The sequence below is a fragment of the Etheostoma spectabile genome, chromosome 12, assembly GCF_008692095.1.
Source record: "Etheostoma spectabile isolate EspeVRDwgs_2016 chromosome 12, UIUC_Espe_1.0, whole genome shotgun sequence".
In the NCBI taxonomy this organism is placed as follows: Eukaryota; Metazoa; Chordata; class Actinopteri; order Perciformes; family Percidae; genus Etheostoma; species Etheostoma spectabile.
In genome coordinates, this window is record NC_045744.1 from 5802797 (window position 1) to 5927218 (window position 124422).

The 124422-nt window shown below is 41.9% G+C and overlaps 6 protein-coding genes and 1 long non-coding RNA gene across 10 annotated transcripts; 4 read left to right on the forward strand and 3 right to left on the reverse strand.

The window, feature by feature from the left end:
• The first annotated feature begins 8577 nt into the window (after positions 1–8577).
• Positions 8578–23423, forward strand: LOC116698802 (cullin-3-B). The gene is made up of 16 exons (XM_032530995.1): positions 8578–8873; positions 11272–11469; positions 11912–12025; positions 13669–13829; positions 15808–15922; positions 16015–16243; positions 16385–16530; positions 19042–19218; positions 19334–19504; positions 20810–20917; positions 21214–21338; positions 21441–21562; positions 21665–21795; positions 21967–22153; positions 22544–22689; positions 22899–23423. The coding sequence occupies exons 1-16, from the start codon at positions 8814–8816 to the stop codon at positions 23028–23030; spliced, it is 2322 nt and encodes a 773-aa protein (XP_032386886.1). The 5' UTR covers positions 8578–8813; the 3' UTR covers positions 23031–23423.
• A 290-nt stretch (positions 23424–23713) lies between these two features.
• dhrs12lb (dehydrogenase/reductase (SDR family) member 12-like b) lies at positions 23714–27570 on the reverse strand. 2 transcript variants are annotated; one of them, XM_032530984.1, is made up of 10 exons: positions 27313–27570; positions 26074–26207; positions 25913–25995; positions 25712–25807; positions 25525–25606; positions 25392–25453; positions 25150–25254; positions 24881–24971; positions 24310–24447; positions 23716–24192 (listed from the first exon to the last, which is right to left on the reverse strand). In XM_032530984.1, exons 1-10 carry the CDS (start codon positions 27366–27368, stop codon positions 24035–24037), a joined length of 1005 nt encoding a protein of 334 aa, XP_032386875.1. In that variant the 5' UTR covers positions 27369–27570; the 3' UTR covers positions 23716–24034. The 2 variants fall into 2 exon arrangements, with proteins under 2 accessions (XP_032386876.1, XP_032386875.1); XM_032530985.1 differs by lacking the exon at positions 24310–24447 and having other exon boundaries at positions 23714–24192.
• On the forward strand, positions 27568–32398 carry ap1s3b (adaptor related protein complex 1 subunit sigma 3b). Of its 2 annotated transcripts, XM_032530991.1 has the most exons (6): positions 27568–27832; positions 29293–29471; positions 29642–29750; positions 29947–30084; positions 31510–31571; positions 31721–32398. In XM_032530991.1, the coding sequence occupies exons 1-5, from the start codon at positions 27830–27832 to the stop codon at positions 31549–31551; spliced, it is 471 nt and encodes a 156-aa protein (XP_032386882.1). In that variant the 5' UTR covers positions 27568–27829; the 3' UTR covers positions 31552–31571; positions 31721–32398. The 2 variants fall into 2 exon arrangements, with proteins under 2 accessions (XP_032386882.1, XP_032386883.1); XM_032530992.1 differs by lacking the exon at positions 31510–31571.
• Positions 32399–32584: 186 nt separating this feature from the next.
• scg2b (secretogranin II b) lies at positions 32585–35892 on the reverse strand. Its single transcript, XM_032530955.1, has 2 exons — positions 35803–35892; positions 32585–35283 (listed from the first exon to the last, which is right to left on the reverse strand). Exon 2 carries the CDS (start codon positions 35262–35264, stop codon positions 33471–33473), a length of 1794 nt encoding a protein of 597 aa, XP_032386846.1. The 5' UTR covers positions 35265–35283; positions 35803–35892; the 3' UTR covers positions 32585–33470.
• A 5482-nt stretch (positions 35893–41374) lies between these two features.
• LOC116698807 (uncharacterized) lies at positions 41375–74235 on the forward strand. 2 transcript variants are annotated; one of them, XR_004334304.1, is made up of 4 exons: positions 41375–41387; positions 60299–60373; positions 67795–67798; positions 74224–74235. It is a non-coding gene; the product is annotated as an uncharacterized LOC116698807 (long non-coding RNA). The 2 variants fall into 2 exon arrangements; XR_004334303.1 differs by lacking the exon at positions 41375–41387 and having other exon boundaries at positions 60285–60373.
• Positions 51669–63921, reverse strand: acsl3b (acyl-CoA synthetase long chain family member 3b). Its single transcript, XM_032530954.1, has 16 exons — positions 63707–63921; positions 61000–61031; positions 60533–60943; positions 58679–58856; positions 58467–58576; positions 57065–57203; positions 56147–56297; positions 55818–55941; positions 54836–54907; positions 54522–54661; positions 53935–54107; positions 53709–53783; positions 53438–53629; positions 53241–53355; positions 52429–52586; positions 51669–52007 (listed from the first exon to the last, which is right to left on the reverse strand). The coding sequence occupies exons 3-16, from the start codon at positions 60881–60883 to the stop codon at positions 51850–51852; spliced, it is 2136 nt and encodes a 711-aa protein (XP_032386845.1). The 5' UTR covers positions 60884–60943; positions 61000–61031; positions 63707–63921; the 3' UTR covers positions 51669–51849.
• A 3379-nt stretch (positions 74236–77614) lies between the features above and the next one.
• On the forward strand, positions 77615–95850 carry pax3a (paired box 3a). Its single transcript, XM_032530960.1, has 9 exons — positions 77615–78001; positions 78671–78906; positions 79417–79546; positions 79771–79914; positions 88819–89018; positions 89437–89602; positions 89735–89955; positions 93652–93915; positions 94987–95850. The coding sequence occupies exons 1-9, from the start codon at positions 77917–77919 to the stop codon at positions 95002–95004; spliced, it is 1464 nt and encodes a 487-aa protein (XP_032386851.1). The 5' UTR covers positions 77615–77916; the 3' UTR covers positions 95005–95850.
• Positions 95851–124422: the final 28572 nt, after the last annotated feature.

Here is a 124422-nt window from a genome sequence, read left to right on the forward strand (position 1 = left end):
TATTAACCGTGGCAGTCAATGTATTACAAATAAATGGATGAAATGAGGATTACTCATTGAGCCTTTACTCCCTTCCCATCATGGGGTTTTCTACTTGTGATATGACTACATATGTATTATTGAAGACAGTGATTACATAAGCCACGGTATGGAATACACAACAGGATTATCTATGGTGAAGACAATAAGTCCCATCTTCACCTGCCACCTCCTATGGGGGGCAAACAAATACAAGTCTATCGTTTTACCACAAGTGTGCGGATAAACCCCGGTAAAGACCGATTCAAACTGACACAATCCCATTAGTCTTTTCAAGGTCCCTGTCTGAACCACCCTGGATAACGAGGAGATAAAGGCTACGTGGGCTATATCCATTAGTAACTGTTTTTATAAAGAGAACTGTTCATGCCTCGTGTCATGGACAACTAATAATTTAATTAACACCCCCACCAACACAAATTGTATATTACCATTTCTAAAGAAACTTTAGTGTTTTAGTAAGTCTTTGGTCAACCCCTTCACTAATTGTTGAGATGGTTGTTGAGAGACCCGTTTCTTTTGCCTCTTGCATTTCTGACTCCAGCTTTCTCACCTCCATATATAGCGGAGTTCACTGGAAATCTTTGCAGCTCCTTAGAAATTCTTCGGACATAATTTATGTCAACAGTGAGCTCAGTAAAACGTCATCTCCTCCACATGCAATTAGATCACAAATAGAGGCTATTAAGTGACACAGAGAGAAGAGAAGTAGAATAAATGTATACACAAATGAGATATGAGATATTAAGATATTATCAATTACAGATATTGTACACTGCAAATAATTTAATTCACCTGCAACTCTGGTGTAATACACCCTCTGGGGTAAAAGAACAATGCTCATGTTTTATTAATAAAGGGATCTTTTGAAGTGGGGTTGTATGAGGTACTAATCCATAGTCAGTGTATTCCCTACAAATGATGGCTGTGACAGGCCCCCAGTTTGGAGAAGCAGGCAGGAGACGGACACAGAAGCCAAGCAATGTCCTGCTCTAGATGAGGTCAAAACACACTATAGCCATGTAAGAAAATCTGTTTAAGGGTATGCTATATATGGAATATTTTCACCCCTTTACCTTGGCATCAGACGGCCCTTTCCAACAGGGACCTTCATACTGGCCTTTAAGAGATACCTTCCTGAAGTGCTTTTGATGTAAGTGATGGGGGAACCCAATTCACAGTCCCCGTGAAAAATGGTGAGCCTTGAACTCAAACAAAATTGCAGACAGTATCTTATCTCATACAAATCAGTAATAAATTATTGCATTTCCCAGTGTCAAGTAACTATGCCTCATATGTAGGTAAAAGTTAAACCACCAGACATGCACTAGGTCGATGAAAACATTTTTGATACAGCACAATACTCTCCACTTAGTATCTTAGCAACCGTGAACTCACCATGGCACCTATTATAATTCTAAAACTAGCTAAGCTGAGTGCCAGACATAATTATATCTCTGCTCAACCAATCACACAAACTGAGCCATAAATAACAGACTGCTCCACTACACAGCACCAGCCTGTGCCGAAAAGTCAACAAACACTTTCTCCAGCGCGGCTCTTGCTCACAACTGTATTCGTCGTGCTCAGAGGAGGACAAACACACGGGGACGGAGAGAGAGGCCGATAGGTTTACAAGAGAGATAGAGGGAGTAGCGAGGAAAAGAAAAACATATGCAGCCTATGATTACGGAGTCATAATGAAGGCTGTTGGATGGGACTGTGGCTATGAGCTATGTCATTAAAGACAGAGAGGCTGTAAAACCTACAGGTCTCTATTCAAAACACTGGCATGCTGGAAGACATAGCACAGGATAGCATAGGACAAAGGCCTTTCAACCAGCTTCTTCAAAAGGCATTACAACATTTCACAGATATTACACCAATAATCTCAATAGCAGAAGCTTTCTTGTAAGTGGTAAGGGCTCCACTTTCAAACCTTATTACCCTGGGTGTTTCTGCCAGACAGCTACCGCAGTGCTCTGTGAAACAGCTTAGTCCCTGGGGCCTTATATTTAGATTTTACGACCAATCTTGAATTGTGACCTAAGATATTTTCAACGGGGTGATGTAAGTAGTCACCTCGACAGTGCACACGGACACTTCAATTACGTTTAGATCACATCACAAGGCTGGAAGTGGACACTGGTACATTTGTTCCCTTAAGGGATTTTAGAGTTGATCTAACCTCTTAGTGTCACATCATCATTGTTTTTTGTGGTGACAAGTCCCAATGACAAAATGGCTGCATGGACACAAAATGACCAAGCAATTTCTGAAAGATCAGTTAATGTCTCATTCTTTAGCTTTCTGCAAGTCTTCTCAAAACACTCTCAGTTTTTAAGGAATGTGATCTAATCAACAGAGATGCCAATGCCTCAAAAATATCACGTCACATATCACCTGAGTTATGTAAACAGGACAAGACAGAAGTACCAAAACACATCCTTGGCATGTATCACATAATAAAAGCAGATGTGTCCCACATTTCTCCTGCCCTCCTAAGCTATTTGTTTTATCTAGCGCCTCTCATACAGGGAGGGGTTACTTTCTAGACTTCAGTGTGACATAGTGAGTCATAATTATATTCTTGTTTGTGACATATAAGCTTACGTAGGTGCAGTTCTTGACTAGAATTAGGTCACATTGGCTTTTTTGTTTTGTTTTGTTTTGGCTTCTTATTTTATGGCATGAAAAGGGCAAGATTTAGAGCACAGTATTGGCCTTTAAACTGTTAGACTTGGCTTGGATTTTAAGATTTTCCTCATTATGATGTTATTATTATTAAATCGTTATGATGATATGCTCAGGATCTGCAGACAACAATTACAGTTGGTGAACCTAGAGTTAAGTAATTGATTGGTAACATCACCTTATCTGTCACAGTACCCTGATACCCTAAAAATATACTATTTTTGCAAACCTGAAGGACAAATGTATTTCTGTAGAGCTAAGGAGGCTGTGTGAGATGCTACAGGCAACACAGCCTGACCCCTCTCTCAGCTCACAGGACGTTTTCTTCAAGCCTCCCTATTGGGATTCTGGTAGCCTACATTCCCTGCTTCAAGGTCGGCAGCAGTGGCAAATTAAATTACTTGTCCTGTTTTGTGGTGTTGGCGCCGGGTCAAAAGCAACTTGGCTAAAATGATGAGTGCGGGATTCTGAAGGGAGCCACATTTGTCCTGAGCCTCTGGTGTCATGTTTGCGATAAAAAGAGCTGAAATCAAAAGCAGTGTATTAAATTCTGCTTCTGTAATCACTTGCAAAAAAAAAAAGAAAGTCGATTACCTCCACTTTCAATGCACCACTTTATACTGCTGTCCTTTGGGTTTACCCTGCTGCTGGATGATGTCAGGTGTTTCCACATAGAGCGAAGCTTGACTACATGAGGCCCAATTTCTTAAACTCACACTCCAGCACACGCCACCTGCCGGCCATCTTGGGTATGTTATGTGGCAGACAAAAGTAAAAGTCAAAAACATTTTTTTTTATAATTTTTTTTGTAATGCCATTGTTACTGGGGTTGAAAGTTATTACTTTGTGTGTGACCAAACAAGCCAGCACACACACCACACACACCACACACACACACACACACACACACCACACACACACACACATATATATATATATATATATGGATCACAGTTAATTTAACTTCACATAGACACCTTTCACTTAGCAGAGTCTTCATTTCCACAGCCGCAATACATGTCTGCCATGTGGGCTGTCAGCATCTTATGTTAGCTGTCTCTACAGCAGCATGCCTTTTATCTTGCAGTTAATAAGGGGGTTGTTATCAGCAGACAAACAGCTTACACAGCACGCTGTGGAATGGGAGGAACTCAGATTATGTAATGTGATGTCAAACATGACACAAGCAAACAGACAACTTGATATTACGCTACACACGGTCTGTTTGCAATGTCACCAAGTGACGTTATATGACAATTCAATTTGGGGTTCCCACCTCACTAAATATTAGATAAAGGTGTGTTTTATCTTTTCTGTAGGATGACGAAATGTGTATTCAGTAATTAGTACATCATTTGCCCACGATGTGCTCATCTCTACATTAAGAGTAACATGACCTCTGGACACATGCATTGGGATTGTAGCTGTCACACTTCCTGTACCAGAACAGCAGTTCACATGAGACCATTCTTGTAGTCCATATCAGGGAGAATGTTAACCTGATGAAAGGCTATGCAGAGTCTTTTTTAATCTGATATATAAGCAATGCTGTAAGTCATTTTCTATAACGTATTATTGTTACATGAACAATGACTAGGGTGAGAAAAATGCTTCACCTCCTAAGTATTCTAAAGAAGAAGAGAGACAAACATGAAGACTGAGTGGACAAGTGAAGTACTGCAGGCGTGGGTAGCATCATGCAAAATGCGTGGCCATCACCGGATACATACCGGATGCAGCAAAGTGTTTATTGGCATGTCTAGTCAACATATTCCCATAGTCTTGTCAGACTTTTACAACCCCACAGTAGTTGTTGAAGGTCTCTCGGTACTAAGTGTAAGCTGTGATGGTTGTGGTTTTCAGTTTTGTTATTTCCTGTTATATTTTGTCAAGTAATTTTGTGTGTTTAGCTTGCTTTGAGATACCCTGTTAGTTGTTCCCTGTTTCGTTTTCCTATAACCTATTTGTGTATGTTTGCGTGCTTTACTTCCTGCATTATTTTGTAGTCCTGTCTTTCATGTGTCTGTCTAGCTTTGTTTCCTGTTTGAGTCTGATTAGTCCCTAATATGATTTACCTGTTTGCTCCCTCCCTGCTCATTTTTGCCCCTGTATAAAATGTCCTGTGGTCTGTTCAGTCTTTTGTCAGGTCCTTGTCCTAGGTTCACTGTCTCTGCTTGTTCCCTGTTTACTTTTTTTGTATTGGCTCTCATTAAGCTGTTTTGGACTTATCTAAATTTGGTTTTCCAGTCTTGTTTGGTGTCTTGCTCAGCATCTAAACATAAGCCTGGATTTTAGTTTCTGATCAATTCTACACCTTCATCTGCTCCTGGTTGTGTTGTGCATTTGGGTCCAGAACTCTTCCTGCCTCAACACTTAAGTCAGTCATGACAAGATGTACACAAATATTTGGTCATAAGACAGATTCACTCCTGCAAAGTTGAAAACACTGATACTGACCATCAGGAACACCCACTGGTGATATATATAATTACATCCGAAGGTGCATTAAGTTGTCAGCAGTATATAAAACTACAAAGCCTCTTGGTTGAATTCAGACTGATGAGTGTGTGATACTATGCATCTGCCCAAAAGATCTGGCATAAAAAACTATTTGCATTATTATGATCTTTTGCATTTGTCAGTAAATGTACAATACTACCTTAAGAGCACATCGCCTCAGTGAATCAACTTTTTTTTTAAGTTGTTATGTGTCAATGACAAACATCCATAAGGCAATCTAAAGTGGATCTATGATAGGGAAGGTGTAATTATAGAAGTGTGATCAGAGTGTGTTCGGTGAACACTGACATCTATGTTAGTTGTTGTCAGAGTAGAGGTCCTACAGACTTAACAATTTCAACCAGAAGAGGTCAGTAAAACAATGCTTTTTCTGCTTGGTGTTAGGTTACTCTTTAAGCTTGATGCTAGGACTACTAGACACTAGAGAGCAGCAGAGCAGCACCAAACATACACTCCTACTGTCTCTCCTAAACAGTGCACATATGATGCCTGCATATGTTCTTACTATAAAGCCTCATACAGTAAATATTTTTAAGTACATACAAATAAACAAAATCACACAGCAGTTATTTGGTTATTCATTACACTCATTTTTACTGTGTTATGGGTTTAATTGTGTTTATAGTTTTAGATTTGTGTGACTGCAGAAAGCATCAGCCAAAAAAATGAGGATATTAGTGTGGAAACGGAGAGGTCTGTTTTGATATACTTCACATACTAAACCCATTTTGGGGCTTCTTTGTCCATTTTAGCCAAACTGAGGATAAAGGAGAAGCAGCTCACCCTTGACAGACTGTGAGACCAAAGACTATGCCTCTCCCAAGTTCCTATTGTGCCTTTACGTTGACAGAGTAGATGAATATTTAACAGGAGGAAGGAAAGTGGTAGGCATCAGATCACTAGGAAGAAAATAACTCTCTCCCTATTCCGTGAGTAGACTATCAGTGGTCTGATGACAGACTTAATTGCTGCTTTTGATGTGTGTTGGGGCTTCTACCCAAATAGCCAATGTGTAGACTGTGTGTTTGCAGGTCAGATGGGGTCAAGTCGTGTGTTGTATGCAGATACAGGCAGGGTGGAAATGTGTGCAATGGACAGCAAACAAAGGCTTATACAGGTGATCAGCGCCATGCAGACTGAAATCAGAAAGCTGGAGCTGGAGAACATGCGCCTGAGGAGGACAGCTGGAGCTAATCTCCGAAAGAATGCAACAGTTCCCATCATGACACCAGAATGTAGAGGTAGACTTCTTTTTTCTTCTAGACTTTCTTTTTATTAGCACTATGCAAGCTAAGACTGTAACATGTGAGTAGGCTGTGGTAATTATTTAACTTTGTGGCTTTACTGTACTCTAAGGTAGGTTTTGGGTTTAACATTCTGTTAGCCTAATATTCCCAGTTTGCTATAACATTATATCCTTAACCCTTGTGTTGTACTTGGGTCAAATTGACCCGTTTCAAAGTGTATTATATCTGAAATATGGATTTCTTTCAACCAAATTACCCCAAAATAACATGGATGATTCCATACAACATTCTTCAGGTAAAATTAATGATTACTTTTATAGTATTTATTGTGTGTTTTATTGAATCTTATAGCATTTGAATTCCTTTTTTTATTATGGTTTCAAAACAGTATCCGGACTAAACTTTGACATATACACATCTGAGATCCACTCAACATCCTCTGATCTTAACTATTAGTCAAAATAATTCATAATTTCTCCGTTTATAACTAACAACGTATGTTTAATTTAATATAAATAAGGTTTGTTGACCATGAATTCCAAGAATAAGTGTAAACCTATAAAACCAGCTCAGGTATTTTTTTTTTTTTTTTAAAGCACCAAAAGCATGGAAAAAGTGAGAAATAAATCAGAAAAAGGGACAAAAACATCAGAATTTGACCTGGAAGTAATAGTTAACGGGAAGACAACACAAGGGTTATGTGTCTTGCTTTTGTATGGACTCACCTATTTGCTGTAATTAAGGTTTTTCTTTATCTCATTCAGAGAGCGTCGTCATGACAGTGAGAAGATATTCCATCTTCCAGTCCATGGTCAATCATCGGAACTTGCTGTTGGGCAATTCTATAAGTGAGCGGTGGACTGGGAAACAGAAAAGATGAGAGTTAGCATGGTGTTGAACTGTAGGTTACCCGACACAGGCACAGAGAGTGGTGGTGTAACGTAGGTTCTATTAAAAAGTAGCCTACCAGCTCCTGGGCTAGTGGCCTGGTCTAAAACTCTAATTGTTTATTTGTCACCAAATAAAGTTTTGTTCTGCCATCGGTGCGGTTTTTTTTCAATGCAACTTTTAAGTAGAGCAGTTATTTTCTTCTTCGAGTTTTAACGATAGGCTACTCTGTTAATCTTAGTTTTTTAACTAATACAGTTAAAAAACCGAAGTAAAGCACAAAGTGCTGTTTTAAGCTAAATTGATATCAGCCTTAAAATAAATGCTAAACTGTTTATCTTTCTTAAATTTTATAAGTCAAATCATTTTGGAGTGAATTTAAATCAAGTGTCAGCAAACCATGCTACTTCTAACTCAGAACAACCAAAAACAACCAAACGGGAACGTTGGGTGAAGGTACGGCGCAACCGCAGGGGAACGTTACCGTTGGTTGGTTCTCTTAACGTTTAGAGAACGTTATACCCTGAAGGTAATGTTCCCTGAACGTTCGTTTTTGGTTTGGTTCGAACTAACCTTTAGAGAACCAAAAACGAACGTTCCCTAACGTTCTCTAAACGTTCTGTGTTAGTGGGGAACCAGCTCAGTTGGAGGCTGCGCAGTAGCGCTCAGCCATCACAGTAAAAGTGCTTCTAATGTCGGTTCATATCTTTAACCGTCTATGGCTTTAACAGAAGCTTGCATTCTTAATGTTCCACTACTGCCATCGTTTTATTTACCTCCTACAGTTCAATGTTTGAAATGTTCCTCCTGTTCTCAAAGCTGACCGAGGATGTTCTTCGCCTTGTCCACTTTTAGCACCTTTAACCACGTTGTGTACTCCTGCAACTTTTACCCCAAATCGTTTCATCATTCGTCCAACATGTCCTGTATCTCTGATAGGCTGTCCTGCAACTAACAAGCACGTGCTCTACAATATCTGGTACCTCACAATGATAACACAAACCACTTGGACGCTTCCCGGTTAACATATGTACTGTTAATGTTGCTGTGCCGCCAGTTATTTTGTCACTGTACAGTTACATTCATATCAAACGTAACAGCGTTAATGCCAACCGATGTGATATGAGTGAGCAGTCAACCTTAACATCAACCTGTGGAATGCACCTGACAGTATGGATTTTATTCTCGCGAGATTTTGGCGTTGCGCAGTGGAGTACAGCCGTCCGCCATCACTGCATACAAGCTAACATTAGCCAAAATCCACTGAGAAGAGAGCGAGTGACAACAACATAACAGACCGACCTAATTCCTGAAGGGGAGGTCGCTGAGTTTCCCTGCCGCTTTCTTTGCGTAGAAAACAAACTAGCAACTGCCTTTCATGTAGTCTTTAAGTCAACTTAGAAACGAAAGTCGTTCTAACTAATCATGTCCAACCCCAAAGGCAGCACCAAGAAGGACACCAAGATGAGGATACGAGCCTTTCCTGTAAGTATTTTCCGGCTCTGTGAGAACTGAGACGCTGAGTATGGGTCTCGAGTGCCGGGGCTGGGGATGACAGGTCTCAATGCTAGCAACTGCTTGCTAGCTAGCTGATCAACCGAGAAAAACATGTCATTGTCAGGTGAAAATTGCTATTAGCTGGACATATTACCCGAAGAACATTAACTAGCTATGTTATCAGTATCGTTTATTTAGCTAACGTTAGCTAGCTTCTTGGTTTAAAAATGTTATTGTCGTTGACATGAGCTAATGTTAGCATAAGAAAACTTCGTTAGTGACATTTAGCAAATGGTAGCTAACGTTAGCTAGCAAAGTTGCAGGCCTGAAAAGGTTAGCTAACTTAACGCTAGCCAAGTTGCAGTCAGTCAGCAAGTATTACGGTAACGGCAGGCTCTTTTGGCTGTTAAAGATGGCAATTACACATTATCATGTAATCTAGCTTGAGAGCTAACACAACTTCAGCCTAACGTGAGACTAACGTTACAGTAAACATGCCTACGGTAACTTGAGTGAGTAAGCTAACGTTAGTTCATGTTGTTGACGTCAACCTAGCAACCTACTAATACCACTGACCGCTGATCACTGGGCAGAATTACATTCACTCACTCAATTATTCAATGTTATGAGTGCAGTTATCATGTTGTGGGACATGTAATCGTGATTACCTTGCCTATCCCTTGCATATGAGAAACAGGTATCACCCTGAACCTTGTAATCTGACAGGGAACGCTGTTATAGTTTAACAACAGTGAACCAGCGGGGAATCCCTAACCCTTGGAACATCCTCCCATTCCTTGTTGAGGTTGCTACTGTAAAACACAGACCAATGTTTTTTCTTCTGTTAGATATCCAGGATTATGAGTGGGTGTCCTGCAGAATGAGTCAGTGAGCAGAGGAGTGATTGAACACACAGTATCCTTGCTCAAATGTTGAGTTTACAAGCAAGTGCAACACCAGTTTGACCATCACCAGTTAATCCCATTACAGCTCATGTATTTCCAGTAGCTATTGAGACGTACTGATCCTTAGCTTTTCCATTCTCCTAATGGTGTATATCTTTTTTTTCATAGAGGAGTTTACAAATGAAACAGCCCAAGTCCCCCCCTCCACAAAGGGACTTAACCACTCAACAGAACCAGTTCCACAATCGTCTCCCACAGCTTATGTATGTCCAGCCTTTACTTCCGTGGACCCAAAACGTGGACAATTGTCAACACACGTATAAATGCTCAGCACAGCTGACCAGCATGGCATTCCATGTCATAACACTGGCATTTATTAATGTCCATTGTCCCTTACCTAGTACTGAGCATTGCGACTCCCAACAAGTGGTAACAGAATGTGAGCTACACTCTGTAGCTAAAACAGAAGCTAACAACAGGGTAAGAAGGAAGCGACTCACCATGTGCAGAACAACAAAGAATTGGATTTTTTGAAAAAATTTATATACCTATTCTTTACAAACCCTAAAGTACAGTTATTGAACTGAAGATTACATAAATATCACACTTTAAGAGTAGAAGTTAAAGAATGGTGGATATCTTAAATTACATTCACAGAACACGTTATTAATTAATATATGGTAAGATACCTGGAAAGCCACTCCCATCCTACTCCGTCAGTTAGGCAGAAACAACAAAATATTGTGATTTTAAAAATTATAATTTCCTCCTTACTTTTATACTAAAATACTAGAAAGTTAAGTGTAGTTGGAGATGATTGTTTGGAGTTTAACAAAAAAGGTCTAAAGGTCTGACCACGTGAGGGCTAGCAACAGCTTAGCTGTGAGTATGATTGGCTGGATTTTTAAATGAGTTTTAAATGATATGTATATATTTTTATATGTATAGTTTATTTGTTGTGATTATCCAATGGACAGTAGAGTGTACATTGGCTGGCCAACCTGCCTGCCAAGCTTAACTAAACTAAATCCTTGCTCATCCCCAAGCAAAATTCCATAGACTCATTGTCCCCCATCCCCCTTGATGCGTCAAATGTATTATCGGTATGTATTGACGTTTTAATTATATTCAGGCAAAGTTAATTATATTCAGGAAAAGTTAGCCATAATTAAGAGTGTTCCGCTTTGAATGGCAGGTGCTGTCACAGGAAGTGAGCATAGACTGCAGGCTTCATTCAGCCCACCTCACCTCCATCCACACTCCACCTCTTTGCCCATTTTTGGGTTAGCCAACGTCTGTTACTGCTAAGATGGCGTGGACATAGCTTTCAAAAGCTACAATACTATTGGTTATCAACAATGTAGAGCATATACTGGATTAATCCTTGACACTACTTTTGTCATCTACTTATACCATGTACAAATAATGAAGAATAGACATTTTTCATGTAAACACACTTTAATCTTTTTGTCCCACCCTAGATGACAATGGATGAGAAGTATGTGAACAACATTTGGGACCTTCTAAAGAATGCCATCCAGGAGATCCAGAGGAAGAATAACAGTGGGTTAAGCTTTGAGGAGCTGTACAGGAATGCCTACACCATGGTGCTCCACAAGCATGGGGAAAAGCTTTACACAGGCCTGAGGGAGGTCGTCACAGAGCACCTCATCAACAAAGTAAACATTTTCCTTGCTAATGCTGCTCTTTTTATGAAAATCAATTACAGAAAAGAGATGAGGAAGCATTGAAATGTGAGATAATCGGTGACAATTAATTGCTTTTGTCTTTGTTTCAAGTTTCCATTTATTTTTGGGCTACTGTCACTTATAAATTAAAAATTGAAACTTTCAATAGCAAAGAACATACTTGAGCGATGTTTGATTATATTAACAACAACATAAACAAGCATATACACCTGTCTTTTACCAAGTTTAAATGGACTTCATGGACTGTGAATGGACTTTGTATACTAAATTTCTAGACCGCTATCAGGTCCAGATGTTGTAAACTCCCCTCTCCCCTTTAAATTATTTGTGTCCTTTATGACCTGATGTTTATCAGTCTCATCAGAAATAACTTGATGTGACCTCAATTTTGTCAATCTGTTTTTATTTTCAGGTACGGGAAGATGTCTTAAACTCTCTAAATAATAATTTTCTGCAAACACTGAATCAGGCCTGGAATGACCATCAGACTGCCATGGTTATGATCAGAGACATCCTCATGTACATGGTAAGTAGGATGTTGTACTCTATTGTCATACTCATTTTGTATGAATCATTCTGTAGTTGTAGATTAATAACTGGAAAAAGGTCTTTAACATTGCACAATGCTGTGGTGGCGGTTACTTTGCTTTTGTTTCGTCAATGGGACCATAATTATAATGTCTGTCCTATGGGTTATGTTGCCTCTGCAAGGCGATCTTGGTGCTTGTTCCCTGTCATGAGTCATTTGTGCTTTTGAAAAAAAAGCCTTTTGTTTCAAACTGTGACTAACCTACATCCTATTCTGGACTTTGTAAGTTGCTGTTTTGTTGTGGTCCTAACATTGAGCCTCTGTTGCTGTATTTATTTATTATTTATTTGTTGTGTTGGAAAACTGGCAGGACTAGTCGATTCACTTTAGCAGCAAGTCCAAAATGTTTGTGGGTGTGTGTGTGAGTAAGTGAACCCTCGAGATAGGCACAAGTGTAGGCAAAACAATTGCAAAGTAGAGTACAGAGACTACACAGCTCTCCTGGGGTTCTTTTGTTCTGCATTCTCCTTTTTCCTATGCTGTTCTTACCCTGGGCAGTTGGCTTTCTGGTGTTTAACTACAACAGACTCACTACATATATGCAATGAGAGCAGACTGCTGACCTCTAGAGGAGAGCCAGACAGATGTAGCAAGTGTGACTTTGCTGTTCTCACCCAGTGTATTTATCTTTTTGGAAGCCACAGCCTTTCTTTAGGCCCTGGAGACATTATTTATTTGTCTAGGAGATGTAGGGCGATGTAAGTTTTAATACGGAGCATGCATTAACATTTTACCTGTTACCTGCCATATATCATTTTTAATTTATAGCATTTATGTAGAATATAATCTAAGAAATGTTATTTCATTCACTATTCAAATGAAGAAGAAAAAAAGAGGCATCAAAACTAAACCCTATAAGCTCATAAAACATGCTTCTGGAAATTGACAGGACTAAACTTTATTTTTTTTACACAACAGCCATGCAATTCACTTTATGATGCCATAAAATATCCTGGTAGTCTTGTAGAAACCACGTCTAATTCTGCACTGGCTTGTATTTGTCATTCTAGACATTTGTTATGTCAAATCTTTATACTGTGATGCATTGTATATATTTTTATCACTGACATCCCCCTTGAATATTTATGCTTTCTGGAAGGGGCTTACGTTCTTAACTATGTTTTCTAAGAATAATTCAGACACGTACCAGTCATGTCTTCAGGTCCAAGGAACACACTGTTCAGTATGAAAATAGTTTCGCTTCACGACAGTGTGCGGTCTGTTTCTGGTCTGATGTTGTGATGTTGTAATGAACTTATAAAAACTTTGCATCCTGTCAGTAGGATTGTGTGGTGTATAATGAAAGGTTTGCTGGCTTATCCAGCACCAGTTAAAGGTACTTTGCACCACATTGGGTCACAGTGGATGTAGTTTTGTTAACACCGGTCAGCATACAAAATACTTAAAATACATACTTGTGAAGTGGGAGTGGGGGAATACATCTCATTTAAAATGTCTACGCTATAGAGTAGTTACCGTGCTTTTAAATTAATGTAATTGAGTCAGTTTGTGCCATAGTACTTCTTACATACATACAGTAATCAATGTCTTTTTTCACCTCATTCTCTCTCATCTTGCAGGACCGGGTCTATGTTCAACAAAACAATGTGGAGAATGTGTACAACCTTGGCCTCATCATATTCAGAGACCAGGTGGTGCGCTACGGCTGCATTCGAGACCATCTACGACAGACGTTACTGGATATGATTGCTCGTGAGAGGAAGGGAGAGGTTGTAGACAGGTATGCAGGATTAGTACTTCACTGCTTGATTTGTAGGATTACTGTAACTGTAGGCCTCCTCCAGGGTGCCCCATATTTTGGTTTACTTCGAAAATTTGGTGACATGCAGCAAACTAGATATTTGTTCTTATGTATCAACTTCAGGCACAAAAGTATTAACTTTTTGTTGCTGTTCTGTGTTGCAATGCATTTTTATTTTTAATAATTGCTAATATGCAGGGCTTGACATTAAGGCTTGTCCGGGGCACGTGGATTTTTTGTAGGGCAAGTGGGAGAGAAATTTACTTGCCCCTCTGGACAAGTTAAAACTCAACTCATTTAATTTTACGAGCCAAATGCATCACAAACGCTACTACTTTCTTTTGTGAGTTTTAAACTGTATTAAAGACTGTATAAAGTAGGTTTTAAAGCACTCCCAAGCGCTGCAATGCCTTCTCTTCGTCGAGGCCTCTATGTGTACAGGCTTGTGGTGATGCGCAATGTGCTATAGGTGCCAAAAAAATAATCTGTTTGGTTAAAATTATCGCATAAATGTCCTTAGTTTTCATCTTTTGTCAATGTGTTTCATAGAGCAAATAACGTTATATCTTTCCAACTGTGACATTTCCCGTATACGTTTATAGTTTCTGACTGGGAACCCAGAAATTCCGACATTCCATGTAAAATTGAACACAACAAACAGTTCGTGCCCCTCGCCTGGCCTCATGGCGGTACCGAAAATCTGAAGAAAGCGGCAGAGTCCTGTTTGATTAGGACTGTGTCAGATAAAAGCAAGTGCCTTGCAGTGGAAGGTTGTAAAATATATGGACAGTTTATTAAAGGGAAACATCCAACAAATTTGAAAGTAGCCTACATTTGAGAAACAAACACAAGGAGGCTAACCTAGCTTACCTTAACAAGATAAAGGAACATGACAAGCCTCTTTCCCCAAAACAGAAGCTAACCCCGATAACGTTAGTCATGCATGTATGGATTCGTAGGGCCAGCAGCATGACGGAGAAGGCAGCAGGACAGAGCACACTACAGGCGTGCTCTCACCAGCGACCCGGTAGCTGGTTAGGAAATACGCAGGAACACCAAAGTGGGAGGGAACGTGGTTTAATATGTGGATTAATACTGGGATGTTGTACAACTGGGATGAGTTGATTGACTTCAAAGGTCACCACTTTACTCAAACCAAAGTTCAAAACACCTGTTGATGTCTGTCTTCTTTAGTCTGTTTAGGTTTTTCTCCTGGAACATGTCACTTACACATTCTGCACTCACTGCTGCGTCTTGTGTTGACTGTTTACATATCTGTGCTCATCATGATATGTACATTGGTTGTACTGGTGCTATTGTTGAATACATATTTCTAAAATTGTAGGGCGGCTGTGGCTCAGTGGTAGAGCGGTTGCCTGCCAATCGGAAGGTTGGTGGTTTGATCTCCGCCCCTGCAGTCATTGTCGAAGTGTCCTTGGGCAAGACACTGAACACCGAGTTGCCCCCGGTGCCGCGCATCGGAGTGTGAATGTTTATCTGATGAGCAGGTGGCACCTTGTACGGCAGCCCCGGCCACAGTGTATGAATGTGTGTGAATGGTGAATGTTTCCTGTAGATGTAAAAGCGCTTTGAGCAGTTGTTAAGACTGGAAAAGCGCTATATAAATAAAGCACATTTACATTTATGATGTTTTTACTTTTTCTGACCTTTTATAATCGCCCGAATCTGGAGATACTTTTTTCTTTTTGATAGGGAAATCTATTCTTGGGACACGTTTGTTTTTACTGTTCCAACTGAATTGTGTTAATGTTGATAGTGTTTGGATGCTTTCAATGGTTTGTTCAAATTCTGCATTAGCAAAACTCAAAAAAGATTTCTCATTTTATAAATCTCTACCCGCACAAGTGACTTTTGTCCAAAGGACAAGTGCCTCAAAAGGTTAATATCAAGCCCTGATATGAAAGTCTCACCCTGGTGTTTTTGTCATCCATTGCAGGGGTGCCATCAGAAACGCCTGCCAGATGCTGATGATTCTTGGCCTGGATGGCAGGTCTGTATATGAGGAAGACTTTGAGGGTCCTTTCTTAGATATGTCAGCGGAATTCTTCCAAGTAAGTCATTGGTAGGTTCTTGGTGTCTTATGTTTTTGTAGCCACTGAAAATCCTTTTTAATAAAACAAATGCACAATATATGCTCTTTCAGATGGAGAGCCAAAAGTTCCTAGCAGAAAACAGTGCCAGTGTCTACATTAAGAAGGTAGAGGCCAGAATCAATGAAGAGATAGAGCGAGTTATGCATTGCCTGGACAAGACTACAGAGGAGCCCATTGTCAAAGTGGTGGAAAGGGAGCTAATTTCTAAACACATGAAGACTATTGTGGAGATGGAAAACTCTGGCCTGGTTCATATGCTCAAGAACGGCAAGACAGAAGGTAAAAGCAATGCCAAATTCAACGAAAGAATTGCATTTTTATTTCAAAATTAAGAATTGCAAAGTAGTCTTTTTTTTCAGCCTTTCGGCAACAGTCTCTGTTTGTTTCTCATAATTTTCCCCGACCCTGTCTCCCTCTCAGACTTGGCATGCATGTATAAGCTGTTTAGTCGTGTGCCAAATGGCCTGAAAACGATGTGCGAGTGTATGAGCTCTTACTTGAGGGAGCAAGGCAAAGCTCTGGTGTCAGAAGAGGGAGAGGGCAAGAACCCTGTCGACTATATCCAGGTATGCTGGTTGAACAACACAACTTTATACGTTACTTGAATGTGGGTGGTTCCTTTGTATTTCTGTGCAGGTGCGTGGGTGTTCAGTGTGAATGTGTATCTATATGTCAGACACACAGGAACTGGTTAACAGAAACTGATCATCTTGAAGTGCTTAATGTAAAACGTTTAGCATGAGTTCTTAAAACGGCAATAGAAATGATCAGCTATGGCCATAAAACTGCAAATTTAATTTAAAACAAAGAAATAAAAAGAACTATTTAAACAAGAAATCAATTAAAAGACATCAAATCAATCTGTTTGTAAAGACCTACAAAAACAAAACTTAAAATAGTAAAAGTGCTTGTAGTTCTTTCGATGACCACCCTCACAATAGCAACATGCGTGTCAGGATTGCACTTCACTGGAATCGTACCTTGTAGGATTTCATGGGACACATTTGATTGATTGATTAATGGGTTGATGGGAGTGTTTACAATTTATGTCCCAAGGTCAACTGCACTGTGACATCATTAGGGACCGAGCAACGACGACCGTCTATTGAAACTGAAGGAACTAGTATTATATTATTGTTATAAGTATTCAACGCCATAACAATTCTTAACGATTGTGACCATCTTTCACATTTTGTCAGATATTGAATTGCTGTTATCCATGTTTGCCAAAAATACACCTAATATCTTTGATTAAATTGTTTCAGTCTTCACTACATGTAGGGACAAGGACTACACATTAGCCTGTGACTAGAAGTCCCATATACATTGCATCAGTTTCACTTTAGGTGTAACAATGCCTACATCAGGGCCTGAAGTTAACACCCGACCACCCGCCAAATGCAGTAGAATTTTGCAGTTGGCGAGTAACACTGTCTATCAATCTACCTGCCACATTGGCAGACGCGTAACTATCGGTAAGCAGGGTACGCAGTTGCTTACGGTGCCGGACCAATCAGGGGCCCGCATCACTGAAAGATGTTGATTGACAGCCGGGGCCCTCCTATCGCATTTTCATTACTCTTGACAATCCCAGCAGTCCCACGTGCAGCCAAAGCGAGAGTGAGAACAGATCAAATTACTTTTCGTGTTTCTGATATGAAGACGAGACGTGTGTGTGACTCAAACATCTCACCAACTACACGTACAGCGAAAGATCATGCAAAACATTTCAGACCATCCTGCCAACCTGTATACATTTTAACGTAACTTTTTTTCACTATAAAGCCGCTGAAAGTTGCTGCTGTTTCAATCCTGTCGGCTCGCTACAGCGTGCGGGGCTGCTGCTTCGTTCCCCCCGCGACTGACGCACGCGCACACATAAACACACAATCACACGCGGTGGATGCAGGAAAAAGCGCAGATGAGATGTACAGGATGACCTATATTGAGAACAGCTACATTATTGTAGGTGCAATGATAACTTTAAGTCCAATAAGTACTTTATCAAACCGTATGAATGTTTCCCAGCCCAAGATAGGAAATTATGACTTTTATGCTGTATAATCAAGGCACCCCCCCTAACTCATTAGCTGTTAGTGGGTGCAGTAAACATTCCCATGGTTACGTTTAGGTAATGAAGTACTTATCCAAGTCCAACTTGGATGGTTTAGACATTATGGCTAGTAATCAATATCTGGATTCTGAAAATGGGATTTTTACTTCTGGAACCACTCTGTGGAGCTCTGTTGCCCTGCTTGCTGTGACGTGAATGTTACACAGCCAGGCAGTGACGCAGTTCGAAAACGTGCGCAAATTAGAGCTTTTCTTATCATATCCACACAATGTTACAACAATTGAAGGAGTTTTGAAACGTTTTTTTTGGTTTAGCTTTCTTAAAAGTTGTTCCATGTGTGAACTCCCATCACTTGCGAAGGCAGCCATGTTGGCTAGATTTTTCTGGTAATGTCGTGACGTAAATGACCTAAGATGCTGCGTTGCTCTAACACTCGGTTGTCGAGTGAGCTAGAGAATGCATGAAAAAGGGGAGCCCTATACGAAGCACTGAATCAAAATAAAACCGTATTTTTGAATTTCTTCACGGCGGTTATGTTCTAAAGCACAAATAACTGCACCCACACATCCACAGGATTGCCAGATGAATGAGTGACTGCAGAGCTTCATCCTGTATGTTTCTGGTAACTTTTCCTCCGGTATAGGGGCTTAAGGCTCTTTTGTTGATGCCCAAAAAATTCTCACACACTGAAAGATGAGAGAAAATACAGTGCTCTGAAGATACATACACCACCATGCACATCTAGTTGGTCACAAGTGATGATTGAGAGGGATTACTTTTCTACTAGTCTCTGTTGTTTTTTTAGGATGACACTGCATATTATTCCTTAAAGAAAACCTATTAGTTTATTGTTGGGTTTACTTAATAGCCTGTTTTAATTGCTGTACCCATTATGCTTTTGCCCATGATGTACTGCTTGTTACTACAGTGTCATTTAAATTGTGATTAGGAGAGAAATGTGTTTATAGATTATATCACCTCTTTGTAATTGCCTCCTCAACAGGGCCTGCTAGACCTCAAGACACGATTTGATCGTTTCCTCCTCGAGTCTTTCAACAATGATAGACTCTTCAAACAGACCATAGCAGGAGACTTTGAGTATTTCCTCAACCTCAACTCCCGCTCACCAGAGTACCTATCACTCTTTATAGATGACAAGCTCAAGAAGGGTGTCAAAGGGGTATCTTCTAATTTTCTTTCAATGCAAAGCAAATATATTTTATAATATATTTTTATGCTCAGCAAGAATATAATTTATGTGCTTTATTTCTTTTCTCCCTGCCTTGTTTAACCAGTTGACAGAACAGGAGGTGGAGTCGATCCTGGACAAGGCCATGGTGTTGTTTCGTTTCATGCAGGAGAAGGATGTGTTTGAAAGGTACTACAAGCAGCATCTGGGCCGCAGGCTGCTCAGCAACAAGAGTGTTTCAGATGACTCGGAGAAGAACATGATCTCTAAGCTCAAGGTAAAAAAAAAGAAGTAGTGAATGTTTAGACTGTAGATGTTTGTGCGTATCCCTTGTGCTGTTCCCCATTACTTACTGCCATTGCCATTCATCCAGGTGACTCTTCTTGCTTCATGATGAATGTGGCTGAGACAGTTCAACACCAGTACAAAAGCTACAACACAAACCAAAAAGCCACAACACAAATACATAAGCGACAACACAAACACAAAATCTACAACATAAACAAAAAGCCGCAACACAAATACTTAAGCGACAACACAAACACATAAGCAACAACATAAGCGAGTGTGTTGTTGACAAACTGAGCCCGAGGGGGAAAGTTCTTGTATGTTTGAGAAGTAAGTGAAGCATGGTACGCTACGTGATTGTCACAAATAAGCATATATATACTCTACTATATATGAAGCTAGTGCCCAGCGTCTTTTAACATGCGAGTGCTACGTTTAAAGTCTATAGTTTCACAATTAGTGAAGCTGTTTAAATCACACAAATGTTATATCCCACCGTTATGTGCATGTAACTTGTTAACCTTATCTATCTGGTTATTGATCAGCTTCCAGCAGCACATTCCCTCGATACGTTTGGTTTGGAAAGTGTGTGTGTGTGTTTTTTTGCTTGTGTGTGTGGTTATGGTTCCGGTAAACAGATGTTTAAAGTGAATGCTGATTGCGTTACCTTCAATATGCTGCCTATTACAGTGTTAGGGGCTTAATATGTCATACATACACAGTCTATGTTCACGGTTATACACGGTCGGTCAGAATGAAATAAATCCAAATTTTAACCATGACCTTGCATTGTGCTTACTACTGGGAAATAAAATAAGTAAATAAATAAAATTCAGACTGTGGACTGAATATTTACACTGTATTTAAAGCCATTTAAAAGGGTTTGTTCATAGACTGTATATTACCATTTGTCTATGGACTGTTTACCACAGTCTATGGTTTTGTTGCATGTCCTCAGTCTTACACCATTCTACACCAGTCTACCATGTTTCACTTAATTCTCAAACATACAAGAACTTTCCTCCAGCTTGTTGTTTGTCAACAACACGCCCACTTCCGTTGTTGCTTATGTATTTGTGTTGTGGGTTTAGTATTTTTGTTGAACCGTCTCTGCCACCGTGCTGATGGGATAACGTTTCACTGGAATTTGACCTTGTACGATTTCATGTGACAAATCCAATCGATTGATTGCTTAATTGTTATTTCTTCTTCTCTGCTCATGTTGCCCTGTCGTCACCCTGTCTAACTCCTAGTCAGCAGTTTCAACTCACTATTTCGTCTTTCTCCTTTGCAGACAGAATGTGGCTGTCAGTTCACCTCGAAACTGGAAGGGATGTTTAGAGACATGAGCATCTCCAACACTACCATGGACGAGTTCAGGCAACACATACAAACCACGTCGGTAAGGCAGTCACACGGCTTTTCAGAGAAACAAAACGCTGTCTTCCGTCACACAAACGCTCAGCCGTCTCTTCCAAAAGCCTTGCGCACACCACAGCAGCTTTGTTGGATTGACGGCAAAGCTTCAGTCAACTGATTCATAACGTTAGACCCGGGCCGTAGGCCCCACTCTTGGTCCATTTAGACCGATCCATGGGTCCGTGTGTCAATGTAGTTGTATCTGTGATCTCTGCACCCCTAATAAAAATGTATATTAAAAGAAAATGTTATTTAAAAAAAAAAATGCTTCTCTTTCAGGCATCTCTAAGTGGTGTGGACCTCACAGTAAGAGTCCTCACTACTGGTTACTGGCCTACACAGTCGGCAACCCCCAAATGCACCATCCCTCCTTCTCCCAGACACGCCTTTGAAGTCTTTAGAAGGTAATGCTCTTTAATTCGCTCAGATGTTTTACTATACACAGGGAGGCTCAATGTGGCTCTGTGTGGTTTCTAAAGAACATGGTCCTGGCTTTTATTCTACAGGTTTTACCTCGCTAAGCACAGTGGTAGACAGCTCACACTGCAACACCATATGGGCGGGGCAGACCTAAACGCAACTTTCTATGGAACTATTAAAAAGGTAGACTCAGAATGCCATTTGCCTTGTTTATCAGAAACCACATACTTCAAGATACAATGTTGCTGTTTAGTATCATTTTTAAGTTTGGAGTTTCAATTCACCTTACCTTCTACTTACTCTGCAGGAGATGGTTCAGAGGTGGGTGTGGGAGGGGCTCAGGTGACAGGCTCTAACACCCGGAAGCATATACTGCAGGTCTCCACCTTCCAGATGACCATCCTCATGCTCTTCAATAACAGAGAAAAGTGCACTTTCGAGGTTAGGACACAGTGAAGCACCTTTTTAAATTGCTATCGTAATCTCACTCTTCCATTTGATCTTTTTGTCCGTGATAGCTATTTTGATTACTATATGACTTGCATGCATCCTTCTGAGGACAGAATTTGACAATATGTAAAACCTAGTCGCCTATTCTGTCCCCATCTAAAGGAGATTCAACAGGAGACGGATATTCCTGAGCGGGAGTTAGTGCGAGCGTTGCAGTCTTTGGCCTGCGGAAAGCCGACACAGAGAGTTCTCACCAAGGAGCCAAAGTCTAAGGAGATTGAGAGCGGCCATGTGTTTACAGTTAACGATCAGTTTACCTCCAAACTGCACAGAGTCAAAATACAGACAGGTGGGCAAAGGTTTTGTATAATGCATCAAACCCGTCACTACAAAAAGAAGTCTCACCTCACTTCTGGGCCATTTTCTATCAAAAACTGTAGGCTGTATTTTCAATCAGAAGGTTTCATTTCTGGAAATCAGAAACATGATACCATGGCCTTGTTTCTACAGATGATGGGTCATTACTACTGTCGTTATGTTATTTCACTAGCATTCAATAACATCAGTTTCAGTACCTTGTGGACAGCAGTAGATGTGTCTTTAGCTCAGAATATGAACTGGATCCCCAGCATCATGTTGGGACTCCTTCTTTCTGCTGATTACCACTAAAACTGCACCTTGACAAGTTTTCTGCATTTTCTCCTCAAACTCATCTTGTCCCTGTATCCTACTTTCCCAGTTGCTGCTAAACAAGGTGAATCAGACCCTGAAAGGAAGGAGACGCGGCAGAAAGTGGATGATGACCGGAAGCATGAGATTGAGGCAGCCATTGTCCGAATCATGAAGTCGAGGAAGAAGATGCAGCACAATGTCTTGGTGGCGGAGGTAAGGAACTCCACCAGAATACAAATGTTGGTCTTTTAATGGACAGCATTTTGAATCCAGTAATTATCCATCTTCTTCAATTCTTGATCCCAACATTTTCTAAATATTTTTATCGTGACACCATGTCCTGCAGAGAAACGTAATTTAAAATGCTAATTTTATGTTGATAATGTGCCTTCTTCTAACATTTTGCAACTTTGTGTCTTCAGGTAACTCAGCAGCTCCGAGCACGTTTTCTTCCAAGCCCTGTTGTTATTAAAAAGCGTATAGAAGGACTAATAGAAAGAGAATACTTGGCAAGGACGCCAGAAGATCGCAAAGTGTACACCTACGTTGCATAGAAGATGAACTGTGGATGAGAGGAGGAAAGAGACTGGACGGGGGGGAATGGGATTTGTTGTTTTCTTTGGACTGTTGTTACGCATGGACTGGAAGTTTCTTTTAAAGACAAATGCTGGGAACCTGATTCATCCTCCCTTACAAAAACACAGTAAACAAATGGGGCAATACAATGTCAGCACAGGAAAAAAAAAATCCATCAAAACTTGTAGATGATTTTTAAATCGGGCCCAGTCTTCCTATTCCCTGTGAGTTTAAACATGGATGGATCCAGCTTCAAGCTTTTCACTGTTTTACCCTTGTAGAGATCAAACTTGCAAAGAATCCCTTGGGAAAATGTGAATGCACCACATTATTTTTGTTTCAATACTGTATAAAAAAATAATAAAATTATTGAAAACAACAATTGTGGATTGTTACAAAATAAAAATAATGAGTATTGATGCTCTGTAGTATTTCACAGAAATGTTCTGCTACATTTGATTTTTTTACATACATATCCCCATTGTGATTTTTACGTTGCAGTAACTACAAAAACATCAGTTCTGTCTAAAAAATGTAACTAAATTCTCTCTCCCAAAGGACTTAGTGTTATCTGCTGCTCCTATTAAAATTTCTACTTTATAACATGAAGAAAACTTGCAATATTTTGGGTCCTAATTGGCTCATTGTGAGGATTGAGAGATTTGAACAGGAGCAGACATGTGTAATCGCTGCAGACTACGGTGCAAACAGTGATACACTTTTCCTGTCCAGTAGATAACCCAGGAGGTGTATCGTAATAGGCAAGTGGTTACATGTGTTCAGTAACTGCTAATGAGCTATTTAATCCAAATCAGTTACCACATGTTGACATCAGTTTAATCAGGTGACACTGAGCTATGCACTGTCTTGAACATAATGCATAGAATTAGGAAGCACATTAGACAAATTAGTATACGTTTCTTTATTCAGACATTGCTCTTATTTAAGCTAAAGCTTTAATTGGTCACTTACATATGATGTATCAAAATTCAGACAGATTGAGGTCAGGAATGAGCTCTATATCAGCTTGTGACTTAATGGTTCTGGCCAAAGTCTTCAGCTGAGTCATGAAACTCTGAATCTCTTCATCAGAGCTGTGAGTCCAGGCCAGAGGCAGGTGGGCAGGAACTGGCGTACGATCTGCAAAACAGAATCTATCAGAATTCATCTAAGGAGATTGAAGAAGAAAAAAAATATATGAAAGGAACATCTGTGTGTGTTTTGTGGAAGAACCCGTCAACGCTTAGTGCTGTTCACCTTGAAAGAACTGCCCGCCACATGTTCTGGCAGCAGCTCTGGACAAAGCCAACCACACCACCGTGTCGGCTCCTTGCTCTACACTGCGCAGCCGCTCCCCCATCATCTGGTGGAACTGAGGCATTGATGTAGACACAGCTGGAAATGGGTGGAAAAATCAGCGAGGGTTAGTGGTGTGTGTATTTTTAGGCTAATACTATATTACTAACAAAGTGACACTTATTTCTTTTCTATTAAAGTGAATCAAACAAGCAAGGTTTCTACAAAATTGAAGTATGAAAATGAAAGCCAAAATGGGCTCTGTCAATGTTACATTATTTATTACATGTTATAATATTGGATTAGTATTCATGCATTAACATGTACAAAGCAATTTAACATTGTAGCTGATTCCTCAATTTTCTGTATAAAAATGCCCTGTAGCCATTTGCTGTAGACCCCCCCCCCCCATCAAGAGAATTGTTGTTATGCAATTTTATTAAGAAAGGGAAAAAAAAAAAACCTAAAAAGGATTACCAGCAACAAAAATACTTTTCAGGCCCTTCGGGTCATCTGCCTGATTAGTCAGTACCTGGTGTATCTGTCCAGCCTGGATGCATGGCAGAAAAGTGAATGACTGAGTGAGCTTTGGCCCACTGTTGTGTCAGCACTACCTGCTGTCTCTGAGAAGAAACAACACACTGTTACCTCGGCTGTAAATGTATTTTGCCTTACTAATTGATGTGTTTTTTTGTTTTCTGTTCAACCACATTACACAGCCAAATCCAAACTCAGTGAGAAGTAAGCAGAGCTCCTACACAGATATACTGGTCCTGTAACATGGATTACATTGTCTTCTACCTTGTTCTGGGCGTAGACCATGACGGCATCAAAGTGGCCCTTCTCTGACTGCAAGTCATCGACTCTGAGTTTCTGGACCAGCATGCCTCCTGAGGACACAGTGATCTAACAGGCAGGGAGAAAAGAGGCACAGTATGCTTAGACAACGGCCACTAGAGCCTGGACAAAAGGGGCATTATTCTGTCCACATGATGCGGATGAGCTGTGTGTGTGTGTGTGTGTGTGTGTGTGCGCGACCATACCACCCTCGGATCCCGGCTCTTCTGAAGAAGTGGTATGAGACTCTGGGTGAGGATGTATACTCCTAAAGAGACAGTCAAAACACTGTTACACATTCAGCAGCATGGCACTCTAGACATGTGAGTCAAGTCTCACCCATAGTGTTTGTAGCAAAGTTCTTCTCCAAGCCCTCGGCATTAAGCTCTCTCTTGTGCACCATACACCCTGCATTGTTTATCTTTCATAAAAGAAACGGCAAAGAAGTCAGCTCACAACAGAACCCACATCATTAGTTTAAAGGGCCGATTTGTGATGAAGGTTAAAGGGAACAGGCGACACCTACCAACACATTCAAGGCAGGATACTGCTTCTTGAAGGTTTCGGCAAACTCCCAGACTTTGCGTGTCTCTGACATGTCCACAATATGAATGTATATCTCCTGGAATAACCCGATAGGTATCGTCTCACACGCAAATCATGAAATTTGTCACTTCTTTTTACCCCCATTTAGTGTTAGGCATGTTCAAGTTCAAACAACGCTCACCGTATTCCCAGACTCACTGATGATCTCGAGCCTGGCCTTTTCTGCTTTATCTTTGTTCCTACACACCATGTGCACTGTCCCACCTGGAAACAAAACATGGTTTATTTTCTATCAATATCAAATTGCATTGCAGCGAGTATTCCTCCCCTCTACATTTTTACCTTTCTTGGCTATAGCCATGGCTGTTGCTCTACCAATTCCACTGTTGGCACCGGTGATCATAAAAGACCTTCCCACAACGGACACATCCAGGTCTCGGGGCTCAAAGTCTTTAAATGCTGCCTCATATCCTCTCCTAAAAGGGCACAAGGAAGACACACTAATCAATATGTGCAATGTTTTTCTTTCTGTCATCTTTTAATTTTAGCTTCAGTAGAATGGGGTGATGTGAATGTCATCCTCACATCAGCTGTCAGTGGGACTATTGTAACTGTACATAAAGGCCCGTTTGTGTGGCGTGTTCCATACGCTGATCAGACCTTTGGCGTTCTTCTGTTCACCGGTCTTTAAGTTTAAATAAATGACATGAAATACATTTTACAGACAATGAATACTATATTTAGACAGTCAACAGACTAATAATTTAGACTATACACTTTGACTGACTTCCTGAGCATCCCCTGACTCTTTACATCTCCAAAGTAATAAGAGCAGATGTCATAAGTGCTTCACAACAGAAAACACAATAGCAAGTAGAAAACACAACAAAAGACATGAAATTCAGAAAAATTCAGTCTTTATAAAAGGCCAAATGTTAACAGATGGGTCCCCAGGCACAAACAGTCCCTGAAGCTATGTTAAATGGACACTCCGTTGTCAACATTAATTGATCTCTGATGTTGGTTCTACATCATTCTGCACCCTGTTTTAATATTGAAACTATGTTAAAGGCCTTTGAGCTGTTTTGATAAAGTGTCCACAGATTTTGGGTTCAATGGGGGTGACAGAGACTTCTAAAGTTTTTGGAGCAACAGCCTGAACAGCACAGTGTCAACCGACCCAGAGCAGAGGACCGGAGGCCTGCTGCTGATGGAGGCCTACAGTAAGGCAGCAGAAGCTCTCTGTAAGCAGACGCCTGGCTCGGATCTTGATCTGGATTCTAAATTTGCCAGTGTATAAAAAAAAAAATCAAGATTGGAGAAACATGAGACCTTTTGGACATTTTGACCTATCACTTGTAGGCGATGCAGCAGGTTAAAAATAGAATTGCAGTGAAGACGTGATGATCAATAAACGCATTCAGTATAATTTCCAACTCAGCTGGTAGAGGCAGGAGCGATCCAGTCAATTAACATGCTGGAGAATTCAAAATCTTGATCCATAAAAACACCTACAGATTACGGATGGTAGCCTGTAGGTTCAACAGTTCACAGATGTGAGGACTCAGTGTGTTAACTGACCTTGTATATTGGTGGATTCCGTTCAAAAACCAGATGGCATTTCGGTACAGAGACATGTTGTCAAGTGACTAATAATCCCCAGAAGTGCACCAGCCTGACTTGTCAACCACGGTGACAGAGGAGCATCACGAGCAGCAGACAGAGGGGGGGCTTTGCTGCTCTCTGGCGACAACACATGGGAATAATACTAAAACAGCCCGAGTTGTATCAGCTCATTTATCGAAATGCTCTGTCCAAATCATGTGGGAGTTCATCCCAGGCTGTGATGTAACACAAATCTACAATAACCAAATCGGGATGGTTGGGAGGTGTGGAGACGCCTCCAACAGGCACCGCTCCTCCCGGGCGGCAGCGAGGGCGGAGTTAACCAACTTTCACGCCGAGTTGAGTGGACGACGGATAGTTATGTGCTCAGTCGGACCGGTTGACCCTTTGTTAGGGTTAAAGTGATTAATTAATTAATTATTTATTTATTGATAACTTTTCGTTGCCTTGTAACTCTTGGCGCAGCGTCAAAATGGTGAGTGTTTTCTACGCACGACAAGCTGGAAGCTAGCGTCGGGCTGTTCACCTGTTACACCTGTTGTCGCTGATAGGCAGGCTAGCTAAAGCTAGGGACCACCTCTACACCACTTCCTTCTACACCAGGGCCCTCTTTGTTCTTGCTAGGCCGCCGAGCCACAGGAGCTCTATTTGGCTTCTATTTTAGCCTAAAGTTGAATTGTTTGTTGCGCTTGCATTCACGTAAAGCGACAGCCCGGAAGTAGCCCAAGGTGTAGCAACGTCTTCTCAACCGGCCACCCCGCAGTCAAACCGGTTTCGCCGCTGTCAGCCGTTGAGTCCTGCCCCGGTGGCAGGTGTTCCATATTCATTTGCCTATGGGCAGGTAAGGGGATGTAAAGCAAGGAAGGCAAGTTTATTAATACACATTTCAGCAACGAGGCGTTTCAACGTGCTTTACGTAAAACCTTAGATAGCGAGTGACAGAGTCAAAGAAAAGTCTTCTATTTAAAAGACCGGTTTCAGCAGACAGGCAGCCACCTGGAAATACCAGGAGGGCTGGTTGTAGGACTGCTGTTTTCCTAGTAGGCTAATGTTGTAGGCTACAGGATGTGCTTTTATAATCCTGATAACGCCTCTGGTGTTGCTCTTTTTCTGTCCACTTTACAGTGAAAAATTGAATTTTAAATGTTCCTGAAATGGCTACACAGTTGACAACAATATGTCCCATATTTGATGTAGGCTGTCTATTTGGTTTTTTAACAGTTTATTAAATCCATATGTTCTGTTGGGTAGTGTACTCAATTCTAAGCAGCTTTTTCTCCATTGCTGCAGCATAACACATGGCAATTATAATGTTCCCACTTCTTTATTCCTTAGAATGTTGGCGGCTGGAAGATGCTTGTTACATAAATGAGTAGGCTATATAATGATCTGTAATGTAAAGGGGCTGTATTTATATAGCGCTTTTTAGTCTTAACACTACTCAAGCGCTTTTACTCTACAAAAACATTCACCGTCACACACATTCATACACTGTGGCCGAGGCTCCCCGTACAAGTGCCACCTGCTCATCAGATAAACACACCACATTCACACTCCGATGCGCAGCACCGGGGCAACTGGGGTTCAGTGTCTTGCCCAAGGACACTTCGACGGGGGACTGAAGGGCCAGGGATCGAACCACCACCTTCCGATGGCAGCAACCATTTTATTTCCTTTTTACATCAAAAATAAAAGGAAATGTCAAATGTTCTCTTTAATGACCATGACAACATCAAACTACTCGTTTGACCCTTAGTTAGTGTGTTGAAGGTAGTTAATAATATCCTGTGCCAATACTTGGTGCGGACATGTGTGCGTATTTGTACACACACACACACACACACACACACCCACACCCACCCACCACCCCGGCGGTTCTTCAATACACGCATCCCAGTTGCCCTGCTGACCCGTGCTGTGTGTCTGTGTTGCTAGATGCGCTTCCTGCTGCTCTTCAGTCGCCAGGGAAAGCTGCGTCTGCAGAAGTGGTTCACGCCGGTGTCAGAACGTGAGAAGAAGAAGATTATCAGGGACATGACCACAATGGTGTTGGCACGGCAACCACGCTCCTGTAACTTCCTGCACTGGAAAGACCTGAAGATTATTTACAAGAGGTGGGTGCTGCCCCCCCGCATGTCTCTTTTGCTAGTTTAATGACTCTATTTGCTTCTGAAGCAGCAGGACCACTAGTCTCTTTTCCAATCATAGTTACCCCTACCGCATATCATTTATAACTCTAGATTTATAGCTGCTGCATATCGTCACTGTGTCACCTTTTCCTCAGGTATGCAAGCTTGTACTTCTGCTTGGCCATAGAGAACCAGGAGAATGAGCTGATAGCCCTGGAGGTTATCCATCGCTACGTGGAGCTGCTGGACAAATACTTTGGCAATGTATTTCATTGGGTTACGCCCTCTTTTATTCAATATGCAACTCTAGCCTGCAGTGTAACTGAAATGTGATGCTAGCTCAACTCAAAAGCATACGTTGAACTAGGCCGTACAGATCATATCAAACTGCAGTTTCAAAGTGAAAATGTAACCATTGTAAGTACCTTCTGCACTGTTGATAACAATAACCTCCTCTCAGGTGTGTGAGCTGGACATAATCTTTAACTTTGAGAAGGCCTATTTTATCCTGGATGAGTTTATAATGGGAGGCGAAATACAAGAAACCTCCAAACAAATGGTGAATCGCTCCATTGAAGCCTCGGACATGTTACAGGAGGTGAGATGCTCAACACTAGGGGTGGCTTGCTACTGTGGTGTGAGCGTGTTACATCTGTTGCATGGGTCGACATAATTAAAACATTGGGACATGATTTGAATGTAGTTTAGTGTTGATTCATTTTTTTTAATCACCGTTGTGGGCAGTGGTGGAATGTAACTGAGTACTGTGGTTAAGTACAAATTTGAGCTACTTGTACTTTACTTGAGTGTTTTCTGTCTGTGCCACCTACTCAGTTACATTTCAGGGAGAAACATTGTTCTTTTTACTCCGCTACTTTAATAATCTGACGGCTTTAGTTACTTTACACATCAAGATTGTTTTTTTTTTTATAAATGAAACCACCCAACAATACAAGTACACTTAGTTAAGTGACAGAACTGTTTTGATTGTTTCCAGTTTCTAAAATGTGGGGATTTTTTTTGCATTGAGTACTTTAAATGCTTTAAGTGAAGTAGTATTTGTAAGAGTGTTTTTACAGTGTGGCATTAGTACTTTTTACTTAATCAAGGATCTGAATACTACTTCTAACACTGGTTGTGCAGTACTTAGATCATGGTCTAAACTCGCGGCCCGGGGCCAATTGCGGCCCGCGGGATGATATTTTGTGCCCCCTACTTGACATCAAAGTTAAGTGTTAGTGCGGCCCCGCGCGTTCTAAACTTTTTGTCATTGCGCTTGTCACTTATGGGCTACCGTAGTAGTCTCCTGACAGCGGCGTAACGGTTGTCAACTAGCTAAGTACTCGTTTGCGGCAAATGCCTGAGGTTTGACAATGTGATGTCGTTGTTGTGTGAAATTCACCAACCATATCAATCTAGGGGCTTAAAGCAACCGGCAGTTCCGCGCCCTGTTTGGAGGAAAATTTTGTTGTTTTTTTGAATACTTGATGCGGCCCAGCCAAACCCAGACTCTACTTTCAGCGGCCCCCAAGTAAGTTGAGTTTGAGACCCCTGACTTAGATGGATCCAGACGCCTAATATTGGTTCTTTATAACATTAACAAGAATCAGCTTGTGTGTTGTGTGTGTTGTGTGTGGTGTGTGTGTGTGTGTGTAACTGTAACTGTTGAGTCCCTGGTGTGCCTTTCTCTCATAGTTAGAGGCTTGTGAATATTAGCTGTAGCTCCTTTTTTGCATAGTGTTTGTGCTGCTGGTTTTCCTTTTGTGTGTCTGTGTCTGTGTCTCTCTCTCTCTTTCTGTCTCTGCCAGTGTTGTTGTGAGAGAGAGACAGAGTTCCCCGGACCGTAGGTTTAGTGTTTGGCTGATGCTTCCCGCTCTCCCTGTAGGTTCATGGCTCTGTGTGGTACAGTAGTTGTAACGGGGTGTGTTCTGTGCTTCTGAATAGGGCTGACTAACACTTTTTAATCAAGAGTTGGATAATGTGCAGCGTAGCCTCCCATTCATTTTCACCATTATCGCTTCAGGATGACAGCAGTGAGTGGTATGAGGTGGAGCTGTTTGGATGACATGGAATATGGACAGAAAGGTTAGATGTTCTGCTTGTGTTAGTTGGTGTGCTCGGCACTTAACAGGTGACGTGTAGATGTGTGCATGTGAATGTTAATTGTATCTTAATGCATTTTTACAAGGCTGGGAACCTGATTTTTGAACTAAACTTTTTCTCTCTCCCCCCAGACCATGGAGGAGTATATGAGCAAACCTGCATTTTAACCCATGGGGACGAAGGACACAAGGAACAGCGGGGAGGAACCGGATGTACTGTATTTGAGTCAAAGAAGTTTCTGAATATGGATATGGAATTTATTTTTGATTCTATTGAAGCTTTTTCGAAAAAAGAAAAGGGAATGTCTTCTCACCTTCTGCCTGACGTAACTGCCTTTGAGAGTGTGATATTTATCCTTCGCTCAACTGAAGGAGGGGCGGAGGGTTGTTTTCACATTGATTGCCGTCATTGAAATGTAAATGAAGTAGTAATAGGATCTGGGGTGTAAAAAGGGATTTTAGGGGTATGAATTTGTTGAGTTTATATTTAAATCGTGTATATGATTTCTCTAATATATTTGAGAATGATTTTATTCCCAAAAAAAATTAGCCAAAAATGGTGCTAATCTGCAAATCCAGTTAATACAAAAAAAATAAAAATAAGAAAGAAATGTGCTTTCAGTCTTCAACAACCGCTTTCAACAGATTGGAGTGAGAGTGATTTAATAATGAATTTCCTATTGTTTTTAATCTGCATATGCCTAGTTCACATGTGTGGGCCCGTTTGTATTTAAAAGGAACAGTTGCTGTGGGTGTCATGTGTAATTTATGATGTTGGAGCTTATAATTAAAATGTGCCTTTTGATAAACGGACTGTTTTTGAGTAATAATCTTTACCATAATCGAAATTCACTAAACCTTGTGGAATTTTTAGTGTATACTTGGATCAACTAAATTATTATTTTTTTCTCCCAAAAACGATTGGCACCTGCTTCTTCTGATTGCAAAAACGTGGCTTTAGGGTGTGTTTTTAATAAGGCAACACAACTCGGCAAGAAGAAAAATAATACCGCTAATGCTTTATTCATCTGTGATTCATCACACATTATTGAACATGTACAAAATGGTTTAAAAATGAGCATACATAGCACAACCACTGGTAGGCCAACAATACAGAGCTTTGCAGTATGAAAGGGTTGGAAGGCAGGCAACGGTTTGATATTTAGACTTGGAAATAATTATCCATAATAATAACATTAAATCCACTAACCCTGAATATATCACGTGTCACAACAACACTCGTTCTCAGCCTGGCACGCTGCCCTGACCAAGAATCCCTATAATATTCCTTTAGTAGGCTACTCCTTTCACTTCACTGTATGCTTGGGATTTTAAAGGCTCTGTCAGCATGTGTAAAGTACACAGATTTATTCCCATACAATTGAGTAGTTTGACATTGATGAAAAATAAGTGTTTTTTACTGTTACTCGGTTGATTATAAGTGAAAATATAGGCCTGTTCACAAACACCATTAATGTAAACAAACCTTTAACAACATCACACAACTGTAATAACTTGGATTTCATTGTGTTTTGATAGTAGTCCATGTATTAATTGGCAATTTGAGTGACAACACGTTCAAATCAAAAGTGTTTTGAGGATACTTTTTTTTTTTTTCTTCTCATTTATACACGGGTTGCACCTGTTAATCTATGATATCAATATATTCTATAATGTTCTTGCAGCAAGTAGGGACTAGTAGGCTATATTTTCAAAATGTTTTGGACCTGTAAGATTGCTATAGTTCATTTTCGTCAGGGTGATATTAATACCAGTTCATATAATATACATTTTGTAAACTAGATCACGTCCACCAAACTTTTATTTTTGAGACAGTATAAATACTATATTCATAATTCCGTGCGTCTTGCAGGGCAGCAGGCTACATCCCAGCCACTGCTGTTTCAGGGTGCTGCTCCTCTTCATCTACGGTCTGTGGAGCCGAGGTCTTGGCCGTTATCTCCCCTTTTCCCTGCATCTCCGTGGGCTCAACGTTCTCCTCTGTGGCCACCTCGGTTTCCCTCTTGGCCACTGGCCTCTTTTCAGTGTCCGCTTGCCCCAAGTAGTCCTTCATGACCCGCTCGTACAGCTCGTAGGGGAACTGTCCCTTCAGCTGCGACTGGGTGTCCCGCTTGGTGATGGTGTTGGGGTACTCTGTGAGGATTTTGGCCGCCAGGTAAGTCGTCACCTCGTCTTCCACATCGCCATCATCTTCATCGTCATCCGCGCCATCAGCCTGACGTTTCAGAGGCATTTTGTTGAGCTCGGATAAAAAGAGGTTCTCCCTGCGCCCGGAGGGGGGAGAGATTTTAACTGGACTTTGAACTGGATTTGCAACAGGTTTGGACGCGACTGGGATTCTGTCCAAGGGAGGAGAGGTTTTCACGGGTCTCTGCACTACGGGATACTCGTTACTGATCGTCTCCACGCCGATGATGTCTAAAAAGTCCTCTCTGTCCATGTCCTCAGGGACAGGCTTGCTCTTCAGCGGCAGTCTGCGGCTGTAGTACCGTATCTTTGGGGTCTGGCCGTTCGGGTAGCGAGCTGAGGCTTGGGGTTCGCGGTGGAGCTTCCTGAGCTCCTCTGTGAGCAGCATGTCGATGAGGTCCTGTGGAGGGACGTGGAGCTTCAGGGACAGCTGCAGCAACTCCTTCACTGTCCGAGGATCGAGGATGGAAGGGCGGATCAGTCTCTTCCTCTGCTCTCCCGTCTTATCCCTCCTCTGCGTCTGGTCGCTCATCTCCAGGACCTTCAACAGGTAGTAGTCCACCATCTTAGTGTCATCACCAGTCTCCTCCTGGTTCCTGCGTTGCATCTCCTCCCTCTCCGCTTCCTCCTGCTCACCGAGCGCTCTGTCCATCTCTTCGTGGCTCCCGTTGACCATCTCCTCCGTCTCCTCCCTCTCCTCCACGGGAACCCACTCCTCTCCTCCGGCCACATCGTCGTAGGCCTGACTTCTCAGGCTGAACCCGTCCTCGTCGTCGTCGTCCCCGAACACGTCTCTCTTCTGGCCGCCGATTGTGGGCATCCTCCCAAGCTCCTCAAAGATGGAGCGTAAATTGGCAAGGCTCTGGGGCGTGTACTGCTCATCCAGGTCCTCTGTGGCTCGCTTGGAAGCGTCTGTATTCTCCTCGTCCTCAAACATCAGCGGGTATTTCTTGTGGGGTCTGGGGAAATTACCGTAGTCTGCCGGTGCGCTCACGGGGACTTCAGTGTCTTTGGTGCGGTGCCGGTGCGTGCGGCGGTCGTTCCTGGGGGCCGACACGGGGCTGAGCTTCACGTCTTTCCCGGCTCGATCCTGGATAGACTTGAGCAGGGTTTTCATCAGCTGCTCAGCGGTAATGTCTTGCCTCTGCGCGCCGGGGGCAGGCTGACGGTCCCCGGGACTCTGGTCCTGCTGCGAGGCGAGCTGAAGCAGGACCCTGAACTTCTCCACTTCGTCGTAATCCGTAGGCTCAGGTCGGCCCCCGTTCCGCTGCTTCAGGTTCTCAATGTACTCCAGGGCTTTGATCATGTCGGAGCTGGGCGGGTAGGCGGCCGGCTGCCCCTCACCCTCCCCGCCTCGGAGCCTGTAGTGGCGGGGGAGAGACGCAGCCTGCACGGCGCATCCATGGAGGAGGAAGGCGAGCAGTACAACGGCTCCCCCCGCGGGCAACTTGTGGTGGAAATGCAGCATTATAGGCAATTTATTACCTGCAAATCAAGAGAGCATAGCATGTTACTGAAGGAATTAAAAAAAAATACAAAATAAGTCAAATCGACGATCTCTATTTATTCTGGTCAAAAATATACTCAAAAGCAACACGCATAAACGTGCATGAGTTTTTCTTTCTTTATTTATTTTTTTATCCGGGATTTGTATGCCTACCAGGGAGCTGCGCTCAACAAATTGAATGAAACGATGCTGCGCGTGAGGAGAAGGATACACATTCCCATCACTGGATGAGTCATTCCCCGCGTTGTCATGGGCAACCTCAACATCCGATACCCCCAGCACCGCAAAACCTTCATTAAATAAAAACCTTTAATTCCGCGTTATTTCACTTAAGCGACAACGCGTTGTCATAGAGTGTTGAGGATGCTCCTTCTGCACATTCACAACCCCCATTCTAACACAAGGGTCGAGATCTTCGAAAAGCGACCGTGGAAAACAATGTTGGGCAACTGGATATTCACTCAAAAAAAAAAACAACGTAGAAAATAGGTGTCTTACCTTTGGCAATAAAGCTCAGACAGCAGCGAAGGTGTATGGCATCTCCTCAGTAGCGGGGCTGGTCTCTTCTGTTTTCAGCACTTGGACAGCTCCCCTCGTTATAAGAGGCAACACCTGACCACCGCGTCATCACACAACACACGCAATAGCCAGTCCTAAAAAAAAAAAAAAAATCCATATAAATGATTCAGGTTTATGATATGGCATCATGAAAATCTCGCTGCATTAAATGGCTCTCCGCATTGTAGAAGCTATTGTGTTGGAAATATCTTCCGGGAGCAGATGTGTTGACTTGAGGACTGCTGCCCGACGTCTCTCAAAGACCCGTATGTTTCTGTGGACTCTCACTCATGTGAACCGTTCCCCTCGCACGAACACATTTTATTCAAACTTAATTTGAAATGAAAGGGAAAACACGCAAATGCTCATTTCCAACCAATGCAAACAGCAACATTTAGGTCCCAATTTTGCTAATTCCTCTTAAATAGATATTCCATCTTTCACACGCTAACAGAAAAAAACACCAACACTTCATGGTCATCTTGGTGTAAAATAACTTGCCGTTTTACCACCACTATGGCACATGACGAGTTAAACCCTCTAGCGATGACTCACAGGCTAAAACCACCGTGAAGTTGCTGTCGCACTTCAGTAGCCCCCCACACACACACACACACTCTCCCTCTGATTAACACCCTCCTGTCGGCTGGGGGCCAAAGCTCCGGCATTCCGCAGGTCGACGAGGTAAAGGGGCCACGCAGCACGGACGGACGGTGACAGAATTTATGGTGCGATCAGAAGCCTTATCAAAGTAAATTAGGTTAGGTAGTCCTACTCCTCCCATCCTCCAGTTAACATGGCAACGCATTCGTCAAAAACTGGCATCATCATATGTTTAATTTTAAATAACACTTTTGTAGTTCCAATGTGTTTGAAACGTAACAGCTACACGTCACCATAATAAAGGAGACAAAACAAAGGGGAAAAAGCTAAACCTCCCTATGATTCTAAACTTATTCATTTTTTTAAGATAAAGAATACAGCTTCTCTACATAACTTAGCTGGAGCCAATCCACTCGATGCTTTAAAGGTGGTACATATTACTCTTGTTTCATGCTTTTAATGCTAAGGCTCTGTTGGTATCTCCTTACAAGCCGACCAAATGGCCTGTCAAATACATTAGGGGGATTTTATGCTCCAGCAGTACATGTCTCCTTCATAGCCTCTAAAGGGATTCTAATTCGCTCACTGCCCTCTGACACCCCATTCACATAAGTGCTCTTCCATTTCATCCCTGCTTAGACTGCCCCCTGCACCCCACCACCCGGTCCCAATTTCCATTGCACACATAATTGCATCCAATGTGCTCCATATTTGTTCCATGTTGTAATCATTTCACGCCCATTAAAACGAGTGAAAGACAAAAATAAATTGCCAGCTTAATATGTTCACTTCAACCTTGGGGTCAAGGACACGCTGTGTCGTTTAATAGAGACGACGACATTGGAGGTGCTTTTTAGTTTAATATGCCTGCTCGCCACAGCTGAAAAGAGCCTCAGCTGGCTTGTTTAAGTTTCTTTTGTGTGTGTGTGTGTGTGTGTGTGTGTGTGTGTGTGTGTGTGGTGTGTGTGTTTATCTTTGGAGAAACTGATAGAGAGAGAAGGAGGGGCGTGGTGTTTGTAAAATGGGTTGTATAATCCCACAGCATCACTCCGCTACATCACACCACCTCTCCATTCAGAAACAGCCTTCACCCTGAGGGACGCCATCAACTCCAGAGGTCGAGACAGCATTGCGCACTGTAGTATCAATCATTTAAAGGTTACACTCTCTTGCGTGCCCATTAAGAAATAAACAATAGAATATGAAAATTGTGTGCTATCGACTGAACTGAAAATGATCAAAAGCACAGGAGCTAGTTGAAGATGAATTTAATTGTTCAGGTTATTTATGGCCAGGCTACTGACTGATGGAAATGTCACACGTCTTGGAAAGGTTAGGGGGGATATACAGTGTGTCCAGCTCAAATGCTCTTTCATTTTGGGTTGTGTCCATAGGAGCCTACTGCAGGTGTAGAAACCGCAGGCACACACATACTCACTGTATTTGTATTTGTAATGCTTTTTTTTTTTTACTGCTAAAAATAACTTGTCTTATGTTGCCGCGATGTGTGTGAGTAGCGAGTGAGGGATCACTCACCACAATTTGAGGGATATTGGAATTCAAATTTACCTCTGCAAGTCCACGCTATGGATCAGTTAGGAAAAAAGGTCTCGGTGGTTGTATGGCCACGAAAGTCCAAAGACAGGTATGCATCCATCCAGTGGTGGAGGAAGTATTCAGAACCTTTACTTTTGTTAAAGCACCAACAACATATTGTAAAAATACTACACTGCGGAAAAGCCTTCACTTAGATTCCTACTCATGTTAACATACATTAGCTTTATCAGCAGCATGTTACTGATACTGATTCCTCAATGCATGAGTAGGATCGTACTGTTGTACTTGGTTGTGGTAGAGATCATTTTTCTGTTATTGTACAAAGATACAAAGATCTGCAACAATGCAGTGCATTGTATGAATTCACATGTTCTGTATGTAAAATCGTCATCTGAAAGGTATGTGATTCCAAATAAATGTAGTGGAGTGAAAACATTTCCCTTGGGAATTCGGTGGAGTAGCAGGACAAAGAAGCATGAAATGGATATTTACAAGTACTTAAAACTGCACTTGATAAAAACAAATGTACTTAGTTACTTTCCAGCACTGAGTCTACATGAAGTCATGTGGCAAAGTATGTCAGATGAGAGCCTGCAAAACAACAAATTCCTATAAAAATGGTCTCTCTTTGGGTGGCACCTCACCAATTAAGGTTCACATTTTGATTAATAAAATAGAATTAGGCTGATGCTATTAAAATCCATCTTTGTGTGGAATCTTAGCTTATCCAAACTTCTCTCTATCTGTTTTTTTTTTTATCTGTTGTTGTGTAAGGCATATCAGCCCCTTGAGCACTATGAGGATTCAGAGTTATTTTTTTTGTTTTTTTTAAATGAAATCCCAGAAGGTTCTTGCTGGTGGAAGATTCACCGGCTGAATCGGTGATTCCTCACTAAGTGATGTGCTGTCAGTGTGCATCGTTCCAAACAGACCCGCACGGTTCATTACATTAAAAACAAGAGGAATAATTCTAGTGATTGAGACCGCTGTGTCCCTTTACTCTCACCCTTCCCCTCTATTTATTAATGAGGATTACAGCAGGGAAGAGAGGGGAAATCACAGTAATTAGATTGACAGTCCTTAGTGCCACACTCTCTCATTGGTTTTGTTTCCTGCTCACATTAGATGATTTAACTCTCTCCTGTCTCTCTTAATCTTCAATCAAGCTGTCTTGCTCTGACATACTGTGTCGGTTACACAGTGGTAGTGTATACAGGACATTGAGCCAACTAACATTGGGTGCAATTGTTTCAGTGTGTGGTTTGAACATTTTCAATTACATCCAAATTTGCATGTCCGATTACATTTTTTTAACTTTCTTTCCCACACCACCCAACGAACATCTGTATTGTTTTGTCTGCTTGATCATTGTAAATATCTAACACCATATGTACCTTCCTCCTCCTTTTCCTCCTCCTCCTCCACCAGTCTCTAATCCCCACAGCAGGCAATTGGGAAACTGCTGCTGTTTATCCACATGTCAATCAAAGCAGCGGGGAGAGAATGATATCAGCTCAACAACGGCTCGTGTGCGTCACAGTGCCATGAAAGCACACGCCCATGTGTTCACATGCATGTGCTCTCTGAGACCCAACTGCAAAGATAAACACACACACACACTCAAGCAAGCTCATAAAGCTGTATCTTGTGTCTTTTTGATCTTTTGAGTGTTTTCAGATTCTTGCTTTTATGCTCTATCAACTCAAGGACCAATGATTCAACCAGCCAAGATAAAGAAAGAGCTAAAAAACACTCCATCGTTTCAATCCTGAATTTCTTCTTGAATGGTACACAATTCAAACATGATTCTGTCACATAAAGGCGTGTGAAAAGAAAAGAGAGGATGATCATTATCAAAGAGAGAGAAAGGCGTCAGGGCCACATTGTGATTGTTCTTCCCCCGCTCCTTTGTTTGCTTTCCTCCTCCTCACCTCTTCACCCTCGTCACACCATCCTGAGGCGGGGAGAGAACGGCACGCCCGTTGTCATGGCTCACCTTTTCAACCAACGTCTCCATAGTGACGCTGCCTCACTGCCTTTCGTATGAAGCTGCTCTTCCACCATCGTCTCCTCCCACCTGTTGGTCTCCTAATCTCCTCCAATGGTCACTTCCTTTCTTAAGCTAGACATTTTCTTAGTGGCATGCATTCATTACTTTTCTCCTCTGTTGTACCCATCTGGCTCACCCCTTCCCTTCTGCCAATTACTGTGGTTAAAGCATGGTCCGGGAGGCAGGTGGTTTCAGCCAGGGAACAGAGATGGGGGTGATTAGGGCTGCAATATGTTGTTTGAGCCATTAGGACAGAGGGGCAGAAAGAAGGATGAAGAGTGCTGTATTGAGCAACAGGGAGGAGAGAGGAGTGCATCAAAGGAATGAAGGTGGATCTATACAAGCTTAACCTTTTTGAAAAGGGCACATGTCTACGTAATGCTACAGGAATGCAGCAGAAATCCTGCGGGAGAGGGCTAAATATCTCCATTAATGAGACTGAGTTCACCAGCCGAGTCTCTATGTCAGATGAAGAGATTGATACCTCTCTTTTTGTATGGTAAATATGTACAGTAGCTGGAGCCATCAACCGGTTAGCTTAGCTTAGCTTGACTTAAAGAGTGGTAACAAAGGGGAAAGCTAGCTGGGTTCTTTCCAAAATCTGCCTACTGTACCAGGCCTTCTAAAGCTCACTACTGACACATTATATCCCGTTTGTTCGGTCATACAAAAACAAAATGAACAAGCTGTGGTTTTACTGGTTTCTTAGCCGTGGGCAGTAACTATTGTCCATGCAACTTAATAAGCATTTTTTTAAATTTCAAACAGGCACACGAGAACAAACAGGACATCCCAGTAAACAGTGCCTATATAAACTCATCATACCCGTTTGAAACAGTTACTTTTTTTGTCTTACAGCCGGAAATCAAAACCAATTAAAAATTAAAATAAATGTTCCAGCTTCATTTACACATTATGCATAACAACATTCAACTAACATAAAAAGGCAATCATTCTGAAACATAATAAGAAAATAAAACTAGGGTAACAGAGTTAGAAAAGTCATCAGTCCCATGATTTAATACTTGGTAGAGCCTCCAAATTGCTTTAATTACCGCCATCAGTCTGTTTGGATATGTCTCCAGTAGCCTTGTGCACTTAGATTTGGGAATATTTTTCCTCGCAGAATTGTTCAAGTTTAGTCAAATTTTGTGGTGAGCGGTAATTGACTGCTGTCTTCAAGTCCATCCACAGATTTTCAATTGGATTTAGGTCTGAGCTCTGACTTGGCCACTCAAGGACGTTTACCTTCTTATCCTTGAGCCACTGCATAGTTTTTTTTGGTGGTGTGTTTAGGGTCGTTGTTGTGCTGGAAGGTGAACCACCTGCCCTAGTTCAGCTGTCTAGCAGAGGGCCGCAGGTTTTCCTCAAGAATTTCAGTGTACTTGGCAGTCCCCATTTTCCCTTCAGTGGTGACCAATTGCCCAGTCCCTGCTGCAGAGAAACACCCTGTTATGGCCCCTGGCCTTTTAGGTTAGTTTAGGCTGCCAGTGTTTGTGTATTCAAATTTGTCTGTGTGGTTGCCCGGAGAGGATTGGCCTGTGTGATGGCTCCGCCCACTTCCCGGTTCCAGGCCTTGATGTTGATTGGCGCGGCTGCTGGGGATCCTACCAATCAACTTCCTTCAATCAGCCCAGTGAGAGTTCAAAAGTGCTCTTGGATTCATCAGTGTGGCTGAATGAAAGGATCAGTCTGCCATGCAGTCACCTTAGCTAAGCTGTAAAAAGTTGTTTTTGTTAAAAAGTTGTTGTGTTAAAAGCTATTGTTAAAAACTAGTAAGAGTTCCTAGTTAGAGCCTGTTGTGCTTAAAGTCTTTGTTTTTGGTTATATTCTACATGTGTTATAATTTAGCAAGCTAATGGGTGCTGTGCTCTTTTAGTTTTGTTTGGAAAATCTTTGTTTATATAGGCAGCACCCATTAGCTCTCTTTGTGTTTGGTGTTTTGCTATTGTGTTAATTAAAAATCTTTTTTTTTTTCATAACCTCGTCTCCTTTTTTGAATTGGTTCCTCCACCTTCATCCTTTTTCTGTTACGCCCATCATTACAACGGGCCAGGTCGTAACATACCCCCTCAACATAATGTTGCCACCACCGTGCTTCACAGTAGGTATGGTGTGTTTTGGGTGGTGTGCTGTGTTTGGTTTTTGCCAAACATAACGCTTGCAATTCAGTCTAAAAAGTTCAAACTCGGTCTCATCTGAATATAAAACCTTTTTCCACATGGCATTAGAACCTTGCCTATATGTTTCATTGCTAAGTGCAAACGAGCCTCTGTGTGGCCCTTTTTCAGAAGAGGCTTCTTTCTTGCCACCCATACAGGCCAGCTCTGTGTGGAGCTTGTGAGATTGTTGTCACATGCACAGACCGACCAATAAAAGCTTGTGAGTCCTTCAAAGTTGCCAGTGGCCTCTTGGTAGCTTCCCTGATCAATGTCCTCCTGGCTCGGGCATCCAGTTTGGAGGGACGGCCCGATCTAGGCAAAGTGTTGGTGGTGCCATAAGCTCCAGCTAGCTACATATTTAGCGCACACATATGGGTGCTATTGATCTTCTCATCTAACTCCCGGTAAGAAAGAAAATTCCTTTAACTCTTATTTACATCTAGTGTACAGTATAAATACTGTCAACTCTCAATTTTTTATAGATATTCTTTGGACATGTTGTGCCTTTATTAGATTAGACAGTGGTCAGATGACAGGAAATGAAGAGAGAGACAGATTGGGAACAACAAATAATAACAAAAGTGCCCCTCCTTAACCCCTAGGGTGCCGGAGCAATTTGTCATTGAGTTCTACTCTTGAGCTCATTTTTACATACCAACTTCCCTACATTAAAGTCACTATTTCACTCACATCTCGCCTCCACCATCCCAAACCCGATTCTTGGTCTCTCTTGTCGTATTACCAACCGTTCCCCACTTTGTAGCACTACTTTCTGTCTTTCCTAAACTTATCTTCAGTTTCAGCTCCTTTTTTTCACTCTGCATCCCACTAACCTGTCAAAATCTCCATTTTGCTCATTATTTTTACCCTCCACCCCCCTGATTTTTTAACCCTGTACATATCAACGTCTGCGAGTGTTCACCTTGGTGTTCTGACTCATCCCTTTTCAACGAACCGACGGAGTGTGTGTGTGTGTGCGTGCGCATGCGTGCGTGTATCCTTGTGTATATGAGCACACATGCACGGATTATGTTAGTGTCTATGGTGAGGGATGCAGTGTGACGCACTGGCTGACGTCATCAGAGGCAGAGGCAGGATGTGTTTTTTCATCAAGAAATCTTGTCAAAGAAGAGGGCAGAAAAAGAAACTGAATAGACCAGCAGTAATGCACACATTTGCAGCAAAAATTATACAAATTGTCATTATTACATTCATGTGTTTTGAAGCTTCAAAGAGTCATTTTTTTCTTCTCTAATTGGATTTTTTTTTTTTTTGTCTCCTTACTTGGCTGTGCATGTAACAGCTTTATTTGTTACTTGAGATGTACAGTGCCTAGGCAACTGGGAGGGATTTTTATTTTCATTAAAGTCTGCCACCTCTTCTGTCCTCCTCTGCATGACTCTATCTGGCCATTATCTCAATGTGAGGCTGCAGGGAAGTGTGTGTTTTGGCAAATGTGTGAAAATATTAGTCACATAACAGCACAGATTGAGATACTGTATATTCGTTATCATACCAAACCCAATATGTCCAATTCTTATGCACGCCCAAACGTCCCGTTGTCTCTGCCGTGCGGCACGCCACGCAAGGTTGTTTTTTTTTGTAAACGTGAGATTTTTTTTTCAAGAGTGCTATTTCTAATGTGAATGATGTTCTATTTTTGTTTCGCCTCCTTTTCTTCAGTTCACTTCATCTTCTCATGTTTCCATTATGTTCGGTCTCATTCGTCCACCCTTCCACCCCTCCCCTCCTCCACTTTGCCTGTTTTTCAACCTTCTTCTCTGCTTTGTCCCTCCCACCGTCCCTCTCTTTCCTTTCTCCACCTCTCCCCCTTTTCTTCTCTGGTGCTTCATCTCTGCGGTCTCTGTCTCTCCCTCCACCACTCCCTGACGGCGCTGCGATGATGCTGTTCTGGCTGCCTCCCAAACCGCTTGCCCCCTCGCTCCTCCACATCCACAGCACCCTCCCTCCTGATGCTATAAATACCCAGCATCGGTGAGTCATCGCCCAGACATATTGGTTGCCTCTCCCTCTGCCTCTCCACCCCACCTCCTTCCAACCACACACACCTAACACACACACCACCACACACACACACACACACACACACCACACACACACACACACACACACACACACACACACACACACACATCAAACGCTCACACTCTGCTAGAGCTCATTGCCAGACCTGACACGTTTCCCCACCTCCACATTGGCCCTCACATCATGATGACCCAGCTGAGCTGAGATGGGGCGTGTGCCCGGCATGGTGCAGCCAGTGTTACCGAGCACAGCCAAAAGTCAGTTTTGACCAAAAACAAAATCAGCATGAGTGCGCACGATATGGGAAAAGACAGTCAACCACAAAAGTAGACTTCATCACATTTATTTCCAATTGGGTGAAGTGGCACTCCTTAAATGCTCGCCTAAGTAGCTTTAGACTCATTAGAACATTTTTGTTTTTGTATCTGCCTGTTCTGTTGCTAAATTGCTGTTATAAAATACTGAAATACAACACTGCATTAGTACATTAGACAATGTATTTTCCCTTTTACTGTATTTCAACACTACATATTTGGTATCTTTGGGTGCCTTTTAATATGGGTTTCAATTTATATGGAGGTGCTGCGTGTTTGATCAGTGGCTTTATCACACAATATGAGAGTGTAATGACGGCCATGACAATGAGGTTTAATAGGTTTAAGGGGTTAAGGCAAAAACAATACATTAATGCATTTATGGGAGCTACTTTACACACAAAAGTGGCGTGTAGTTTTTTGGTTTTTAAAGAAAGGGCAGCAGAAAGAGGAGGGCAGCTCACCCAAACGTCATATCTCTAATCAAGCCTATCCCTACTGCACCTGAGTGTCATTTTAACAGTCAAGTGTCACATCTCAGTCGCAGTCCTCGCTGTGCCACCATCTTTCAGCCTCCGATGTAATTATTCTCCGTTTTCTCCAGCTACCACCCACCCACCCACTAGTAATGAGGCAGCTCCGATTCCAGCTCTGCTCATCCTTGGGTAAACTCCAATATGGCTTATTGGCTCACAGTGTGTGAGCACCAAGCACAAACACAGATAAAAGTTTTTGCGCACTTCTGAGTCATAAGTAGACAGGAAGAGGGAGCAAGCAGTGAACGAGAGAGAGACCAGGGAGAAATAGGAGACGGTAGGAGACAGAAACAGGCAGGATAAAGTGTCAGAGAGCAAAGACAAGCCAAGACCACACACACACACACACACACACACACACACACACACACACACACACACACACACCACATTAATACAAAATGGAAGATGTCCCTTAGTTTCTGGCTGCTTGGTGCTGTTGTTGTTGTTGTTTTTGTGGTATAGAGAGACACTGTGTGTGTCTGCGTCAGAATCAGTGGGCTAATGAAGGAAGCTTTATGCCTCTGACGCACTCTCCGGTCCCATAGGGTTGGATGGAGGGAATCAAGAGGAGAGGCGGGGTGAGAAGAATCACTCATCTCTCTGTGGTCTTATAGCTGTTTTATTTATAATAAAATGCAAAAGCAGCACAGACAGAAAAAACATGCAGGACTTTAAGTAGCTTACCCATGTTCTCTCAGATAGCTTTGGTCTGTTGTTGTCCAAGATATCATCAGAATTCTCTTGGACAGCAGAGACGGCCTTGCTGGCCCTGATGGCTTTGATTGGAATACAACATTGACAACTATATATTTCTAATATATATTATATATTTATTAATTTCACATGTATTTTACAAAGTCCGTCCCTACAGTTTACTCCCGCAATTGTGTTGTTCCTCTCTCCCTCGGTTGTGCGGCTGCCAGTGCATCTCATAAATTCAAGCTTTTATCCAATCAGATTTCCGCTCTGTGTTGTCTCCGGGTGAAAAAGCTACTCTGAGGCCTTGAGAAATGCGAGTGAATCACTCTGCTGTTTGAACAAATAGGGACTATGTTGTTGATTGTCATATTCTCTAGCCAATCAAATTACGAGTTTGCCCTGTTGGGCGTTTTCTTTTACAGACGGGCCTCGTGGGCATTTTTGGGACCAGTTAACATACGGTGGCCGAGAAGCAAAACTTGCTAGCTAGCTAGCATCACACAACTGTAGCAGTAGGCTAACGTTAGTTCAAACTCCTTTCTAGTTTTAAATGTAAAGTTAATAAAAGGAAGATGGACGGACTTTTTCTTCAGATGATGAGCAGGTTGTGGTAAGTTTGCTGGATGTTTCTGAAATGTAGTAAAATGATTACAGGCTAAGGCTAGTACTAGCTACCACTGCTTGCTTTTGATAGCTGCTGCTGCTGTTGTGTTGTTGTGTGTCCGCTGTGCCCTTGTGTGTGAGCGGTGGCATGTTGGTGGCTTGGTGAATTTGTGTTATTTGTGTTTTTGAATGCTTTGTGGTATTCGTATGACTAAATGTGACCGGTTGTTGTGGTTTTGGTTTTTGTTTCTATGGTAATTAGACACATATTATGTGTTCGTAGGATCATGTGATAGGCTACTGCGTGAAGGTGATGGCTGCAGTCACATTGTACTCATGTAGTACAATGTGACTGCAGGAGTGTATTTAAACTCTCGAGATGTTGAGCCTTCTCTTTGGGTTTTGTGTTTTTTTTTTTTTTTATTGACAAAATGCAGTATACCGAGAATCAGGTAAACAATAATAACACTTGAACAGCAAGTGTACAAACTTAAAGTAACACTAGAGAACTTTCCCAGCTTTGGTCCTCCTACAGGTGGGGAGCAGAATTGTCCCATTATGTGTCAATGGAACCACAGATCTGCTACCAGAGTTGGCAGGCTTGCATAGTGCAGTTATAATAATAATAATAATAATAATAATAATAATAATAATACATTTTATTTAAGGCGCCTTTCTTGGCACTCAAGGACAGCAGAGAGCCGCAAAGCGAATGCAGAAGTGCCGTTCCCCCTGTTACCAGTTGATGAACCACTGAAACGATTTTGGAAAAATTATTTTAAGTTACAAAAAAGTTCTTGAATTTTGCTTTAAAAATAAAAAAAGACATATAAAGCAATACAAGTGAAGAAATTTCAGAATCATTATATAGACAAAAAGGGTATAAGAAGCCGTACATTTACAATTAGGTTTAGTCAAGTAGAAAAGCTCTACAGTTTCCACAACTGTAATACTTTTCTTCAATAGAGATTTAAATTCTGTGAGAAAAGGTACAAAATTATGAGAAAATCTCAGCTTATACAGGATAATGAGACTAATCAGATATGTTGAGCCTTGTGTTAAATAACTTTATTCCACACAATGGTGCCCTAGTGGCATGGGGATTAAAAGGTGGTTTAACCCTTGTGTTGTCTTCCCGTCAACATCTGAAAATCTATGCTTTTTATCAATGTTTTTTTAAAACTTTTTCTAATGTTTTGTCCTTTTTTTCAACCCTTTTGACTCTTTTTTTCAATGTTTTTTGACGTTTTCAACACTACGTAACACTAACTTATTAACTTTAGTTTTACAATTTTTGGGGAATTTGTGGTCAATAAACCTCATTTATAGGAAATTATACCTAATGTTTGAGTAAGAGAAGCAGAAATTAGGAATTATTTTGACTAAAATTAAAGGAATGTATGTTGATGGATAATCACAGACTGGAATATGTCAACTTTTACTCAATACTATTTCAAAACCACTTCAGTTTGTTTTTCAAATGCTATAAACTGAATAAGACGCCCCAAAAAATAATGAAAGTAGAGATTTGGACTTGCCAAAGAGCATTAAGTGGAATCAATTATGTTATTTTGGGTAATTAAAAAGAACATTGATATAGGAAAGTACCCAAGGACAACATGAGGGTTAATTGTACTGTAGGATAGAGAAAGCCCAGGTGTGAAATGTGTATTATAGCTTAAAATACATTGTAATGTGTATAACAAGCCCCGGGCAGTTTTTATTTGGCATTGTGAGCTTTGTAAGCTCTGCACTATGTAACTTATATAGAACATATACAACATTTTCAAATTCATTTGTACCCATTATTTCATCAAAACTTACATTGCCTCAAACCTTAAAACTGTGAAGGAAATTATGACAAGTCGAATGAATCAAAGAACAATAGCTGATTACAGCTGAGACAATTAGTCCACTAATCCACTAGTTAACTACCCCAACGTTGTCATACACAGATTCTAGTCAAATTCCCGACCTTGAATGTTGTGGGTGGAACAAAATTTGTCTGGCATCCAGGTTACTAGTTAACAGAACAGGTGGAGGCTGGGGGTGTGGCCAACTGCCACTTTGCTTGTGTGAAAACCCTGATGTCTCTCTCTCTCATGAGAGGGCCAATTTCTCTGGATGGGCAAATCAGAGAAAGGGGTGGTAATATTGCCCCTTATGACCTCAAAAGGGGCAAGATTCTAAATCAGCCCATCTGAGTTTCATTTTCTCAAAGGCAGAGCAGGATACCCAGGGCTCGGTTTACACCTATCACCATGTCTAGCCACTGGGGGACCAAAAGGCAGGCTGGGGGAACTCATAATGGGGGTAGTGCACTGTAGGCCCCTGTGGCGCAACATCAACAGAAGTCTTATTAAACCCTAGTATGTGTACTTCTACCTTAGTATTGAATGTGAATACTTATGACACCTCTGAGAATAATAGTTATTTGCCCTATTGCTGATATCAAAACACTGGTGTATGACCAGGGCCTAATATATCCATAAATAATTATTCATTATGAAAAGCAGACACTGCTTAAATGCTGGACTCTGACTTATTCAGACGCATTTGGGGGCAGGACAGCAGGTGTACATGGCGCAGGAAGCCAAGCCTCTTCTTTTTAATAAATCAAGTGATTTACACGTCTGAAGCCTTGAAAGAAAGAAAAAAAATCCTTTGTTTACTAGCTCTGATTGACCACATTGACTCAAACACACACATTCAAAGTCACACTGGCCTTTGTTGCCATAGAAACTCTGGTTCCAGGATGATTCTAATCAAGCTGTTGATCGTGATCACACGGTGTTCCTCACAGATGGCGGGCGTCCAGGTGTTGAAAACACACGGACGCATTTACACACACACAAGCAGTAATTACAACACAGTTTCTTTATTTCATTACATCATTTTCAAGGCCAAATCACAAATAAATAAGGAAGGAGACACTTGCAATAGCTTGGCCACTTAACCACACAAATCAAGGAGTAGACCCCAAAATGTGGTTATTAACAAAGACTATTAAATAGGTTAACAGGAGAATTTACACCTGTACAATAATTGTATTATTAATGAATTTGAATCATTGATTCAAGTTCATGTCTTGTTAGTTCAAACTGACGTCGCAGGACACGGCATTCTGTGCTATCAGCAAAATGTGGGGATCGTTCACATTCTTAAGACCCCCTGAAGACAGCTCATGTGTGTCAGAAGGCAACTAGCTGCCTCTAGCTAGGCAGAGGAAAAGCAGCAAAGAGAACTGGTATAAAAAGAAACGGAAGGAACGGCTTCCCACCTCATCATGATAGTACTGTCAAATACTTGTAGGTACTAAAATAAGCCTTCTGTGTGGAGCTAGTATACATCTGATAAGAGAAGAAGTAAGAGTACCTGATTATGCCTTTTTATTAATGCTAAATGATTTCAGTACAAGCTAAGCAAAATTTGAGGGCAGCTGTGGGAAGACAGACTGACTGAAGCAAGGGTGTCACTCATACTGATGCCATTCATAGGAAATATCTCCAAACTAAAAACCTAAAGCAATTAATGCATGTTATATATATATATTTTTTTAACAAATATCAGTTGACAGAATCAAAGACCCTTTTTATATACATTGCACATACAGTGGCATACACATAAACCAATTTGAAGATACAGAAATGTTACCTGCACTCTATGAGGTTGGCGAGTTTATGTTGTATACTCTCAATTAAATAAGGAGTGCATCATAAGGAATTTCTTTAGTTGTTCGACTGGAGCGCAGTCCTCTCACTTCTCTTTCAAATATATATTCAAGTGCTTTGGTACTGTTGCACACTTTTTATCATGCAAATTTTACAATGCAAAATATTCAATTTTCACTTTACAGTCTTATTTAAAAGCACAGTACGTTCAAAACATCTAGACTTCCCTGTCAGTGTCTCTCTACCATCCTCTTCTTTATTCCTATGCTTGTGTTCCTACAGGTTTTCCAATATGAGTAACAGTCCTTAACATTCAAACACTATGGAGGGGCTGCTGTAGGCGCGCTCTTTCTTTTCTTTCTTTCCTCCAAAATTTAGTTTAAAATGTGTGTATAGATATTGCACATTCATTTTGTATCATATTCATAAGTAAAAAAGAAAAACAATAACTAGACCTATGGCGAAAAAAGGATAACATGTATAGTTGCACCAAAATGTAACTGGGAGAGCAACCAATCAAAGGCTAACTAATGTAACTATTTTTTTATTTTACAATGGGCTAAGTTCCCTTGGAGACATCCATACGGTGCATTGGTCATGACTTGAGGAATACGTGGCAGATGTGGCCAGGGCTACAGTATATCAATGAACCAACAAAACAACCAATAAGACACAGGCTGGGAGGCATCCAGGGGCCGCTAACATATGAAAACAATGAGGCTGCGGAGGCTAAGAGTAGGAATGGGAAAAAAAAAGGTCCCAAATGGACAGCTTTCACAGGGTAGGGAAATACAAAAAAAAACCAACACTTGTAAACAAAGCTTGTTAAAGTACATTTAGCGTAAACAAATTGGCAATAAAAAAACAGGAGGATAAAGAAAAAATGAATGAAAAATGAAATAACTGTGGGTAAAAGTAAAAACATCTTGATGCTCAATCTCTCATTGCTTTGCAAAACAGATTACGCACGCACACAAAACACTCATAACATTGAGACAATAGAGATCCCCGCATAGATTCCAACCTGAAAGCCCAGCAGGGTTCCCTCCTATCAGGCTCAGGCTACCCAAATCTTCCTGCCAGGTATCTGCACTACAAGTCCACGACTATGCTGAGCTGGTGGAAGGCTCCAGAGAGCGAGAGAAGGAGAAGCAACACAGACGAAACGTTGACATTGATCCAGATATACATATAGCCTGACATTTTGATTCACTATGAGTCACGCGGGCGTCCGACTTTGTGTGCGGCCTCGGTTGCCACAGCAACACAACGGGCTAAATCCATCAAAGGGCCAGATGAGTGTGTCGCACTGTGCACGTCCAGCTGGTTCACTTATCTGCGAGGGACCGTCTGGTCTTGTCAGAGAGCACGGATTCAAGAGTTTTGTCGCCTTGTTTTGATCAAAGCTGGACGCAGGGAAGCCAAGGAGGAGGTTGCATGAGATGGGGTGTGTGTGTGTGTGTGTGTGTGTGTGTGTGTGTGTGTGTGTGGTGTGTGTGTGTGTGTGTGTGTGTGTGTGTGTGTGTGTGTGTGTGTGTGTGTGTTGTGGTGTGTGTGTGTGTGTGTGTGTGTGTGTGTGTGTGTGTGTGTGTGTGTGTGTGTGGTGTGTGTGTGTGTGTTTTTGTTTTATTTGTATCTAAAGTAGAACTCCTCTCCCAAGTGTTCCCGGTAGTGGCTTCTGAGCTCCTTGTGTATGTGCGCAAGTATATATGTGTAGGTGTTGTTTGGAGTGTGTTTGTATGGGTTATTTTCCTCCATACATTCTCTCAATGTCTTCCTGGTAGTGTGTTTTGAGCTCCTTGCGTTTCAGTTTGAATGCGTCAGTGACCAACCCGGTCTCTGGTGTCCAGGGCTCAGCGCTCAGACGGATCTTCTTAGGGATCTCAAATCGCTCCATTTTCGCTGGTTGGGGAGAGAGCGAAAATCACGGGTCAGATTGTGACAAATCCAGTGTTATGGTGCAAGTCTGAACTGTCAAGTTATGACAGAGATAGGCCAGCAAGAATGATTATATAATTGTCTAATCACTGTAATTACTTGCTACGTTTATAACTGTTGATAGTAATTGTGAATTTTATATACATTTAAGCAATAAATACAATTTCTTTTAAAAAATTTGACTGAAAGAGACAATTGTATTTTTAATGGCAATTATTTCTGAGACAATTAATTGTCCAGTGAAATTTGGAATAGTTACAGCTCCAGACATAGAGTACCACCACTTTGGTTTGGCTGAGAAGGCTTTTATCAGACATTTTGTCTGAGGGCGTATGCAGAATGAATAAAATTGCCTAAAATGATAAAAAGGCTTTTTTTTTCCTACCTGAGAGCGCAGCCTCAGTAATGATGCGTAGGGCCTCTTTCTCGATCTGCGAGTTGTTGCACATCTCCTCCCATGTGCCCCTCACATGCAACTGCTCCGCCAGCGCCATTAGCTGCTTTTGGTTAGGCACCACAAAGCTGATCACATATGACTGGTCGCTGAAAAATGAGTACAAAAGAGTCCGCAAATTTAGTTGTTTCACCGTAAGGGAGAGAGTAAAAGAAAAAATAGAGGCAGGAAAATATTTAAAAAAACAGACACTAGCTGAAATGTTGCTTTGCTTGGTGAGCTTGCATTTAAAAAAAGAAACTTGAGGGGCTTCCTGAGCCATGTTCTAAGGCAGGGGTCTTCAACAGGGGGTCCGTGACCCCTAGGGGGTCCGCGGAGGTACTGCATGGGGGTCGCGAAAGTTTTGGTTGATTAGACTTTTATATTCCCCCCCCCCCTGCAATTTTTTCCACTAATTGAAATGTCTTTAAATACACATTAACATGAATTCAACACACTGTAGTAAACAGATAAATGGAGGCAGAAGATGTCTTTCAGTCATCAATGCACACATGGCACTATAGGACCAGTTTGATATAACACAATTTTATACAATATATATAATTAGGGGGTCCCCGCTCATCTCGCCATCAGTTTGGGGGTCCTTGGCCTGGAAAACGTTGAAGACCCCTGTTCTAAGGCTCAGTCCTGCAGCGTAGAGGCCCAGGTTTGTCTATCTTATCAATAAAGGCCAAAAAGCCAAAAAATAATCTTAACCAAAAAAGGTCTGGAAGAAACAGATTAAGAGGTGCGTGCCATTTTACCTGTTAGCATAGGCACAGATGTTGTCTACGAGAGGGCAGTTCTTCAAAACAGCCTCCACTTTTCCTAGAGAGACGTACTCGCCTGCTTGCAATTTCACCAGGTCCTTTTTCCGATCTGTTGGAGGAGAACACGCGTCACAATCCGAATAGGTAACACGTGTTCAGCACACACGTGCACCAGTTTGTGGATCTCTTACCGATGATCTTAAGGCATCCGTCAGTGTGGACCTCTCCGATGTCTCCGGTACAGAACCATCTCTGGCCGTGCTCGTCCACAAAAAAGTCCTCACAGTTCCTGCCCTCATTTCTGTAGTAACCCATTGTTACATTGGGGCCACCAATTAAAATCTCCCCCCGTGGGTTGGGCTTGTCTGTGCTGTAGTAAGAACCTGAAGGAGCACAGACCGGATTAGAGTATCAATGCGTTTGCTGGCTTTGATAAAGTTGGGTGTTTGCCATTTGACTCACCCTCCTCCCAGTCTTTCAGCGTGATCTCTGAACAAACCAATGGAGCACCAACGCGTCCTGTGCTGTAGTCCCACACTGAAGAAAGAGGAAAAAAAAAAAAAGACTCCTGTTAAATGGAGGTAAAAACCACAAACCAAGTTAGTTCATATTTTTAATTTGCCTGTCTCACAATTTCCCAAAGGGTGGCAAAAACTACAGCTGTTTCACATGAAATGCCCTCTCTTACTCTCACTGATGGTGCCAGCTCCACAGGTCTCCGTCAGGCCGTAGCCCTGCCCCACAGGGCAGCACAGGCAGATGTTCATGAAGCGCTGCGTGGCAGCGGAGAGAGGCGCACCGCCAGACAGCAGCACCCGTATGTTCCCTCCCAAGAGCGCACGCACTCGTTTGAACACCAGCCTGTGGGGGAGGAGGCGGAACGAAAACAACAACAACCCACAGTATGGAGATGATGAGTGACTCCAACAAAAAACTATTTGGGAAGGATTGTTTTTCAATTCATTTCCCTTACGGCATTAGTAAAGTTTGTTAAAACCAAAACAAATACAAAATAAAACACTGACTGAAAGAGCCATTCAACCTTTTCCAAAGTTAATATATTGCGTAGGATCCACTGAAGAATGCCCTGTGTAAACACCATCTCCTAATCAATATTATGCAATGATTCATGCCTTTTGTAGAGACTCCATGTTAACAAGAATTCCCACAAGGCTATGATTAGCAATGTAGTAATGGAGGTTGATGTTTGCTCGTGTATCACAGGAGAAGCAGATGTCTCAGCTCCTGTATTCGGGAATATAAAAGGTGTTTTACCTGTCACAGAGAGGCGTGCTGTAGCCTTTGGAGATCTGCTCCATCTTGTAGTTGTAAGCCAGCACAAACAACGTCTTTTGGAGTTTGCTCATTTTATCCACTTTGGTCATCACATTCTTGTAGATTCGGTCCATGATCTCCTACACACACCAGGCGAGGCAACTCTCAGTAACACTTTAGACATTTTCAGTCTACACTCTGTGGCTGTTACTTGTTATTAACTTTATTTGAAGGCCTGATAAATCATGTTAGTTACAAGCTATATTAATAATGAAATTGGAGAAATGAGTTTGTGTAGTGACAAAAAGACTTACTGGTACAGCAGCCATGAGAGTAGGTTTCAGCACACTGGTATCCCCTTTACTGCCCTTCTTTATCTTTGTAGACTGTGAAAATAAAAGAAAACAATCTGTCAACTGTCAGAGACCTACTGACCACACAGAACTTTAAAGTGCCCATAAAATTAAAAAAAGAAAATCCATTTTTCTAGGATTTGGGGTTGTTATTTTGTGTCTCTGGTGCTTCCACAACATACAAACTTACATGCTCAAACCCACCCATGCTGTCTTGATTGAGATACGCTTTCTGAATGTCCTCTGCCTTCTGAGCTGTTAAAAAACTGCACGGCTTTCTACGTCACTAGCCGAGATGAGGTAGCTACCATAGCATGCAAGCGTTAGCATGCTAGCTCGTTCTCAATGGCACAACACAGCTACAACACACACTAGTTCACCATAATCTCCAAAAGAACTGCTTCCATGTCCCTGTTTTGCAGGTATTTCCCCTCGTTTAGAAGAAGTCTCCCAGCTAATCCTGCTTTGTACAGACCAAAGTTGGAGAAAGAGTTATCTAGCTGATGTGATCTTACCTAGCTACTCCGCATGTGTGACTCCCAACAAAGATAGGAAAGAAGTGAGATGTCTCACTCTGTAGCTAAAACAGAGACCTAAACACACAGGGTGAAAACAGGATCTGCAGAAATATACAATTATGAACCTGAAATTGAGCATAATTTGGGCGCTTTAAAAGTGACCATAAGCATCTAAATAAATAGATTCTTAATGTGGAGCCAGAGTAAAAAAACAGCAACACAGGATAGGAGTTTGGCTAGGTTTCTGCTAGGATCCAGAGATGTTTTGATAAGGGAGCTCCAACCTATTTGTGTGTGTGTGTGTGTGTGTGTGTGTGGTGTGTGTGGTGTGTTGTGTGTGTGTGTGTGGTGTGTGTGTGTGTGTGTGTGTGTGTGGTGTGTGTGTGTGTGTGTGTGTGTGTGTGTGTGTGTTTCGACACACTGACCTGGTCGGCTAGAGTCTGAGGGGAGGAGTACCCGATGCGACAGCCATGAGAGATGCACACCATTTCAGCGCTGAGCTCTAAAACGTGGGCCAACGGCAGGTAGCCAATATAGGTGTCTGTTTCACTGCCAGCACAGAAATAATAGCAGGTTAATTTCCACAACAGACACAGAAGAGAACATAGTGAGGTGTTGGTAATTAAGTATACAATGAAAGATGTGATAGTGTTTCAGAAGCAGTACAGAGAGAGAGGAGGAAGAGACAGAGATATTTTGTTGATTTGGAGAGTTGCAGAACACAAAGAGGAAGTGACTCTGATATTTGACATACTTGAGGTTAGGGATTCGCTCAGCCATGCCAGTGATGCCAGCAATGATGTTGCCATGGGAGATCATGACACCCTTGGGGATGCCAGTGGAGCCGCTGGTGTACATGATGACCGCAATGTCCGAGGGCTCTGGCTGTCTGCGGTCTACTGCTACTGCAGAGACAGAAGAGCAGAGACGTGACGGTTAGAGAGGAAACGGATCACACATACCAACCTAAACGTCAGGGTTTTCATGCCATTATACAGCTTCAGCGTCTAATCACCTACCTGTTGTTTTGCGCACCGCATAAGCATATGACCGTAAAAACAACGTGGGGGGCATCTGGATGAGCTGACGGGGTGGGCGTCCGTCCAATATAAAAAAATGTTAAGCAGCAAATCCTTATATTTACTCCAATCCGGCAGTCAGTTATCTTTTTAGCCTGATACCCCCTTTCAATTAATTGTCAACTCATACATGGTTTAAATTATAGAAATAGTTATGTATGTTGATTTCTATGTGATTATGAAGGAAACTTGGCTACAATTAATTTAGAAAACGTTCCCCATTTATATTGTGTGTTTTATTTGCAATTATAACTACTTTTAAAAAGGTTTTAATGTGTTCTTGATCAAATAAATACATTTTAAATTTATACATAAATTATAAAAAATGACTCAAGCAATTGTTGGCAGTACAAACTTTCAAATTTCTGTTCCGCCCTTTTATTTTCTAAAAAGTCGACCGAAGTCATTGTGGCACAGGGTAGTTGAAAAGTGGTGATTGTCCTCTTGTTGACTCTGTCATGCACAGCACATCACTCCAATTACACATCAGGGTGTTGGCTTTGTATTAAGCCTCCATCAGCGTACTTCCTTTGCCCCAACAAAATTATGAAGAAAAAACAAAAAACTTTTTAATCCCAATGCACACAACTCACAATTGTCAGGCTTGGATCCCATCTCCTTCACAGCGTCCATGTTGTAGACCATGATGCCTCTGGGGATGTCTGGCCAGCTTGTGGGTTTATTGTCTACTATGATGATGTACTGCAGCCTCGGCACATCACACAGTATGGCCTGGGACATGGAGTTGGATGTAAGAGGGAGGGAGAAGAGCGAGTGAGAGGAAAAAGTAATTATTAGAACCTGACCAATAAAGGATTTTTAAGGCAGATACCCATACAAATATTTGGTTATTTAAAAGTCCGATATTCCGATATTTTTTTTAAATACAGAAACCCGTTAAAAGAAACATACAGACAACACGTAGATCTTCTTAACATTAGTTATTTGTAGTTGTACTCACTAAAATAATATGATAATAATTTGTTTTATTGTCACAACAGTTAAGAGGAACATCAAAATATATTAAAGTTCTGATAAATAAAATGTATAAAACAAATTTAAGATATGAAACTTAATGTCCTTTGAACAAAAACACAATAACCCCCCCCCCCAAAAAAAGATTGTTGCCACCAGAGACGTTGTAGAGCGCCCTCTGGTGGACAAACAATGCAACACCGACACTCATAACATGGTTGACCGTCTGTTTTATTTTTTATATTTATCAGAATCATTTATTTGTCATTAAATGATTCTGATGAATAATATTTAAAACTTATTTATATATATATAAATATATATATTTTTTAAATCGGCCTTTATAAATGCCAATACCGATAGTTTGGGAAATGCCTAATATCGGCCCGCCAATGCATGGGTCGGGCTCTAGTAATTATGCAAATAAAACTAAGCTTATCAAGCCCTAATAATATTCCTATTAGTGAATTTTAAGTGCACAGCCTTGTTTAAAACAGATACCATCATGGAGACCAACGTGGCATCATGACTTCGTGTAAACATACACGCCGACTTTCTTAAGCCAAGTGGCGTGTTATCTGTATGCATTTTGAGCTATCCGCGTGTATGACTACACCGTAAACAGTGGGCGTCCACATATACGCCACTTGGCGCCGTCTTGCTGTGTTACTGCAATAACAAAGCTACGAGTTTAGGAAAAGAACAACAGGGTTGGCTTTAAGAAAACGCCACACGTGGGCACGATCCCCGCTCTACTGGATGAAAGTCCTGTGTTTTACCCATCCGCCACCCCAACCTAACTCCCTGTGTGGCTTTTCGCCGTTTCATACTACTCGCTATGGAGTACATTCACATGCAATTGCAAGTTAATGTAAGTCAATGGAGGCGTTAATAAACACGGTAAAAAGTGAGTATGCGTCTTGATAACACGCCGATAACGGCATACAAATTGCCGTGTCATACATACGTCATTTCATGAGATCAGTCTGTGGAGACAGATGATGACAGCAAAGCAGGTACCTTGAGACGGCTCTGAAGCAGGTCTTTACTTGTGATGATGTGCGTGATCCCGGTCTCGTTCAAGCCGTGGGCGATGGCCGTAGGTCCAAGAGTGACGTACAGGGTCACAACTGTCAAATTCAAACCAGTGAAGTTGGTCAGTCATTCTCAAGTGCTTTACAGTGGGCCCACGGTTGTCTAAATGCACACACATTTGTCTTTCTGTCACTCACGTGGAAAATTGTACATAAAGCAGGCTTGTGCTGCCACGACCCACTCTGCTCTAGTTTCACAGAAGATGGCGATTTTACACTGAGGTTTCTGGCCAAGCGCTGCCAGACCGCTACCAAAACACCTCGCTGCCTTGTAGGTTTCCTCGTACGACAGCCAGTTATAGTTTCCTAGAATTACCTGCAAAAGGTTATATACAATATTCAGGATTATTTCCACATACTGGATAGATTGATAGATATTTTATTGATCCCAAGAGGTAATTCCAGGTCCCGCTAGCTTAAAGACATCACACACAACATTAACATACATCATAAACAGGATGATAAAATGACAAATCCACATGAAAACTATGGACAATAAAAGAAAAGGTACTAAATCCAAAATAAAACAAAATCCACATGAAAGCACTTACACCAAACATAACAACCGATGTATGCAGCACATACATTCTACAGGCCTGGGAAGCTTTAGAGCATCTTTTCAGGAGCAGTTATAGTCAATATGACATAAGTACAGAATGTTCACATAATTTAAAAGGGACCTAATACCCATGGTAGCAACGCTGATAAAATCAATGTGAGCACCATACATCTGCTTTGCGATATAAAAAGGTAATGTGCAATACTGACACCATTGATTCTAAGAGGTCTGATGTTTGTTACCAGTACAACAGCATCCTTCATAGGCAGTCAGTCAGCGCCATCTACAGGGCTTTTGCAGCCTTGCAGGTGTTAATGAGGAGGCTCTCGGCTGTGAGAGAAAGCACCAGTAACTCAGCTGCTCCTCCACCCACGTTCCTCACACAGGGCACAGTGGCAGACTGCGCCGTCAATCTCTCACAAGCGAGCCTTCTACAATCCCACAGATTCACCAAATACTTACAGTTCTCATTTTACAAGAGATGAGTGATACCACCCACCACTTTTTATTATTATTTGCCTTTTTACCAGGCAGAAAAACACCAACCACAAAAGACAGCAGGACAACAAGACGATACCAAAACAAAACAATAAACCCCGTGGCGATCCCTCCCTCCCCACCCCACGGGACTCCATTAAACTGTTATATGTGCAGGATAAAAAGATTCACCATTTAACAAAACATAGAAATAGGGCTAGGCAATATATCAATATTATATCGACATCGATATATGAAGCTGGATATCGTCTTAAATTTTGAATATCAATTCAATTAATTTGACATAAGTGTTGTCTTTTCCTGGTTATAAAGGCTACATGTCATTTTCTGAACTTACCTTTAGCTGTTTTGTTATTTGCCTATACCCACTTAGTCATTATATCCACACTATTGATGATTATTGATCTAAACTCTCATTGTGTAAATATTTTGTGAAAGCACCAATAGTGAACACTACAATATTTCCGCATTAAATCAACATTTATGTATTCGGTCAAAAAGAAGAATGCGTGTAATCGTACAGGTTAATTTCCGTGAGGCGCCATCATTCAAGAGTACCACCCACTAACTTGACTAAAGTCTGTCCTAGATTTAACAAATTCTTAGTCGACTAACACTCACATGACTTCATCAAGGAATCCATTAGTTGACCTATTTGACAGCTTTGTAAAACTACGTTTCTCTCTTGAATCCTGCAAAAGCCCCACTTAAGATCTTGTGTATACCAAAGATGTGCTCATACGTCTCTTGGAAATAAGTCATTCAGCATGAAAAACGTATGAAAAAAATCAGAGATCAAAACAAAATATCCACTAAGAGGGGGCAGCCCTACTTGCAATATATCCAACAGACTGAACATTTGAAAGAATAATGAGGGTGATGGACAATCTACTGCATGTGTGTAAGGGTAACCGGAACAGGTCAGTGTCTCTCACCTTCTTGAAGACCTTGCCGTTAGGCTGGGGCTCATCCTCCTCATTGAGCACCTCCCTGGTGCCCAGACAGTCTCTCTGTGGAAACCGACTCGCTGCGTATTCAAACACTTTGTCCAGGGTGTCCACCCTAGGGTGCAGCCATGCCACCAGCTTCTCCTGGCTGTTGATGGCCCGGTAAGGCCCTGCTGGGTGTCCACTAACTGAGCGTGCCTTGATCCGCCGAGCCCGTTCCAAGTTGGTGCCAGCTCCGGAGAAGAAGTACCAGGGTATGAAGGTAATGACAGAGTAGACCCAGACCACAGAGTGGAAGACCTGCAGCAGCAGGGGATTCATATCCTCCTTCAACTTCATCTTTGAGGATGAAGTCGGGGCTGGAGATGAATCACACCAGACAAGCAATGATGAACTGCACTCGTCACTGCTGTTTCAGGATTCTGACTTGCTGCTGTGGCTGACGGTGGCAGGCGGTGGCTCTTTTTGTGCAGCAAGGCAACCAGACCTGCAACAGAGAGGCACAACATGACATTGTAGAAAGTACTGCTGGGATAAAAGCAGTATCAGCACATTTGGAAATATCGAGCAGCAGCAAATACGTGTCCCTGGTAAATAAATCCGAGCTCGTCTGAGGACCATCTCTGCCTATTGTTAGGTTGGCTCTCAGTCAGCACAATTTCACCAGATCTGCTGGCCCTGTTGCACGGATTCTGCATGACGTTCCAACACTTAACATTATAATAGTGCATTCTAAAATGATCAGTTAATTAGTTGATAGACTAACAGAATAAAAATAATTGCCCCTCATATGGGAAGATTTACTGCTCTAACTTTCAGGAACTATCTCTTTCTTTATGACTTACCACTAGTTTGCAACTCATACCACGAGGTACAATAATGTTTTCAAATCCAGTATTATAGCATGTTTTTATACTTGTTCCTGCTCTCATTTGTTTGGATTTAACACAAAAACCTTTGGATCAACTCCAACGGCCACCCGGAGCTCAGCTAGTACTAGTGTAATTTGAGGTGCAGCCCTGTCGCCACTGAGCCTGAACATGCTAGAACTAGCAGCAGTGATTCATTGTGCATCTTAGAATGAGCCGTCTAGAGGTCACAAGGGAGGTCAGCACAACCTGGCTAGCTAATATAACAGTACTGGGAAAAATCTAACACTGACCCATGAGTTGGACTGTTCCTGGCCTAATGCAAACACAAGCTTCAAGAAACAACCCACACATAATCTCTACGTGTTTAGGCAACACATTCAAGAACATTTAAGGATGCTTTTATTTAGACAAATATTCTTCCTTCTAAGAAGCTACAGCGCCGACAGGTAACTGTAGTTAGAGTGTTAGTCCTTAGTGTCCAACTAAGCTAACTGGTCACCTGCACTGCACTCCACGCTTCTGCTCAGTAAGGACTGAAAAACTAAACTTAAACAAAAATAATTTAGCTGAAGGTTATCATACCGTCAGAATCTCATTCTGGCCCATACCTAGTGTGCACTGCACAAGGATGTTAAACTTCCTCATGACTTCTATCCTCAGAAAGAAAAAAAATTCTAATTTCAAAAGGGAGTACAATTGGTACCTCTGCCCGTAGCTATTATGAAACTGTTGTGCTGCTAGGTAAAAGAAGCCAATTTGATTTGTCTCTAAGGTTTTATTTATAACTGCAATTGCCTGTCTAGATACACATTGAATAAACCGTCTCAAACCGTTCAGGACAGGTAAAGGTTGAACATGTCTCACCTGTTTTGCAACAACTCCCATACCACAACCAACGGACAACTCTACATTTGGGCACAGCAAAGACACAATAAAGTCAAAGGCACTTCAGGATGAAATCGTACTCCGTTTCTCTTTAACGCTACTCATTATTTACTTTGAATAAAGCAGACACACCTGCTCCTGATAACTATACCAACAAGCCGACCTTCGATGTCATAAAAAAGTAAAGAAACTAATTAGCATGTAACACAGTTTTTAATAACCAACCACGTACCACGTACAGTCAAGACTTCATGATGATGATATCACCTTAGTTGTGATGCCAGCCCATCTATGCAGGTTTGTATTGATGCCGCAAAGATGACAGTAGGCCCACATGCATATTGTGATTTAAAAAAACAACAACAGTATTACACGCATAAACAGATGATGCATAAAGGATAAATTATGGTTTGGTATGTAAAGCACTCAGTGTTCAACAATGGAGAAGACTGAGTTTCCCGCCAACGTACTTAACACTAGAGATAACACCACAGATTAGTGTTTCTGTATGGCAGTATTCCAGTAGTACATTCTTCAGCCCATCAACCTAAAATGACCGTTATCTAGCTATCGGGTTTATACTAAATCTGTTTTATCCACGGGGGCATTATCTGTGTGGGCATCACAGCACAACAGGATGATGCCCCATTACAAACCTTACCCTCTAGATTTCAATCTGGTGATCATCACGCCGTTTCTCCATCCTATCTTTTGGGCTATCGTCACATTGTTGAATCAGATAATGCGTTGCCTTTCATTCTATCATATAATGTGTATTCTTCTTTTACTTTGGACTTTTATTTAAACCTGTTATCGTATTGTATCTGTGTTGTTCCTATGTACAGCACTAGATGCGGTGTGGTATCGACAGTGTTGTGTTTCCATCTTAGATATTTGCTATCAAGATAACACGTTGTTATGATAACACATGGTGTCTCACACACACACACCTGGATACAGTGTGTGTGTGTGTATGTGTGTGACACTATCAATGCTTAACCGGGAAAGGAGATAGTATTCATTTTAAATCAGCTAAAAGGACATTTTTCACTGCGCAGTGACTATCTCTGAAGCTAACGTTACATGCTAACAGCATGAAGATTAGCAGCTAGAGGACAGCTCAAAGACGCGCTAGCAGCTTGCAATGCGGGGTAGCTAGCATTTAGCTAGGGCTTCAGCTAACCACTGGAACGTTAGCTGCTGTTGGCCCGCTGTTGCTAATGTAGTCAAATCAGTCTATTTATTAACATTCGGTAACTAATAAAAAGGAGGCACACGCCTCGTGTTGTACACAAATGTATGGCACATTAAACACGATGTGCCGCGCTGCTGCGCAAACCGCTCGCTAACAATCGGTCCATCTCATCAACATCTGCAAAGCGTTCACACGGCAACACATTCTCACCTCTTTTCTCAACCGCTACGCCTGAGTCGCTGGGGGGTTGGATTAAGTCTCTTTATCCTTTTAACCAAAGCTCTGACATTATATTTATTTAATCTATTAACAGGGTGTATTTGGTTATAAATCACGACTGCTAGTCTGTTACAAAACGTGTATAAAATTTGGTGAATCTGAAAATCACCGGGCCAGTGCTGCCAGCCCGGAAGCTACTGAATGACGTCAGGACTTTTTCTGTCAGCGATTGGAGCACTGGAGGTGGCGCGTGCTTGGGGGAAAGGGGACGTCAGTGAGGTTACTAGCGTTCACAACATGGTTCACACAGTATCAACTCTATGGCCACAACTGTCTTGCGGCTAGATACGTGTCGCTGCTGGTCCTAATGCATGTGTCGCAGGAGGTCTATCTATCATTAATGTAATCATTTCTCGATGAATTTTCCACCGATTTTAAAGCGATCTGCTTTGTTACAAATGCCAGACATGTATTTATGATAGGCCTACAGGATACTTGGTTAAATTATCATACCAACACACCCTGTCTTGTGTAGATGGGTTTCTGATTCCTAATTAATATTTTGTAAAGCTTTTAATATGGAATGCACTACCTTAATGCAAACATGTTTATTTCTCTTGAGCATTTGGGATTTTTTTTAAACATGGGGTATGGGGACACAACTGGCTGGACCATCAAATGGTAATGACCTGGGATAGACCCTTGCCATTTCCTTTGCTTGACCACCATTTGACCTGCCATCATGACCAGGTGTAAACACAGTTCATTGGCTAAGTATTAACAAGTAGTTCAAGTATTAGCTATGTTTTACCAGAGTGAGAAAGAGAGTACACAAGACAAAGACCTATGGAGAGAACTAACTGAATATAGGCCTAATGTAAAGCAATGCGTATCTGTCTGTCTAACAGTCAGCAGCAGATCCTTCCACACAGTTCTCCTGTATAAAATAAAAGTGTTTTAGAGAAAAACCAGAACCACACAAACTCTATTTCCTCTACTTGTGTATGAGTCTAGCATTTGCTACTGTCTACACTACTATGCTACTTTTTCATTTTTAAGCACCGTTTTGAGACAAAAATGTAGCAGAACATATCACATGAACATTCGCATACACTGGGCATGTGCGTGCCGGTGTAAACAGGAAGCAAATTGTCTGAAGTTACTATGGTTGAAAATAGTGGATGTATAAGTTGCAAATACTTTGGAGAAACAACAACACCAACAAGACCAATAAGACCAACGGCAAGGTGGAACTGGTACTGAACGCTATATAAGCCTACTTAACTGATAAGCCTGACTTGCGTGCATTGTCATTTTCAAACCAAAAGGCGGGGCAGTAATGTTTTCAAATATCTCTGTTTTAGGGGATTAGAAACGCCGGAGTAGTGTGGACTAAACGTAGCAAAAGATATTAGTTTTAAACCAAAACGTAGTAGTGTAGATGTATATCCTGCAGACCTGAGAAGTAAAACCACACAGATGCAATGGTCCTTGAACGTAGCTTATTACTATTCCTGAATATAACTGGCCACAAAAATCTGAAGAAAGGTGAGCCCAGTAGTTGGCTTGCTTCCTTAAACTAAAGAACAAGGTTAAAAACAAAACAAAAATCGCATTTCTCCAAGTGCAATTTGTCAACCTATACATACAGTATACTAGCTGTTTCCAACAGATACAGGTTTATAGACTAATACTGCCTACTTATTTGGTAGTAATTAATGCAGTTCTTTTTGTAACACATTTAAATAGTAAAAATGAACTTTTAGCAGCTGGTGACGCTATGTGCATTTCCCTCATCTTCATTCAGTACCCAACACCATAGCTTTTTAGCATTTGCAATAACCATTGCACCAATAAGAATGGTATTGAAGAGACACAGAGATGCTTTATTATGCTTTACCATAATTAAACGTTATAAAAACAGTTGTAGGAAGTATTTCTAAGCTTTAGCAAGAAGAACGGATTCGGGGGGATGTAAGCCGTGCCTGATTGCTTTAAATTTTTTCTGGTGAAGTTTGGAGTTACAATGCGGTAAAAGTTTCTCTTCCTCCCAGCTGTCTGTCTCACCACTATTTTTGGCCTTGGCTCGTAGCTCTTTGTACTTCTCCCACAGCTTGTCCCTTGTGGCCTTGTTTATTTTTTCCAGGCCAGTTCCGTCCTCTCATTTGTTTGCGTCAGTATAGCATGACAGGTGTGGAGACAGATCTAGGAGGGGAGAATAATCCTCAAACCATCTCAACCACCACCCATAAAGCTATAAAGATTTGATTTAATCCCCCTAAACAAACAAAAATCTAATACACAGATAGATAAGACAATTTTTTTTTATAGAAAACTGCAATTAATCTGACCATCCCTGATAGAGCCGTCTGCAACAACGTGTTGATTAGTCATACTGTTACTTGTGAAAATCAATATAATCTTGTCCCATGACAGTAACTGCTGGTCATTTAAAAAGAAAAGACTGCATTATGTCAGCAGATTTACTTACAATGCAAACATAGCTGATGACTGCTGTTAAAGCTACCCTTCATTACTCACCCAGTACATTTGACCAAGACACTGGACCCCAAAATATACTTTTTGGCCACTCTGAAAAAATGTATTCGGGTGTGAGGCTGGGCGATGTGGAGAAAATCAAATATCACGATATGTTTGACCAAATACCTCAATATCGACACCGCAACGACATTGCGTTGACTGTTGGTTCTTTCACAAACTCTTCACACAATGAGATTTTTGATAAATAATCATCAGTATTGTGGATGTAACCACTATGTGGGTAAAGGCAAATAATAGAACAGCTACAACAGTCTGTCACAATATTACACAACTTTACTGTAATGCATTCTTTAAAACCAGGAAAAGACAACATTTATGCCATGTTACGATATCTAAAATCTAAGACAATATCTAGTCTCATATCATGTCTGGAGGCCAAATTAAAAAATATAAAATAGATTTTTATAGGGCTGTAACTAACTATTATGTTGTCGATTATTTCTCGGTTAATTGTTTGATCTATAAAATGTCAGAAAATGGTGAAAAAAATCGTAATCAGTGTTTTCCAAAGCCCAAGAAGACGTCCTTAAATGTCTTATTTCGTCCACAACTCAAAGATATTCAGCTTACTGTCCTGGAGGAGTCGAACAACTAGAAAATAGTCACATTTAAAAAGATTTAATCTGAGAATTAAAATAGTTGGCGATTAATTAAATAGTTGACAAGAATTCCATAAATCTTTGCAACTCTAGGTTTTTATGTAGAATTCATCATTTTTATAACAGTAGGCATGTGGTTCATCACTATCCTTTGCTGCATTCTCACATTTATACACTAGAGGGAGCCCCTGCGCATTTCTTTCATGAGGGCTTCACACTGCATTATTTCAAGATGCTATTTCTTTCAACTTGACAGAGAGAAGATCCGAGAACAGTTCAAGACAAAGGAAAGGCTACTTTGAGCGATGAAGTGAAATGGCTAGGTAAGCCACGTTTGACTCTTTGACCCTGGACATTGATCTCTTCTTACTGGTCTTTGGAGTGTTTGCATGCTTGTTAGGCCATATGTTTGTGCAGACATATTCTGACATGCACACTAACGCACAAGTTCATGCCTTCTCCTTTTCATAAACACAAGCTATTCACACAACCATGTGATCACATGAGGAGTGCAAACAGAGTGGTGCTAATCGCTGTCCTCAGGCTATTTCTGAGGTCATCTTGATGGGACACAAACCATCAGAGGGCAGATGTTGTGGAACACTTTCATCTCCTCTGTGAAATTTGTGTGTCCAATATGATAATGACAAGAGGACACACTTTGCACACACTTAAAGGCCAGACACAGGAAGAAAGGAAATGGATCCTGGAACTGTCCATCTCTGGGTGACTCCGTCTTTCTTGACAGCATGCCGAGCGGCTAATGGCTGTTCCCTTAGGATCCACCTGTGACAATCACTGGCCGGTTGCATATGCTTAGGGTTTTTACTTATATTTCATTTAGTTCTTGCTGCTCTCATGAAACTTCCACACTAAATATACCACAATTATGAAACCGATTTTTGTTGTTGTTGCAAGAAGCGTCAAGACAAGACGTCACTGTTTCACTGCACATTCCAATCTTTTTGAAGTAAAACAACTAAACTAATAACTTTTGAGCCACTGGCTGATTACGAAGGCCTTTGACATCCAGTTGGACCTATAGGGAAAAAGGGGGGGGGGGGCGGGGGTGGAGGGGTTGTGTGGGGATTAGGGAACAAAAGGATCCTTCTCTGTCATCAAAGAGGATCTGCTCCCAACTCATCCCCTGCTCTGTGGCGACAGCTTTTTATTTTTCAGGAGAGGGAGTGACGGCTGGAGGGATGACAGAGGGGGGGCTATAGTGGGAAAGTTTGATGGTAGGGGATGCAGATTTCAAAGTAATCCTTAACTTTAAGCCCTGCAGTCCCTGTGAAATGAAGCCCAATGCCCCAGACACAGTGTTGCCTACAGCTCCCAGTGGAAGCCTGCCACCTCTCCTTTTTTCTCAAGCTTTTGTCACGGTGGCATTTAAGTGGCATTACTCACTGACTGGATGACCGAGAGAAGGAGTCCCTTTGAGAAGCCTGAAAGAGATGGATTTTAACTCCTGAGACCAGTGTCACTACTTAAAACAACACTAAGTGGAGATGAATACCCACTGTGTTTTTGTGATTTAGCTAAACTAAACGGAGACGTCTGCTTGAATCATAACTGATCTAATAACCCAAACCTAATGAATTGACAGCAGGGCCAGTCATGTTATTATTTGCCTACACCTAGGAAGTGATGGATGAGAAGAGAATGTCTTTGGGGGCCTTATTTATACAAAACTTTTATTTAACACTTCCCTGTAACCCGAGACCTTTGAGAGTGATCTGGCCGTGAACCAAGTCGGTAGAAGAGTTTATCTGTTCTCGCAGTTTATAAGCATAACCAACTAAGTATATTTACTCAAGTACTGTAAATAAGTTCTAATTGGAGGTACTTTACTTGAGTCTTTTCCTTTCAATCCACTTTCTACTTCTACTAATATAACTATTTTACCTTTTACTCCACTGCATTCATCTTTTGCTTTAGTTACTTTACAATCAAGATTTTTGCACACACAACACATGTTATTTATAAAACACGATGGTTAATTATAAATGAAACTACCCAACAATAAACAGGTCTACAAGTACAGCTGAAATGTCCAGCCGATTAAACACTTACTTGATTGACGGAACTGTTTTGATTGTTTCCAGTTTAAAAAATGTGAGGGTTTTTACATTTAGTACTTTTACTTTTAATACTTTAAGAACATTTTCCTGATGATACCTACATACTTTTACTTAAGTAACATTTTCAATGTGCGAGTTACACTCTAACAGATTATTTTTCACAGTGTGGTTTTGGAACTTTTACTTAAGTAAAGGATCGGAGTACTTCTTCCACCTCTGCGTATGACTGGGAAAGCAAACTTAAGCAGGAGGTTAGATGCACTTCCATTGTCGCACCACTTTACCACACTACTTATTTTGGCCCCCTACCCCAGAGTTATTTCTCTCATCTTGTGAAGGCTCATGTCCCCTCAGGGTCATCAGCCTGGGATCCCCTGCTGGCCCGGTCTACCACGGGGAGTCAGTGTAATCACACAGAGAGGGCTATGGGGCAAGCAGGTTCTGTCGTTAGAACAATATCATGTTGTGAGTAATGCTGGTGCCACCAGAAGATTACAATAATTCAATCACATGCCATCAGCTTGACAGATACATGCTGTACACGTATCCGCCTGCATGCACAGTGGTTTCCAAGCCCCTTATGAAGCCTGTCTTGAAATAATGTCAGTGCAGGAAAGTGTGGGAGGAGAGAAGGGAGGGGTACTACTATTGTAAAGAGCAATTTTCTTACTATTCAAGCCAGTGTTGGCTAATGTTTTCATTAGCAAGACAAGCCAAAGTGCTCTTTTAATGATTTTGAGCCTTCAGTGTAAGCATTTTGTGACGGACCTGTGGATGTCTGTTGTGTTGGTTTTAAGGTGGTGTGTGTGTGTGTGTGTATTATAAACCATTACCAGAATATGTATATATGTGTATACTCCTCATTATATATAATGTAATAATAGTAATGGTTTTTAATAGCAGCTAGCATAAATAGACTTTGTTACAATACTCTTAATAAAGCCAAGTATACGTCTGTATGAGGCAAGAATACTTAACTGTACTTTTCTTCAGTATATCTCCATTAAATAATAAAGTACAAGTATTAGCCACTTAGATTGTTCTGTATAAGTCAATTATACTTGAGTATAATTCATTCTGTTGTCTGTCTTTACATTAAAATTAAAGTGAAAGCCTACTCTCTTAGCTTAACATAAGTATACTAACTTTAGTTTCTTTATTTCGCTACAATGTACATTTACATGTATGACCAAGAGCATACTGTAGAATATTTCTGGATTAGAATATTCCCTGATGGCAATAAATTGTTGTAAAGTGAGTACCCGTAGAATCAGTTGTGTCAGCTGTCGTGGATCCATCCGGTTTTGCGATCACAGACTTGTAGCGTGAACCGGCCCCGGGCCCAACCCATCAACAGGGACATGCCAACTACATCCCATTACCAGTACTAAACCCAGTTTATCGCAAAAACATCCATACGAGACCTGTTAAAATTTATTTTGCAATTGGGTCTGTGTCACCTGGTTGATTTGTCACAAATGTGGGACATATGTTTAAGGTTTATTTAATACATAGAGGCAACATTAAGGAGCACCATGTGTTTTTTGTCCCCTTGGCCTTTTCAGCACCACGGGCAGTGGACAGCGCCGAGCAGTGACACAGCTACATCCCATTGTAGAAATCAGTCTAGTGTTTATTGTGCTGTCCTTCTGTGATTCGTGCTTGACTTTTAAAGATGCAGGCCAGGTATTTGTAAATGGTCTTTTCATCATCTTGCACACACTTTAAAAGTCTCTTTACTTCCAATAGCTCAATAATCACTCTAATATGTAGTATCAGCGTGATTCTACATCTACAAAGACAATCTGACCAGCATGCACAGACTTATTTAAGTGTAGGGCTGCAACTAACGATTATTTCCATTGTGTATTAATCTGTTGATTCATTTCTCGATTAGTTGTTTAGTCTGTATAGGGACGAGCAATGTTTTCCAAAGCCCAAGATGGATCCTTTACATGTCAACATCCATACTGTCACATTACATCAACATATGGCGTCGTAAGCCATAATAATGTACTTTGAAATATTTGAGTGCAAACAGTACGTCGTGGTCGAGCATTGCGACACCTTTACCTTGTCAGATATCCTCTCGTCTTGAGCGACTGAGAATGAAAACCTGAACGCGTGTTCACACAGCCTAGTGGATTATTGTTGTGGTGGAATGAGGATAGGACCCAAATGCAGAGATGAGGACGGCAGGCAGGCAGGCGAGGGTAAACAGGAGTTTATTAACAAAGGCCAAGGAAAACACAGGGAGCAACAGGTGCTGGCAAAATATAGAAACAACAAAATAAAATAAAAAAGTCCAACATGAAAAAAGTCCAAAAACAGGTTCCGGGGGAAGTCAATACAAAAAACAAGGAAACACGGGGGAAATCTGGCACAACTCACGGGGAAGATATGCAGACAGGCCGAACACAACACAACACAACACAACACAACACAACACAACACAACACAACACAACACAAAACACACAACACAACACAACACAACACAACACAACACAACACAACACAACAGTGGGCAAAAGGATCTGACAAAGGACATGGGGAACACAGGGGTTAAATACAAGAGGTAACGAGGTAACGAGGTAATGGGGAACAGGTGAGACGTCAGGTGAATCCCATGGGGGGGGGGGGGGGGGGGGGGGCAGGACAGTCAGACAGGCACAAAGCAAAGCTAGACAAGACTAGACAAGACAGGAAACCAAACTATCAAAACAAAACAGGAAGCAGAACAAACAGACACTTACCGGGGAATCACAAGACAGAGAGAACCACACAAGACCGGGGAGAAAACTAAGAAACCGACACAAGGAGGTATGATGGGAAAAATGACCCCAATATAAACCTCAAACCACAACAGATTTCTACATAATGAAAAACAAACCGGCTGTGAGAGCTTCACTTTGTCACAAATGTGTAGCACAAATTGATTACTTTATGAAGGGATGTCATCATTTAAACAATTTCCCTATGCTGGATTAGATAAATATCCCTGTGGAGGGAGGTTGGTGGGTTCGGTTTCATGGTGTCAGACTGGCTACATGCAACATGAAGCTGGATGTGTCCCTGGAAACACGTGCCCTCTTGTGGCTGAGTTTATGCTTGCATTTTTGTACAGTGATAGAGTTGGGTAGTAGCACATTGTGTCTATCTGGATTACAGTCACATACAACATGCATTTACTTACATTTTAACAGGGTAGTTACTGTAATGAGTTGCAGTTATTAAAACAGCTTTTAATTCAGATTAAAAATGGGTTTGAAGGTATTTATTAGGCATCCTTTTAAAACATGTTGGTAAGGTAAAAACAGAATCAGTGACATAGAGGACACAGTAATTGTCACATTTATCATGGATTTAATGATGATTACAAATCCGTACATTTCATAACATACATGTTGACTGAAATCCTTTCAAATTAGGTTGAACTGTTTTTTGTGTACAAAATGTTTTGTGCTATGAAAATAGTTCAATCTGTCAATATATTAAACATGTTTTGTTATGTGTTTTATGCCATGTTTTCTAATATATATATATATATATATATATTTATATTTTATTTTTATTTTTTTAAACACAATAACATAAAATGTGTAATCCCTGTAAACCTCAGAAAAGGACTGGATTGAGCCATATTTTGTGATTTCAAGGAAAAAACTTTTCTGCATAATGCTATTTCACAGCTATTGCCACATCACCACCACCAATCATACAGTCATGCAGTGTTTTTCACAAAGATCCTCTTTACATAATACTTTACTGGATATGTCTCACATCTAAAGTATACCATTGCGTTTTTTATTCAGAATGCTTCTAGTTTCTTTGGGGAAGTGTGAAATCCACAACACCAGTTATAATGTATCTCTTCCTTACGCACACACACACACACACACACACACACACACACACACACACACACACACACACACACACACACACACACACACACACACACACACACACTGGAAAAACTGGTACATTTCCAGTTTGATTTTCAATCTGATTGAAGAACGTAACGTGTCTTCAAAAACAAAACAGGGACTGAGGTAGTTTTTTTCTATGTTTAGCCAGGACAGACAACCAAAAACAGGGACTGTCCCTTGAAACCGGGGACGTCTGGTCACCCTATGATATATGATAGGTATTTTGCAAATCACACACTATAAATATGATAGAGAAGCAGAAACAAATAGTGACAGTAAAGTCAGATATTTTTAATAAGTTGAAGAAACAATGATTATAATGAATGATTATATCATATTAGAAACTTATTGAAGCTTTTTATATTTGTCTCTCTTCTCACACACGCACAGTACCACGTTCTTCTGCATCCATCTCCTTCCAGCCCTTAACATTTAGCAGCCCCCCCCTCCCAACACACACACACACAACACACACACACACACACACACACACACACACACACACACACACACACCAATCCTTTCCAATTCTTATAGAGGCTGTATGATTAACGAATGCTTTTTGTTACGATAACTGCACTTAGTTTGAGTTCCAACAGAAGTGTTCTTATGCATTTGATAAGATTATGATACAAACATTTTTTATAGAGCACTTTTCATATACTTAAACATACTTTACATAAGTTAAAAAAAGATTAAATAAAACACCTATAACACATCAAAAGCAGGTCTGAAGCTTTAGATTTGTGATTGGAACATGGGGAGATTGGTGCAGTGTCAGGTGTGTGAGTTCCAGAGGGAGGGGACAGCTGTGGTGAAGGCTCCGTCGCCCCCTCGGTCTGGTGCTCGGTCCTGGGTGGTGGAGACAGGAGGTTGGCGTCAGAAGAGCGGAGGCTGTGGGAAGGAGTGTGCTGGTGGAGCAGGTTGGGGCCTGGTTATGGAGGGCTTGTGGGAGTGAGAAGAAGGACTTTAAATTAGATCCGATGCGGGACAGGGAGTCAGTGGAGGTTTTGGGGGACAGCGGTGATGTGATCACAGGAGTGGGAATGGGCGAGCAGACAAGCAGAAGAGTTCTAGATGTACTTGGAGTTTATCAAACACATCAGAAAACAGTGTCTCTTTTGGAAGTACCTTGTAACAGTAACATCCCAAGGCTTCTAACCACAGAGTAGATGTCCTTGTTCTAAAGATGCAAAGATTTCTGAGATGCTTATCTAAATGTCAGGCCGGCCATTCTTCTAATCTGTTTCTCCTATTTCACACAATGTCTGCTTTGTGGCCTTTGTGATGCAAAGCTCTTTTAAATTGTCAGTGAATGGCTGCAGGCTAATAAAGACAAAACATCAAACATGACTAACGGCATATAACACAAACTAAAACTAGATGCAATGCAATTATTTTTGAAGAGGGATTTTAACCACACGTCCTGGTCGCCTCAGTCCAGCGTTAACATAAAACACATTGTGTTGCTTTAAGATTTAAAACATGAAGAAATGCAGAAATCATCTCGTATGGCATAAACACAACACTAATAAATGAACTTGTTTGATGAAGGCTTTATTTTAATGAACAGGAGTGGGAGTAAGACTGCAGATGTATTTAGAAAAACTGTGTCTGCATAACATGTGGCTAAGAAATAATATAGTACAAAATTCAAAAGCGTTTTTTGAAATTGCAAGAAAGAATTTGGGAAGAAGCAAAACCCTTATGTCAAAACCGGCTATAATCAGGCCCCTTTCGGGCGACTGCGTATAGAAAGCATTATGGCACATATTCAAATGTCCACAGCGGTGGGGGAAAATTTTTGAAAACCAAAAAAGGTTAAGACATGCGTTTTCAGAATGTTATTTAAAAAACTAAAACCTCTATAATAAAAAAAACAATGAACAATGCAAAATTTGGGTTTTAATTTAAAGGATCGGCATTCGCTTTACAGTAACCGAGCGGTACTTTCCGCTGTAGTGTTTTACAGAGGAAGCGACGAATTTCCAAATTTTTAGAAGAATGAACTTCTTAGTCAGCAGTTACGTGGAGATAATCATTTTATGATCGATGCCGCAAAACGTCTGTCTATATTTGGGGGTAGTGTAATCATGAAAGCTGGCGTTTTTAAGTCCCTGGGAGAATGTTTTCAGGTTTTACAGGGGACCGGTGTGGGACCTTATCGTCAGGGCCCCCAGCCCAAAATCAAAAAAGCCCCTGGGGATAGGGGTAAGACCAACTTAGTCTTTGGTGGACGCAGAGCTAATTATTCCCTTATTTGTTTCTTTTTTTACATGTACGGTTTCACAAATACAGCCTGGAAAGCCCCAGGCTGTATTCTGTGCCTATAACACACTATTTCTTTTTACGTGGCCGTTCAGTTCTTTATTTGTGATGCATTTTGTCGTCCACCACCACCACAGCGCATTTCTTTGACTCAGCTTACCCCACTAATTGATTTGACATGGTAGATCCAATATCCTTTTCATGATAGTCAAACTTTAGTATGATAACTTTCTCCCCCCCCCCCTCCCTCCTCTCCCCATTCCTTCTTTTATGGACATATCATGTTTCCACATGTTCTGTGTCCACTGCACCGCTTTCTTTCTACCCGAGGAGGTATAATATAAAACTATATTGGGCCACATGCTGTGGGATACTGCAATAAAAGGGTCAGAAAGACGACTCTATGCTGCTAAAACGTTGGGGTGAAGTATAGTAAAACATGGATAAACAAATGTCATCTTACAACCTTTTTTACCACTTGTTATCCTTTATTTTCTCAAACAAAAATGGACAGGAGCACCAAACAGCTGGCGTTGCTTATTCAAATGTTCACATAGAAGGTTCCATTCATCCCTCACAGGTTATGACAATAATCTTGATAATTGTTATGTGTAGACAATATCTAATGGTGATCAATGAATTGCCTGCCAGAATGGCAGCTCTGCTGAGGCCTCAGTTTGTCTGAAAGAAGTCATGGCCGGCCAGTAACTCCTGTTATGCAGGTTGAGGAGGCCTCTGAACAGAATCCCCCCCCCCCCAGTATATGCTCTTATTCCTTGGGGAAAGGGAAAAATGTGCCGCTCTATTAAACACGCCTAGTTATCATAATTATCACTCTACAGGCTTCAAAAAAAGTCAAATGACCCCTCTTGTGGTTCTATGTGTCTATAATGGGCCATTTGCACGGACGCGTTATACGGCCGTGTGGCTGAGCCACGGGTCCGCGCACCACCTATTGTTAAATTCATACAACTATCAGATGACCGTGCAGAAGTTTTGCGTGGGGTGTGGTGGAACTCTCCACGCTGGGAATCCCCCCCCCCCCCCCCCCCTCCCACGCATCCACGCCATCTTTCTCTCGTGACCTCCATTGTGTGTTCTGTCTGCTGGAGCGAAAATCTTCTCGTATCTATAGGCTACTTTAATGCAATATTTGTTGCTTTAGTGGTTGTTGTAGGCTTTTATGTTTAGTTTTGCAGGATCCTTTTGGTGTTTGTGGTGTGTGTGTGTGTGTGTGTGTTGTGTGTGTGTGGTGTGTGTGTGGTGGAGACTGTACCTGTCTTGGCCAGGACACTTGAAAAGAGTGTTGATCTCAGTTTTTTTCCCTGTTTAATATAAAGGTTAATAAATTCAAAAAGAAAAGGATGAAGAAAAACATTGCGACGACAAATGCGGTGTAGGTATGTGGTCATGATCTCATGAATGTCCTGTAGCTAAATAGTAATACACTAAGAATAAATAATAATATAATAATATAATAATACCTAATAACAAGATGTATATTGAAGAAGAAGAATTCAGAACTTTAACGGTTAATTCAGCCTGTAAGTGATATCTTTATTATATGCCCATTACGGTATAGATTTTCATTAAAATGTCCCACGTTGCTGTCCTTCTGCGCTGACCTTGAACGCACAGTATATAGTGTGGTCAGTGCTGTTCTTTCCTCCAGCTCTACAGTGGACTCTCCCACCTACACAGGATATGATGTCTTCAGGTCTAACTCGATGCGATCCCGTCATAGTTTCAATTTTTTAATTCTTTGCCATTTTTTAATTAAATGTTTACAATAAAGTATTAATACAAAAACTACGTAGCCTTAAAAAATCTCAAAATGGACACATGTACTAGGCTGTAGCCTACCATGATGTTAAAACTCAGCACGAATATCTTTAATAAAAGAATATTGAACCATGCCATATATATGTGTGCTGGTGTGTGTGCTTGGCACTGCCGCGCGGGCAGTCTCATCACTGTATAATGTGTTCAGGATATGTTATTCCTGTACAAGTATTGCACTAATGAAAGCTCTTAGTGAAATAACTCTGTCCGTGTTTTTCACATCTTCTGAGTAATTGGTGATGTAATATATACTTTATGTAGGCTAATCAACCTGTAGCCTATAGTGTTCTCTTCTCTGGGCCGGGTTCAATCTGGAAACGTTCTTCTCCCATAGCCCATACGCCCAACAGTGCCCGGGTGCCTCGCCTATAGGCTACTTCCTATTTCAGCAGAGGCAGACATATCTTATGATTTCGTTGGTTTTATTCATAGTTGTGCACTTGGTGAAAAGTTTCCTGCGCAGCAGCAGACGCGTGTGACACATTAAAGTGACCTCGTGAGGTCAACCCAGACAGAAGGGGAGCTCCCGCTGTCCAATCACGGAGCCCCTCCAGCCCCCGAACGTCCGGGTCTTTGACCAATCAGGAGGCGCAGCGCGGAGTCAGAGGGGACAGCGACCACAGATAAAATGTTTGACTTCCATCCATCCCCTCAAAGCATCATCTCAACCCCCGCAGGACCGTTAGCGACATGCGCTTTGATTGAATCTCTCCGGATAGCAGTGAGCATCCGTTCCGAGGGACCCAGGCACAGCTCCTCTGGTCGGGGCGACCTGTTACTCAGGGAGAAGCAGGCTGCACCGCGTCTGTACAGGCTAGGGACACTTTACAACCAACAGGAGGGTGTTTTGTTGGGATTAAAAGCGAGAGACAGAGGCAGCCGCGTTTAAACCTGTTACCTGACAGAAGGTCAGGGGTCATGACTGCGCTCGCAGGAGGTTTACCGAGAATGATGAGACCGACTCCTCACCAGAACTACCCGCGGGGAGGATACTCTCTGGAAGGTAAGGGACCAGGCTACCACCAGTTGCTGCTCACAACCTGCAGGAAATTCAACTTGTCCATGACTTCAGTAAAGTGGACAAACTCGAGATCTGAAACGCTTTAAACCTGCAAACGATCATTATTAACGTGTTCTACGTTTAGCTAATACCATTTTACAAAAGAAATAAGTAAACTATCCCGGGTTAGCCTAGGCCTATATTTTAAATTTAAGTGGCAGGATATTTAATTTAATGTAGGCTACGTTTTATTAAGGCTAATGTTTGTGTGTGTGTGTGTGTGTGTGTGTTTTAATGTGGCATTATGACTCTGTCGACATGACATGATCAATAATTGTTGGAAAAAATCGTTTTGTTTTCTCATGCCACTTTCAGAAAATGTATATTTCTTCAGGACAATTCGACTGTTTATTCAAGGCTGAGTATTTCTCCTGTAAAATAAACGACGAGTTTATTTTAACAACGCAAGCCTTTTGATTTTCCATATTTCCATATTGCACTGCTTGTCGATGATATATCCTACAAAGGCCCTTGTCTATTTGTAGCTTAAGTTGTTTCTCATCGCAAAAAAAAACAACAACTTTTTTTTTGTGTGTGGAATATTTCAACCAAAGACAGCGCCCATGTTGAGTTGAGTTTTGCACTAACTGAATGCCATGCGCCGCTGTGCAGTGTCCACTCCGTTGGGACAGGGTCGGGTCAACCAGCTCGGCGGTGTCTTCATTAACGGCAGACCTCTCCCCAACCACATCCGCCATAAAATCGTGGAGATGGCCCATCACGGTGTCCGGCCGTGTGTCATCTCCCGTCAACTGCGCGTGTCCCACGGCTGCGTCTCCAAAATCCTGTGCCGGTACCAGGAGACCGGCTCCATCCGGCCGGGGGCCATCGGAGGCAGCAAGCCCAAGGTGAGAGACACTGAACGGCCCGCTGATGTTTTTAGCGAATTCACACACATGGCTACAAACTGACATGTGAAAATAGCAAGCAACCAAAGTATGTGAAAGTTAGCAGTAATTTTAGAGAAGAGCCAGGTTGGTATGTCATTTAAATGTCAAGTTTTTACTCTGTAGGAAAATCTCATTTCCAAAGCGAGCAAACCCCACTGTTCGGCTGTGAAACACAGCGAATATATTTTATAATGAAAGCAAAACAAAGCGGATTCAAAGTATTTGTGAAAAAAAAAGAAAGATTCCGTATATTTCAACTTCTACAAGTTTGACATTAAGATAAAGCTAAATAATCTTTTAAACGTCGGTGTCACCTTTGTGTTTTGCTTATCCATCCAAACTTCAACTTCTCTGTCTCGCCCATAACGGCATTAGGCATTGAATCTGAAATAATAAAAGAATAAAATAAAAAAATAAAAATAAAAAAAGACGTGACCAACTCTTGTTCTCTCCTTCCTCCTATCTAAGCAAACCGCTACTCCAGAAGTGGACAAGAAAATCGAAGAGTACAAGAGAGAAAACCCGGGCATGTTCAGCTGGGAAATCAGGGACAAGTTACTGAAAGAAGGGGTCTGCGACAGGAACAACGTCCCCTCAGGTAGGCCCGCGTCTCTGGAGCTGTTACCAAAACACCCGGAAGGAGGGGGAAATAATTGTCTTATTCTGCATGAGAAAACGGTTCTAACGTTTCAGTTACAACACGGTGAACACGTTTGTAACATTGCTCTGCATACAGGGCGTCTCTGTTTTCCTGCGTAACCTCTCTATATATTTCCTATTTATTTGTCGTTCATCCTTTTTTTTTTTTTTTTTTTTTCTAAGTGAGCGCCATCAGTCGCGTCATGCGGTCCAAGTTCGGCGGAGCCGGGGACGATGATGAGGAGGATGATGAAGTGGTGAAGAGGGAGATGGAGGAAAGCGAACCACGGACCAAACACAGCATCGATGGCATTCTGGGAGACAGATGTAAGTCCAGCGTTATCATTTTACAAAAAAAAAAAAAAAAAAGCAACATCTGCGCCGTGGGCTTTACAATCCAAACTGATAAAATGATAATAAATAAAGTAAAGGGACGAGAATATCCTGATCTGGTTGTGGATGGTTGATTTTTGAAAGTCGGCATCATTTTAGAAAGACAAGTTTTAGTTTAAGCGTAATACTAACAATAAAAAGTAGAACCAGCAACTAACTAATTGAACTGGTATTCATGTGGAATTCATCATTGGAGGAATGATCACTCATTTTATTTAAAATGCCCAGGGAAGTGAAATACTTTAAAGTTTTGAATGTTTACGCATGCGTTTGGGCTTCTGGGATTTAACAAATGTGTAGAGTTTTTTTTTTTTTTTAAATGGATAATCAAACATTTGTCTAACTTCCAAGCCTGAGAAACTTTTTTTTGTATTTTTTTTTTTACACACACAATCGGACACTTGAGGATGAACTTCAGGGGACAAAGCAGGGAGAGTCCATTGAGACTCACACCTCAGTTTGACGAGCACAAAAGCCAAACTCCAGTGAGCGGCTCAGTGGTGTACAAAAAGACGCCAGGGCCTTTCAAAATTGGGAAAGAAAGGGAGAAAAAACTGCGCTGACAAAAGGCCGCCAGAAGACATTATGAACCCGCAATGAGCGATGAATTATTCAGGGACACCAATAGGCCCGGTGCGACCTGGTTTATAGACTGTTCCAAAAAAAAAAGAAAAAAGTGCCAATTTGGGGGGCTTCCGCCCACTTTTTACAGTTTGTCATTTTAAAAAAAATAGATACAGGAAAATAGCTCAGACTTTAGGCAAACACCTGTTGATTTACGACCTGTTGGAGCCTGAGGAGGGTTGCCGCAAAAGGAAAGGTTGCCGTTGGAGACATAATGCAGTCCATAGTTAATTATTAATGACTAGAACTCTGGAAAACAGTGGTAGTGTTCTGGCAACGTCGTCGGCTGCGCACAGATTTATTCCCTTTATTTGTTGCAGGTTTGTTTCGATTTTGTTTCACTGTTAATGTTTAACATATGATGACTTAACAGAAAAATAAAAACATGAAGCTAACGCATTTGACAGCTGAAAAAAAAAAAAAAAGGCTCGTGACATTTCGCCTGCAACGTGTTCAATTGAGGCCAGGCCTCGCGTTATCGAATGGAACGGTGCCGTTACTTTGGCGCACGGAGCTTTTGTCACAGTCTTTGCGCAGTGAGCGTGACGCCTTCAGCCAGCGAGCGCAGGGAAACCCTTCTCTCCACTAGATTAAATCCAAACCTTTTATTTCTCTCCACTTTCATCTCCGACTAAAGTCCGCCCCTTTCCTTTCCGCCCAGGGCGCACACATTCATGCAATATCTGTGGGCACTTCCCTCTCCCTCTTCCAGGCGAGACACATCTCCAATACTGATCAGGCAACTTTTAAAACTCATCACTGCACCAAAAAAAGCGTGTATTAAGTAAAGTGACTAACGAAATGATCAGATGTATCAATGACTTAGGATGCAGTTGTTGATTATTCGTTTTCTGTTTTGTTTCATAACTCCGAAAACGTGTCATCAGGGAGAAAAAAAAATGTAATTTTTGAAGTGTCTTTAATTCATACTTTTAGGCTGGTATGAATTTTGTGAACGAAAACAAATAACATTAGTTATTTTACATCAATAAGTGACATCCTACATGCAAACAGCGCCGAGGCACTTTTCCCCCCATTGATATACAGAACAGCGCTATTTCATTCTTGTGTCTCTTTGTGGAAGTAGTTGTTGTTTTTCTCTTTTATAGCTCTTCATTAGAATGTGAAAAGGGTGGTTTGGGGACTGAGAGAGTGTCTTCTGGCCAAATATTGATTAAGTAGGTGTTTGCAGAGGCTATTGTTGTGGTGGAGAGAGGCCTGTTGCTCTCTGCCCCTTTCTCCTCTACCACTATTGTTATCTTTCCTTAAGTGCTAAGATCAAAGCTGACTCATTTAGATTTATTTGTCTGGGAAAAGGACCGCTAAGGTTTGGTGGGATAAAGTACACTGGGCAGGCCCAGGTCTGCATGGCATTAACAAGTGGCTGGAGCATTATGGGAAAAGGATGTTTGCTGGGATGAATCTGATGCAAAGTGTTGAGTTATGGAGATATAATTTACTCCAGTGCAGATCATTTAAACACCATGCATGGTTGAGCTGCAGCTTGAGAAGAATCATTTATCACATTTGCACATAAAGCAGGAATATGTGTAACTCGGTGTATCTTTGGTACGTGGTTTAATTGGAAGATTGAATAATGCAACTGTGCCAGTAATTAAGTTTTGCCATTAGTGGCACGGAATTAATAGATAGCATCCTCTCCCCTATTTATTACTGTTAGCACTTTAGCCTCATTTAACTAATTACAGAAACCAAAGTCTTGAAAGAGGAGGTGCCACTCTCGCAGGATCCATTAATGACAGTGGGGGTGAAAGGGAAAAAGAAGAAGAAGGAAAAGAAAGCTCAGAAATACAAACAGTCAAAGGGATAACTTTTCTTTAAAGGGAATCCTGCGGTGCCAAATTGAATGAGCCCAGTTCTTTCAAATCTGCCATGGTGAACGCAGTCAACATGTAATAATTGGTTTCATTGAGGTGCATTCCAACAATCTGCTGCCATTCTCCTGCCTCTATTGTCCGGAGGCAGGCAAATAGCCAGGGGGACAGGAGGAATCAAGTGCTGACAAAACATGAAAGATTTAGCTGCTTTTGTCAAAGGAGCTGAGTAGGACTTTGTTTGTGTAAATAAACTGGGTTACTGGCTCCCCGTGACTTTGGCATGGATTTAGATTGAGGGAAATTCGGGGAATAAGGAGAGCAGAATGATCATATTTGTGTTTGAGACTTATATTTTAAAGCAGTTAAAACGTGTTTGCAATGTGCATTTCTGAAGGGGGAAATGATAACGGTAGCAAACTTCCACGGGCAGCTGCCACATCCTAGCCGTCTAATCCAATTTTTGAAATTTCATAACTTGTATTCTCATGAGACATCTGAGAACGTAAACTGGATACATTTCCCTCACACGCAGGAAGCAAACCCAACCGGGCAGCACGGGAATAACCGCCAACTGTAAACAGAGAGATAGATGTGGAATTTCTACAACTTGTGTCTTTGTCAGGGGTCCTTGCATTTCCACGGGGAATGAGTTAAAAGATTGAAGGTATAGAGGAGACAGAAGGCCTCAATGCAACCAGAGGAATGTCTGCTACGGCCACATTTCCATTTTCCTCCCAGGGCTGGATAATGGAGAATTTTATATGTGGGCCTCACTCTATGTTTTCCTGTGTTTATAGTGGGTATAATGCTAGTTTAGCCCTGTGGACTGTTCAAGGGAGCAACAAACCAAAAGTACTAACAGTTTTTCCCGTGAGAGGTGAAGATAGATATGTTAACATAGAAAACATTTTAAGACATTAGTGCGTGTTGTTTGAGACCGGTTTGTGCTACTTTTCCAACACATTTAAATTTTCTATTAATAAAGTTTCAACACTTCTACGTGATGTGTTGGCATGACTCTCAGGGCTCCCTCGTACTCCAAGAAAGAAAGAAAAAACCCACACTGGCTGATCTGCAACTGAATGCAGACTCTATGCTTCATTAAAGCCTCTTTCTCTGTTGGCACCCACATTGTGATCCTCCAATATTAATTCAAAGGACAATTAATGAATGCAGGCCAACTTTGAAGTAATGGGCCGGGGTCCTGCCCTGAGCCGGCCCCTCTTCGCTGATGTACTCTCGCCACATTCTCCCCACTAACCCCAAAGACACTGTGAAGTGACTGAAAGAGAAGCAGTGAGCAAAGGAAGGTCAAGGAGAGGAGCCCCAGTAGAAAAAGAGCTCTCTATTTCCTTGGAAGTATTAGCCAAGCAAAACTCTGTGATGGGGAGGATAAAGGAGTGTGAAGAGAAAAGGGTCGGGGGCGAGGGGACTCTGCAAAGAGGAACACAATGGGATAGTTAATTGAGTAAAGCCAGACAACGTTGTCAATCACTTAACTTTGTTTAGCCTCAGTTTTTGTGGAGCTGTTTTGTCCAGCACATTGCACATTATGGGCACACCAGCACAACTCTGTTGCTATTTTGATGAATGTCTTTTTTCTTGTCTGAAAAAAATAGAAATTCCACAAAAACAAAAATGGATATAACCTATGTCTATTTTATGTACTTATAAAAAAAAGTGTCCAAACACCAAACAAAGGCATTAAAATGAATTAAAAAAAAAATAAATCAGCACGCCTAGCTCATAAAACCAAAAGAAGTGAGTGTTAATGAGTGTTTTCAGGGTAAAAAAAAGAAAGAAAGCGTGGAATGCGATGATGTCTTCTCTCTCTGTGTTGAGTGTGTGGAGTTCTGTTGCCGTCTTCACTGCAGCGCTGTGCAGTAGCTGTGAAAAGGTCAGGGGGCTAACCTAGGGTCACTTGACTGTTAAAACTATCGGGCCCCAGGAAAAAGAGGTTACAATAATGTTTGGGAAAAGATGACAACCGACCCAACTCCCTAAACTCACATCAGGGAATCAGGGTTGTAAGAATATATAATAAAATCCTTTTAAGATGCTTAGGCTCTGAATCTGTTGTGTGAATTCAAGAATGGGTTTTTGCCGTTTGGAGAGGGTGTACGCTGCTTATTCTAAGTGAGGGGATAGGTTTGGTTGGCTGTCTGGCCTAAACACGGCCGGGCTGACCGTGAACTCTGCTGGTTAGTCTCCGTTTGACTGGAACGTGCGGCAGACTGGCCTGTTGCTTCGTCCCCCGTGGGTTCTGTGCCGTTGCTTTGTCCGTGCCCCGAGGGTGGAAATGCCACCGTGAAACTGTCACCTAACTGCACCGCGGTGGAACTAAATAATAACCACCGCACACTGGGCACACATAATAGCCATGAAGGGGCCATTTGTGGCATTTTGTCACCTCACCAATATTAGACAGAGATACATCTTTCATAGTCATATCGCCAGCTCTTTCTTTGTCCATTAAGTGCCAACCTCCTGCGCTTATTCACTCCATTTTTTTTCTGTCTATCACATCATCATCTCCCTCTCTCTTTCACTCTATATGCCCCCCCCCCCCTTCTCTTTTCCCAGGCAGCTGCGGATCCTGGGGGCTCTTTAGCAAGTCAAGTGACTCTCACTCCCATTTTTTCCCTTAACTGTTAACCCCAGCTGAGCCCATAAGCTGTCAGTTAACTATTCTTTTCCTCCAGTGCATCTGCTCGCTCTGGCTCTATGTGGCATGCCACTATTTTATTCAGTGTCCCAGTCACACTATGCTCCGTGGCCTGAAAGGGCCAGATCTACTTCCCTGGGCAAATAACTAGTTCATTTGTCTCTTCTGCCCTTTGTTTTGTGTTGCGAACACATGTCACCAGCTCAATTACCTTCTCTATTAACAGCCCCTGGAGGAAGGGCTAGCCGCCCCTACCAAGACTAGGCTATAAACTGCCCCATATGCTCGGCTTCTATTTCTCACTGAGGCTCTTCATCCCTTTCCCATCCATCCTTCCTTTCATTCTTTCTCTCTTCTTCCAATTCCTTGCTTCTTTACCTTCCTTTAATACCTATTTTGAGTATCTCTCGCACTGACTGTAACTCTTTTCACCTCATTCACTTTTTTTTTGCAATTTCAAGATACGTGTGTGTGTTTTTATACATGGATGTCAGCGTCTGTGCATGTCTCTTCAAATTTACATCTCTTGAATGGATTGGGAAGAGGGGGTGTGGGGGGGGGGGGGGGTGAATGCTTGGCAAGGCGAGTCCTGGCCGATGTAGACTACGCAGTAAACAAGAGCAGTCTTTATTCTAGGTGAAGCTAATGGAACTGGACATTCCTGAAGTTCTCATCTCTGACCCTCTGGAGTTTATCTTCCCTGCCTGTCAGTTTCCTCTTTTGAACGATAAATGGTGTTTACCTTGAGTGGTAGATCTGTAGCACTGTCCTATTCCTGCTGGTCTTTGAGCGTGTGTGCTATGTGTGTGCGCAGAAACACACCTGTAAATGCACTTGTTTATTTTAATTTAGAAGTCTCTGATCAGGGAAAGGAACCTGTTGAATTCACTTGTTGAATACTCTACTCTCCTAATCTGTGCCTCCAAACTATGTTAAATAAATCATCCTCCATCCACTCCACTATATAAACTCGCTTGTAGTTTACTAATCTACATCTTACTTTGTTTTGGAACGACTGTTTCAGGGATAACTCTCCAGCGGCCCCAATTTCCGCTTCACAGATAATAATCTATCTTTCTGTCAAGATTTTTGTCAGGGCCACAGCCAAACTGTGAGCGGCTATAGAGTATTTTCAGCTCCCTAGTGCTTTATCTGCAGCGTAAAATTTGATTTGGGTGTTTAAGTAAGAAGGTCGAGGCCTCCCTTTGTGTGTTTTAGTATCCTCTTTTGCCGTTTGTCGCAGGGAATGTGTGGGAACAACCGTCCCTGAGTCCGCTTCTGCATCAGCGTGCCTTAAAATCGATCCACTGCAGCGCAAGAGCCTTGTTTGAAGATGTCAGAAATGTGGACGCCGCGACGGGTGAGCACACAGAAAGAGAGAGGTGAAGTGAATGGATGAGATGGAAAGGGACAGGTCCGCTTTTATGAATGACCAGCACCCCCATTCTCCTTAGCTTGGCACCCCACACCCCTTCTCCAGCATCTTCTTCAGGTGCCTTCAGCCTCCCATCTCCTCTCCATGTCAACCTCTCCAACTCCCCCATCCCCCAGCTCTGTGCCCTTCAGGCTGTGGAGGGAGGGGATGAAGGAGTGCTCCCCTGCTGTGCCCCTCCACAGCCCCCAGTGGCCCTTCTCTGGACCCTTTTGTGCCTCCCCTTCTCCCTCCCACCCTTCATTCCCCCACTCAGCCCTGGCCTTACAGCCCCATCTAACCCTACAGCCTCCCCCACCCCCTCCCTGCACTCCCCTGCTGGGCAGGTGACAGACCCCTGAATGCGGGCCCGGGCGCCCTGATGGCTCCTACAGATGGAGCGTGGTATCGGTCCCACAGAGGCCTGCCACAGGCTTTTCCTGCTTAGATACAAAGGCTTGGCCTCATCACTTCTAAAAAAAAAAAAAAAGAAACAGAAAAAAAGACAGCGAGTGAGAGAGGAAGAGAGCAAAAGAGAAAGTGCAAGCCAGAGGATGACAAAAGCAACAATGTCATTTGCCATTAAGGGAGAGTCTGTGACGGAGTGTTTTCTCTGTAGTTTCTAATAATAAAAAGGAGGGGGAAAATAGAAGGAAAGACAGAAATAATGGGGGCAATGGAGGAGAGATCCACCCCCACCCTGCAGTTAACTTGAGTTACAGTGCCAATGGGGAGCTTTCTCCTCTGAGGAGTTTTATGAGCCCTCCTTCCCTCCCTCTGGAATCTTTTCATTTCTGCGTCGTCATTGGTTCTCTGTCTTTTTCTTTCTTTCTCTGTTCCTCCGTCATTAAAATGGTAATGACGCTGCATTTTACTTTGCTTGCTGTTTCTTGTAGTCTTCCGCTTTCGTGTTGTTTACGTGCTGATGAATGTAAGTTTCACTTGCTAATTCAAACAATATTGATGTTAAAAAATATGCTCAAAGGAAAATGTTTTCGTGCTGTGTGGCCATCTCCTTATCGCCGTTGTACTATACAATTTGCTCTAACTGGTCTCAAGCCACATCCTTACTAGAACAAACCACATCCAAACCCAGAGTGCATACTCCAGGAGTACTTAAGCATCCAGCCAATCCTCTGTGAGACTCTATGCCTGCGTGGCGCCCTTGATTCAAATGTAATAAAGAGCTTCTCTCAGCATCAGAATCTTGTGTGCTGGCAGCCCGGAGCACAGTAGCATTCCCAGAGAGCAAATCCGTGTGTAATGCCTGGTCAGACACACACTGGCAACCGGCACAAACATTTCCTGCTTGGCTCTTGAGGCTCCAGAGGCAAGAGGAGATCCCTGCTACCCCCCTCCATGTCTGACTTGGCACTTTTTAATTAAAGCTTTAAATCTGCAGGGCAGAGGGAGAATGTGAAGTCTGGGGAAACAGACAAGCTTCAGTCCTCTGCTGAAGCCTTGCTGTTGCTTACACCTGTCTCTCTGCTTTTGAGTCTCTTATTTCTTCTCACTCTCAGCTTAGGTGTTGGTAGCATAGACTGCAGTGTGTCGAAAAGGTGCAGTGAACCTTCCTCATGAGGTTTAAGAGGTCCCTCTGGGGTGGATTTGGGAGTGGATTCCAACTCTTTCTGTCTTGCCTCCATTTGTTTTTGCCACATTGTCATAGACTGCGTTCACTGGGTGAAAGCCGATTGCCGAGACGCAGCAGATGCATGTTTGTGAGTGTGCGTATGACTGAGAAAGAGATGGGGGATTGCAGACATGTAATGGCGGACAATGGCAGGCTGTCACGCTGGTTTGTGGAGCCTAATCATTATTTAATAGATGGGTAACCTCCCCCCGAAAGGCAGCAATAGTCCTCTGTCTCTAGTCTCAAGCCTTCATTGATTCCCTTCTTCTGCTGAATTAGATCCCAATGGCTGTCTCCCAGTTACCCAGTCGCTCTCTCCTGCCCTCAACTGAACAAACAGATTAAGAAGCACCTGCAAAAGGCTGACTACTCTTTACTATGGGACCCTATCGGCATAGCGCACAGCAGGGCTAAGACTGGGAGAGACACAGTGTCCCAGGGAATAGATGCCCCAGAGGGATCTAGTCCCCTTTTAATCCATGTTCAAGCAGCCTCTGGCTTTTGATCCCCTCAGGAACCACTGAGGAGTTCAAGGGAGCAGGGGGACACAGGCTAAATTTGCTCTGTGCTCAGCACAACTTTTTTGTCTCTAATCTGTCCCATCTGTCTGTATCAGTCTGATTCCCTTGAATGTTACAGTAACAGTGTGTTTGTTTTGCAATTCCAGCCAGTCACTCGGACGAGGGCTCCGATGTGGACTCGGAACCAGGCCTTCCTCTGAAGAGGAAGCAGCGCCGCAGTCGGACCACCTTCACAGCGGAGCAGCTGGAGGAGCTGGAGAGGGCTTTTGAACGCACGCACTACCCCGACATCTACACACGGGAGGAGCTGGCTCAGCGGGCCAAACTGACGGAGGCTCGAGTTCAGGTCAGACCCTTGCACAGTCTTTATCTCTCAAAGTCTCCGAGATCCGATCTTGGAAGCATAAGAATGTGTCGATCTGTCATGGATGTGTGTCTTGTGGGTGTTAAATTGCCTTCGGATGTTGGATGTTGTCACACATTCTTTACAGCCATTAGACATGTGTCCCGCCTCCCCGTCGGCTCAGCTTCCTGTGATGGGTCAGATGGGCCTCGAACACCACACACCACACACACACACACACACACACACACACACACACACACACACACACACAACACACACACACACACACACACACACACACACACATCAAGCACCAAGGACACTCACACATACTGTACATACTGAACAAGTCAACTTATTATTTTGGGTTAACATAACGAATAAACATGAAACGCTCTTGTCTCTGTTTTTCTCTCAGGTGTGGTTCAGCAACAGAAGAGCCCGGTGGAGGAAGCAAGCAGGAGCCAATCAACTGATGGCGTTTAACCACCTCATCCCCGGTGGTTTCCCTCCGTCAGCTATGTCCGGCCTGCAGCCCTATCAGCTGTCCGACAGCCCCTACACTCCCACTTCCATAGCTCAAGGTGGGTTCAGCTGAACAAACCAAAACATACCTAAAATGATACAGAATCTAGAATTATCTCACTAACGGCAGAAACATGAATTCTAAATGAAACCAAAAAGGGATTTTAAGTAGAACGTTTTATTCACTACAGCATCCGAGCAGCCCAGCACAGTCCATCGACCACAGCCTCTGCCCCCCACCTCTGTGCACCAGGGTGGGCTCGGCCCGTCAGCGGGCTCCCAGGACGGAAGCTCTGCGTACTGCCTGTCCTCTGGACGTCACGGCTTCTCAGGATATTCGGACAGCTTTGTGTCCCCGACAGGACACACTAACACTGTCAACCCCAGCATCGGCAACAGCCTCTCACCACAGGTTTGTCACTACATCCTTTATTGAAATATAACATAGAAATACTAATAGAAACACACAAACCTATGAATACCTGCTTACACGTACATCCTTATATACCCACACACATATGGTATCGTACCAGAAAACAGGACACTAATAGTTCTTCATGGTGTTTATGAGATGCGCCATATGGACGGATAATGATACACACTGTGTGTGTGACCTAGCAGGTATCATTGGAGTGACATTGATGAAGACCTTGTTAGGCTAAGCAACACGGTAGCTTTTCATTTTTGTTTATTCTGATGGGCTGTTTGATGAGTTTAAAATGTGGCAAACGTCAGTCTTTGGGGAGAGAAAAAGGACCAGACATGAGGAAGGATGTATAGATGTTGGACGATGACACAAATCAAAACTGAAAAGACAATTATGGTCGATTACACAGTCATCAGTGTCCATCAGTGGCTCCCTACCAGCCCAGAAGATGGACTAACAGGCGGAAAACGAGCTTTTAACCGCCACAAAGGGTGGCCGGTCCACACGCAATGCATGCTGGGTACTAATTCCCATGAGAGAGTATCTCAGACTCCTGTCAGGCACAGATAAAAAACTGCCTCAGGCAGGTTTGGTACTATGTGAATGCCTGAGGATGTAGATATATTGAAAAGAAGAAGATCTTTGTTGTGGCTGCCAGGGTGCATGGTCAGAGAATGGTAGGTGGCACCATTGTGGCTGAGTATAATTCACTGCTTTGATACATGAGCTCTAGTTATGGACTGGAATTAGTTGTTTTCTCCTCAGGAACTAGCCACACATTAGTTTTAAATCACTATTCTTTGGAGATGTTTATTTTCACTGGATTGATAAAAGTATATAGAGACAGGGGAGAGCAAAGATGACATGAGGACATGGTGGTTTTAATCTGAGCCAGCTGAGCTACCTTGTAATTTTGCTGAAACATAGCTGGTATGCAAATCTTCTCCTGTAACTGAGCGCACGGCCATGGTGTGAGTTCACACACCCACAGGGTCACCAGTGACTTTAGCTCCAATAAAAAGGCTAAAGGTGTTGTGGCCTCATGGATGGTTTCAGCATTAACCTCGGTGGGCAGCTCCGGACAGAATGGACATCTCATCTTGCGAAGGGACGGCTGCAGGCCTGGAATGTTTTCTCAGTCTGGAATTGCAATCACAGAATGTTCCAGTGTCTTAATTGATTGGAATGAAGTAACCTATCCCCTCGTAACAAAGTGTGTAATTTATGCAAATGACTCACTTTGTTGGCTAATTTGTTTTAATTTACGTATTCATTGCAGCTGTTTAAATGTATATTGCAATACAGTTTTCCTTATTTAGGATGAGGATAGAATTAATTCCCTGATTTGAACTTAATAAGAGGGAGGAAATGAGAATTGATTAAATTCTATGACATTGATAGTTAATACACGAAGACCTCTCTGCACTTAGAAAACTTGACGGCCTTCAATTTTCTGGAATAGCTACACAGCTTGGAGTACTTTGAATCCTCCCTGGAAGGATCTGGTTATCTGAACTCCAAGTCTGTCTATAAAAGCTACTCTATCTGCTACTGTATCCACCGGGAGATTCGAGGGTTCAGTTAACTCCAGATATGGTCACATTAGAGCGCCGTGGAGTTTTGATATGGATGATGTTGACTTTAGATAGGTGATATTGTTGTCTGAGCAGTTAGCTCTGTATTTGGAGCTTCAGTCAGGCGAGTGGTTTCCCTGTGGTGCGGGGTCTCTGGCGTCTCACCGCTGATCCGGTGCATACCAAAGGAACCCTTTCTCAGCAAGCATGCGAGCGGCCGGGATTTGCACCCCCCCCGAGACCTAATCCCCGGAACAACCTCAAAACAGACACCATTGGGAACTGCTGCCGTTTCGGTTGCACACAATGTGCCTGAACACATGAGCATGTAGGTAGACACAGACCCTCTGACACTAACAGCCACATACCACACATGCATGTGTGGTATTGCAAGGAGATATGGCTACACGGCACTCGATAACCAGGGCAAAAAATCTTTTCCATTAAACCATCAATTTGTATTGCAATAATTTAATAAATTCAAAATTTCAATAAACACTACAACATTTTCTGATGCTTTAGGAAAAGGATACATTTAACAGTTTTTAAAGTTGCATGAAGATTTACGGGTAACGCAATTGAAATTCTATTTTCTGGAATCCATGAACCTTACATTTATAAAAAATCCCATTTTGATAGACTCTGTGTGCAACAGGCGTTTGTATTCTACAGTACATAGCAGTAAGATAAATAATGGTTCGGTGGTAGGCCGCATTGATGTGTTCATCAGATGTGTGAGGTCAGATCACTCTGGGTGTGTGTGTGTGTTGTGTGGTGTGTGTGTGGTGTGTTTGTGTGTGTGTGTGTGGTGTGTGTGTGTGGTGTGGTGTGTGTTGTGTGTGTGTGTGTGTGTGTGTGTGTGTGTGTGTGTGTGTGTGTGTGTGTGTGTGTGTGTGTGTGTGTGTGTGTGTGTGTTGTGTGTGTGGTGGTGGTGTGGTGGTGTGCGTGCTGCGTGCGTGCGTGCGTGCGTGCGTGCGTGCGTGCGTCGTGCGTGCGTGCGTGCGTGCGTGCGTGCGAGCTGTGTCAGTTAGGAAAGCCCTGTTTTTTAGAGTAACCTATTGTTTATTTTCTTTTTAGATTATTTTCAGTGCATTTTGTTTATTTGCTTGGTTTTAGCAGTATATTGTCCTGCATCGACTGTAACTTGGCTCACTCTTTAATTTCACTTTTTAGACATTTTCGTGACTTTGCTTCTCACGCAAACCTATGTGCAGCTGTTCACAATGTATCATCGATACCCTTACAACCCTGACATCAGAGCAAGAAATGCTTATGTTACAAATGACCATGCGCACACACGCACACACACACACAAACACACACACACAAACACACACACCACACACACACACACACACACACACACACACACACACACCTACTATTAAATACACAACACCACACGTAGGAGAGGTAGCTCTCACACACACAAACATACCCTGCTACTCGTTCCCACGTACCCTTTGGCCTCTTCACCCTGGCCTCACAAGGACACGGTGATTTTAAAACATCAGGAAGGAGAAAGTGAGAGAGGGAAAGAAGAAAAGAGACACAATTCCTCAGTGGACAAATACAAATCTGTTCAAATTCACCTTAAAATGCATTGCATTCACACAAATGTGTTGTTTAAATAATGTTCTCATGTCATGATCAGCCAATGTCTTAGATTCTTAATTTTTTTTCTGATCAAGTCCATTGGTAACACAATACTACAAGCCCACAAGTGTCATGATAAGGACAAATAAAAGTGAAAAAATATTCTCTAGATCCATAAATTTGACAGGATAACTCCAACAGAAGCCACTTGTAGGCTAAAGGATTGAACTTTTTAGCCACCACCAGCTCCCCAATCAGTCAAGCAGAGTAAAGGGAAACCACATGTGTGCGGGAAGCCAGTAATAATGTATTTCTGACAATAAGCAAGGAGAGGCCTTACACTTTAGGCCACCTGAGTGGAGTGGAAACGTTGATTGAATGTTGTAATAAAAGTGGAAAAATTGTGTTTTTCATTTGAAATGAATTGGTTAATGAAATTATAAAGTCTTACTTATTTACTTTGTGATTTTTCTATTCTAATCGCCCAGTTTTCATCTATTTATCCCCACAGGTAATGGGCCTATTGAACCCGGGTGGAGTGCCACATCAGTCCCAGAGTGACTTTGCCCTCTCCCCACTGACCGGAGGCCTGGAGCCTAATGGTGGCATGGCTGCCAGCTGTCATGGTTCCCAGCGCTTGGAGGCTCTACCAGGCCTGACCAGTATGCCCACCCTGCCGAGCACCCAGTCTTACTGCCCTCCTTCCTACACCTCCCCAGCCTACGCCATGGACCACCATCCATCCTACCAGTATGGACAGTACAGTCAGAGCAAGGTACGCTTGAAAAGCACTTTATTCTTTAAGTGTTTACTTAACTTTAATTTACTTTAATTTCTTTATTTCAATGTAAGTACATGCTTAGGTTAAGTCCTTCTATAACCCCTTCCCTGGCAATGCAATTTAGTTTATACTTTCCTACTTACAGCCCACAATGATTGCGCAGACCTTTCTAATGAGCGAGCTTCTCAAATCACCCTGTGCTGTGCTGAAATGACCTGTATGTTAGAGAGCGCTAGTGGCCAGGTTACCTCAGTTTGCATTACCATCATCCGGCTATCCGCACGGCCTGATGGCGGAGGCATGTCCGGGTCTTACCCCAACACTCACATTTTCACTCACTGTCCTTTCATGACCCTGTATGATGAGCTTGCCTATCAAACCCTTAGTGTAGCTTTCCTAGCCATGTAACAAAGATAGCTTCCCAAATGAAAGGAGCCACTTCCCAAAGCGTGTTTGACAGGAGAGAGAGAAGAGTGCAGTGTGTTGCTAGGGCTGATCTAAGGTACACTACCACATGTTGACCGGCCCATCAGTGGCAACATCTTGATGTCATTAATTTATCCAGTCCTGGGAGAGACCCACATGTAGCTTTTGGGGGGTTTGGGGAAATGTGTGTCTATGTGTATATGTGTGTGTGTGCGTAAAAGGAGGGTATGGGGCTCTTTAACAGGGGCCGATTATGGCCCTTGGCAGGCCAGGATTAAAACCATGTGTCCCACTGAAGGTCAGATTTAGAGTTGTTATTGATCAGTGGAGCAGAGCCACAGATCCAGGCTAAGGCGCAGTCTCAGGCTAGTTTTACCAACCACATTAGGTTCAAAGACTGTCTCAGGAGATTCCCAAAGCTCTTCACCAGTTTTATTATCTAACCTCGGACCCCAGTTTCCATTCTCACCTGCTCTCATGTGCTCTTAAACACTTCTCTCACAGGCCTCCCTGTCAACATCACACCTCTCATTTAACACATTTCACACTTTTTGCTACGTTAACCATTGAAGGATTTAAACTGAATGAAATGCAAAGAATCGCCTTAACCCTCCTTCCGTCTTTCCCCGTTCTCCTCAGGTGCCTTTCATTATATGAAGCCCCCAACATGGGCTGAACAGGAGGCTTCCTGGCCAGTCTGACATTCATCGCTAGAGAACACCCCCACCCACTGCCTTTGCCAAACATCCACAGCCCCGAGGACGGTGAAAGAGGGAGAGAGAGTGCGGTTTGGGTGGGTGAAGGGGTTGAGGTGTTCTGCTTCAGCAAGGGAACCAGTTGAGATGGAGGTGTAGTGATGGCAATGGAGGGGGGGGGGGGGGGGGGTTGACTGGAATAATTAGGACCAAAGGCGCAGCCTCTCCTGTTACCTGGCAATCGCTTTGCTTGTGCGTCACGTCACGCTCCATGGACCAAGCACGGCTTGTTGTCCATGCTTAAAGAGGAAAAGAAGACGGGGGGGGGAGGGGAGTAAATACATTCAAGATTCCATATTAGATTTTTGTAATAAGTGGCAGAGTGGAACTGGGAAGCCCCCTTTGCTTCTGCGGCCCAGCTTGATGGAGGAGGGGCGTTTTCTTACGGTTATCAAAAGGCTGGATGGTGATAACGTGTGGTGCTCAGCGGCAATGTCCTTCCAAGTACACTGTCTTAGGAAAATAATATTCACTGTATGCTGATGCGATTTTTGTATAAGACTTTTGAGATGAAAATACAGCAGGAAATACACCGGGAAAACCACCAGAAAGGCATGAATCGAGTGAAGTCCTAGTGAAACCACTGCAACCCAAAGAAAGTGCAATACATTCATACCTCATGTGATGTAAATAAACATGGCTCAAATGTCCCTGATTATACGCTCAAAAAAAATATGTTCTCTCATTTTAATGTCAATAATTTTGGGTTGTGTGCATTGATCAATCAGGGGAAATCGTCCAGCGATGAGAAATAGCAGGCCTAGTCGTGATGTCACAAAGCCAAAAAATTCTCTGCCAGTGAATACATTATTCAGTTTGACAGTTAATTTTTTTCTTTTGCATGTATGACATTAGTTCTCACCAGAAAGTTGCAAACATTCATTCCATTTCTTATTTATTTAGTGTTGTTCAAGTGTCATGTCTCTTCTGTACGTTTTGTATTAGGTGCTCTTAAGTGCTTAAGTCTTACACAGTGTTCATTATACTGTACATGTTTTTTTTTCTTTTGTATAATTTCCATTTCCATTGGCGTAAAAACATGATTTTGTTGTAAGTTTTGTGTACAATACAGCACTATTTACTATTTATAATAAACTATATAAAAATGTAGAACGTCGGGACTTTGAGTTGTCATTAATGGCTTGAGCTACCATTGAGGTCAGGTCATTTGTTTTCTTATAACTTAAAAAATGAAACCTGGTTGGTATTTTTTAAGCTAATTCTATTTTTTTTTTTTTTAGTTTCAACATGTTTAAATTTGAGTGATTTTAGACCAACAAATTAACAAATAAAGGCTTAAAGTCCTCTGCATTTATTCTCCAGAATTGTACTCTTGGCAGTGTGGAGAAGGCTTAAACGTCGAGATCTTCAAAAATTGAACTGTAGACCGAATAAAATTAAATAGGAAAACTAAGTAATTAAAATCTGAGGCTTTAAAAAAAACTCTGATGAACTCTCAGACTGAAGAATCTTTTTCTTTCTCTCTCTCTCTCTCGCTCTCTCTTTAATGCCCTTTTAAACATACCAGCTGTTACCCTGTTGTCTAAATTCAGACAAGCTACTCTCTGAGAGCAGCACCCCTCGTGCACACTCCTTAGCCCAAACATAAAATATCCCTTCATAAACACCCCTTTTGGAAAAATTTCCTGCCCCCGGGGGGCCCCAAAACCCCCTTAAGCTAACAGAGCTGCTGTAAATTTTTAAAAGGCAGGGGCCCCAGGCCCCCCACCAGGACTCATCACCGACAGGTTGACAGGGTGCAAAGGGTTTTTCGGCTTGTTCCCAGGGCTGACCCCTAAAAAGGTTCCACTTTCCCCCAAAGCATTTTTTTTTCCCCCGGGCTTTTTTTTTTTTATCTTTCTTTTTTTCGGGGGTGTGGTCGGTTACACGTCCTGTCTTTCCGGTTTTAGGGAAAGTGGAGAATACTACTCGGAATGTTTTGTTTTTGTATCCGGAAATTTTTTTTGTATGAAAGATTTGGTTTTGGGGCAGGGGTTTTCATGTTAATGTCCGTGCCAACCTGCCACAGAAAAATCAAAGGGGGATCAATTTTCCTATTTTCTTTACTATCTACAAACTTTTTTCCCCCCTTTTTTTTTAACAAGTGCTCAACTTGTAAGACACAATGAGTGAAAAAGCCAAAGGGTTGCTTTGGGGCGGGCCCCCAAGCAGCCACACCTGGGGAAAAACTTTAAACCCCTGACCCCAACATCTTTGAAATGAAGACTACTTGACCCCAGTGACACACCAAACGTCCTGCGCTTCCAGACCCCCAAAATTTAAATGAAGGAAGGAGCACAAAGAGGATGGGCTGAGAGAAAAAAGATAGGAAAAAAAAGAGTTAAAAGGGAGTTTTAGAAAATACTGTGAGCCAAAATGTGCTCGGGCAATTGTAATCTTAGACTGTATGACTGATTGAGATTCATTTCTAATCAAAATGACAAACAATTCTGTAGAAAGGAGACTCTCAAAAGGAGGTCATAGTTGGGCTTTTATGTGTAATATTTAAGCTGCATCCAAGAGGACGGAGAAGGAGTGGACTTTATCTCTGAAATACTGCCTTATCAAGTCTCTGGAAGAGTGGGGGGGGGGGTGACTCATGGCGTGCCTTTCCTAAAGTGGTGAGTGCCTGCCTCTCACACTTTCTATCTATAGTCCTTTCTCAGTCGCCCTGGTCCCTTTCTCTGTCTAATATCTATTTTGTTTCTATCAAAATTCTCCACTTAAGGCTTCCACTTTTAATTGTAGCTATGGAACCCAGGAACCGGACTCTCCTGCTCTCTCTTCTCTCCAGATGCCAGCAGATTCTGGAGGACACTGGTGTGGACATTAATGGACAGAAAATCAACATGACCGTTTCCAGCACCGCAGTGAGCCCTCCGCCCAGCACCAGTCCAGCATCTCCCACCTCCATCTCCGGGGGTACTTACGACAACGCTTACTTCTACATCCTGTTTGTGATGATTTTCTACTCCTTCATTGCCATGACACTTTTCAAGTGCTTAGGCAGCGACCAGGACAAAAAGGACCCGTACAAGGAGTTCATAAGTACTGGGCAGCCGTCAACACAAAAATTCAACACAGGCCACATGGAGGAGAAGTTTTACTTTGAAGAGGAGAGCAGCCTGTGAGCCACAAGCTTTCTGTCGGGGGAGGAGGGAGGGTATGAACGCATGGGGGAATGTTTTGACAGTCACCAAGCCAGAAAAACGTCAGTGCGGACTACTCAGGCCAGACCTGCAAGTGATTTTGCAACAACCTGTAGTAAGTTCATTTTTCCCCCCCTTCTCCCCCCTTCCATCTGACAATCAGAAATGTCACGCGAGCAGGCAGGCAGGCAGGCAGGCAGGCAGGCGGGAGGAGACGGCGGCCTCTGATGATCTGAGAGAAGGGTGGAAACGTGGAGAAGTGTGGGTCAATGGCAGGCCGGAATCTCGTCCTGTGAGGCCCAATCAGGATCAATAACACCGGGGCCTTCGACACGCACACACCACAGGGAACCAGGGATACCTCAGCAGACTGATGGTGTGGACAACATGGACACTGTGTGTGTGTGTGTGGGAGAAAGAGAGAGAGTGAACAGAGAGATAGAAAGAGAGAGAGAGAGAGAGAGACACAGAGAGTATTGATCAGCCATTGGATTTCCATGCTCTAAATTCAGTTTAACTTAACTGAACATCCTGAACAAATTAGTAAAGGGTTCCACATCATTTTCATGCATTTAAGCTAAAAGCATTGATAAGCATTTACACTTTGTTTGTTTTTTAAATGTCTAAATCAATAAAGTATTTAAATCTGGACATGATTTGAACGTCTCATTTCACTTTAGGATGTACAGTAATTGCAGCCCGGGTAAGATAGCTACGCCCATGTGCCTAAAATGTAAATGAATGCAAAACAACGTTCCTGAATCAATTATAATGACACTCTACTCTCAAATTGGTTCAAATTATAACCCCCCCCAAAAAAAACAACCTCCATGCACCAGCCAGCGGACTGCTCTTCTACGTAGTAACTGATCTTTGGAGACTGGACGCGCGGCTGCGGGGCCGCTTCCACCTCCCGGTGACCCCATGTGATCTAGGTTTACAAAGCTGGGGCGAAACGTGAAGCCGAGACTCCCTCTGCAGAATTAACTTGAATTGCGCAGCGGGATTGTGCGGAGGAGTTTACAGAGAACACACGCTTCTCATTTGCACCGCACGACGTCACCTTGGCGGAGAATTGGCGGGGACGCTTCAGATTAGCAGAGGTATATATATTTATATATTCATGTATATGTATATATGTATGTATAGGCTACAAGATGACCATCAAAGAAAGAAAGGAAAGAAACGTATTAAATGTTTGAAATAAATTGAAGCATCCGGGGTCATAGGTGGGTCTGGACTGACAATGCTCGGTCTGATTTGAACTATCCGCTGCTTCAGGTTATTCCGGTCCCCGGGGCCACATGTGGACCTGTTTCTTCTTCTTCTTCTTCTTCTTCTTCTTCTTCTTCTTCTTCTTCTTCTTCTTCTTCTTCTTCTTCTTCTTCCCTCAGCCTCATAATTACATTTTTGTCTCATCCTCCCCTTGAAGTGCTGGGTCACCACGTGTGTATCCTACCCAGCCAAATAACACTGCCTTGATGTTTTGGACGAGCTTCCTAAACATTTAACTCTGACCAGATAGGGCTGACTGGGGTTCAAGGTATTTGGTTTCCAAAGGCATGAAGTGGGAATTGACAATTAATACAATTTTCCTTTTAAGAAACAATTCTCATATTCTCTCAGTCTGTTCCCACTCTGGTCACACACAGTCCCCGTAGCCAGAGAATGGGTCTTTTTTTTTTTTTTTAAGCCTTGCAGCCTTTCATACATCTCATTTCATGTACTGTCGGAGAGAACTCATGGAGGAATTGATTATGTTTATTTAGTTTGTAAGACTGTTTGCATTCACAAGATAAATTGTCCATTCCACGTGACTTTTTTGTTCAATTTATGTATGCAATGATTTGTGATTTAGCAAATAAAACATTACAGTTCATCTTCATTACATTTTAATGCAAAATATTTGCCACTTTGTAAATCACATGTTTACAGCACTACACAATGTTATGTAAAAACAATTTGACAGTATAAAAAAAAAAAAGTTAAGAAATGTAGCCTATGACGCAGCACAGACTCATGATGAAACCACATTTTTAAGCATTGCTGTTGGTTGAAAGCTGCATTTGAAAATATTTTAGTTCCTGCTTGAGGCTGTCTGAATCCGGCCCAAACCTTCCTGCCACAACAGATCAAAAGGCCTACGGACAAATGACTACAGGACACTCTCCTAAATACTACAGGAAAACCATCTGGGAAATGACTACGAGAGATATCGCAGATAGCAGGACAGGCTGTTACTGATTACAGATAACGAACCTCAACCTGGGGGTTAAGGTACATTATATTGTATATTATTCTATTCTATATTATCTCAGCACCTCTCCTTTCCACAGCTGCACCCCCAATGGCCCACATGGCGATGGGCCCGGCCACACAGATGATCCACTGGATGAAAGTGGACCATTTCTTAGATGGATTTAGATGTGTCTCCACCACAGATCCAGGCCTTGATCCACTCTGCTGCAGAAGGGCTCAGGCTTTAAACTGAGAAAAACTACATACACTGAATACAAAAGCAGAGTAAACATGATGGATGGCTTACTTCTAATGTAACTTAATAATGCTAATTTGCAATTTTCATGAAATCCCATTCTCATTTTTCTCCTCGTGGGTTAAAACAGAGACTTCTAACAATCCTGTTTAATAAACCCAAGAGAGAAAAAGAGTCAAAGAAAATGTTTCTTTTCTTTCAAACTGTTAATCCTTGGGTAAGACACATATCTGTTTCACTGCCTGTACCTGAGATGATAGTGATCTTATAGCCAGACCTTTGGTCGGAATCCTTGCTTATGCTTCCATCTACTGGTGACGATGTGGGACTGCTGGTAGAGCTGGGCTGTTTGCTGTCATCGCTGTCCCAGCACAAGGAAACTGTCAAAAGCCTGAGGTGTTATTAGGCTTGGAGAGGCGTGGTAGCGACATAACTACTGCAGATTCTTCTTGACTCAGACTGAGAACAACAATACATTTCCATGTAATTCAGCCAATTTTAATTTTGGAAAGAGCTTCAGCATATAAATCTTGTACCTGATAGCAGTGCGGACTGTGCCTGCTTAAATCCTGCTGGTGTATCTTTAGTGCGAGGTGCTGTACATGACTTTTTCTGCTCCCATCTACTGCTGTTGATGTTGAACTGCTTTTTAATTGAACTGGATCTAAATTTGGCAGTGCATTAATGAAATCGGGTTTCGAAAACCACAGGTTTGTGCAACAGATATTTCCTTCAAACTGACCTACACTGAACACTTATGATGTGGTAAATGAGTCACGTTACGCTTAGACCATCATCAGGACTGATCATTTAGTTTGCGTTACATTTTGCGTTCTGATGTGTGTTGTGCAGGATCTCACACTCTCTACTGGTAAGCATAGACCAAGGAAGAGACACACGAGTCAAGCAGCGGCTGGGGTACACTAAAACCTAAGACCATAAAAAGGCTGCACATACATACAGCAGAGATATTTATTGAGTGTAAAAATAAAACCAAGCAAGTTGTGTTTTGATAAGTGAAAGATCAGAAATTGCTTGAAATTCAAATAATTTGAAACAGCCCTTTAATATTTAGATTCGATAATACTTTATTCATCCCACAGTGGGGAAATTCCCTATATTTGCGTATCTGTATTTGTTCTATCTTACACAGCTGCTTGTTTTATGTCTCTAAGCTTTCATACTTCAACTATTACTGTTCAGAATAAAATACAATGTTTTACTTATCATTACAGAGAGGCAGCACACTTATCAGGACCAGGAAGTGTAAACCAATCCATGATGATTGGCAAGGGTGTGGACAACATTACTTTATTGTCTGCCAAAATAAATAAGCACAATCTTTTTTGAGCGCTTTGATGTTTTTTTTTCCTGAATTTTCATTTTCCTCTAGTTTCACTGACAGATATTGAGTTCTGCCTGTAGGTAAGTACCGTGTGATTTTGAAGCTACACTCCAGAGTCCAATGTCTGGACTACTTGTAGAAAATCCCCAATGTACAAACATTCAAACACAGAAATGTTTGAAGACATATTTATTGCATATTACATTTTTTTCTCTACCAATATTATCAGATAGGGACACATATTCCGTTTGGAGTCATGATGTCATGTCTCACGTAATTAGTGGATACACTGATATTTACGCACAGTTTAAGAGTATAACCTTTGAATAAATGTATACATGCTCATTAATGATGTCTAATACACACGTACTGTTTTCGAGTAAAACTAATTGAAACCCACTCTTAAATGAATTCAAGTAAAATAACACAGTGGCATCTTTTATGTAAAGGAAACACTTAATGAGGTGAGTTCCTTAAATGAATGAAACAGCGCCCCCCCCCCCTCTAGGTTGTATTGGCTGGAGCTGGAAAATGATGATGCACCCGTCTACCCAAGGAAAGAAAGATGAACTTAACATGAATACAAAAGTAAAGTAATTCTAAGTCAGTGGGCAACTACGAAACAATTGACAGCTTTCTGAAAATAGGATTAAAGGGAACTGTAAAGCAAGCAGTCACACTCTGGCCTCGCAGCATACACAAAAGAAAGCTAACATCATTTATCTGCTTAATCAAACGGAGAGTTAGCTTGTTTTCAAGTGTTGCTAATGCATCACTTGAAAACAAGCTAACGCTAATTGTTAACGTTAGCCGACGACGGAAAGAGGAGAGGAAAGGAGGATTTCTGTCGACAAACAAACTAAATAACCATCACAGCAACACGTGTAGTGTAACATTTAATTGGAAACATGGATAATCACCACTTCACGTTCATGAAATAGAGGAAAATGGGCCCCGACGTCAAATAAAGTAAGTAGGCTAACATAACTCCTCTGACTGTCTAACGTTACCTGTCTTTGCTCGCTGGTGTTACCTTATGGTTAAATGTCTCTACGGCTTTCTGTGTTGTATTTAAGTCCTTGTGTAGTTGTTGAATTTAACTTCTCTTCGACTCTGAAGCTGTTGCTGATGTGTACTTGTTGATATTCTGTAGTATCTTGTTTGTCTACGAATGAAGCTGCTTATTGCAGAGCTTTTCACAGACACCGGGGACATTTTTGGAATTTCCTTCATTTTGCATTTATTGTTCTGATGTATGATTTGTGAAGGAGTCTGTGCATTAGGTTTGCTATTTGCTTCTGAAAAATGTAGGCTAGTCATCCTTTTTTTTAATCTTTAAACTGTGCTGTAAAATGAGTCATACGCTTTAATAAGGAGGCCAGGGGTCTTCAACGTCTTTTTAAGCCAAGGACCCCTTAACGTTGAGAGAGATGGGGATGGACCACCTAGTACGCTAGTATTTTTACAGGCCAGTTATTTTATTGATCCAGGCTACTATGCATCCTGATAAAGTTCTCTTGGCCTTTGGAATTAAAATAACCCCATAGCATCACATACCCTTCATCATACCTAGAGATTGGCATGGGGTACTTTCCATAAAATCATCTCTCTATGCAAATCAAACCAGCTATTGAGTTAACTGAAATAAAACCACGCCAATCTCTATGTATGGTGAAGGGTGTGTGATGATGTGGGAGTATTTGAATTCCAAAGGCCAAGGGAACTTTATCAGGATGCATAGTATCCTGGATCCATGAAATAACTGGCCTTTAAAAATCAAAATATGCCTGCCTCTATGGGATTTAACATAGAAGTGTGTATACTTATGCCCCTCTAATTAAAGGAAGAACATTTATTTATTCACAATACATTATTGGTTCACAAATAAAATAGGTGTCCTTAAAGGTTGGATGTTTCTTAATTTTCCAATGAAGGCATTAAAATTAATTCCTAAGAAGATGATATTTTTATTTCTTTTAGTCAACTTTAGCATGGGTTCATAAACGTATAGGCACCACTGTATGTTAAACTATGTGGCTACCTTACCTATGGGCCAGTGAGCCTAGCCAATCATCACTGTGTTTTTTTCACAAATAGGCTGATTTATATTTGCTAATATTTTATTTTTTCCTAATTCTGGGATAAATTGAAGCTTTCAGGTAAATAGCCACTATATTGTCATCTGTAGAAAAAATGTGCAACTAAAAATACATTTTACAATTTAGAACTGAAATACAGAAGTCCATGAGATGGTGGAATCTGTGTTTTTGTTGGAAAATCCAGATTTTCTCCCACCTGCTGGTGAAGATGTGACACTACTAGTTTCCAGAATTGTTCTGGTGTCTCTCAGTGTTGTCCCTGCTATGAGGACAAGGAAACAATTAGTAAGCATGAATTATTGAAATTATTTAATTGCATTGACATGGCTTCAGCAGAAATGATAATGACCAACCTGTAGCTGTGGAGACTGTGGACACTCGTTGTGAGGTCATCTATTTCCATAGATATAGAACTGCCACTGTCATGGTTGCTGTAGCAGCAGACATTATGGAGGGTGAGTTTGTGCTCACATCTGATGATGTTGTGCTGTTATCTGCTGGGGAGACTGGTAAAGTTGTGCTGTTATCTGCTGGGGAGACTGGTAAAGTTGTGCTGTTATTTGCTGGGGAGACTGGTAAAGTTGTGCTGTTATCTGCTGGTGTAGATGAGCTGCTCTTTGTTTTGCTGGTTGCTGTAGTAGCAGAAACTGGGAATGCTGTAGTTGTACTCCCTTCAACCAATGTAGAGTAGGTACTGCTGAATGTTGTGCCGGGTTCGGTAGAAATAGAGTCTGTAGATGATGTTGTGCTGTTATTTGCTGCTGGGGAGACTGGTAAAGTTGTGCTGTTATTTGCTGCTGGGGAGACTGGTAAAGTTGTGCTGTTATTTGCTGGGGAGACTGGTAAAGTTGTGCTTTTGTTTGCTGGGGAGACCGGTAAAGTTGTGCTGTTATCTGCTGGGGAGACTGGTAAAGTTGTGCTGTTATCTGCTGGGGAGACCGGTAAAGTTGTGCTGTTATCTGCTGGGGAGACCGGTAAAGTTGTGCTGTTATCTGCTGGGGAGACCGGTAAAGTTGTGCTGTTATTTGCTGGGTAGACTGGTAAAGTTGTGGTGTTGTCTGCAGGGGAGACTGGTGTAGTTGTGGTGTTGTCTGCTGGGGAGACTGGTGAAGTTGGGCTGTTGTCTGCTGGTGAAGTTGTGGTGTTGTCTGCTGGGGAGACTGGTGAAGTTGTGGTGTTGTCTGCTGGGGAGACTGGTGAAGTTGTGGTGTTGTGTGCTGGGGAGACTGTTGAAGTTGTGGTGTTGTGTGCTGGGGAGACTGGTGAAGTTGTGGTGCTGTCTGCTGGGGAGACTGGTGAAGTTGTGGTGTTGTCTGCTGGGGAGACTGAAGTTGTGGTGTTGTCTGCTGGGGAGACTGGTGAAGTTGTGGTGTTGTCTGCTGGTGAAGTGTGGTGTGTCTGCTGGGAGACTGGTGAAGTTGTGGTGTTGTCTGCTGGGGAGGCTGGTGAAGTTGTGGTGTTGTCTGCTGGGGAGGCTGGTGAAGTTGTGGTGTTGTCTGCTGGGGAGACTGGTGAAGTTGTGGTGTTGTCTGCTGGGGAGACTGGTGTAGTTGTGGTGTTGTCTGCTGGGGAGACTGGTGAAGTTGTGGTGTTGTCTGCTGGGGAGGCTGGTGAAGTTGTGGTGTTGTCTGCTGGGGAGACTGGTGAAGTTGTGGTGTTGTCTGCTGGGGAGACTGGTGTAGTTGTGGTGTTGTCTGCTGGGGAGACTGGTGAAGTTGGGCTGTTGTCTGCTGGTGAAGTTGTGGTGTTGTCTGCTGGGGAGACTGGTGAAGTTGTGGTGTTGTCTGCTGGGGAGACTGAAGTTGTGGTGTTGTCTGCTGGGGAGACTGGTGAAGTTGTGGTGTTGTCTGCTGGTGAAGTTGTGGTGTTGTCTGCTGGGGAGACTGGTGAAGTTGTGGTGTTGTCTGCTGGGGAGGCTGGTGAAGTTGTGGTGTTGTCTGCTGGGGAGGCTGGTGAAATTGTGGTGTTGTCTGCTGGGGAGACTGGTGAAGTTGTGGTGTTGTCTGCTGGGGAGACTGGTGTAGTTGTGCTGTTGTCTGCTGGGGAGACTGGTGAAGTTGTGGTGTTGTCTGCTGGTGAAGTTGTGGTGTTGTCTGCTGGGGAGACTGGTGAAGTTGTGGTGTTGTCTGCCGGGGAGACTGGTGAAGTTGTGGTGTTGTCTGCCGGGGAGACTGGTGAAGTTGTGGTGTTGTCTGCCAGGGAGACTGGTGAAGTGTTGTGATTGGTGTTGTCTGCTGGTGAAGTTGTGGTGTTGTCTGCTGGGGAGACTGGTGAAGTTGTGGTGTTGTCTGCTGGGGAGACTGGTGAAGTTGTGGTGTTGTCTGTTGGAGAGGCTGGTGTAGTTGTGGTGTTGTCTGCTGGGGAGGCTGGTGAAATTGTGGTGTTGTCTGCTGGGGAGACTGGTGTAGTTGTGCTGTTGTCTGCTGGGGAGACTGGTGTAGTTGTGGTGTTGTCTGCTGGGGAGACTGGTGTAGTTGTGCTGTTGTCTGCTGGGGAGACTGGTGAAGTTGGGGTGTTGTCTGCTGGGGAGACTGGTGTAGTTGTGGTGTTGTCTGCTGGGGAGACTGGTGTAGTTGTGCTGTTGTCTGCTGGGGAGACTGGTGAAGTTGGGGTGTTGTCTTCTGGTGAAGTTGTGGTGTTTTCTGCTGGTGAAGTTGTGGTGTTGTCTGCCGGGGAGACTGGTGAAGTTGTGGTGTTGTCTGCTGGGGAGACTGGTAGAGTTGTGCTGTTATCTGCTGGGGAGACTGGTGAAGTTGAGGTGTTATTTGCTGGGGAGACTGGTGAAGTTGTTCTGTTATCTGCTGGGGAGACTGGTGAAGTTGTGGTGTTATTTGCTGGGGAGACTGGTAAAGTTGTTCTGTTATCTGCTGGGGAGACTGGTAAAGTTGTGCTGTTACCTGCTGGTGTAGATGAGCTGCTGTGTGTTTGGCTAATTGCTATAGTAGCATAGACAGTAGATGCTGACAATGTACTTCCTTCCATCAGTGTAGATGTTTCATTGGGTGCTGACGAGAAAGTGAATGAAGAACTTGTGATGTTTTTTGCCAGTGTAGATGTATTACTGCTCCTTGTTGTTCTGGGTGTGGTTGGAAGTGCAGTGGTTAAAGCTGTAATCAAGAATAAGGATTGGCACTATTATTATTATTAAACCCCATTTCAAATCCTAAACAGACATAACAGTAACAGTAATTATTTAAATTGTTTGTGTTCACCCTCACTCACGTTGCGTGCAGGTTGAAATGTAGTCAGGACAGCAGTCGCCATTTTGCAAGCAGGTCTCATCACAGAAACATTGCCTGAAGCAGGAGTTGTTTGTACCAGAGCAACACAGCACGGGTGGACCTGCACAGCCTGAAGCACAACCAGCACAGAAGTATACAAGAGGGTTGGAAAGGAATAGGATGTAGCTGCTGTCAACGGTACCGTATCAACAGATAATATTTAGGTCAAGCATTGATTAAAAAAAATACAAAAATGTTGAATCTTGGTAAAATAATCCTTTTTTTTTTTTTTTAGAAATTGTCAATACAAAAACACACCAATATTCCACTATTATTCAGAATTGACAATATTCAATATTTGATACAGGTCATAAACAGCATATTCTGGTTGGATATTCCGCATAAGGTCTTTTTCCGAATATAGCATTTTCCGATTAAGACGTTAAGATGTTCGATATTCCGGTATTATTTATGGTTTAGAGGCATTTATGGCATCATGTACACAGCGCATTCAGAAAATGCATCTTAATCAGGCTTTTGATGCAACATTTATTTTATGTACATTTCCGGTGCTCTTTTGGCCAATCATTGCAGCGGGACACCATATAAAAATGACTAGTAGCCCTCCCACTGCTTCTTGCTCGTTGGTGAAGGAAGTGCGCTACACTTCCGGGTCGCTCACTCCGTGAGTTGTTCTCCTGGCTACAGATCTTCGGCTGGCGGGTCCTTTCCTCCCCCTCGCCGAGGGAACCCAGTTAACCCTTGTGTTGTCCTATTGTCAAATTGGCCCGTTTCAAAGTGTTTTAAAATTAGAAATATGGATTTCTTTCAGCCAAATTGCCCAAAAATAACATGGATGATTCCATACAACATTCCTTAGGTAAAATTAATGATTACTTTCATTGAATTTTTTTGGTGTTTTATTTAATCTTTATAGAATTTGAATTTTTCTTTTTTTTTTTTTTTTTTCTTTTTATGGTGTCAAAACAGTATCCACTAAAACTTTGACATATACCCATCGTGATCCCCCAACTTTTAAAATAAAATTTTAAAAAATGATGCCTTTTTAAAAAAAAACGTATTAAAAATTAATACAAGGGTTTTTTGCCATGTTCCCCTGAATATATAAAACCTATTTTTAAAACCACTCATTTTTTAAAAGAACCCAAAAAACGGGGAAAAGTGACAAATAAATCAAGAACAAAAAAAATAAAAAATTCAATTTTGGGCCCGGAAAGGGCAGTTTGGTTAACGGGAAAAAACAATGTTTTAAATAGAAACAATTAACCAATAGCTGTCGGGGGGGTTACTTCTTCCTTCGGTTAGACACCCTCTTTTTAAGGGAAACCCGGGGTTGAGGCTGCCGAGGGGCTTCCTTTTTCCCCCCCCCCCACTGGGGGCCTCAGCCCGTTTAATTCCCCTTTTCCCCTTAGGTATGACTGTTTGCTTGAATTTATGTTTTAAGTTACTGATCTTGTTAAAAAATAAAATGGGGTCTGCCCCTTTCACCTTTTTGTAAAAATGACCCTTTTGTCCTTAAATTAACGATAAAATTCAAATACCCACCGATCAAGATTTTTTAAGGGTACTGACACAATAATTTGGGTTTTTAAAAAACATTGTTGAGATTACTTATACTATGGGGCCCCCGCCCTTGACATTTTTTTCACAGCAAGAAAAACGCGAGAGAACTTTCCACCTGATACAAAACAAATGTAAAATTTAGAGTTTTTAAAAAAAATATTGAGATTTTTTTTTTCCTCCGAATTTTTTTAAAAAAGATACTGTTTTACATTTTTTTTAATCTCAAATATTTTTTTTCATTGATTGAAAAATTTTTTTTCCTTTAAAAATTTCCTTTTTTTCTCAGATCATTTTTTTTTCTTGCAGTACTAAAAAAACCAATCAGGGCCCCCCCAAAAACCTTAAAAACCTGGGGCCTTTTGGTGAGGGAAAGGAAGCAGGGGCACATTTTTTGAGGTGGGGGTGGGGTGTAACCTGCTGGAGCGGGGGGTTGAGCTAGAAAAAAGAAAAAGAAAAACATGACATTTCATTTTAAAAAACTGAAAAATTTAATTAGCTGTGCCCAAGATGAAAAAGGGAAAGGGGACCGGCATGGGGTCACAGGAAGTCGTACACCAAATTTTACTTGGTGTTTTTAATGTTCCTGTAAATGGTTTTTTTTTAGACCTGGGTATGAAACAATTTTTTTTTCTTTCTTAAATGCCTTTGGTCATTTTCACACTGAGGGCCCCCCCCTTTTTCAATAAGCGCTGATAAAAGCCCCTTCTAACATTTTTAAAGAAAGGTTTCCTGGGCCAGCCGCAGCATAAATTTTTTAATCGGCCTACCGCCTTGTGAAGCCAAATTTTTATTAATTATTATTATTTCCCTTTGTTTTGAATATTGGGCTTGAGTGATGTTTTGAAATTAGTAATTTTTTTTGGGGGTTATTAAAAATAAAATTTGCGTTTTAAATCGGTCCAAAAAATATATAAAAAAAATTGCCCTTAATTTCAGTTAAACACAATTTTTTTATTTTAAATAAGTTGCATTGGGCTTTACCTTTTTAACCTGTTTTAATATTAAATTGAAATGTTCCACGGGCCCCCTCGAAAGGGAGGAAAAAAAAAGGGCCAAAAAGAGAGGAAGTACAGTGGAAAACCCTCCCCTGACTCGTCTGTTTGGGAGGGGGCCCCCTCCCCTCTTTAACAACTTCCTCCTGGGGAAAATAACGCTAACTATAGTAATGCTTATTGTCTTCCAGAGAAACCTCACTCTTCTTATTCACACAACATGTCACAGAAGACCAGATTATTTTTCTTTGTGTAATAATTATAACACAGTCTGACAGTAGATATGTCAAGAATGCAGTTGCCCATGTTACTCCTAATAAACATGACGATTACTCAGTTCAAACTTTTATTGAGTGCGTAGCTAGCTAAGATACACGTGTCCGCCATCTATCTCACAACCGACATATCCCCCACTCGCATGCGCTAACCTGCACACAACCTGCCGTAGTGAACAGTGTAGAGGGGAAATAACATGTTAACCATCTCCCTAAACGTTCAACAATTAAGAGAATACAAAGAATGTTTTATATAGTGTGTGTGTGTATATTAGTTATTATATATATAATATATATATATAATATATATATACTATATATAATTATAAAACTACACAATGACCAGTTATTCCAACGTAAAATAAAACTGTTGTTACATGTGCAAATAAAATGTACTTTGCTTTTTAAACTTATTTTTTTTGTTCTTAGCTTTGTGTTTAGTCCTTGAATGAGTGCTTTCAACAGCACCACAGTCCCTCACTGAGAGCTTTTAACAGCACCAGAGCTGATGCTCCCTTTTTGGTGAGACAGTCACGAGTTGAGTTTTTGTGTCTGACCAGAGCCCTTTCCTTATCTTCTTAGTCTGTATAAGCTCCTTTATGCTGCTTATTTCCAGCCTTAGTCGTTTTTCGATGACCTGTTGTGTTGACTTTAGAGCATCAAACAGAGAGTGATTGTCCGTCACACAGATCAACGGAGGAGCATTTTGTTCTGCATTTCCACTTGTGAGCTCAGAAAAGAGGGTAGCCAGAAAAACAGCATTGTCTATTCCATCTGACGTGGCCAGAGTTTCCCCTGCCAGAGTACTTCTCACAATACGTCTAATTCTCTTAGATTGCCAACAGATTTCCCATTAGACCAATCAATGTACCCCCTGTGTACCCCCATCAGGGAGATTTCCAAGAGAAGCATTGCAGAAAACAATGTGTAGAGCATCACTGTTTCCCAAATGCTGAAACCAGAGAGACACCTTTTCAGATTTAAGCTTTCTGAGAACCTTATTTGTCTCATGAATAGACTGGACTGTGGCGTCTTTTATATTTGACGCTAAGTTGCTTGCATCAAACATAATGTCTGGTCTGGTTTGTATAGTACGTGCTACTTGCTGCTGGATAGGCTGCAGGTTTTCAATGTAACATGGCTGATGTACATGAACTGCACCTTTATTGCTAACAAAGTCCATTCCCACATGGCAGAAATCTTTATGTTCCTCATGCCCCCAACATTGAATGCAGACTTCAGCGAAGGGATCACTTCTGTTGAGAAAGTTTCCAAGCCTGCCCAAAGGAAGTCATCAACATGACATGCGAGTACTCCAGTCACTTTACACTGTTCATCCAACCAATAAAATCCTGCTGGATCTACCTGAGACATTTTGCCACCTGTACTCAGCGTTATTTCTTTCACCTTGTTGTACCAATTAGGCCTGTACTCTCCCAGTCAACTAGTCGATTTATTGGTACGTTCTGGCTCGACCAAAATTGTGATTGGTCAATTTTTTTCCGTGCTATTTCATCGAGTGGAAGCATAGACCTTTACGGTCTATGGGTGGAAAGCACTAATTGCTAATGGGGGTGTTTTCAGAGCACCCCTGTTTCACAGGTCTTCAGAACACCCCCCTTGTTTTCTCTTTTTTTGGATTAGCCCAACCCACTGGGGACAGATTGAAGAAAGAACTAGAAAGCCTTGTTTTAGTGGTTTGCTGATTATGTATTTAATTGTGAGTGTTTAATTTCCAGTCAGTCTTTCTTTACCATGTCGAAGACATTGGCAGTGTGGCAGCATTTTACAAAAATAGATAACGGAAAAAGGTTGAATGCAAAGTTTGCAAGCAACAGTTTGCATATCGCAGCTCGACTACAAACATGGCATATCACTTAAAAACGGTAAGCTAACTTGTCTGCGTTAGGTTGCCCTGTCTGTTTTGAGTAGGCTGTATGAACATATCAGAATTGTCATATTTCATAGTCTAATAATCATTTTATAACTATAGGCGCACCCACCCGCAACGACGGTAGCGTCCCCCAGACCCCGGTGGATGTTAAACCTTTATCATCCAAACGCAAAAATAATATCACGGAAGGAATTGTCGACTTTATTGCTCAGGATATGAGGCCCATTGCTGTTGTGGGGGGCTGAGGTTTTAAGAACATATACAGCGCCAGCACGCCACACCATCACGCAAAATGTGAAAAAAGGTTTCAGAGTTAATACAACACAGCGAGGCACTGAGCTTGACCACAGATATGTTTAAATATACATTAAAGTGGACGTGCCTTTTGTTTTTAAGAGTAAAAGCTTTAAATTAATAGTCTGTACGTGTCTGATCCGCGAAGCCGAGTTCCGATGTTCAGCCGCTAAGTGCGAGGACATGCCCAGAGCGCTGATGCAGCGCTGTCAGAGCCGACAGACGAGTGGCATTTCAGTGCAAAATAATTAAGTCAAAACGTTTAATATACTGCAAATAGCCTACAAGCACAAGTACTTTTTTTTTTGTCAACATTTTCACGACTTAAGTCGACCAAGATTTGCTTTGGCTTAGTACAGTCCTAGTACCAATACAGTGATGCATTTGCAAGGCCATAGACACATTTGTTTAGTTTCCATAGAATATTTCCCTTTTCTGCTTCAGGAGGGGGCCAAACTTAAATTTCTCGGGACAGCTGCATGCCCTGTAAGAAAGCAGACTTGATGTCCATAGAATTGACTTCCCACTTGTTTTGACATATACGCTAATAACAACCTGAGAGATTCAGAAGCACAGGTTGGGGAATCTTTCTGTAGCTCGTGAATATTTAGCTGAATATTCACTCGTAGCCAGGGGTTTTGAAAAGCTGAATCAGCTCTTCAAAACCCCTGGGTCATGCTTTAGGCACTATAGCATTAGGAGTTTCCTTGAGACTGCCGACCCATCTGGTAGAAACACACTTTTGGGGGGGGGGGGGGGGGGGGGGGTGGTACTATGATGGTTTGGGTGGTTTTTGGGTCTTGTCTCCTTGTGTTTGTGTCTTAGTTTACTCTAGGACTGCACAATTATGGCCAAAATGATAATCACGATTAATTTGATCAAAATTTTGATCACGTTTATTCTCACGATTATTTGTTGATTTTAACCAAAACTAATTTTATCGTCACATAGGCTATTATAACTGCGAGAGGGAGTGTGATGGACGCTACTCACAGGGAGACGGCTGACTCGTTATGAACGGGTCCAGCACGGGTCGAATGGCGGATACACACATCTGTGTGTATGAAACGTCTGTATCGTCACTGCGCTGCATTTTTATGAACTATGATATTCTGGCCATGGGTCACATCTCTGGCCCAGGTCCAGGCCCTTGTCCTGGTCCAGGTCCAGGTCCAGCAGCTCCGTCCACGCTGTTACTCTACCAACTGAAGTTAGCTGCATTCAGTAACTTCTTCTGTGTTCTTCGCCGTGGCGACCGCGGTATCAGAGTCACCCGCGGAAACACTGGTACAAATACAGGTTTGCCCCTCATATTTAACAATATACAGCAGTGTTAAAAAATTTAAAAAATTAAAACTGTAGACAAATGTCAGAAGTGTGGACCGGCGCTGTGTGGCCGGGCGCGGAGTAAGAGGAGAGAGAGTAGAGGTGAGATCCAACACAGGCACGGCTTTACAGACGAAATGGGTCATGTAACGCAAAATTAAACCATATCCATATAACAACATTGCAGCGGATGCGAGGACATTAGCACCGGTGTCCTAGAGGAGCTAACAGCTAACAGACGCTATTAGCCCCGACTAGCACTGGTCACTGATGTTGTCTGAAAAACAACATGACGGGACAAAATGCTGTGTTTACTGGTAAACTTTGAGACCAACGTATAACCGACTGCTATCTGTTGTTTTCTTCCCGTGAAAAAATCGTGATCGCGATTAAAGTTCGATTAATTGTGCAGCCCTAGTTTACTCCCTAGTTTTGTGTGGTAGTCTGTCTTGTGTCCCCTTGTGAGCTATGTTGTTTGTCTTGCCCCGTCTCTTGTCTCTTGTCAGATTGTTCTTGTGTCCGTGTTCCCTTCTATGCCGCCTCCTGATTGAGTGTTCGTTGTTTATTCCGATTCCCGTTACCCCTGAGGTTTCCCGGCTGTTGTTTCCTGTTTTTTGTCTTGTCTTTTGCCCTGGAACCTTTTTGTATTTTTTCTTACATTTTTTGGGGATTTAACTGTGTACCTGCTTACGCCTGCCTCCATCTTCTCTGCTTTTGGGTCCTCATTCCTCCCCATTGCAACAGCTAGAGGCGGGACATGACCAGCGTATCTCTCTGATTGGCCAATACCTCTCCACCCTATCAGATAAACAAGACAACAAATAAATGCACTGTATATTTTAATTATTTTCTGACACTCAGTTACACCAATCTCTGTGTTTCTCTGAGCTTTGTGTTCAATATGGAGAGGTCAGTAAATCTCCATAACGGGCTTCATAGAAAGTGTTAATGACTTATTTTTATTTATTTTGTTGATGACGTTTTCTTTAAAATAGTGTTAAAATCTTGTCTCCTCTCAAACTCTCGTGAACCCAATCTCATGTCGCGTCTCGTGAGCTGGGTGTTTTGTCACTACCCTGTTATATACTAAGAAATTGTCTTTAGGTTCAAGAAATATGTTAATACGTAAGCAACAGCTCTGGATGCTAAAGGCAAGATTGCTCATCTTGATGAAATACTAAACCTCAGTAAATCCTGACTCCAGAGAAACTCTACCATTCTGGTTTGACAAGGAAGTAGTTCTTCATTTTTTTCCCATAGTTGTGATTGTGCAAATGTCAAACTGGCAAAGACTGCTGAGAGTTCTACACCATCTTTACTTGGCTTGTGTCAGAAGGCTAATTTTCTCCTGTGGCGTGTTCTGAAGTAGGCCCAATCATCATAGGAGTGGAACCACTATGCTTCGTCCAGTCAAAAACATATCTAACAAGTTGACTCCACTGACATAGATCTTGTTCAAAATTGCAGTTGAGCTGGCATACTAGAAACTAATGTCCGACATATATTTAGTTGACTGAAAATCACAAAAAACTCAACGTGGAAATAATGAATTACGGAAGTCCCATCACCAGGGGAGTACAAGTGCTTCTGCTGTACCTGAATGTGGTGGTGGTCGGTTATCTGGAGCCTCAGTAACATTGTCATTATTAATTAAGTTGGTTGTTGCTTCCACTACGGGAGGTATGGTAACATTTGCAACAGTTGTTGTGCAACAACTAATGTGCACAAAAAAGCCAAGAAAAGATGGAAAAATCTTCAAAAAGGCATCAAAGGAAGGATTAGACATTCTTTAAAAATGTCAAAAAAGTTAGATTTTGTTATCATTTACACATTCAAAATAACAGAAAACAAAAAAATGGCATCTGCAAGTTTGGGCACCCTGCAGAGTTTCTAGCATGCACCGTCCCCTTTGGAAAGTTGAGACCTGACAGTGTCATGGATTGTTGAATGGATTGTTCTCAATCCTCGTCTGGAAAGACCAGGTGATCTAACTATCTTAAGGTTTTAAATGGCCAGACTCATCTGACCTCGCCCCAACAATCAGCACCATGACTTCTTCTAAGCAGTTGTCTAGAAAACGGAAACTGAAAATAGTTGACGCTCACAAAGCAAGAGAAGGCCATAAGAAGATAGCAAAGCGTTTTCAGATGCCACTATCCTCTGTTTGGAATGTAATCAATAAATGACAGTCATCAGGAACATGTGGAAGTTAAAGCAAGATCTGGAAGACCAAGAAAAATACAAGGTATTTACTCTGCAGGGTGCCCAAACTTTTGCAGACGCCATTTTTTTTTTTCTGTTATTTTGATAGTGTAAACGATGGAAATAAAATCTAACTTTTTGTGACATATTATACGAATATCTAATCTGTCATGTGATGCCTTTTGTAGATTTTTCCATCTTTTCTTGGCTTCTTTAGGCACACTGATACAAATTTTTATCTGGGGTGCCTAAACTTTCAAACCCCACTGTAGATGCACTACTGCTGTTTGTTGTGAAGGGTGTGATTGGAAGCACTTAAAGCTGTAATAAAGAATGAAAATTTGCACTATTAAGAATAAACCTCATCTCAACTCCTAAACTGACTAACTGTGTATATTTACATTTTTTTGTGTTCACCGTCACTCATGTTGCACACAGGTTGAAATGCAGTCAAGTCAACAGTCGTCAGTTGGCAAGCAGCCCTTATCACAGTAACATTGCCTGAAGCAGGAGTTGTTTGTACCAGAGAAACACAGCATGGGTGGACCTGCACAGCCTGAAGCACAACCAGCACAGCTGTACACAAGATCATCACTGTACTCATTTATTAATAAATGTACTCATTTATGACTGTAATTTCTAGTTACTAGTTATTTCAACATCATGAGATCATTACACATTTCAACAAACACATTTTATTTAAAGTTTTCTGAAAAGATTACATCACATGTCCTTTAGTCAGTGTGTTTTACTGAATATGTCATTGTTGTCGTCAGCGGTACCGTATTTAATACCCACAACTTGTGCCATAGCACTTATACTCATATTTATATTGGTACAAGTAGTTGTAACTAAGACTCTAGACTTTAGATTGGGGATCCACTGGTGACCACAGACTGGTAAAACATCCACAGCAGTTTGGTGCAGATGTTGAAAGAACGCAATCTCCTCAGGAAGTACAACCTGCACTGTGTCTTCCTGGACAGGTGGCTGGTGTGTGTTGTCCAGTCTAGTTTGTTATCCAGCCACAGCCCGAGGTATTTGTATGATTGAACTGCCTCCACCTCAACTCCCTCTAGCAGGACTGGTCACGGGCTTGGTCTGGACCTCCCAAAGTCAACGACCAGCTCCTTTGTCTTAGAGGTGTTGAGCTGTAGGCAGGTAGTGCGACACCAGAGAGCAAAGTCCCCCACCAGACTCCGATACTCCTCCTCCCTGTCACCCCTGATACACCCAACAACGGCTGTGTCATCGGTACTTCTATATGTGACCCAGCTCCGAGTTGTAACAGAAGTCCGAGGTGTACAGGGTGAAGAGAAGAGGGGCCAGCACTGTGCCCTGGGGGGCTCCAGTGCTGCTGACCAGTGTCAGACATGGTGTTCTTCAGCCTGACTTACTGTGGCCTGTCATTCTGTGTCCAGTCTACCAGATAGATTGAGTCTTACACTACATTAGTAATTACATTACATTAGTGAAATGTCCATCATTCAATTGCTCTTTAACAAAAAGGTGTTTCAAATTACAGTATTCAGTGTCACTTATGACCAGTTTAACATATAAATTCATTTTATAAAGTGTTCTTCTTGCAGAAATTTAGATTACTTAAAGCAAATAACGACCACTTATAATGACTTATACATTATATTATTGTTACATTATTATGCCTTATAGCAGTGATTATAAAGATTGATAAAATGATAATTCTTTAAGTTATGATAATTCTAATACACTATGATCCTAGAAGAAATATGGTAGTTGGGGAGTGATGAGCGATTATAGAGTATTAGAATACTTGACCTTAAAAGTAATTATAAAAATGCTTTTCACCTTGAGTGCTTAGAAAGGCGCTGTTACATAAAATGTATTATTATTATTAACTATAATTATAGAGCATATATAATATAAGCATATAATACTAAGTATATTATTAATTATAATAAGTTATAATCTGAGCATATTAGAACACATAACTCTGTTTTAACAAACTCAGGCTTGTTAAAGAGTATGATAATTTGATCACTTTCTGGATGCATTATGTTCCAAACTTTCTCACACTGTTCACTGAGGCTTGTAATTGAGACGCAGTCAGAGTGACTTACTGTGACAGGTGCAGGTACATCTATAGGCCTGGCACTTATACAAACCTTTTTTGACATCTGGAAAAGCATGTATGACAGCCTGTCACTGGGAAAGGATACAGTAAGGCTGAATCTCATCTCTATAGCTAAGTTTCCAAAACTTGTCAATCAAATTATGTGAAGTTTGGTAAAAACACTCATGCGAATAAAGCTGGTGAAAGTGTGTTTCCATCCAACGGCTTTAAAGGGAATAAAAACCTGTGCGTGATGACATCACATGCTGTTCTGCGATCAAATTGATATAACAAATTAATTTTAGACATTTTAAGGTGTTTCCATTCATTTTCACACTGAATTGCACAACATTCAAGCAAATATTTGCGAACAAAGTTTTTCTAGACAAAGTGGATCGCACCGTCTACCAACAAATGACCAATATTGCGCTAGTTATAATAGTGCTTATGTGCCAGCTGATAGCGACCTATCAAGCGTTAATAAGAAAATGACGCAGCTATCAACACATTGCTGTGATGATTCAGATGCAACTTGGCTTTTATTTTCCCTCTGACACCGCTGTGAGACAACTCTCTTTTTTTGAGACATGTCTCGTTGTTTGAGCGCCTTCTATTTACTCCGGAGGACGTCCCACGGCTTTTCCTAACCTTTGTTGGCCATTTCCTTCTAATTCCTGATAAATTAAATGGATAGACCTTAAAAGAGGAGTGCGTGACAGACAGTCCAGACATCTCAAAGAACTGAAAGACTTTTGGAAGATAGAACACCTCTGGCTACAAGAAGCGTTTACCAGCTGTGTTACTTGCCAAAGGGGGGGGGGGGTACAAGGTATTAACACTGCAGGGTGCCCAAAACTTTGCAGACGCCATTTTTTGTTTTCTGTTATTTTGAAAGCATAAATGATGGAAATAAAATCTAACTTTTTGTGACATATTATACAAATGTCTAATCTGTCATTTGATGCCTTTTGGAGATTGTTCCATCTTTTCTTGGCTTCTCTATGCACTTTAATACACATTTTTTCCTGGTGTGCTCAAACTTTGAAGTTGGTTGTTGCTTCCACTACGGGAGGTATGGTGACATTTGCAACAGGGGGCTGTTGTTAAATGCTAATGAAGTAAGCAGTAGTTATTAATTGAAAGTATTGTAACAGGATTTATTTTTGTTAGATGTAGCATTATGAACAAGAGGGTGTGCCATGACACTGACTTATTATTGAATGCTTCAAGTGTTCAGAATAAAATGCAATGGTGTTTTAGAGAGGCAGCAAAGTTATCAGGAGCATAAAGTACAGTGGAAACCAGTCCTCGACTGATAGGTGAGGGTGTGGACGACATGAACCTATGCTGCTGAAAATAATAACTTTGTCTGCCAAAATAAAATATGATATTCTTTTTGTGATGATTGTTTCCTGTTTTACTGACAGACACAGAGTTCCATGACGAGATGTAGATAACTCTGAAGTGTTTTGGCAGCTACACTAGAGGACAATGACTCAACAAATGTTGCCACATTGCAGAGCGTTACCATGACCCAAAGTAGAAAATCTCTAAAGTACAAACATTCAAACACATCAGGACGAAATGCCAGCAATATTTGAATAACCAGTAATTGTACATTGTTTTTTTAACATTATTAAATATAGCCACATATTTAATTTGTAGTCATGATTCATGTGCATACCCAAGCAAGCACTCATTTATAAACAACAAGAGTATAATCTTTTAATAAAAGGTATGTATATTAATAACAATTATACCTAAAATGACACCCTCTCTTAATTGAATACAAATTAGAGACAAAGCTGAATGCAATAGAGATCAAAATGCGGTGGAATTATCTATGTAATGTAAACACTGAATCTATTGAAAATAGAATGACAATTTCCCTTTGAGTTTTTTTAACATTAATATGGGTTCCGCCAGCCTGCCTATGGTCCCCCAGTAGTAAGGTAAATATGGTGCAAAAGGTGAGAGCTTGTAGTACAAAAAATTGGAACTTGTATGTTAAAATTTGAGGCCAGAGTCCAGTGAAGAATTAACAACAGGTTTAATGATGAAAACGATATGACAAAGACAAATGTTATACTGCAGCTGTCAGTGGACTGAAAAACATCAATCACTCTCGAATCATTGAATCGAATCATTTCAGAATTATATTCCCTGCACCTGGGGGCGGTTCCTTTTCACTGGTGTATTTAAACCCATACTCATTGGTCCGTCGTTGCCATGGTAAAATAAATACCTTTTTAATTATTTAAACACTTTTTAACAGTCAAACTGAAACACTGGTGGTGTGCTCCAGGTCCTGCAGCCGCAGACGGGCTGTCACCAGTGGGGATTTAGTTTTTTGTTGGCTCAATTTTAATCACAACACTCTTAACGGCTACGTAGGATTCCATTCACTACGCTAAGCTAACTAACGGCAGCGCTGCGGGTGTTGCATCAGACTAAAACAATGCGTACACTGAGACTAAAAAAGGTGTTGTCCCACATCTCTACAGCTAGTGGAGACTGTGATAAGCTCTATTTCAACAAACTGTGGCGTATTCCTTTTAAACTGTTCTGTAAAATGAGTCCTAACCTTTAATGAGTAATACTCTAGGCATTGTAGGCTATTTTTCTTTGGTCCTATTTGGTTTACAAATACCCGGCTGTGGCTGGACAGCAAACTGGACTGGGACAACACACATCAGCACATGTACAGGAAGACACAGAGCCGGCTGTACTTCCGAGGAGGCTGCGCTCCTTTACATCTGCAGCAAACTGCTGTGGATGTTCTACCAGTCTGTGGTCACCAGTGTCCTCATCTACACTGTGGTGTGCTGGGGGGCAGCATATCAAAGAAGGACACCACAGGCTGGATAAACTGATCAGGCGGGCCGGCTCTGTGGTCGGCATGAAGCTGGACTCACTGGTGACGGTGGCAGAGAGGAGGACATTGGACAAACTGCTGGACATTACTGACAATGCCAGCCACCCCCTGCACACCGTCATCAGCACCCAGAGGAGCCGGTTCAGTGGAAGGCTGCTCCTTCCCAAGTGCCGGACCAACAGACTCAAGGACTCCTTTGTCCCTCATGCCATCCGACTATACAACTCCTCACTAGGGGGGAGGAGGAAATAGGGCAGAGAGGACAATACATACATACATATATACATACATACATACATACATACATACATACATACATACATACATACATACATACATACATACATACATACATACATACACACATACACACATACATACATACATGCACACCTGGACTTAAATTCACACCTGGTCAATTTATTTATAATCATTTTTAACACTGGACTAAACACTGACACTTTAATAATAATTTATGGTCTTTTCTTTGTTTATTTGACAAATGTTCTTATAGTTGTTATATTTTATTGGTATTTTGTTGATTTTGTTGTCTTTATACTGTCTTTTTATCTATTTTTTTATTTCTTTGTTCTTGCTAAAAACTGCGCTGGAACTTTCAATTTCCTGCGGGAGTCATCCCAAAGGATCAATAAAGAGAAGTCTAAGTCTAAGTCTAAGTCTAAGTCTAAGTTTATATTTTTTAATGTTTTTAAATACTTTTTAACTGTTTAATCTGTCAATGTTGGAGCATTAAGTTGTGATATACCTGTGTGAGAGCTTTATAGTTAAGGTTATATAGCTTTATAGTACTACATATATAAAGGGTACACAAGAAATGTATTAATCCTTTAGGCCTTATATCTGTGATATTCAGGCCCTGACCTCTACCAGTTTTAGTTTTAATAGGTAATGGTGTTGTTCAGCCTGTGGTCACAGTACAGCTACAGCCACACTGGTGCTCCCATTGGCTGAAACGGGGGCCCTTTCTCAGGTGGGTTTGATGTGTCTGATGGTTGATGAGCAGCCCTCACAGTTCAGCTGGAGAAGGATCTGGGAAATAACCTGTGAGAGAGAAGACACTCACTGATTAGGTAAGCGACAGAGCTACAGTACGTATAATGTTTTTTCTCATACTCTAACTGCACAATGTATACAGTGCTTAGCATAGTGAAAATGCCCATGCTAAAGTTGACTAAAAAGTGGAATAAACAATCATCTTTTGGAAATTGATCTTAATGAATGAATAATGTATCGTGAATAAATAAATGTTCTTCCTTAAAATACAGGGGGCATTCCCATAGATGCAGGCAGATTTACATTTTTAAAGACCTTAAAGGTTGGATTTTTCCTATTTGTTTTAATTAAGGGATTAAATAAATTCCAAAATATGATTTATTTTTATTTTTTATTCCTCTTTTCAGTCAACTTTATCATGGGATGTTTCACTCATGCTAAGCACTGTATGTGAAGGTTGTTTGTGCTTACATTGGATAAAGCCTTAAAAATCACATCTTCAGTGTCCTCATTCTGGCGTAAAACAGAAGCTTTCAAGTGAATAGTCACTGTGTGGGTGTCTGTGGAGATAAAGTTGCAAATAAAAAATTATTTTACAATTTAAAATTAAAGCTATAGTGCGTAGTTTCTGCCATTATGACAAATTCAAAGTAATGACAACAAAACTGTTGAGTTGTGTGGAGCTATTAGTCCTAATTAGCACTGTAGCAACTCATTCGGCAGTGGCTTGAATGTAACAGATGTTCAGTAATATAAAAAGGTTACGCACTAGAGCTTCTTGAAAGTACATAGAATCAGCTAAAGAAGTAATAAGTCCATTGTGAGGTGGACGGGTGAGTTTTTGTGTTACAAATGAAGATTGCTCCACATGCTGGTGAGTGTGCATATGTGCCAGATTGTAGGTTCTCAGTGTTGTCCTGCTTGAGGAGCAGTGAAACATTAGTAAGCATTGCAAGGAAAAAATCTCTAATTACTTGATGCAAGCAAGAGACACTATGTTTTATGAAAACAGATTTGGATATGTGGAGAGAGCAGTGAATTCTGTAATCTCAATATATCGTGTTTTGAAGTGGCTTCAGCAGAAATATAAGTTGACAACTGTAGCTGTGAGGAACTGAGGATGTGAAGTTGATGAGACCATTAATTGTGTAGATGTGTAATGCTGATGTTTGGCTTGGTCTGCTGGTGAGAGACATCAGGTAGTTGTGGTGTTGTCTGTGCACTGCTGATGATGATGACTAGTAGTGTTGCTTGTCTGGTACGTGTGTTTGTTGTTGAAGACATTGCGGTGGTGAGTGTGGGTGCACATCAAGGCTGTAAAAGTTGTGGTGTTGTCTGCTGGGGAGACTGGTGAAGTTGTGGTGGTGTATCTGATGGGGAGACTGGTGAAGTTGTGGTGTTGTCTGCTGGGAGACTGGTGAAGTTGTGGTGTTGTCTGCTGGGGAGGCTGGTGAAGTTGTGGTGTTGTCTGCTGGGGAGACTGGAAGTTGTGGTGTGTCTCAGCTGGTGAAGTTGTGGTGTTGTCTGCTGGGGAGCGGTGAAGTTGTGGTGTTGTCTGCTGGGGAGCTGGTGAAGTTGTGGGTTGTTATTTTCTGCTGGGGAGGCTGGTGAAGTTGTGGTGTTGTCTGCTGGGGAGGCTGGTGAAATTTGTGGTGTTTGCTGTGGGGACTGGTGAAGTTGTGGTGTTGTCTGCTGGGGAGACTGGTGAAGTTGTGGTGTTGTCTGCTGGGGAGACTGGTGAAGTTGGGGTGTTGTCTGCTGGTGAAGTTGTGGTGTTGTCTGCTGGTGAAGTTGTGGTGTTGTCTGTGGGGAGACTGGTGAAGTTGTGGTGTTGTCTGTCGGGGAGGACTGGTGAAGTTGTGGTGTTGTCTGCGGGGAGACTGGTGAAGTTGTGGTGTTGTCTGCTGGGAGACTGGTGAAGTTGGGGCTGTTGTCTGCTGGTGAAGTTGTGGTGTTGTTTGCTGGGGAGGACTGGTGAAGTTGTGCTGTTGTCTGCTGGTGAAGTTGTGGTGTTGTCTGCGGGGAAGTTGTGGTGTTGTCTGCTGGGGAGACTGGTGAAGTTGTGGGTGTGTCTGCTGGTGAAGTTGTGGTGTTGGTCTGCTGGTGAGAGTTGTGGTGTGTGTTGCTGGGGAGACGGTGAAGTTGTGGTGTGTCGCGGGGAGACTGGTGAAGTTGTGGTGTGGTTGCTGGGGGACTGGTGAAGTTGTGGTGTTGTCTGCCGGGGAGACTGGTGAAGTTGTGGTGTTGTCTGCCGGGAGGATGGTGAAGTTGTGGTGTTGTCTGCTGGGGAGACTGGTGAAGTTGTGGTGTTGTCTGCTGGTGAAGTTGTGGTGTTGTCTGCTGGGGAGACTGTGAAGTTGTGCTGTGTCTGCTGGGGAGGCTGGTGAAGTTGTGGTGTTGTCTGCGGGGAGACTGGTGAAGTTGTGGTGTTGTCTGCGGGGAGACTGGTGAAGTTGGTGGTGTT

Bases quoted from the DNA above. Each gene is read 5' to 3' on its own strand.
- LOC116698802 (XM_032530995.1), top strand. From the start codon at position 8,814: ATGTCCAACCCCAAAGGCAGCACCAAGAAGGACACCAAGATGAGGATA. The intron at 11,470-11,911 runs GTAAACATTTTC...TTTTATTTTCAG, and splicing joins CAGAGCACCTCATCAACAAA to GTACGGGAAGATGTCTTAAA. The intron at 21,339-21,440 runs GTAATGCTCTTT...TTTATTCTACAG, and splicing joins GCCTTTGAAGTCTTTAGAAG to GTTTTACCTCGCTAAGCACA.
- dhrs12lb (XM_032530984.1), bottom strand. From the start codon at position 27,368: ATGTCTCTGTACCGAAATGCCATCTGGTTTTTGAACGGAATCCACCAA. The intron at 26,208-27,312 runs GTCAGTTAACAC...GTGCCCTTTTAG, and splicing joins GGAATCCACCAATATACAAG to GAGAGGATATGAGGCAGCAT. The intron at 24,448-24,880 runs GTACTGACTAAT...ACCCATTTCCAG, and splicing joins AGGCTGGACAGATACACCAG to CTGTGTCTACATCAATGCCT.
- ap1s3b (XM_032530991.1), top strand. The intron at 29,472-29,641 runs GTGGGTGCTGCC...CCTTTTCCTCAG, and splicing joins CTGAAGATTATTTACAAGAG to GTATGCAAGCTTGTACTTCT. The intron at 29,751-29,946 runs GTATTTCATTGG...ACCTCCTCTCAG, and splicing joins TGGACAAATACTTTGGCAAT to GTGTGTGAGCTGGACATAAT.
- scg2b (XM_032530955.1), bottom strand. From the start codon at position 35,264: ATGCTGCATTTCCACCACAAGTTGCCCGCGGGGGGAGCCGTTGTACTG.
- acsl3b (XM_032530954.1), bottom strand. From the start codon at position 60,883: ATGAAGTTGAAGGAGGATATGAATCCCCTGCTGCTGCAGGTCTTCCAC. The intron at 54,908-55,817 runs GTCAGTGTGTCG...TTATTTTCACAG, and splicing joins CTCAGACTCTAGCCGACCAG to TCTACAAAGATAAAGAAGGG. The intron at 54,108-54,521 runs GTAAAACACCTT...CCTCCCCCACAG, and splicing joins AGCACGCCTCTCTGTGACAG to GCTGGTGTTCAAACGAGTGC.
- pax3a (XM_032530960.1), top strand. From the start codon at position 77,917: ATGACTGCGCTCGCAGGAGGTTTACCGAGAATGATGAGACCGACTCCT. The intron at 79,547-79,770 runs GTAGGCCCGCGT...TTTTTTTCTAAG, and splicing joins CAGGAACAACGTCCCCTCAG to TGAGCGCCATCAGTCGCGTC. The intron at 89,603-89,734 runs GTGGGTTCAGCT...TATTCACTACAG, and splicing joins TCCCACTTCCATAGCTCAAG to CATCCGAGCAGCCCAGCACA.